We start from the raw sequence: 144,179 nt of genomic DNA on the forward strand, positions 1-144,179 counted from the left end.
AAACCCAAACCTCGATCATTGAAATGGCTTTTTAGCTCACCTGAGCCGAAGGCTCAAGTGCAGAGCTTTTTCTGATCAAAGAGTGTCAGGCGTCCGTCTGTCGTCTGTAAACTTTTCACATTTTCGACTTCTTCTCAAGAACCACTGAACCAATTTCAACTAAACTTGCCGCAAAACATCCTTATGTGAAGGGGATTAAAGTTTGTTCACAGGAAGTGCCGCGCCCTCTTTCAAATTTGGTGACATTTGGTGACATCTTTAAAAAATTTAGTGACATCTTTAAAATCTTCTTCACAAGAACCACTGGGCAAGAAAAGATGAAACTTATGTGAAAGCTTCATTACATACTCTAGATTCACATTTGTTCATATCATAACCCCCGGGGGGTAGGGCGGGGCCACAAGAAGGGGTCAAAGTTTCACATAGGAACATATAAGAGATGTCTTTAAAAATCTTCTCGAGAACAGCAAAGCTATGATTGGTCATATTATTAGTGAAGTATCCTCAGATAGTGTAGATTTACGTTTGTTCCAATTATGACCCCTGGGGGTAGGACAGGGCCACAACGGGGGGGGGGGGTAAAATTTACCATAGGAATATATAGGAAATATCTTTAAAAATCTTCTTCTCAAGAACAGTTAAACCATATTAATACAGAAGTATCCTCAGGTAGTGTAGATTCAAATTTGTTCAAATCATGACCCCTGGGGGTAGGGCGATGTCACAACAGTGGGTCAAATTTACATAGGAATATATAGGTGTAATGGTCAAGGGGCATTTGAGTAAAACGCACTGAAGACTTCAAATAGTGGAATGATCTGACTACTCTTGGAATGGACTAGCCTAAGGGTATATAAGGCAAAGCTTTGGGAATTCCGAAAGTCAGGCATTCAGAAGGTAGCTGAAGAAGTTGGATGATGAATCAGAAATAAAGAAGTTAAGGTATTCCATCCTATTAGCAAAAGATTCAATGAAAATGAATACATAACAGATGGTAGGTGTTGAATACTCAGCATATTTAGACATAATTCCCATTTATTACTATTAACATGTAAGGGTGAAATGTGTCCTAATTTATGGACTTGAATTTTGGTAAGAGCTATTTCCCTCTGTTTTTATTTAATAAAAAAATCAATTTTAAGAAATTTATCTGGTAAAAAATCGTTTTCAATTGTCACTCTATTTCTAATGTGTTTTACTGCATTTTTCCACCACAGTATTTATTGATATTCCTATCATTTGAATTTTTATTTTAAAAAATTGCTCCATAGACTTCAATTCAATCTTTGTTAAGTACTTACTGCTTAGTTAATTAAATTAATAATTAAACCCTTTTCTACTGTAAAATGCTTTAAATTAGTATCAGAGTATTATGTATGTGATGAACATTTAAGCATAGAGGATGGAAAACCTTAAGACGAAGTAAAAGGAAAAACCTATATATCTCTGTAAGAACCCGATCATACACATTACACAGGAAATATCTTTGAAATCTTCTTCTCAAGAACAACTAAGCCATTATTAGTTATATATATTCAGAAGCAACCTTAGGTATTGTAGAATCAAGTTTGTTCAAATTATGACCCCCAGGGGTTGGGGGCACAACAGAGGGACAAAGTTTTGCATAAGAATATATAGGAATCATCTTGAAAAAATAGTTTGCTTAAGAGCAACAAAGCCATAATTAGTCATATTATTATAGAAACATCCTCGGGTAGGTAGATTCAAATTTGTTCAAATTTACGGTCGGAATGGTGGGGCCACGATGAACAATCAGAGTTTAACATAGGAATACATAGGGGAAAAAATCTTTAAAACTCTTCTGTTTAAGAACAGCAAAACCATGATTAAAAATATTGACATCCTGAGGTAGTGTAAATTTAAGTTGCCCCCCCCCCTTAAAACTTTTCAATACTGAGCTGATTTTTGCTTCTCCCTAGCCTGTGTGCTCAGGTGAGCAACGTAACCTATGGGCCTCTTGTTAAAGTATTATAAACAAAACGCGGTACTCTTACACCTCATTAATTTAGATTTCTAGTCAGTTCATATTTCAATCTTTAACAAATATTTGGAAGGGGAAAAAAGGAAAATATTCCCTTATTGCATTGCACAGGTACTTGTGGACAGGACCCCCCCCCCCCCCCCCCCCGATATTCAACCCCAGGGCTTGTTGGAAATTTTTTTCACAAATTATATTTATTACACTTATTCATCATGTGTACTATAGGAAAAAATCGTGAAAACCCCAAAATAATCGTTCCACATAAAAAAATACCCCACTATACATTATAAGAGAGAAAGGCATGCCTCTCCGGTTTGTTTACGTTGCACCCCCACTGGTCTTTCTGGGTTTAAAAACATGTATTTATTTTATTTTAACCTGAAATGTCGGTTCACGCTGTCTCTACATATATTTCTGTCTTAATATATGCTATCGGATTGACTCTGCATCTCGTAAGAATCCCACAATTAATCCTTAAACAGCATTGTAGTCAGTGCGTTGAAAATTCCTTAGGTAAACGCAACGGAAGTGCATAGAAAATATATAACGTATTATGATAACACCCGAGAGAGATTATTACGTCAGGCCAAAACTCTCTCGGACGTTACCGTAATAAGTGATACATTCTTGGTGTACTTCCGTTGCGTTTACCTAAGGAATTTTCAACGCACTGACTACAATGCTGTTTAAGGATTAATTGTGGGATTCTTACGAGATGCAGAGTCAATCCGATAGCATATATTAAGACAGAAATATATGTAGAGACAGCGTGAACCGACATTTCAGGTTAAAATAAAATAAATACATGTTTTTAAACCCAGAAAGACCAGTGGGGGTGCAACGTAAACAAACCGGAGTGGCATACCTTTCTCTCTTATAATGAATAGTGGGGTATTTTTTATGTGGAACGATTATTTTGGGGTTTTCACGATTTTTTCCTATGGTACACATGATGAATAAGTGTAATAAATATAATTTGTGAAAAAAATTTCCAACAAGCCCTGGGGTTGAATATCGGGGGGGGGGGGGGGGGGGGGTTCTGTCCACAAGTACCTGTGATTGCATTGCTATTAAACATTTCTAGAATTTAAATTAAGGGTGACTTTGGACTTTTCTTCCATTGTCAAAAATGTCAAGGTACCATTTTTTTCGATTTCAAAATTTCATGAAGGTTAATAAATCAGGGACGTATATACTATGTATATAGTACATGTTAGTACATGTATATAGGTCCCTGAATAAATACGCTTTAAAAGTTCTAAAAAAAAATTTTCACTTTTCAGTATAAAATTCCTCGGCATGATTAAATACAATTTTTATGTGACTTCATGTTTTATTTTCTTCATCACTGTGAAAGTGTTTCGACATGCATTCACAGTCAAAAAAAGATCTGACGATACTACAACTGTATTTGGAAAAGGTACACTCAAAATTTTTTTCGCAGACCTTCGTCTCTAAAAATAATTCGTATGTCCAGATTCATTCATATTCTTGATGTTACCCAATCCTGCATCTAAATAGCATTTGAGCAACAAAAATTTAAACAAAAAAGGTTATTGACTGATCATTAACGAATCATGTTAACAATTTGTACTACATTTTGTTTTGTGTGCCATAAATAGCGGATGGCACTGTAGCTCTCTGGTAGTCCATATCATTTTTTTTCCGACTACCGAGCTTCAGATTAGCAGCTATGCCTAATGCAGATATTTCATCATTAAAATAAAACAGTTTTTGTATAATGAGCTTTTGGGGGGGGGGGGTACGGTAAGTTGTTATCTGGTTATTCTTAATATGCAAAAAAAAAGTTTTCTATTCGATAAATTATCATTCCTTTTCGATAAGTTGTTATTCCTATTCAAAAAATGTGATTCTTATTCGATAAGTTGTTATTCATATTCGAAAACATGATTCCTATTCGATAATTTGGTCATTCCTATTCGACAACTGTCATTCTTATTTAATAATTAAATTATTCATATTTGATAAACATGTTACTCCTATTGAAAAACATAATTACTAAGAATGCAGTTATTGAATAAGAAAACATAGCGTAGGAATGATAAAATTATCGAATAACAGGGATAGCAAGGTTTTTGAATAGGAATATAATGTTTTCGAATAGGAATGATGTTTTCCAATAGGAATAACAAGTTTATTGCATATAAATCACATAATTATCGAATAAGAATGACAAAATTATTGAATAAGAATGACAAAATTATCGAATTAGAATCACATGTTTTCGAATATGAATGACATGTTATCGAATAGAATACAAAACACATGTTTTCGAATATGAATGATATATTTTGGAATAAGAATAATATTTTTTCCAATAGGAATAACAATTTATCGAATAAAAATGACAAATTATCGAATAGGAATCACTTTTTTTTCGAATAGGAATAACAGCTTATCAAATAGGAATAACAGTTTATCAAAGAGGAATCACATTTTATCAAATAGGAATGACATGTTTTAGAAAAAGAATAATAAATTCTTTGAATAAGAATTACAAAAAGAATAAAAATGCACCGTTTTACATGCCGTAAATTACAAGTGTTTTACCTTTAGGAAAATTTGTGATATATATACCTTCACTGCAAATGTGTCGAACTGGTTACATATCATCTGACATAGTCCAATGTTTGGACTCCTCTTCATTACAGTACTACGATTCTTTACAAATCCTACAGAGCTATCCTCAAAACAGCCTGAAATTTCAATTTAAATTGAAGAAAAAATTAGTTGAATTATTGCTTCTACGTACATACATGCATTACATTTGAATTTTCAAACATGCTTTTCTGTTTAAATTTTATCAGTCCTTTTTTCTCAAATTTCAATGTAATAACAACGAAAAAGACCAACAAAATGGCGAACAAAGCATTATTTTTTTTAAGTTTTTTTTTAATTTGTTTACCAATGATGTGAATCCAATGAGAGGAGGCGTAATAAACTCCTGTCCAGTATTCCTCACTGTGATCGATTGTGACGTCAGTTAATACTGAATTCTGATTTGTACAGAAATTATGAGCATCTTTCCATGTCAATTTCGAAGGAGAGATTTTCTCAAATCCAAACAACACACTACCTTAAAATATGTATGGATTTTATTTTAAGTTGTTTTAAAAATACATCTGTCTATTTGTCCCTGTTTGGTAACATAATTCTTTAAATTGATTCAGAGTGTTCTAAAGTATCTGTTATTATTTCAGGGTGAAATATTTTCGCCATATTAAAACTGTTTTAGTGATGTACAAACTAAAATAGTAGCTACAAAGATCAAATTTTCTTGTATGTGAAATTTTAGGGGAAAATGCCTAAAAGTAATATTTAGAAATCACAATTATATGATTAACAAATGACTAGCGTATTTCTGTTAAAAATTGAAAATTTCAATGAGTAAATTGAATATGGTAAAAATGAAGTTCAGTCAAAATTGACGTTTAAATGATTATGTACATTGTACGTTTGTTGAGGAAATGTCCATGTAAAAGAAGTCTTGTGAAGCACTACAATCCTGTGATAGAAATCGTGCAGAAACTAGATTTTTTTTATAAACAAAGACACTTACAATTTGGCATAGAAGACTTATTTATAAGATACAAATATTGAAAAGTGCAGAGAGGATGGTAAAATATCAAAAGGTCTAGAATAACATGTAAAAAGAGACAAAGAAATCAAAAGCGTAAGAAAAATGTTTTTAAAAATAGTTCAGTCATCAAAGTGCGGAAAATGTGTTTGAAAGGAACTTCAGATGTCAAAAGAAAGCGTTTCAATAGTATAGTATTCGAAGCATGTTAGCTTTGTAAAAGAAAGAGGGCGGATTTGACTGACATTCGGCGGGAATCTGGGCGCACTTTAAAAATTCTTTAATCTGTCACATGAAATTTTAGCATTCGTTTGATGTATCAGGTACCTTAAAATAAGAAAGGGAAATATTTTACCAATATTGTTTTGATTTGCTAAATTATAAAAATAACTTGCATTTTAACTAGATAAATCATTTGGTACAAAATGTTACATTTCAAAACACGTTTTTCAAAAAATGTGCTATATTTGGGTCATCTCTCCATGATTTTAAAACGTTTTTTGTGTGCATTTTAATTCAACGAAAGGAGAAAATGTTTATACAAAAAAATGGAGAGAAGATCCAGATTTCATAAAATAATTAAGCACAACTTCTTTTTGTAATTTAAAACACCATGAACAGTATATTGAAGACGGCTGTCTTTTGCTTATTTTAAGAATACTAACAATTGATTGTATGTTTAAAAAAAACAAATATCGGGAACAGTTTTATCCTTATAAAAATGCCTAATATAGAACCTGTCTTTTAGCCTGATTTCACCCCGTGGAACTTTTTTATTGATGTTGAGAGACCGTGCCCAAATACCAAACTCAGAACATTCTTTTGAACTAAAATGTGCAAATGGTATTTAGAAAAGTAGAAAATTCTTTGGAGTCAGGTGTGTTCTATCAGAAATTCTATAAACTCTTCACGGTGCAGAAGCAACGTCATTTAAAACATGCACAAAAATTGCAAAATAATAACTCAATATTTTATATGTAAATTGTCATTATTGTGCTATTTTTTTCCTTTTTGTAATGACTTACGAAATCTGAAATAACAAAATTTACAGGGTTAAAGATTTAGAATACGTATAGTTTGGTAAACTATAATAATTGAAAATTAAGGACAATACTAATAGTATCAGATTCTGTTAGCCAACTATTATTTTGGACATCTTTTATTCGCCATTGCCTAGTTTGAAATTCACCCACGACTATTAATTTTCGCGCTTATCTGCCACACTTATTTCATGTTTGGAAATTTTGTTGACTAAGACGACAACTAAACTGTATGGACGAACAAAAATTCTAAGCCAAAAAAGAAACTTGATGTACAAGTTTTCTTACAAAATATTTAAATTTTGAAGTTGCACTCCTGACATCTAATTTATGTATTTTATTCAACATTATTTTAAAAATTATATATAACACAAAATAACACAAGATTATTTGATTATGCAATATATAAATAAAAATATATGTTAAGTGATGAAACCAATTCTGTGAATTGACTGTAAAATGTTCAAAAATGTCTGTAATTTGTTGATATACCTAATGATTTGAACTGCAATTAGTATCAAATATTTTCTGCAATTAATTTTTAGTAAAGATGGATCCAATTATGAAATATTTTAGAATATGAGGCTTGGGATGAAAAGTCTCGCATTTTATCTCATGGAATGTGCACTCTGGTTGTAATAAAATTTAAAATTAAACCATAGAACACAAAAATTCATAAAATTACGGCAAAATCAAGTTGTAACAAAATTGTGCAATATTTATAGTCCCAATACTTCATGGTTAAAATATAGAAAATTGTTTAAACTTCACTTTATATCTTGAATTAATTACTATTAATGTTACAAAACTAGGTTAAAAATATGGTAAGAAGATAAAAGTATATTTTATAGGAAATTTTAATTCATGCCACAACACTGTAAGGAATTGGATCAATAATTTAGTACTTAAAAATTATTCAAATAGATCATTATTGATTCAAGAATACTTATTTATATGAATTGAGGTCATTTCATTATTGAACTTGGATCTTTAAAAAAAATATGTTGCACTCCTGACCGTAGAAATATAAATCTGAAACACAGGCACACCCTGTAATTGATAGATTTATTTATAAAATTTTTTTTTTGCTTTTATTTTCCAAAATAGAAAGCAAAGAATCATACTGATAAAAGTTTTTCCATGCTAGAGAGCAAAAAAATCAGATGTTGCACTCCTGATATAAATGGGTATGCAAAGATACTTGACTCTCAGTAATGCTACTTGGATTCAGATAACCTTTTTAACTTTTAAACGATATCAGTTATTGTTTTACACTTTTAAAATCAATGTTTTTTGCCAACACAACATTTTTTTCTGTTGCACTTCTAATATGGTGTAACATTTTTTTTAAATAATTAGCCATGATCTTACGTTTTTTTTTTCCTTTTTAAAATTCGACCAGGGATTTTAAAAACCTCGTTTAAAGTCAACATTTCATAAATTCTATGGTCGTTAAAATGATACAACCTACCATTGGGTCGTTTTTTTACTGACCTATTTCATACCAATTGTTAGGCCTTTGTTTTTATACTAAATTTTACTGCGGATTATTCCGTCTACCTGATCAAAACATAGGGCTCACTGCGAGTGTGACCGGTCGACAGGGAATGCTTACTCCTCCTAGGCACCTAATCCCTCCTCTGGAATTTGCAGGGGTCTTTGTTTTATGCCCTGTTTACAGATTTGTATTGTTTGTTGTTTTTTTTTTTAAAGGTTGATCACTGTTCGTTATCTTCACCTTTTCCATTGTGGAAACAGTCTACATAAGTGCACGATAAAATTAATGGCTCACAGCGAGAAATATTCGCGAGTTCTCAAAGGCCGCGAAATTCGCAGATATTTCTCGTAGGGGAAAGAAAGTTGGTTAATTGTAATTATTGAGCACCAAGAATGCTTAGATTAGTCTTTTTTGTATACGGTTGAATTAACCAATTACAAACTCTTTTTGTGAAATCTTGAACTAATCATAGAGAAATTAAATATACTGATAATTTAATTACATGTACTTACTATTAATCAACAGATGTAAAACGACCATAAAGGTTATAGAGGTCATTTTTCCGATTCTGATTGTGAACATGGTATGGCTGATTAAAATCCTATTACAAGAAACAGACTTCAGACAACTTCTTCAGTGAGAGAAGAAACCATGTTTCTATTTTCTTCTTTCGTCTCTGCTGACCAAAATTGAATTGTTCGGGGGGAAATTTAGACATTTATATAATACAAAACATAATAACTACATTATACGTAAAACGACAGCAAGATCAAGAGACACACACACATTATAATATTCTTGTGTTAAAACAAGGAAAAGTTTAACTCTTAAAATAACAAATTTTAATACAATTTCCTTCCTGAATTTGTACACTCACAATGAGATTGTGTAGATACTTCTTCTCATTCACTTCTGTATTTTTCAAAACATACATTTTCATCACAGGCACTTGACGTTTTAAAACTTTCTCTTTATTGATTTCCCATACTATAATAATAAGTTATATTATACTTTAACGTAAATTAGTTGAATCCGATTCGTCGAGAAACATTTGTTAAAAATTACTATTACCCGATGAATGATGAAGCTACGCCCTCCAGCGTAGCAATAGTCAACATTGCTTGACGACGGGTGATATTCCAAAAAAAAAAGTGACTGTCCAGAATTTATTCGTGCAAGGTTCACTGTTATATGTATTTGTATAAAACATTCAGTGTAATATAATAAATATTGCATGTAGTTGAGTGTAAGATTGAAAATTTTCACCCCAAGAAAACCATTGTCAACCGAGGCGCAATCTTACACTCAACTACATGCAATATTTACATGTATATAATATCGACGACGTTTTATCAATTAACAATTGTTACTAGAGTATTTCCATTCGAATGTGGACACGATATATCCCAGTGAGCTTGAAATAAAAGATACCACAGAGTCAGACACGTCTGTTTCATGTTTGGATATTTTACTAGAAAAACACGTTAATGGTAATCTAACAACAAAGCTTTATGATAAACGTGATGACTTTAACTTTTCAATCGTCAACTCCCCTTACTTATGCAGCAATGTGCCCTTATCACCTGCATATGGGGTGTATATCTCTCAGTTGATTCGATACGCAAGAGCAGGCTCTACGTATGAACAATTTCTAAAACGAGGTAAGTTATTAACAAACAAGTTAACGAAACAAGAATATCAACAGTCTCGTTTAAAGTCAGCATTTCTTAAGTTCTATGGTCGATACAATGACCTTGTCAGCAAATACAATCTATCATTAAGTCATATGCTGACTGAAGTTTTTCATACTAATTGTTAGGCCATTATTTACACACGGATTTTTCCGTTATTTCCCGATCAGCTCAAGGAGCACACGGCGGGTGAGACCGGTAGACAGGGGATGCTCACTCCTCAATGGCACCTAATCCCACCTCTGATGTTTTTGGTGGTCCATGTTTGCTCTGCTCCCGTTTGTACTGTTTTAATTAGTGATGTCAACGAATATTCGAACATTCGATGAGTTAATATTCGAATATGAATTTAAGATTCGAATATTCGATGTTTTTCAGATTTCACAAAAAAGAGATAATAAATTTTAATTAGAACAATGCTGGAATCATCCCCGTTTTATTTACTAGCGATCCTCTTATTTCTTTCACTACCTTTTTATATTGTAGATTTTCTAAATTATTTCATTTTGAGTACGGTATAAAAGAAATAAACAAGTATTATTAATGTAAAATACAAAAGGTTCTTTCAGTAGTTTTATATAATCGGATCTAGAATCGAGGACATTGAAATGAAACCCATCTTGAATGTCTAAGAGACACTTGAAGAGTGTACTTATAAAAATAAATTTTATTGATCATTGAATTACATCTTTGATAAAATCAGCCTGTAATATTGTAAAGGGCTCAATTTCAGAATAATGCATCAATTACTTGATTATCTGGGGTTGTTTACATTCATGAATTTTAAAATCATTATCGCGAAAATAATGACCTAGGAAAATTGTCTATGGAAGTGTTTGTTTATGTTTTCAAAACATTGTATCAAAGATTATATTATATCTCTTATTAAGCAGATAATTGTAATTTATTCCGTGTTTTTAAATCTGAAGAGTAAAGATCAATCTTGCCCCTGGTTAGACGACTGGCTTGTCAGTTTGAGCTTGTACATACAAAGGCGTCGGAAGCAAATTGAAAGGGGGAGGGGCTAACCAACAATAAAAAAAGTTTGGAAGTCTAAGCCCCAGTTTCCAATACCTAGCTATATTATGTCTATCTTTGCAAAACAAAGTGGGGAGGGACGCTAAGCCCCCCCCCCCCCGGTTCCGACGCCTATATTAGATATCATTTGTTAGAATTATATTTCGGTTGTATACACTTAAATGAATTATTTATTTCAAACACAGACAAATATCAAATGTAGAATTCCTTATTGTATACCTACAAAAGTCTACATTCAGATTTACTTCCAAATACCGACGCAAAAACCTGCCATTAGAGTATGATGATGTACATTCAAAATAATCCAGATTTTATTTATTTTATCGAATATTCGACTATTTTCATTGAATATTCGAATATGAATTATTGACAAAATCGACATCCCTAGTTTTAATGGATATCGAGCTTGAATACTGTTCGTTATCTCCATATTTCACGTTTCACATTAATTGCTGATATTATGGACTTTGTAAATTTATACATGTACCAAAGATACCGACCTCGTGACCCTTGAATTTGACCTTTGACCTACATTTCAAATTAGTCCATATATAGTGCCGATATACATATTTTTGATATGCTATTTATCATGTGCATTGTTTGCCACAAAATATAATTAAAACAATAACAGTGTTACAGTCCACTTGACCTTGATCTTTGACCTACTTTGCAAAAAATATTCCGAACGTCTAATTTTAACTTACATGTATTTAAAGGAGATGGGTGAACATGACGAGCGATAAGCCTATAGTGTGACAAACATGAAGATGAAAAATTAAATTTCAATTATATCAAAATTTTCCTTGATATTTCGTCTAACATAAAAATATACTTTATGTAAAATCTCTACAATTTGCAAAAATCCCGAAAAGATTGAAATTATTTGCCTGTGAAATATTAGACAGACACAAAAGCGGGCTAAAAGAGTCATTTTCTCATACTATAATACTATTTTTCGATATGAGTGGGTCTTCGCTCCACCTTTTTGAAAGTTAATCCTCAAAGTTTGCATAAAAATATGCATTTTTTGGTTACCAAAAATATGGAGCAATGACCCACTATACATTAAAAATATACTTTTATGACATAACATTCGCAGCTTTGCGAAAATTACTTGAAGTCCATTAAGTCAAGGGTCATATCACAAACATGATTTAAATGCCACACTTCATCAGGACTTGTGTAGTCTAGTGGTTAGCGTGCTAGTCTCGAAAGAAAATGATACTCAGGATTTTTATTGCTAGGGTTCCAACCACACGAATACCACATTAATTTTTTTAATAAAAGAATAAATTTTGCCGAGAAAATTTTTCTCAGAAAAGTTTTGTTTATCATAATTTCATAAATTTCAATAATGAGAACTTTACTCTAAATATTAAATTCACAAACTGAACATTATTTTTACATTTCTGAAGCTATAGGCTTTCTGCACGCTATGTTCGCCCATCTCCTTTCGTTATTCATTTCAACTTTGACTTTGAGGGTTGGAGAATCATATTTCTATTTGATTGTCAGAATCTATAGCAGACTTACTATCCGTGGATTTTTTTTGCTGCAGGCAAATGCATGCCCTTTCACTGCTCATTTCAGCTTCAAGGGTCTGGAAATCATATTTTTATTTGCATACGCATGTTGCCCTCAAATCTAGTCAATAAATGTATATCGTCTCTCCTTTAAAGACTTCTTTTCATATAGACTTTTTTTGAGTAAATTCTGCTTCATAAGAATACAAAAACAGATCCGCTAATAAAGGGACACAATTATTACCTATGAGAATTCCAACAAATTGTTGGAAAATTTAGTCTCTAAAGACTACGTTATTATTGTCCGTTAGGAGCTCCAGCATCCTTTTAATATCAACTTCAAAGTACTTGTGTGTGCAAACAGAATTATTTTTATCAAAGTAATTTTTAGATGACCAATCACAAGATAAGAAAATTTCCCCATTCCATTTTTATTGAAGAAACAAATGTCTATGTCATAGATCTTTATTCAAAATTCAAGGCACTTAGAGCCTCTTTCATTACCAACATAATTTCATGTTATCATAAATTGAAGTGATTTTTAATGTCACAAATTTGTTCTTTTTTCTAACTGTAAAAGATGACGAACACTTGTCTGAACAATCTCATAAACCCTATAAACAATTAATACAAATCCTGAGCAGGCCAAAAACCCGGTTTCATGGAAACGCCAGAGGTGGGCTCAGATGTCTAAGAGGAGTCAGCATCCCTGGTCACACCCCAGTGAGCACTCTTGATCGAGTGAAAGTAGTTATTTAGTATTAGAAGGGAATGAAACATATCAGTTAAAATTAGACCCAGCAACAGATTTTATTTACAAACAAGGTCATAATAACATTCATAACATTTGCATAATTCTGTATTTAAACGAGACTATTGAAAGCCTTGTATCATGAACTTCTTTGTAGATAGCCTGTCTTGGATTAAAATTTGATTGTACATACTGATGTAAGCTATCAACTGCATCAACATTTTTTTTTTACCTTGACCTTTCCTTTGACCTTGACCTCACTTTTCTTAAGTTACTGTTTAGCTCAGTTTCAAAGAAACCATTCAAGATATTTTTATCAAACTTCATATACATAGTGATGAAAGCTATCAACTACATCAACATTTTTTACCTTGACCTTTCCTCTGACCTTGACCTCACTTTTCTTAAATTATTGTTTGGCTCAGTTTTAAGAAACCATTCACAATATTTTTTTTTATCAAACTTAATATGCTGATATGTTTTAGTGAGAGCTATTCAACTGTATCAAAAACTTTTGACCTTGCACTTTCTTGTGACCTTGACCTCACTTTTCTTTAGTTTGCATTTTGCTTAGTTTTAAAGAAACCATTTAACATATTTTTATGTAAGCTTATGCACTTATACAAAATTTGGTGAAAATTTATCATCTATTTCCATTTTTTTTAAAATTTCAATTCAATTTTACATAAACTATTCAAGATATTCTCATCAAACTTCATACACTAATACAAATCATACAAATTTTCCTGTTGCATTACTATTATACACCCGGTGGACATTCATGTCCTATGGACATATTTATAAAATTTTGGTAGGATTTTTTTACATAAACTTTGCACGCGTTACACAAAAACATAACATCCAATGATTCCAATCACATCCCACTTCTGTCCACTAATAATTTACCATCTTCAGTCTATAGTTTGTGTTCACCTTCAAGTGTTTATAATATCTATTATCTTATGTTAGAATCCACAACATCTCTGTATCATTTTCTAAGAAACAATTGTGCTTCTTATTTAGTAGCTTAATAATTCTTAGTATGCTTTATATATAGGAACAGGCACCGATTTTGAAAAAGTAGTTCATATTTTATCTGTTCCTGTGTTATACAATGACTTCCCCTCCTGCACCTTATTCACATAGAAATATTAAGGTCAGATGTATCATTGTGATTTCTGGAGCTCTGTCACTTCATTTCCTTTGGTGTGAAGGCTTTGATCTGTATGAACTTTAAGTACTCAGTCGTTCCTGGACCTGCTTGGCAGCCTCAATCTGTGATCTGTCACAATAGTCCTGTAATTGTACAGATAACGGAGTTCTTATATCAAATGTCATCTATGTGTTGTTATAAAGAAATTAATCTTCAATGGAATCAGAGAACCTCCAGACTATTTAGCTTACTCTGAAAGAGTGTCATAGATTTATGTGTAAATCCAGACTATTTAGCTTACTCTGAATGAGTGTCATAGATGTGCACTGTATGTGTAAATCCAGACTATTTAGCTTACTCTGAGTGTCATAGATGTGCACTGTATGTGTAAATCCAGACTATTTAGCTTACTCTGCACAATTTATATTAACATGAATGTCAGAAATGTATATGTAAATCCATAACTTATCTGTTTTGGATTCTTTTTGGGTTTTTTTTTGGTTATATAGTTTACTTAATCAAATCTGTTTCACTTACGGTTAAATCTTTATTTTTGCTTACCTCCAGAAAAACCTTTGCAAGGTTACTCAGCCTTGGGTTTGTGGATTCTGAAAACCTCAACATGCATTCTACAATAGGTAGGGCTGTTATTTCTGTAAAAAACAGAAAACAATACAAGGAACAACAAAGTCTTATATTGTTAACACAGTCTTTTTCAACAACAAATGCATAAGTTAAAAATTATGACACAGTTTTAACTAACTGATACCTTTTAAACATCTTGTGAATTTATTTTAAATTTTTATTCAAATTTAATCAGCTGGCATCTTTAAGATTAGACTAAGAGAAATAGGATGTCTTTTATTTCTAGATCTATTCCATTTTTGTTTTCATTTTAATCACAAGGCATCCTTTGGATTAGATTTTGGAGGTTTCTCCTGGGTTCAGTAGAACTCACCTGCCCTTGATACAGGGGTCACTAGAAACATCAGCGTGGTGATGGCGGACAGGACTGTCTCCTCATTGGGGCTAGACAAGAAACAAAAGCAGTCAAGTTAAAAAACATGTATTAGCTCTGTCTTTTTCATTCATAAAAATTAGATGTGAATTCAATGTTATGCAATGAGTTGTCAAGTTAAATTTAGTTGGAGGTAAATCTTCTAGTTGTCTCATTCACAAAATTTGAACTACCCTACAAATAGAATTATAAACAAAAGTTTCTAGATCACTTATTCATTAAATGATTCAAGGGTAAAGTAGGAGTATTACTCTAACTCCATATTACTCTATAGGTAAGAACAAAGGCTTACCTAGATAGACATTTCATAACAAGTTTAACTCCACTGTTTTTCAAGATTTCTTCTTTGTTAATTTTATCTGTAATCATAGATAATGAAGACTTCTGTATGATATTGATTTAATGCCCTGTTCACACGGAGAGTTTGATTCGCAGTAAATTAATGCGAAGTAAACTAATGCGAATTAAACTAATGCGAATTAAATTGCGTTCACACGACAGCTAATGCGAAGTAAACTAATGCGAATTAAATTTTTATTTCTACAGAAAGGCTATTCAGTAAGGCTATTATGACGTCATTTTGCGAATCACGTCACATTGTGCCGAGCAGATACATTTGACCACTGATTTGACAGAATGTCATAGTGTCTGAACACATTTTAGTGATTATCATAATTTTCCTTTGTTTTCCACTCAAAAGTAGCACAAGTACCTACATCTGACCATCGACATGTGGCCTGTGACTTAATTCTGCCCTTACGCATGCGTCAAAATTTAATTCGAATTAGCTTCGCTTAGCTTTCACACGGAGCTAATGCGATGTAATTTAATGCGCAGTAAATTAATTCGAATTAAACTAATTCGCATTAAATTCTCCGTGTGAACGCGGTTCAAATTTAATTCGCAGTAACTTACGGTTAATTCGAATTAAACTCTCCGTGTGAACAGGGCATAAAAATAAATACATTACAACAAGTAATAAAAGAAATTCAAGAGCAGATAACTATGCCAAGTCTTCTTTTCTGGCAGCAATTTAAATAGTTCATTCACCTCTTATATAAATAAGTTCTACCTATAAACATATTTATGCTGATGTTAATGGGGTTCATTACTTAAGAGTCATTGGAAGGCTAATTAATGACTACCTCCAGAATATTTCATGCCTAAAGGCCTTAATAGTCACCCGACTAAATATGTAATAATTTCCTTCTAATACACTCTCCAACCATTACCCATCCTGATGATATATAGTCCATGGTCTTTGTAGACATGAAATTACATGTTGTTCATATTACTATTAGGGACTATAAGCAAGTTTAAAATCCAATCCCCCTCTTTTTTATACCAACATTTTCTACTTTCTCCAGTGACCATGACCTCAGTAAATAAGCAATCTGCATGTGTATAATACTGTCTACCATAAATGATTAACTAATCCTGAGCAAAAAGTTTACTTTTTTATGCATGTAACCTTGAACTAGACCAAATGTCCTTGTCTCAGATCATAATTAACACAATAAGATCATACACAACATTTGCAAGAGCTTCTAATGTGTCTTTACTGTTGTGTCATGGTTTAGACAGAATCTTAACACTTTTTCTATCTAGTAAGAGATCTTATGTTACATATGTAAGGTCATGAAACAATCTCACCTATTAGACAATCATTCAGTTTAAATAAGATAATCTCTGTGGCTTAAGTAACCTGTACATTCACAAAACAGTTCTCGATAGTGACCTTATAGTATTTAAAGGTTACCATGAGCCAAGTTAATTTGAAGTTGTAAAATCAGAAGCAATCTTTGAGCAAAAAATTGTCAACTATTTGCCCATTCAAGTAAAATTACCATATATTATCCAAATAATTTCTACTTCTTGTGCAGTTCCAGAGAAATGTTCAAAGATTATGGAAGATGCATAACAGAAGATAACTGACATAAAACACATATTAGATACCTGTATGATGCCTTAATGAGTCAGGTGCCCTCCCTTATACCTGGTTTTGATACTCCTATCTGTATATTATTCCTGTATATTAGCTGTATGAATCAGATGTCCTCTATTAAAACTGGTTTGAATACTCATGTAGATAACTGTTTGTTAACTGAATGAATCATGTGCCCTCTTTCACAACTGGTTTGAATCCTCAAGTAGATATCACAGGCGCTTGTGGACAGGAACCCTATGCAGAATTAATGTTTTATTTAAAAAATCATATCGCAGTTTTATAACACTGGGGGTATGATTTTTTAATTCTACATTATTTTTTTAATTTTTTCATATGGAATACATTGTACATGTGTACTAGAAGATTATTTATGGAAAAAGAAGAATAAAATATCCTTGAACCCACAGTTTGTCCACAAGCACCTGTGGGTGCTCTCACTCCTTTTTACCTAAACAAAGATTACAAAGTCCTCCAATACCAAATTGCACTAACTTCTCATCATCTTCATCCAGGCAATCTAAAGCATTAAAACAAACAAAAAAGCAATTAATCAACACTACAATATCATAAACATCAGCAGTCCCTTGGATTTACAATCATTAGTTTATGCTGCAATAGATTCAGGAAATTTTTCTTTGAAAATAAAATTCAACAAATAAAGTAACTTTGTTGTTCAATCTAATATCATATAAATTATATAAATAAGCTGTCTTAATTCTTTCTTCCCCTATAACTCAAAAGAAAATATATGGCTGCTTGGACCAGGGGACCCCAGAAATTTACTAGTCTGGTGTTCTAACCTAAACCATAGATCTACCACAGGCTAATATCCACAGTTCACACAGCCCAAACCATTACATTCCACCCTCCTTAGATTGTCTTTGCCCTTTAAGACACACAACTCAGATTCTTTAGTCCCTGACAGATCTTTCACCTGCACGTCCAGAGGTAGGGTCAACAGCATCAATTTATCTAACAGGTAATTCTAGACTAAGAATCGAACCTGGAACCCCCTGCATTGCTAGTCATATGGTCTAACTACTGAGCTAAATAGCTACAGTCCATACAACTTAAGCCACTACACCTAAAATAATTTTTCAAAATCCCAAAAAATTTCAGGTAGATGAATAATGACCAAAAAAACAAAAGGAAATCCAAGGATTTTTGATACCTGGATCACAGTCTATCCTAAATTTCCTATTAATACATTATAACCACTGTGACATGTTTAAATATTTACAACTAATAGTATATGAAATTCATTGAAAATCTACAACAATCATACTCCCTGTAACACACTCGAAATCAGGTCATGGTGCAGAAGAATACACAATACAAATGAAGTAGAATTTATTGATAAATACACTAGAAACACCAAATTGTATATTGTTTTGGCTCAATTTAATTAAATTCAATTACACTATTAGATTGTCATAAAAAATTAATATATAACAATTACACATTTAAAATTAATTTGTCATTTTTTCCCTCTCATTATTCATTTACACAATCTAATTAAAATTAGATGTTCATTAACGTTATTTAACTTTCCACAACAATTTGCATGGTCATGTACTGTTATCCAAAAATAGCAGAATTCAGTGCTTAAATGTTACACATGCTGAGAGAGATAGAAAGATATGAGAGAGAGGTTACCAAGGAAAAGGTCGATAACATTCAAAGTTCTCATGTACTCATAATTCACTGGGTCGTAAGCAAAATTTCCCAAATTTGCTAAAACTTCTTGCTTGCTCTCTGAAATGAAGGAGAACGGACAGTCTGACAAACTAGTATCGATATTGAAAAAACACTAACAGTACATTATTTTCAATCGGGTTCAGCATTTGTAAAATTACAAACCCAGACTGTCTGTATCCTGAAATTCAATTACAAGAGCTTGTAAATAGCTAAACCGCCCAATCCCGTGTGGTCCAGTTCTCTTTGAAAGTTGTTCCTTTGTGCTAAACATTATTCTGTTATTTAGACTACGAGCCTACGAGGTAACTACATTTTTATCATTGCGACCTTCAACTTGTATATCAACTTCCGGAGAAAACAAATATTGGTCAAATTTGGTCACGTGCCAGTGTTGTTGATTTACAGGTCACATGTAGGTTAGAAAACAACTTTTTAAATGTTGTAAGGAAATCCAAAAACATGTTATGATGCAGAAGTGTTCAGCTCCGAAGAACTAATATCTTTTCGTTAAAACTGAGTTTCTTTTGACTATAATCGTTGCATTTTGGAGATTTTTGCAGTGCTCGGCATTCTGAGGTCTGAAAGATGGCGGAGAAATCGTCGTCCTCTCAAAATGCTGGAGTCAAAATCGGTCATTACATCTTAGGGGACACCTTAGGAATTGGAACATTTGGGAAGGTTAAAAGTAAGTAATTTAGATTTAGATTACCTATGTCAATTTTTGTCCTTAAGTAAGATTGTACAATGAGATACTGTAGGTCAAGTACTTGAAGTTCATTACCCTTTTAAATCCTTGTCGGCTTTCAAATGGGCCAAATTGATCAATTGGAATCAATGTACATCTATTGTACAAAAGGAAAGTCATGTAAGGTGAATATCCTCAATATAAAGATGCGACAAATAATCAATACATGAATTGCAGTAGACAGGTCCAGCACAATCACTTGATTAAGCTATATAGCTTGAAATAGCTATATAGCTTTATTAAGGTATTCAAAATAGCAAAAATGTTATTTGTACAAAATAGACAAAAAGTCGCAAGTATTTGACTATTCATATATATGTAATATGGGATATCAAATCAACAACCCGAATCAAAGATAGTTCTAACATTGCAGCATTTGAATACTTTTAAGCAAAAGATGAATTTCCATTGTTTGGGTAACTGTACACAACCTTGTGTGCGCTGAGGCATGGATAAGTATGATTGCTTCTCATTGTACTGAACTATTACCAATCAATTATCTTAATGACCATAATTGGCCTCCTTTATAATTTCATTGAAGAAGTAACTGTATCAATTGCTTTATATAGCCCCAAAACTTTTAGAACTTTGAGTACAAAGTTTAGAGTGCGGGACGGTTCGCCCTGAAAGACCATTCGCGCTGAGACGTTTCGCCCAAGGACGGTTCGCACCGAAGATCAATCAATTAATCATGTGGCAATTATCACTTGTTAACAGCAATTATCAACTTCTTAACTTTTATACTGTGTTATATTAATCCAATCAATTGGTTCAATCAATAATACCAATTTATATGGGTTATACTTAACACCTGACACCGCAGGGACCTATAAGGACCTATAAGTCCCTGCGGACACTGGAAACCAAATTATAACACCTTAATTACAAAACTGAATCAGACAATTATGATTGCTGAATAAACATAATTATATCTGCACATGGATAATTATACCTTTAATTATGGTATAAGCCTATTTTCAACAATTTAAACAGACATGAAAGTTTTTTTTTAGTAACTTTAGAACTTTTTTAATAAAGTCAATATTAACCTTATATGTAAATATTTATCTTAAAACATATCGTATTTATATCGTTATAGACAATGAAGATTAAATCGGGCGCGAAACGTCTCGGCGCGAAAGGTCTTTAGGGGCGAATGGTCTTGGCGCGAAACATCAATTGGGGCGAAACGTCCCGTTACCCTCTTAAGGAGACGCAATTTGATGAGTGATTTTTACATGCATTATTTTAATAAGAGTTCAAGGTTGAATATCATCACTGCACCAAGGTGCGACTTTTTGTGCATACTTGGAAAATAACACATTTGAGAAAAAAGTGTGATAAAATAGCTAAATCAAGCTATTCTGAATAGCTTAATAAAGCTATATAGCTAAATCAAGCTATATAGCTTAATCAAGAGATTGTGCCGGACCTGGTAGAATTATAAGAGTAAATAGAGAAAGATGAGTGTATATTAATTGAGTGTTAATATTTATTTAGTAATTTACAGAGAAAAATATGTCTGTTTAGTTTTCTTTTACATTTTGTGAAGTTTGATAATAAAAAAAAATTCACTATTTCCTATTTTAATATATTGGTCAAGCTGATTGTATACTTGTTCACCCTAAAATTTGTTTGCCCTTGACAGCGTTCGCCCTAATTCTCGTTTACCCAGAGTCCGATCGCCCTAAAACTTGTTGGCACAGGGTCTGTCTGCCTTATTTATATTGCAGAGAGTTGAATAATGAACCAATAGATTTTTTAAAATAAATTATATGTACATTGGTACATAAATTGCACACGGGAGACAACAGATGTATGCATGTGGTCACACTATAAATACCTGTCCTATCAAAGACCCTGCAGACCAACAGAAATTAACATCTCTGTCCTTTGTTTTTGAAACATAATGCAGATTGTAAAAAAAAACCCACAGATATGATCCCCTAAATTACAATGACATTATTAAGTATAATTAAACCAATTAAGCATGTAAAATGTATTAATATCAAATTTGAATTATTTAATTAAGATTACGGTAAGTAAAAAAAAATACTGTAGCAACATTTGAAAACAAAAACACTAAGTCATAAAATATTGAATGAAAATTAATAATAAATCTTAACATTTACTATATGTACTGTAAATATATTAGGGCCAAAGAGACGTATGGCGAACAAGATATATAGCAAACGAGATATAGGGCGAACAAGAATAATGGCGAACGGACCCTGAGTGAACGAACCCTTGCGAACAGGTAGATAGGGCGAACAAACCTGATACCGGTCAAACTATGCAATTTGAATGTATTGATATATATTAAAGAATTTTATTTTCATAGTTGCAACTCATCAGCTGACAAATCACAAAGTAGCTGTGAAGATTTTGAACAGACAAAAGATAAAAAGTTTGGATGTTGTTGGAAAAATAAAAAGAGAGATCCAGAATCTCAAGCTTTTCCGTCACCCTCACATAATCAAACTGTAAGTATACATTTCATTGATCCTCAGAAAGTAAATTCCAAACTGTAGAAAATTTTGCATAATCAAAATTCGAGTTTTTCTTACTAACCATCAAACTGCATGTCTGTTGTAATCAAAGTTTAAATAGGTATAAATGATAAAAGTTATTATCTCATTATTAGTATAAATCTAAAAAAAAAATTCATACTAAAGTTTCAAAAAAGGAGATGGGCGAACATAGCGTGCAGAAAGCCTATAGCTTCAGATATATAAAAATCATGTTCAATTTGTGAATTTAGTATTTAGAGTAAAGTTCTCATTATTAAAATTTCTGTAATTTTGATAAACAAAACTTTTCTGAGGAAAATTTTCTTGGCAAAATTTATTCTTTTATAAAAAAAAATAATGTGGTATTCATGGGGTTCGAACCCTAGCAATAAAAACCCTGAGTATCATTTTCTTTCGAGACTAGCATGCTAACCACTAGACTACACAAGTCCTGATGAATATTGGCATTTAAATCATGTTTGTGATATGACCCTTGACTTAATGAACTTCAAGTATTTCTCGAAAAGATGCGAATGATATGTCATAAAAGTATATTTTTAAGGTATAGTGGGTCTTTGCTCCATATTTTTGGAAACCAAAAAATGTATACTTTTATGCAAACTTTGAGGATTAACTTTTAAAAAAATGGAGCGAAGACCCACTCATATCGAAAAATAGTGTTATAGTATGAGAAAATGACTCTTTTTGCCCTCTTTAGTGTGTGTACAATATTTCATAAGCAAATAATTTCAATCTTTGTGAGTTTTTTCCAAATTGTGGAGATTTTGCATAAAGTATATTTTAATGTTAGATGAAATATCAAGGAAAATTTTGATATAATTGAGATTTAATTTTTCACCTTAATGTTTGTCACACTATAGGCTGTTCGCTCGTCATGTTCACCCATCTTCTTTCAACAAACTGATTGTAAATTTGTAGTGCTGGGTATCACAGCTGAAAAATTAAATGTTGTGATATTTTACAATATTAAATTTTATATTGCAGTATTTCACAATATTGAATTCATATTCACTTTCACTTTTTCTTCTATTTTTCAAATATTAAAAAACAAATGCAAATATCATTTGTTCTTGTGTTGATATCAATATTGCCTAGCCAAATGGTGATGGCACATGTGGCTACCCAAGTTTGTTGTGCCACAAGAATATTTAATGTACTCGTTGCAATGGTCACATACAGTTTTAACTTGAAGTGGTTTCATGTAAATTTACATACTGTACATGAAAAATAAAATAAGACAATACAATGAACCAGTAACTGATAACTTTGGTAAACTTATAAACATTTTCTATGTTTTGATTTGTGCAGATCATTTAATTTTTTAAAATTGAGTAAATTGTTACAAAAGATAACTTGAATCTGACCAATTGCATTGATTTGTGTGTAAACTTACCATGATTTGTAATTGTTATGATATCTGATTTTTCTATTTATAAATCTGATATGTTTGTTTTGGCAGGTATCAAGTGATAAGCACACCCACAGACATTTTCATGGTGATGGAATACGTGTCGGGAGGCGAACTGTTTGATTACATTGTCAAACATGGCAAAGTATGAGACCTCAATTACTCCAGCATTAGGGGGATGGTGGATTTCATTTTGTTTTCTTTTATTAATCAGTATAGGTTTTTCTCAGTCTTAAGTGTAAGAATGTATGTAACATTTAGAATACCCAGTAGTTAAACTTTTTTTTCATACAGATAAAGTTGGGAAGCTTTTAGTATCTAGTATTAACTCATTGAAAAGACAGAGTCCATGTTAGATTTGATGTTCTGTTGCAGTTGAAGGAGCCTGAGGCCAGGCGATTCTTCCAGCAGATTATATCAGGGGTGGACTACTGCCATCGACACATGGTCGTACATCGAGATCTCAAACCGGAAAATCTCCTACTGGACAGTAACCTCAATGTTAAAATTGCTGACTTTGGTATGTCCATTGTCTGTTTTTGGAGAAAAAAAAGCTTGTTAAAAATATTATTATTAATTTTACCTGAAGATGAAGACAAAAAAGTTATACATGATACATTTTATTCATCATTTGTTGTATTGCATTTTATGTTCATGGTTGTATACCAAACTTATTATGGTTTGTAGGACTCTCAAACATGATGCATGATGGTGAATTTTTACGTACAAGTTGTGGTTCCCCAAACTATGCTGCCCCAGAAGTCATCTCTGGAAAGTGAGTAAACCATGTAAACATTTCAGACATAACATAGACCAATTATTGATCAGTTGTGTGACCCTGCCTGGATGTTTATGATGTTTCTCAGTAAATAGGTTGATGTATGTGCTTTATTTTAGACTGTATGCTGGACCAGAGGTAGATATCTGGAGTTGTGGTGTTATACTGTATGCCCTGCTGTGTGGAACAGTAAGTTTAGTATTTGTTGAATAAAGTACTTGATACATGCACTTGTAGTTCACAGTATCAATCCTTAAATTTAAAAGCATATGTACAGTGCATAAGTTAAGTTACAATTAAATTAAAACGGATTAAGTTAACATTAAATTAATATTACATATGTGTTGTATATATATGCATGTATATTTTCAGCTCCCATTTGATGATGAACATGTGCCAACTTTATTCAGGAAGATTAAATGTAAGTATTTTGTACCATTCCAATGGTCAATGGTCAAAAAACAAAACTAACAAAAACTTCAGATTGATGCAATGCTAGGAACTGAATTGTTTGCAAGCTGTCAATTACACATTTCTCACACACAAAAGATAAGATTGTCATTTTGTTCTAAATATATTGCAAGGTAATTTCATAAGCAAGATAAGAATAAGTTCAAAGAAATACATTTACTATTGTGATGACAATAAGGGAACTTGAAAATAGGTAAATTTGACTTGACAATAAATGAAATTGACTGTTGGTGACCTTGACAATAGGTGAACTTGACTGTCGGTGACCTTAACAATATGTGAACTTGACTTTAGGTGACCTTGACAATAGGTGAACTTAACTTGACAGTAGGTAACCTTGACAACAGGTTGACTTGACAATAAGTCAACTTGACTGTAGGTGACCTTGACAATAGTTGAAGTTGACAACAGGTTATCTTAACAACAGGTGAACTTGTGATGACAATTAGTAAACTTGTTATGACAATTAGTAAACTTGGCTTGAATTTCCCAGAGGTGTATGTTGTGTTTTTCAGCTGGAATATTTGCTGTCCCTGATTATCTGAACAAGGAGGTGGTCAGTCTGCTGTGTATGATGCTCCAAGTGGATCCCCTCAAACGGGCCACGATATCCCAGATAAGGTAAACAGTCAGGATATCCCATATAAGGTAAACAGTCACAATATCCCAGATAAGGTACCGGTAAACAGTCAAGATATCCTAGATAAGGTAAACAGTCACAATATCCTAGATAAGGTAAACAGTCATGATATCCCAGATATAGTAAACAGCCATGATATCCCAGAAATGGTAAACAGTCATGATATCCCAGATAAGGTAAACAACCATGATATCTCAGATAAAGTAAACAGTCACAATATCCCAGATAAGGTAAACAGTCATGGTATTCCAGATAAATTAAACAGTCATGATATCCCAGATAAAGTAAACAGTCACGATATCCCAGATAGGGTAAACAGTCACAATATCCTAGATAAGGTAATCAGTCATGATATCCCAGATAGGGTAGGCAATCATGATATCCCAGAAAGGGTAAAAAGTCACGATATCCCAGATAAAGTAAACAGTCAAGATATCCCAGATGAGTAAACAGCCAAAATATCCCTGAGAAGGTAAACAGCCACGATATCCCAGATAGGGTAAACAGCCAAAATATCCCAGAAAAGGTAAACAGGCTTCAGTATCCCAGAAAAGGTAAACAGTCATGATATCCCAGATAAAGTAAACAGTCATGATATCCCAGATAAGGTAAACAGTCACGATATGCCAGGTAAGGTGAACAGTCACAATATCCCAAATAAGGTAAACAGCCACGATATCCCAGATAGAGTAAACACTCACGATATCCCTGAAAAGATAAACAGGCACAATATCCCAGATGAGTAAACAGCCAAAATATCCCAGAAAAGGTAAACAGGCTATAGTATCCCAGATAAGGTAAACAGTCATGATATCCCAGATAAGGTAAACAGCCACGATATCCCAGATAAAGTAAACAGCCATGATATCCCAGAAATGGTAAACAGGCTACAGTATCCCAGATAAAGTAAACAGCCACGATATACCAGATAAGGTAAACAGCCACGATATCCCAGATAAAGTAAACAGCCATGATATCCCAGAAATGGTAAACAGGCTACAGTATCCCAGATAAAGTAAACAGCCACGATATACCAGATAAGGTAAACAGCCACGTTATCACACATAGGGTAAACAGCCATGATGTTTACTTTTTCGTCGAATCATCTCCAAACAAATTTTTCTGTTGTTTCCAAAAATAATTTTTGTCTCATCACTAAAAACTACTGATGAACAGTGCTTCTCAACAGTCCAATTTAATTTTTGCCGACAAAGTTATCTTGCACTGTCAACACAAGATATCATTATGGTCTTGGAAATGGGATGACGTTTGTAACTATGCTTCATCTTTCAGTTCTTGCTTCAATGTTCGAAGATGTATTTCTTTGTTAATAATTGAGCATATAGATGCAGACTGTAGTTTAGACATGGTAAAGATTTAGATACAGACTAGATGATACATGGTACAGATTTAGATGCACACTGTAGATGATATGTGATATAGATTTAGATACAAACTAAAAATGATATGTGATACAGATTTAGATACAAACTAAAAATAATAGGTGATATAGATTTAGATACAAACTATAGATGATATGTGATATAGATTTAGATACAGACTGTAGATGATACATGGTACAGATGTAGATGCACACTGTAGATGATATGTGATATAGATTTAGATACAGACTGTAGATGAGGCATGGTACAGATTTAGATGCACACTGTAGATGATATGTGATATAGATTTAGATACAGACTGTAGATGATACATGGTACAGATTTAGATGCACACTGTAGATGATATGTGATATAGATTAAGATACAGACTGTAGATGATACATGGTACAGATTTAGATGTACACTGTAGATGATATGTGATACAGATTTAGATAGACTGTAGATAAGGCATGGTTAGATTTAGATGCACACTGTAGATGATATGTGATATAGATTTAGATACAGACTTATATTGAAAACTCTTTAACAGGGAGCATGAGTGGTTTCAGAAGGACCTGCCATCTTACCTGTTCCCTTCCCCACAAGACCAGGACGCCTCCATTGTAGAAATGGATGTCATACGAGAAATTTGTGAGGTATGTCATACATGAAATCTCCCTGTGAGTGAGGTAACTTCATGTTTAACTTGTGAGATAAGTTTTACATGAAATCTATCTGTGAGTGAGGTTAGATATATATGTGTAACTTGTGAGATAAGTTATACATGAAATCTATCTGTGAGTGAGGTTAGATACATGTGTAACTTGTGAGATAAGTTTTACATGAAATCTATCTGTGAGTGAGGTTAGATATATGTGTAACTTGTGAGATAAGGTATACATGAAATCTGTGAGTGAGTTAAGTTACATGTGTAACTTGTGAGATAAGTTATACATGAAATCTGTTTGTGAGTGAGGTTAGATATATGTGTAACTTGTGAGATAAGTTATACATGAAATCTGTGAGTGAGGTAAGTTGCATGTGTAACTTGTGAGATAAGTTAATTTTCATTGAGAAATTTGTTACAAATTGTGCCAATGCAGGTTTAATCATTGATGTTTACAAATTTTTGAAATATATACAACTCTCAACTTTACAACTTTCAACTTTATATGGGTACATGCATAAGACACTGACTAATAAACAGAAGAGGCATTGTATAGTAACGTATACATATAAATGTAGCAGTGTATGCTAATTTATAGCAGCAATGAGTATGTAGCAGTAATGACTATTTCGAAAATGCAGCAGTAATGTAATGCATCCCAAAAATTATGTTGTAGTTTCCTTTAATTTCTTGGACTAGAGTTAGACAAATTACTTAGTACCAGTAATTATATCAAGTGATTGATGAAAAATTATATTAACAACTCAGAAAAAGGCTGAATTCTGATGATTCAATTTGAACAGAAATTTGGTGTGACTGAATATGAAGTCCAGAGAGCTTTACTGAGCAATGACCCTCATGACCAGCTAAATATAGCCTATCACCTGATTGTGGACAACCGGAGACTTGCCGGGGAAGGTAAGGGAGGACTAGATTTACTGTGTTGACCACATCTTGATTGTAGTGAATAAATTTTGTAAATTTTTTCTTGAAGGTTTGCATGTATTTTGCATATTGACTTTTTAGAATTTTTGAAATTGTTATAATATTTTTTGTATCAATATGTTGTATCTGACAGGTGATTATGGAGGTAAAGTTGTCTCTCATGAGTTTTGGATAACATTCAAATTACATGTATATAGCATATTTTTCTTTGATTGTTTTTGTGTTTGTGTAGTGGATTTTTTCTGATTTCATTGATGAGTCCACTTCTTTTTTAACCTCAGTGTCCACCACTAGTACATGTATGTACTGATTTTACTGTTTTAGCTTAGCTGGTTCCATCTCTACCCACTCTATTACATATAACAATGCATACATTTTCTATATTGGGTTTTTATTGAAGAAAAATATTAAATATTAAAAAATACTAAAAATGTTTCTCTAGTTTCTAGTTTCAAAGAATCTTGCAGATTAGAAAATTTAAAAAAAAAAATTACATTTTCATGCTCTCTAATATCTCTTTTCTAATTTCTTTTGCACAAAAATAAAATTTCTGATTTTCACATTGCATTAAACATTCATAATTTTTTTTTTAAAAATACATGTATGTCATTGCTTAGCATAAAAAACTAATGACTTACAGTTTTAATTCACCAACCTGATTGGTATGTTCATTGGATTCTGGCTTTTCATTTTCCCAGTGACTAGTAATGTTGGAATTGGTACAGATTTGTAAATGAATTCCTCTCACAGTCTTGAGCAGTTGATGAACATGTTCTTTATTCATGTTCAACATCATGAGCCTTGTTGCTGTGCCTTGTCATGTTCAGCTTAGCTCTCAGAGTTCATGGGCTGCATATCAAGTACTTCTGTACTTAAATAATGTAATTGAGATGGGGCATTTTCTGTTTAACGATAAATAGCAGCAATTAGTTTATTATGTATCCAGAATTCAGAATTAATGTCCATGAATTGTTATATGATTTAAAATGTAGTAATCTCACATCTTTTCAGGAACCATACAAAAAATGATTTTATGACCTGTATATTTCATGTAAAATATTATTGAAGAAGTAAATTTCTACTCTCTGATGAATGATGTTAATAAACAATACATGAAATAACACAGGAAAAGAACTCTTATCAGTGCCGTAATTATCTGTGGATGGTTGTATTAATGTTGGTTTTTCTTTTCCAGTTACAGATGTTGAGTTACATGAGTTTTATCTGGCCTCCAGTCCTCCCCCTGACTCCTTCCTTCTGGTAATGTATGCCACTGTATACCCCTGTAGACACAAATGTACACTACTGTAACACACTGTACACCACTGTATCCCACTTTTATCTAATACTTAACCATGTACAAAACACAATGAATAATAATTAACTACAGTATTTGATTACCCAGTAATATGTTCTCCTTTGAGCACTAGAAACCACACAACACAGACACGACCAATTCTGTGAACACCTTAAAATTTAATAACACATGTTCCTTACATAAATATATCACAACTGCATATAATTATATGACAGTGTATTTATCAACAATCTACATTAAGTAGGTGCAGTTCAAGAAAATTATACTGTATATAAAATTAGTTTTGTTTCTTAACTTATAGTGACTGTCATAGTTTTAACTGAAGGCCCATGTAGTTACACTGGTTTTAGAAGCTGACAAACATTGCAGAATTTTATGTCAGGTGATATACTGCATTAAATGACACAAGTAATACACTTCTCAAATATGTCTATAAATAGCCACAAAACATTCAGTCTTGTGAACAGCTAAATATACATATGTAGAAGAAGTTATGAAATTCCAAACATTTCAAGTTCAGTATTTTTAAACTGAGTTAATTTTTCATAAAGTTTGATCATTCATCGATTATGTATTTTTTCATAAAATTTTAATCTTTAAAAAATCTTTTTAAAAATCCATGATCATTTTAAATTAAGAATTACAGATATGATTTTGTTTCATGTTTTATTGTTTAATGAAAAATTGTATATTTCATGATTCTGCCATGAGTACTGTATAATTGTTTCTGTTTTTGGCAATAGGCAAAGCAGTCTCATATACTGGGCACACCAACTCCCCAGGAACATGTTAGTATTTCACTGACAACACCCCTTATCTAGACCTACAGTAAACTGCACAGTTTTCTATAGTGTGTATGTCACTGTTGCAGAATTAAGCTGTTTTGCAAGCTCAATTGAGCCCGAGGCTCATGTGAACTTTTCTGAGCAAAGTTTGTCATCTATCTGTCATTTTTGTCTGGATAACTTTTAAGCTACTTTGACCAAACCATTCTTGATTATTGGATGTCATGATTCATGTAAGCAAAAGGCCATGTCTTCTTTCAAGGGAAGATAAGTAAAATAGAGAAAATAGGGTGAGACATTGAAAAATCTTATTCTCAAGAACTTCTGAGCTGGTAAAGCCAAACCTTGGAGGAAAATTTACAAACATGTTCATGTTTATTCAGACCATTTCTTAAGGGGCAAGGGAGAGGCTGTAATGGAGAATTGAAGATTCAAATACAATATGTAGGAACATACATGTATCTGTAAAATCATTAAAAATCTCTTCATAAACAACTGGACCAGATTTAACAAAATTTTAAAATGTGAAAGCAAAACATGTTCTGTAGATCCAAATGTGAATAAATTATGAACCCTGAGGTTAAATAGATACTTGCATATGAATACACAGAATTTCTCAATAATCATTATAACAACAAGACTATTACAGTGTATTGATAAATTTCATAACAATTAGTTTACTGTAGTTAAAAGTTGTTGAATATGTTTGACAGGGAGATTTGACTCGGGTGAGCAGTGTGGCCATTGGACCTCTTGTTTCCCTTTATATTTGATTGTAAATGTTTGAGCTGCATCAATATAGACCTCATGTTCTGCAGTACTTTATAGTTCAGCAATCTGTAGTCTCTCTGGCCAATCATTTAACAGAATTTTAATACTAGTACCAACTCGAGAAATCTGAGGATGTGTATAAAAGTATGCTTTTATTATTCATGTTCATGTACTAGTATAGAACAATGCTTGTTCATTAAAGTCATAAGAATGCTTATTTTATTTACATTTGAGTAATTTATTATGCTAAAGAAAAAATAAATACATATTAGCCCTACTTAAGCAGAAATCGGCTTCTTATTAAGTCAGTATTTTTCCACTGCTTTTGGACTTAAAAATCTGCTACAGCTATAGTATATATTTTGTTAGTAACCTAGGTTGTAGGGCTGTGGAGCTTCCATGATAATCATTTGATGGGAAATCTTATCTCTTTTTTTAAATTTTACATTTGTCTATAATATTGGATGATTGCTATTTAATATTTTAAAGTGAAAGCATATAGTACTGCAAGCACAAATGCTGTAAACATTGAATGTTTGATGATGCTATAAGCTGACAAATGCTTAATAATAAGTAGAGTGAATTGAACATATTTTATTGACAGAGTCAAAAGGAGAAGACACAAGTTCTATAACTTACATACTCTTCTCCTCAAAATAAAAGAAGTAGAGTTTCCACCTTCAGTGTTCTTATCCTTTTTAAAGAGCAGTGGTAATGCTAGTAGACCATCAATGTTACCATATTTCTAAAATATTGAAATCATCAAACTTTCAATTCTTCAGTATAACCACATTTATATTATCCTGGGTGATGGGATCTTCTTTTTTTGATACTGAGATTTGAAATGAATTCATTAAAAAAAAGTAAATAGTCCCTTCATGATTTGTTTATATTTTGCTTTTTATCCACTTTTCAATTTAAAAAATGCACATCATTTGATGCATATTAGATATTTTAAATAGAGAAATCATTAAGAAATGTGCAAAATTCTGGAGAACCAGTATTTGATGGCTCTTGAAAAATAATGTATTGTCTTGGAATTATTTTTAATCAAAACTTTAAAAACAAACAGATAAAATGTAATGTGTGACAAATAATATTATTAATAACATTGCCATCAACTAATTTGAATACATTTGACTGGGGCTTGCTGCTTGTTATTTTAGCAATAAGTTGTTCAAATTCCCGCCCATGAATTCCAATAAAAACTGATTTTTTTTTTTTTTAAAAAAGAAAGAAACTTTCCAGAGAATTTAGAATTATGTCACTAGTCAAGTGACCAGGAAGACTTAATACTTAGTTGTGCCAATCTGATGTTGTGTCCTGATGGATTCTGTTTAAATCCAGGCAGAATTTGAAAGGGGTGTTTGAACACAAAAATTTTAGCATTTTACATCATTTTTGATGACTGATTTAAAAAAACCTAAGGATTTTATTGACCTTTTATTGCCACTGACATCTATGTTTTTATTTGGTTTTACTTTCTGATGGTCTGTAGTTGTGATAGAAGTAGTTGTGTTCAGGTATTTGAGCAGCATATCACTGTCTAAGGTTTGTTTTATTATTCAACTTTGAATTAAAAAAAATTGAGCTATAGGTCTGATTAGGGTTAGGGACTTATGGTTTTAATCATTCTACTACATGTATTTTCTGGTGGTTGTTTTTATTGAGGTCATAGATTCTTATCCTCATAATAGCTTTTACACAAATATCATTTGTTCTAGCTAAGATGAAGGCAGCGGTCTGTTAATGTTAGATTCACCCACAACACACTGATAAATTACTGTAAACCAACTTTTATTCGCGTGTGAGAAATATCCGCGAGTTTCGCAACCTGCTTTAACTTGCTAATATTAATCGCCGCAAAGTATTGATTTTGCTTTGTATTTGTTGTGAGTGTTTCCTTAGTCATGGAAATTAATCGTCATGGATTAATTTCAAACTGACGAATCACGAATCAAAGATGACACGAATAATAGTTGGTTTACAATATTTCAATATTTTTTAGCTCACCTCGACAAAATCGAGTGACCAGGTTAATGATTTTGGAGCAGGTCCATTCCCAAGTAATTATAAGCTGTACCTTGACCAAACTTGCATGGATGATGCATCTGGGGATGGACACTACTATACTTGTTTTGAAAGCTGGGTCTGACCTAGATTTTCCAGATGAGTGACCAGATTGAAGTTTTTGGAGCAGGTCCATTCCCAAGGAACTGTAAGCCCTACCTGGACCAAATTTGCATGGATGATGCATCTAGGGATGTACACGAACTAACCTGCCTCGGATTCTGGATCTGACCTAGATTTTCCACATGAGTGAATTTTAGCCCTATTTTAACCAAATTAGTATGGATGATGATGTATCTAGAGATGAACACTTCCAGACTTGCTTTGGATTCTGAATCTAATATTGATGGATATTAATCTTGGGATGTACACTAAATATGATGTGAGATTTCCTTACTTATAGATAACATTCGTCGAGGTGAGCTTAGTAATCTTTGATTACCTATGTTTTTCATTGTCAAGAGAGACTTAGGTGCAAGCATATCTTGAACCTTAGAAACATATAATAAAGTTGATTTGGGGTGAATGTGAATTATTGATATTAAGCTTATATTTATGATTTACTTTTCTTTTTATTATCTTTAATAAGCAGACAGTCCATCATTTGTAGCATCTGTACTCTGTATATATTTCATTCCCTTCACAATACAATGTTCTTATATAATTATCTGATCTCTGTTTTTTGTGGAATGATTGATGCCAGTGACCAGGCATGAGCATGCAATGTTACCCTGTGTTGTACCCCACAACTTGATCCTTTTTATAATTGTGCATGGATCTGCTCTTATTGGAGCCTTATTAAGGCTAGAGTCTGAGACTTCCCTCCACCCTGTTGTATAATGTTACGATTCTAAGATGATTTCTTAACAACACTTGATGTGACCAATAATCTCTAATATACATGTAACTATCTAAGATTTAATGATATACACCTGGTAGTTTGTACTAATGCCAGGTGATAATTTGTATTTGTTGTTACAGACCACACCAGTATTTTGTACTAATGCCAGGTGATAATGTTTTTTTTTTCTTCCTGTTACAGGCCACAAGTCCCATGAGACCACACCCAGAGAGGATGCCAGGTAAATATAACAGTGTCACATCCTCCTCAGTAGTAAAGCTTAACATTGACACTGCAAACTGCATTTTATTGTAGTGTCTTTAAGTAACATTTAAATATTTAAAACTTTTTAAAAATCTTCTTTACTTGTTGAAGTTGCAGTATTTATACTACTTGTCAGTGACTGACTTTTATTTGTGCTCACTGTGTGTTATTTTAGAGATGAAGAACACCTCTCATACTTTAGAACCTATTGTTAATACAAAACAACTTGGTGCTCAGGCAAAGAAGGCCAAATGGCATTTAGGTAAGTTTTAATCTAGGTTCTGTTTTCAAACTTAAACACAGGTCAATTAGATTAACTCACACTTCTTTTATCTGTACTGTCTACACAATCAGTGTTGTGATAAATGATGTGCATTCAAAGTTAATATCAATCTTGGTCTGTCTTGTTGACTTGAACACTGTTTGTTCTTGCAGGAATCCGATCACAAAGTAAACCTCTAGACATCATGCATGAAGTTTACCGAGCCATGAAAACTTTAGACTATGTAAGACTTAGAAATCTGAAATCTTCCTTTGAATTGCCAAAATCTTAGAGTTTCTTTATACAGCATTAATGTAGACTAGTTATTAGTGTATGATTCTCTTGTCATCAAGATTTACAAGAGGAGGGTACTTATTCCTTTGCTCTTTTATGAATTGTGTCTTATAAATTTTTGTATGGATTGTGTCATATAAACTTTTCCATTCTTTATTTGAAAGGAATGGAAGATTGTGAATCCATACCATGTACGAGTCAGAAGAAAGAACCCTGTCACTGGAAGACATGTAAGTCACCAAATACTACCGGAACTTTACTTTATCTTAGATGTGACTAACTCTGAATCTGACCCTGTAATCGTAAGTGAAGATAGCAAAACCATACCATGCTTTTAATCTATCTAAGCAGTGACTGAATAAATAGAAAAATGTCATGTGTTTACAAAACAATACTATCCTAGAGTTTCTACTTTGTCATAAGATGACATATTTCCTATACATATAACTCATCAATGCCAAAAGCTAGGAGTCAGAAATTGTTATAAAATTCACAAGGATCTGTATATTGACATAACTCACTCCCTTTGTTATGTAGACATTTCCATGTTTCCAACTGTCGTTGATGTCCCTGGCATACCCAACAAACAAGACAATGATTCCTTATACAGGTAAACTTCGGTATCTCGACATCGGATATGTCGACAACCTGGGATATGTCGACGTCCGTCCGCGGTCCCGGCAGTATTTACTATATAAATGATTTGCAAAAACTCTGATATGTCGACCTCGGTAATGTCGACAACCCCGGTTATCTCGACGTATAGTCACAGTCCCAAGAGCAAAATTTACCTGGTATATGTCGACATCGGCAATTTTCTGGTCTACTAAACCTTACTGTTTGTCAGATAGGGTCGCTCGTCACGCACGGACGACTCCGGTTATTTCGACGTCGTCAAAAATTCACCTTTCACACCCAAGTTTTGACTGCACACTGCTTAATTAATTCTATAGACTGTGTATGTAGGTGAATCCAAAGCCCCCTCGGCGTCTTTGAGACGTTAATTGCTCATGTTCAGCTTGGGTAATATCATTGATAAATCGACACGATTCTGCGTAAATGTACAGGTAGTTATTAATATCGAAACCTAAATAATTTTTAAATTTGAAAATGGTAATTACAATAAATAACAAACACACTGAATAATTCAAACTAAGGAATTAAATGATGTTTTAATTATATTTTGTAGTAAAATGTATTCAACAGGAAACAATCGAATTAACAACACGATTGACCGAATCAGCTGTAATTCATACATCTGTAACATCACTGTGTTAGTTTAGATACACAAATCTCTTTAAAAAATAATTATAATGTACATTCTTCCTGAATAAAATAAGAAAAAAATAATACGCATTTAATGTTTTTCCGTATCTCGGATGTCGACTTTATACGGTTCGAAGTTTTTAGAGCGCATATCGTATCCTGTTCTGACAAAAGCGAATGCTGTAAGTTTGTGCTGAAACTTTGTGAATTTAGAAAGATTTCGAAAAATAACACGTTTTATAAACAAGATTTTTAAAAATAACTTCTTAGATTTTTAATGAAAATAGAGGGATTGCTTAAATATGTCGAGCTAGAGTCCATATTGAAGTGATATACATATAATAAGCTTGTCTGTTTTGCTGTGCAGTGAAATCTTGGACGTCAAGTCTCAACTCTGATATCTCGACACCTCGGATATCTCGACATTTTCCGATGGTCCCATCGATGTCGAGATAACGAAGTTTACCTGTATTTACATTTATATGTGAAATAAAAGTGTTAAAATGAATTTTAAAAATGATGTCTTATAGATTTAAAATACAGGAGACATTCCATGTTAATTTCCATTGTCCCCGCTCTCTGACGTCAGACACAAAGACAGCCTCTTGAGATTGACATGCCTATTAGGCACTTGACCTTTCACTTGGTGAAATTTACATTCAGTTGTAATTTTTGAAAAATCAACTCTTGCCTTACTTTCAAAGAACCAATTGGAAATGTAGATACACAGACATAACCCTTTCTCTTTGACACAGTCTAAAATGAGTCTACAGCTGTACCAGGTTGACCAGAAGAGTTACCTACTCGACTTTAAAAGCCTGTCTAACGTGGAGATCCACGAGTCTATGTCTTCGTCCTCATCTGTCGAGTCCACTCGTATGCCAATGTCACCTCCCTCTTCCTGCTCTGATCTTGGTGAGTTGTCTCCCTTCTCTAAGGCTGTAGTTTCCTTGTTCTCTTGTTACCAATAATGTTGATATTTTTTTGTTCTGATCTCGCTGAGTTATCTCCTTTCTCTGATTTTCTGGTTTTCTGTTAATTAGATGCAGAAGATTTCCTTTTTTTCAATGACTATTGTTTCAAATTCAGAATTAATTTGAGATAGTAATGTTTCTTGAATTTTGATCTCAGTTTGAAATTTTTTTTTTTTCATTTTTAAAAGAAGTTTGGTTTGATTTCCAACTCTTTCGAAATCAATCCTAAATTTATTTTAGATCCAAAAAAGTCACTGATCATAATGATTTATACATTTCATACATTTTTGTTACATTTTGCAACCTTTGTGATTCTATCTAAACAGTACACTTTAACATGAGACATGGAAAATTTGCTCAACTCATTCATGATAACTACGTAAAGTCAAAATTTAAATGCATACCGGTAATTTCCACAGTAAATTGTCTATTTTTGTTTTGCCAGCATTTATTGATACATGTATATTAGCAATATGAAATTTAATCTGTGCTGTCTTCTGACATTGAAGTAAAAATGTTGATTAATTAAGATGATCAAGATGATGTTGTTTTATTCTATGCAGTATCATAGGTGTTTACTTTTACATAAATTCCATATGTGTCCGGCATTTTTATATCCAAAATATGAATTTACCTCAAGAACTTACCCTTCTCCGTTAGGCCAAAATTTGAAATTTTTTTGTCATTTAAATGCCTTGCCTTTCCCTTTTATTAATAAGCTAGGATTTACAGAAATGCCTCTTAGATACTTCTGATGAATCTGCAGTACATAGTTGGTGTATTTTTCAATCTCAATATCAAATTTGAAAATAGACAGAAAATAATATTACAATTAATCATCATTATATAAAAAAAACTATCAACATCACTAAATGTTTCCAGGGTATTGCAAACACAAGATTATATTGCTGAACGAGAAAACTAATATGTTGTCATGTTTGTTTGTTGTTTAACATCCCTCTCGAGAATTTTTCACTCATACGGGAGATGGTGTCATGTAATAGATTATATGTTGTCATGTAATATTGAGTGTATGGTTCTATGATTTCAGATCCGGCCACTGATACAGTCTTGTTAATGCCTGGTAAGTGATTATTTTACTTATGAAATAATTCAATGAGAATCACACATAATGATCCTTTGTTGCTTGTGAGATGTGTTGCCTTGTTTAGCTCAAGAGATTCAGGCAAATCTGTCTTATTGCCTTGTTTAGCTCAAGAGATTCAGGCAAATCTGTCTTATTGCCTTGTTTAGCTCAAGAGATTCAGGCAAATCTGTCTTATTGCCTTGTTTAGCTCAAGAGATTCAGGCAAATCTGTCTTATTGCCTTGTTTAGCTCAAGAGATTCAGGCAATCTGTCTTATTCCATGGTAAGTAATGAGCTAAACTTACACAGGAAATAAGTTATCTTCTTATTGTGTGGTAAATAATTTCTGTTCTCCTAAACAATTCTAAAGACGTATTCTGTACATTATTATATTCATGAATGTATATATCTCCACACTTGTATTGTCTATCCTTCCAAATCTATACAGTCACAAAAAATACAATAAATATGCCATTTCAAATATATTTCATTTCTTATAATGAAACTTTTATAGATTGTCCAATAGCCATATTTGTTAAAAGTACATAATTATAACTCTAAATTCGTCTTGCACATTTTTTTGTCATTGGTGTCTTTGAAAATCCTGTTGAAATGCACATTTGAGTTGCTTTTGATGTTTTTTTAACTTTTGATTTTTCTTTATTTATCACAATGCAGTAACTTGTCTGTATACGTCAGAAATTTTGACACAGATAATCATATACATGTATCTACTGATGTCAATAGGAGAGACTGTTTTCTACAGAGTGACTGACTGGCGGTGTGATTGCTTTTATCTTGTTTTAAGCCTCGAATTTCAGCCTCAGTAAATGTGTGTTTTACTTCACGTTCTTCATTCTTTAGATCCAGCAGCATCTGAAGCTCAAGTTATCAATAACCATGGTAACGGCTGTGATTTGTTTCCATGTAGATTGTCCACCTGACTTAGTGTTTTTGTTTTGTTTACCAGATTTAATGTTGTGATGTTGAAACAATACTCAGATTTCAGCATACTGCATGATATTGCATCAGAATTTGTATTTACACACTGAAAGATAACTTTAAGTACATGTTCTTAATTTTACATGAAAAGGTATAGATTAAAAAAAATAAATAAAAAGTCTGTTTGTTGGAGGTTCATATATGTACATTATGAATATGAACAACAAGTACCAAGTATGTGCATAAGGACAGGTGTATGTAAAGTAAATATTATTAAATGTAAAGAAATTTTAACGTGCTGTAACTTGGTTAGAGGCAAAGTATAGGTGGGTAAAGATAAAAAAAAAACTTATTAGCTCTACTGGTCAGAGACCAGAAGAGCTTATGCGATAGTAAGGTCCGTTCGGTCGGTCTAGCTGTCCGTCTGTCTGTAAACAATTTTTCAAAAGGCTACTCCTCCTACAGTTTTCGTCTGATTTCTATATAATTTGGCACACAAGTAGACTACACTAAGATACATAATTTAGTGCATCGGTTTTTGATTTCGATGAACGGTGTTGCCATGGTTACTAAAAATAGAAATTTCTGTAAAATTTCTTTAAAACGCTACTCCTCCTACAGTTTTGGTCTGATTTCAATATAACTTGGCACACAAGTAGACTACACTAAGATACGTAATTTAGTGCATCTGTTTTTGATTTCGATGAACGGTGTTGCCATGGTTACTAAAAATAGAAATTTCTGTAAAATTCCTTTAAAATGCTACTCCTCCTACAGTTTTGGTCTGATTTCAGTATAACTTGGCACACAAGTTATTGATATATAATCAATAACGATACATAATAGTGTGTATCGGTTTTTGATTTCGATGAACAGTGTTGCCATGGTTACTTTAAATAGAAATTTCTGTGAAATACTTTCAAAATGCTACTCCTCCTACAGTTTTTGTTTGATTTCAATATAATTTGGCACACAAGTAGACTACATTAAGATACATAATTCTATTTATTGCTGCATGTTGCAAAGTTTCAAATCCGAGTGCTACTTTTCTTTTGTTATACGTACAGACCAGTACAGCTACAGTCTCATCAGAGACTTCTGGTTTTTTCAAGTGCACTCTTGAGACCAATAACCATTTTTTCTTAATAAAGATAAATAGATTATTTCTTTTTTATTTCCCAGGTGTATACATAAACTTGCACAATGGTTTTAATCTGAGAAGAATGTTTGGGTGTGTTCAGATCACTGAGTGCCTTATCCTACTCTTTAACATTCCCTAACATCATGTAAACTTGATTTCAGACATAGATTGATCTTTTTAGCTTGTGTTTGTTGTTACTGTGACAGTATACTTATTTATCTGAGAGTATATACTCTAGAGAAATTGTTGTTGTTATATAAAATGTCCTGTATATTGTTAGTGCTACTGGTGATAGACCAGACAAGCATCTGTATTAGTAGTGTCCAATCTGTCTGTTTGTCCATCTGTTTGTCTCTTTATAAACTTTTTTTTAATGCAAAAGTCTTGCCAATGGACTGATTTTAATAAAACAAATTATTGTAGTCTACATAGGGTTATATTTTTGTGCGTCAGCTTTCGTAGAGCTACAGTCTTGCCAGACACTTCTGGTATGCTCACTTTAATTTATTCTCCCCTTCTCTCTCTAAAAGAAAGGACATAAATTTACTGAATTAGCTTGTTATTTTAATTTTTTCTGGCTTGTTGATGTGTTTCAATCTACTTTTTTTGTTTTGTTTAGAGTCCTCGACCTGTGAAAGTTTAGCTAGTATCCTAGGTATTGAGTGTACACATTTATCTTGGATTTTCTCACTATTAATATTTTCATTTTCTATTGCTGTGGAGCATTCTTCATCATTAACAATCCTGATCATCTGCCCTTCAAAGAATTAACTGTAATAAAAAAGGCCAGGAAAATGCTTGCAGTATGGAACTGGGAAATATGCGATTCAGTTTTTATATGCCTTTTTGATGTCAACAATTAATAGTGACACTAGTATCATCAGATATGCCTTGTAATGAGTATTCTACAACATAGTCTTTAAAATTAAATGGTAACAGTGCAAATCCCTATTTTGTCATCAATTCTCAATCATCATCAATTTTTTTTCTTCTGAATTTTTTAAAAATTATTTATTGTAGCACTTAGGCAAATGTTACATCGCTTGACCTGAATATACATGTATATAATCAAAGATTCTAATTAAAAATCACATTCTAGAACAGATTGCTTTAATATTTACAGTTACATGTATCTTGCAGACGAGAAGCTTTATCATTCATAACATACTTGTATATATAAATACATACATTATAAATCTCAATAGTTATAAATAACTGAAGCTATGGCAGGCCTAGCGGGCTTGATTAATACTCTGTATTCATTTCTACTATTCTGCTTTACTCCAAGCCTAGCAGGGACAATGCTTTGAGCCAGCATGACTATGGTTCCATAAGACACTTTTTGTCATTGTTACTAATTAGAACTTTAATGATTTTCAGATGAGAAGATGGACATAGATGAGGACCAGCCTAAGCAACACCAGACTCTGGAGTTTTTTGAAATGTGTGCAAGTCTTATTACAACACTGGCCAGATAGAAGATTATACAAAGATCACTGAAAAATTCAGCACCTACAGGAGTTGTACACCAAAGTATAGAGAATCACTGTACCAGTATATAAAGTCCATTGTCTATGTGCTTTATTCTGATATTAACTCATTCCTTCTACTCTGTATATCTTGTCAGTGTTGCAAGCACAACAGCAATGTTAATGTTACTAGTGTGCAATATGTGATAGATTTCAACCAAACTATGTTATGCCATTTGTCTTATATTGCCAGTGGGTGTTAATATCAGTAGCTAAGAATTTTCAGTGTTTACGATTTTGTAGATGAATGTCTGGTAATTGTCTTGGAACAATATGTAGAAAAGGGTGTCTGTGATAAAGTTCTCTGTGTTGTCTGTATTAAGTTTATTTTTGTCTTTGTTTACTGGACAACTGAATGCATTTAAAATGTGGATCATTTGTTGCTGTAGTAATCATTTGGATTGAGATACACATGTACCTGTTTGGGGTAAGATTAGGAATGAGTGACACAGACTGTTTCAGGGTTGTCACTGGTATTATGTTTTCTGCCAGATAATATTTCCTCAAAACTGAACATAATGGTGACTAGTGCTTTGGATGGTGTCTGGAGAATGTTGTATTATGATTACTGTTACTTGTACTTCCATGGAATTTAATTGATAATTTGATGTTTTATCATTCATGTATTTGACATTTATTTACTAGTTATCTTCTGATTTGAGAGAGTAATAAGGACTGTTTATGTTGAAGCTTTATTTTGTGTTATATTTTGCTCAGCTCTTTTTTTCTATGTAGAGCAACAGAGAATGACTAAATCTTCTAAATATGTTTATTGAAAACTTGAAACATTTATTACAATGACATTGGGCCCTTTAACTACTGCTGTATTCATGTAATGAGAAATTGGATGAAATTGCGGCATGCATTATTATATTGTATCTGTTTGAACCCATATTATTGGATCTTATAAAATATTAAACACATGTACATAAAGGGAGAATGACCCCCTGCTCATGAGACAAATGACAATCTTCTAACAAAAGACTGAGATCTAAAAAGAAATAGAAACCAGTTGTAGTAAACCATTTTGTCAGTATTACAGTTATCTCTCTTTGCAGATTTATCTCTCTTTCTGGAAGGTCATTTGTTCTTAATCAGACTTTTTCTTTTTTTGTCCTGGGAGCAGGAAGATTTTGTATGAGTAATGCTTTTCCTGGCAGCTGAATTCCACCTCGGTTTTCTGAGTTTGGGTCTGCCCACAGGCAGCTAGGTTTTGTAAATATTTACAGCTTTGACGATATGTATTGTAGAATTGAGAGAGGACATTAGTAAAAGAGGGTTTAATAAGCACTGATTCTCTATGGTACTTCTATAAGAGATAAGTTCTCATTCAGAAAAATGAAATATTTTACGAATCAAATGTCAATGTTTGTTTTCAAAATATTACTATTAAATGATTCTGGAGAGATTAATTTCAATTATATGGTTGCTGCAAATGTCTGTTGAATATATTGTTAATCATAATATTCAGAGGTATAGTTCTTCATAAAGTCATTTCAATAACAAATGATTTAGTTCCTAGTCTGGAACATTTTATGCTACCAATACATTCTGCTAAGATTAAGTTTGTTACCAATGAATGTAAACTTATCTTTGACTGTGCTTAACATTAATTGTATGAGATTTTTTTTTTGTTTATTTGATTATGCTTGCTGTTTACATTACCCCTGAATGACTGTTAGTTATCATACAATATTGTTAATACTGTCACAGAGGCCAAACCTGATGATGTTCCTGCTGTCCATGCTGTCATGGAAACCAGACTTCAGAGAGTTTGATCCCTGTCTTTAATAGGGCTGAGGTTTCTGTTGTGAATGTTTATATTATAATGGTTCATATTACATAAAATAAAGTCATTCTCCAAACTTACTAAGTGTGTGTGACTTTGTTTTTGACTACTAGAATAGATCAAAAAAAGAAGGAAAAAAAAACAGCAATAATAATTCTATCTGCACATTGAATACAAACTGCATAATTTTAGATGACTTAATTAAGATATGTTTTGAGCCCTTAACAAGAATTTTGATTCAAACATCCAGGCTCCAAGTGAAGGTACAGCTAAGCAGATTCATACTGATTCAAAATTGGGGATTTAAGCTTCAAACATTCAGGCTCCATGTTACATGCAGCTAAGCTAAATTTAATATTGAAATTACTTCATATCTTCAAAATTGGGAAATGGCTGATGAGGAACAATGTAGAGATAGCTTATACTTGCATGTATGTATTATATCGAGATCTGATAAAATTTTTGTCCATATCTGACTTAAACATTCTTGTTCAATTCCTCTAGGCCCAATGGGAATTTGGCCAACTTGACATACTGAAGTATTTGTAGGTGAAGGGGTTCAAGGATGCTCCAGGGAAGAAATATGAATTACTGTTTAGAAACATTGCAAATAGTGTTGGTGATTTTAAAATCGTTACAAGTATCCATTTAAAAAAAATTGTTTAAAATTTCCTTGTAGATTCATTTTTTTAGACGAGGTTAATTGGGGGAATGGACTGCATTCATAACAGTTGAAAGTTCTCTAGAAGTTAATGTTCATAGGGGAAAAAATTTTTGTCAATTTCAAAAGCTGGCTGCTGGGGCAGGGATGGTACGTGTTAGCACAAAATGAATCGCATGTATAGGAAAATTCTTTGGATTAATTGTAGAATGGTAATGGTTTAATTTGCAAGAATCCTGTGAATGTAAATTAATAAGTATGTCCATTTTTGACTCCTAACACCCCCCCCCCCCTCCCCCTGCCAAATGATAATAAATTATTAATTAAAATAAGTGCAAATCAACAAATAATTTGGTTTTTTTTTTTGAAAGGATAAATTGTCATAATGTTTCAAATGTCAGTTTGTCATATTTATGACAGTCATTGAGAGTTTCATAAAGGGCATTAATTTAAATCTAGATAATTATGCAGAACTGGGAATCTAATTTTTAAAAGACTTTTACATGTCTGGAATTTGATCTCAGCAATGGAACAACCATTTTATTTTCTTCGGCGTTATTCTTTAAGAAGTACAATTATTTTTGATCAACTTGCTCATACTTTTCCGGAATATAGATATCTAACCATACTGAGTTTGTGAATAGAATTTCCAAATAGCAAACAAACATGGCCGCGTACAGTAAGTTGACGGCTAGAAATTCAGCCGTCGCTACAGCTGGTTTAGCGGCCGCTTACTTTGCATACAGAAATTACCTGGCAAAGAAAAGAAAAAGGTATATGATTTTATTTTGTCAAATTATATTTTTGACTGAAAATGACATACAACTCAATGTAAAGCATGCACGCATTCCGAGTCTAAAGGTTAACTTTTGAAGTTCAAATTTCGGGACAGGATTTCTACTGCCGTATTTCACAGAGAAGTAAAAATGAACTGCTCAAATATTTCTTTTACATTCATTTGACAATAAAGCCTGTATAGAAAAGCGTATACGGTTATCTGGTTTCAATTCCGCAGATTTTTTTTATTGCATCAAGTGCATCCTGTCTAACGTTGAAACCAGCTGTACATCACTCATCAAATCCCTCCTTGACTTTTAAAACTTTAAAATCAATATTTAATGTAACCTTTCCTGAAACTTGGGAACGACTTTACTTTACCGGTCCCCAGGGAACGACTTTACTTTACCGGTCCCCAGAAAAACGCGCTAAAATATAGTGTCGCCGTAGGCGACTTCAATATATATGAGATCGCGTGAGCGATCGAAAAAAATAAAAAAAAATATGAGGTTTTAAGCCTTTTTGACCCCAAATTCGAATTCTACGGTTAAAAGTTTAGTTTAAAAACTTCGTTTTTTAAACGAAGTTTTTAACCTCGTTTTCTGAAAAAAAGTAATAAATGTTGTTTATACAGTGAAAAGGAGACAAAAATAATGTGAACAAAGTGCGTGCGGCGCATGCTTAGTGCCGTTTCTTTTGTACTTAGCCATTTTTTTCATGTAAACAAACCAACGAGATGTCGTTGAAGCTGAATTAAGATCTTGCAAAAAATACAGATGCAACTGAATTTCTTAATTAATCTAAAAGAACAAGACACTAACCCTAATCTCTCGGATGGTATGCGAGGACTAACCCAAATCTCCCAGGCGGATGCTAGACCATGCTAGACTAACCCATGTGCGAGGACTAACCCTAATCTCTCGGATATATGCGAGACTAACCCTAATCAGTCAAAAACTTATTTGCAAGGACTAACCCTAATCTTTCAGGTGGGTGCAAGACTAACCCTAACCAGTCGAAAAATGTGCAAAACCAACCCTAATCAGTTGAGTGATGTAAATCTTACGTCATAGTGCAATGAGTGCGCGGATCTTGCGGATCTGGGGACCGATAAAGTAAAGTCTACCCGTCCCCAGAAAAACACGCATAAATATATAGATAGAACTTACTATCATTAAAATGATACTGTCCTACGAACTCGGTTTAACGATAGAATTCGTTCCGTGTATTGGCAATGTAGCAAAATAAACATGGGCAATAAACGTTGCAAGTATATGGGACGTATTGTAACTGTGGTGAGGGCTTGTTCCGATACACAGCTAGATTATTCTAACTATAAAATATAGTGTTGCTGTAGGAGACTCATACATGCCAACTTCTGAAAATTCCCATGGGGGATTTTGCGCGTGATGACAATTTTCAAAGCTTTAAATTCGCGACATTTTATCGTGAAAATAAATATTTATCCTTTTTTTTTTTTTAAATTTATAATATAAATATCACTTGTTAATACAATTTAAGAATAAATAATACAACAAATTTTTTCCTTCCAAAATTCAAATATCTTTTGCTCTCTCACTAAAGAAGTGATAGTCTGTTTAGTTTAACAACATTATGTTTGATTCATTTAGAAAGACACACAATTTGGTGAAAAATGTGAAAATGTACAACTTTCTGTTTAATAAATTTTTTTGCAAAGTTTTAGAAATATATGAAGTTTTGTTACTGTACAGTCTCTGGGAAACATTTGTTAAATTCTATATTTACATTTTACACAATTAGAATTTCCTAATTAGACATTAAATTGAAAGAAATGTTGAAAAATTGCAATGCATTGTGTGTGTAAGGGTGTGTCACTGTGTGTGTGTGTGAGAGAGAGAGATAAGAAAATTTGTTTGTGGTATGTACTTTAAACAGAAGTGTCATTTTATTCCCTATTAATAACTAGACATCATGATGATTAATTTTATCACACACACAAAACAATTTGAAAAAATAAATTTACTCTTGAGATCATTAAATTATTTAAAACAAGGATACCCCCTATCCCAAACAAAAATTAAAATTGTTATAATCATGATGAACTTTTGCATAATCTTGGCAGTGTCCTGTGGGTATTCCCTTGTCATATTACATTTGGGGGGGGGGGGGGGGGGGGGGGAATTCGGTGTTCTTGAGGTATAAGACTTTGTTGTTTCATCTAAATTATTTTCATCTTATTTTGACCGGTAAACTTTACAATATTTTATATTACAAGCAGATAAAATCAGCAGCTATGCTTTGATGTTTTCTACTTTCGTTTTCAAAAAAACGATCAACAAGGATTAATTCCGATTTTGTTGTTAGTTTATCATATCACTGTATTAAATTTTTGTTTTTATTAAAATGATATTTAATCGCTCACCCGATCTCATATATATTGAAGTCTCAGACTTCAATATATATGAGATCGGGTGAGCGATTGAAAAAAATAAAAAGTATGAGGTTTAATAATAATTAGCCTTTTGACCCCAAAATTGAATTCTACGGTTAAAAGTTTAGTTTAAAACTTCGTTTTAAATGAAGTTTTTAACCTCGTTCTCTGAAAAAAGTAATAAATATTGTTTATTCAGTGAAAAGGAGACAAAAAATAATTGTTAACGAAGCGCGTATTGCTGTTTCTTTCGTACTTAGCCATTTCTTTCATGTTTCGTTGAAACCAACGAGATGTCATCGAAGCTGAATAAAGACTTGCAAATACAGATACAACTGAATTTCTTAATTAAACTAAATAAAAAGAACAAGACACTAACCCTAATCTCTCGGATGGTATGGGAGGACTAACCCAAATCTCCCAGGCGGATGCTAGACTAACCCATGTGCAAGGACTAACCCTAATCTCTCTGATGGATGCGAAACTAACCCTAATCAGTCGAAAACTTATGCAAGGACTAACCCTAATCTTTCAGGTGGATGCATGACTAACCCTAACCAGTTGAAAAATGTGCAAAACCAACCCTAATCAGTTGAGTGATGTAAATGTTGCATCATACTAGTGCAATGTGCGCGCGGATCTGGGGACCGGTAAAGTAAAGTCTACCCAAAACTTGTCATCAATAATCTTAAAGATGTATCGTGGGGTACAAAATTAGCATTAGACAGGTTGGGACCAATCTTCCAAACAAGTTATTTATATGACCAGACAAGCTAGAAGTAAATACCCCATACGTAGGGCTGGGCAATAATACTGATATTCTGCTATATTGAGGTATGTTGACAAAAAAATATCATATTGCAATACATTTTTGTAATACTGATATACTGACAAAATGCTTGGACTCGGGAATTCTATCATAAAATATAAAGGAAAGTTGTCAGAAGGTTTGCGATCATGTCAAACAGTAAGACAAAACCTGTTGTATGGGTGTATTTACAGGGATTCTCCACTGCCCCATATAGAAGGGTTTGTCCCAAGACATAGTTAGAATATTCTAAGTAAAGTAGCATCTAAAAAAAGGGCTCAGAACAATCACCAATACAGATTTTAACATAACAATACCCAGTGTTTGAAACTCACCATAAAATTAGCTAGACATGCAGGCCTGATTGCTAGTAAAGTTATCAGTCCTGCTAGTAAAGTTATCAGTCCTGTCAAAGATCTACTAGCCTGAGAAAATAATTCATTGTCTTTTATAAATTTATTTTTAGTGATTGTGTGACTGATACCTGGTCAGCATAACTTCGATCATGAATCTGTAGACTGATAAATTCTTCCTCTTGGATTGTTTGAACTTTGCTACTGGTACTATTAATTAATTTGAGAGAGATATGTCAAATATAAGATATTAGTTATCGAAAATTTTAACACGTTGAGCTGGGCATCGGTGCAAATATATTCACCCCTGCAAAATTTGTGCATCTTGGGTGATCTGGCACACACTTATTTCAAACAATGCAATACCAGATAGTTCAGGGGCTGACAGATTTTTAGAGATATTTACCATTGGGGGAAATTATTATGCAAGATTCACTTGCCCCTACCAAAATTTTACTGACACTCTCAATTTCCATTTAGTATCTAAAGTTGTCGTTCCAGCTTCGCTCTCACACTTCTGTCATCGCTTGTAATATACAAGATTCTTGGAAAATTTGTAAATGATTAAAAGTTGTATTAATAATCGTTTTTAATTATATTTCTTATCGGAAAACATAATGTATTTTAATTTATTTTATTATACTTTCATGTTAAATACTAAAATCTGATTGGTTTAGACGCATATAACAATCCGTAATGTTACCCTCAGCGTTAGCAACACACTTGGCAACGGGTAACATTACGAAAATGTTACATGCGTTCAAATCATGCGCGTGCGGTTCACCGTAGAATTCTCGGAACGTCAGTTGTGCGTTTGAAAGAAGTCGAATAAATGACGTCAATAAAAGCTTTCGTCCGATGTAGCTTACTTGAAAACAACAAACGACAGACGAAACATCCTAGCGAGTGCAAACTTTAGATGATAAAGGACTTTTTGAGTAGCAAACAAACAATAAAGAGGTTGGTAAATCTTTTCCGAAGCTTTCTTATTGAGAAAAATATAAGCGGGGAGTTTGAGAGCTTTCTAAGAGTGAACTTAACGACGATCTCCGAATTTTTTTTAATGACATCCGAAATCAATAAGACATTCAGTATAATAAAATAAATAGTGCACGTTTTTGAGGGTAACAGTTGAAATTGACACCCCTCGGAAAACCATTGTCAACCTCCGCTGACGCGTCGGTTGACAATGGTTTTCCTTGGGGTGTCAATTTCAACTGTTACCCTCAAAAACATGCACTATTTATATAATGTCACCTTAAAAGCATTTTTTTGATAAAGTTTTTAATTTTTTCTCTGCAAAATAATTCCCTAAAAACTGAGCAAATAAATTGTTTTTAGGGATGATAGATTTAATATAAATGATAAATTATCATCTTTATCAATAATCATAGCAATTAATTTCTATTTTAATTTCATATTTTCACTGTTCAAAACTGTTTAAAACTTGGACAAGAATCTTGTACAACAAACGTTGACAAGAGGTTTAGGGAGCATAGCGGAAGACAACTCTGGATAGAGAATGCTCAATTTCATAATTACAATGAACATGATGATTGACTTACTACCAGTTCCTAAACACAGCCATGTTTTTTTTCACAAAAAATTTATACAAACTGTCTTGTCCTATTTCCCAGTCACTCAGGCTTGTTTTCTCAGAATCATAATTGTAATCTTTCCGTAAAGTTTGTGAGAGCTTTCCGTAAACTCACTGTGACTGCAGAATTTACAGATGTTTTGTGTAATGATCCCAGGTAACTGTTACATGTTTATCTTTATTTGCATGTTTTATTAATTACCGGTATTTCTAAAAAAATGTAAATCTGTGTATTTTCTTGTAGAACTCCAAAAGAAGAAATCAAAGTAGTGATACATGAGGTACTATTTACGTCACATACTATGAACAGCTGTTATACAAGTATAGACTGACAGTAATTACTTCTTATTGCATTGTACAAGGCTGTTATAGTTATAATTCTTGTCTTGTATACTGCATATTCCTCTTGATAAATTTATTAACAAAGTCAATGAATCAAATGTTAAAGAGGTTATAACCAATCTGTTGTAACTTATTTTACATTAGACAAAGGAATTTTCTCTACATATATAATTTATTTTGAATTTTATCCTTCTTAGTCTTAGCTATATCTGTGTAAATCAGTGGTAGAATTAAACACTACAAATGTATTGCATTATACATTTGCTTCCTCAGCCACATTTTAACTCTATACACTTCCTTAGTGAGGTTGGTTTACATTTAATTCAATTATTTATTTTAATTCTAGTCTGGGTCTACTAAAAAAGAACGGGCAGCAGTAGATGCTGTTTTCTTCAAGTAAGTACCACAATGTTTAGTACGAGTCAGTGTCTAGCTGACCTGTTTAACAAGCCTTATAATAATCCTATGTTTTAACAGGCCTCATAATAATTCTTTGTTGTAATAAGTCTTATAATGATCCTATGTTATTGTAGGAGGCTGCTGAACATCCTGAAAATTCTTATTCCTGGCTGGTTTGTTTCAGAGGTATGTGTTAATTTGTAGACATGGTATCTATTACTGGTAGCTGTCTCTCTTTTAATGTATTGCTGTAATTTGTAGACATGGTATCTAATTCTGGTAGCTCTCTATAAATGTATTGCCCTAATTTGTAGACATGGTGTCTATTACTGGTAGCTGTCTATAAATGTATTGCTGTAATTTGTAGACATGGTGTCTATTACTGGTAGCTGCCTCTCTATAAATGTATTGCTGTAATTTGTAGACATAGTGTCTGTTACTGGGCTGAAGCTCTATAAATGTATTGCTGTAATTTGTAGACAGAGTATCTATTACTGGTAGCTGTCTCACTATAAAGGTATTGCTGTAAATTGTAGACATGGTATCTGTTACTGGTAGCTGCCTCTCTATAAATGTATTGCTGTAATTTGTAGACATGGTATCTGTTACTGGTAGCTGCCTCTCTATAAATGTATTGCTGTAATTTGTAGACATAGTGTCTGTTACTGGGCTGAAGCTCTATAAATGTAATGCTGTAATTTGTAGACAGAGTATCTATTACTGGTAGCTGTCTCACTATAAAGGTATTGCTGTAAATTGTAGACATGGTATCTGTTACTGTTAGCTGCCTCTCTATAAATGTTTTGCTGTAATTTGTAGACATGGTATCTATTTCTGGTAGATGTCTGTCTATAAATGTATTGCTGTAATTTGTAGACATGGTATCTGTTACTGGTAGCTGTCTCTCTATAAATGTATTGCTATTATTTGTAGACATGGTATCTGGTAGCTGCCTCTCTATAAATGTATTGCTGTAGTTTGTAGACATGGTATCTGTTACTGGTAGCTGTCTATAAATGTATTGCTGTAATTTGTAGACATGGTGTCTATTACTGGTAGCTGTCTATAAATGTATTGCTGTAATTTGTAGACATGGTATCTGGTAGCTGCCTCTCTATAAATGTATTGCTGTAATTTGTAGACATGGTATCTGTTACTGGTAGCTGCCTATCTATAAATGTATTACTGTAATTTGTAAGACATGGTATCTATTACTGGTAGCTGTCTCTCTTTTAATGTATTGCTGTAATTTATAGACATGGTATCTATTACTGGGCTGTCTCTCTATAAATGTATTGCTGTAATTTGTAGACATGGTATCTGTTACTGGTAGCTGCCTCTCTATAAATTTATTGCTGTAATTTGTAGACATGGTGTCTATTACTGGTAGCTGTCTATAAATGTATTGCTGTAATTTGTAGACATGGTATCTGTTACTGGGCTGTCTCTCTATAAATGTATTGTTGTAATTTGTAGACATGGTATCTATCACTGGTAGCTGCCTCTCTATAAATGTATTGCTGTAATTTGTAGACATGGTATCTGTTACTGGTAGCTGTATCTCTATAAATGTTTTGCTGTAATTTGTAGACATGGTATCTGTTATTGGTAGCTATCTCTCTATAAATGTATTGATGTAATTTATAGACATGGTATCTATTACTGGGCTGTCTCTCTATAAATGTATTGCTGTAATTTGTAGACATGGTATCTGTTACTGGTAGCTGCCTCTCTATAAATGTATTGCTGTAATTTGTAGACATGGTATACATTACTAGTAGCTGCCTCTCTATAAATGTATTGCTGTAATTTGTAGACATGGTATCTGTTACTGGTAGCTGCCTCTCTATAAATGTCTTGCTGTAATTTGTAGACATGGTATCCATTATTGGTAGCTGTCTCTCTATAAATGTATTGCTGTAATTTGTAGACATGGTATCTGTTATTGGTAGCTATCTCTCTATAAATGTATTGATGTAATTTATAGACATGGTATCTATTACTGGGCTGTCTCTCTATAAATGTATTGCTGTAATTTGTAGACATGGTATCTGTTACTGGTAGCTGCCTCTCTATAAATGTATTGCTGTAATTTGTAGACATGGTATCTGTTACTGGTAGCTGCCTCTCTATAAATGTTTTGCTGTAATTTGTAGACAGAGTATCTATTACTGGTAGCTGCCTCTCTATAAATGTATTGCTGTAATTTGTAGACATGGTATCTATTACTCGTAGCTGTCTCTCTATAAATGTATTGCTGTACTTTGCAGACATGGTATCTATTATTGGTAGCTGCCTCTCTCATCAGCAGGACCTATGCAGATGTGTGGATGATACAAAATGGTACAGCCATAGAAAGGTACAGGATTCTATATTAATTCTATATTATTCTTTATTAGTTGTTATGGACATTTTTTAGTTCACCAAAAAGAAAAAAGTAAAAAAAAATTGTAAAGTATGAAAGTTTAACATTTGTACATAAACCTGATTTAACTGTTGATTTGTTCACAGTGCAATCATTGGTCGGGATATGTCATTATTTAAAGTCCATTTATTCAAGTTCATCTATGCCATGCCAGCAGTAAGTATCCTTTTGTGACTTCCTTAAAAGATTATTTTGTCAGAAAATCAATTAGGAATAACCATTCAACCTCTATATAAGGCTTTTTAGGAACCCTTAGATGAGGGCTTAAGCCATTCTGATCAAGTTTGTCTTTTAGACTTTTTAGCTCACCTGAGCCAAAGGCTGAAGTAAGCTTTTCTTATAAAATTTGTCTGTTGTCTGTCGGCATTGTCATTGTTGTAAACTTTTAACAATTTCATCTTTCCTCCAGAACCACTGGGCCAATTTCAACCAACCTTACCAAAGGGTGTTCTTGGGTGAAGGAGATTCAAATTATTACAAATGAAGATCCATGCCTTCTTCCAAGGGGAGATAAATATGAATTAGTGAAAATTTGTTGACATCTTTTAAAAATCTTTTCAACAACCACTGCGTCAAAAAAGCTAAATCCTGTGTGAAAGCTTCACCCCTTAGAGTTAATTCAAGTTCATTCAAATCGTGATCCCCAGGGGTAGAGTGGGACTACATCAGGGGATCAAAGTTTTACAAAGGAATATATAAGTAAGGGTATATATGGGGAAAAAAATCATTAAAAATCTCAAGAAGAGACCAACCAGGATTAATAGTCATAGATGGAAGCATCTTCAGATAGTATAGAAGAGCCATGGGAGTTAGGGTTGGACAGAAAATAGATTCAAATTTTACATAATGCATGTGTACAGGAAAAAAATCCTTTCTAGAAAAACAGGTCCATGTTGATCATATTGATACTGAAGCATCCCAATGTTGTTTGGTTTAAATTTTTTTTATTAAATCATTGCTCTCTTAGGGCTAGATTTTGGTTCAAAATATGGAGTCAAATTTTTTTTATGAAATTAAAGGGGGAAATCAAAAGAAAAAAATCAGTTGATGAAGAACAGCAGGGTCAAAGTGACTCAGGTGAGCATTGTGACCCATGGGCATACGCATGTTTGGTAAGGGGTTCAAATTGTACAAATGGAGGGTCACACACTTTTTCCAGGGAAGATAATAAAGAAAATATGGCAAAGTCATTTAAAAATCTTTTTCTTAAGATCAATTGGACCAGAAAAGTCAAAACTAAATGTTTTGTACTAGTGTGTTTGAGGTTTGCTCAAGACATGGCCACTGGGACTAGACTGTTGCTGCAAAAGTTTGTCAAAGTTTTAAAAAAGGAGAAGGGGAATATAATTTATATGTATATATTTATTTTGTTGATGGTTATACATGTATTTTGTAATATGTATTTTATTTTCAATTTCAGATCTCTATCATAAACAATTGTTTAAAGGTTTGTGCTTTTCAAGTACTTAGAGATTTTATTGTAATTGAAGAGAGCTGAATTTTTTCTTAGATAATTGCTGAATTATAAAGTCATTGGATAGCAGTAAAGCTGCTTGGTTATAAATGTGCATGTATATTTTGTCATACCCTTAGTTTTTCCCTGCTTTCACTGAGAGTGGGGGATATTAATTCCAGTGTGTTTGTGTCCATCTTGCTGCCTGTCTGTGAAACACTTTCATTTCTGTATGATATTTCAAAAAGCCTTTTGGCTTTTGCAATGAAATTTGATATCTCTTCTCCCTATGACCTAAAGAAGACATCTATTAAATTAAGATCAGTAGGTCAAAGTTCAAGGTCAGAAATTCATACAACACAAAAGTTGTGTCCAGATGATAATTTTAGTTTTTATTGAGCTTTTTTCAATGAAAATTTATAACTATCAATAATTAAAAGAAAACCTTTTTGATTTTGAGGTCAAAAGGTCAAAGGCAAGGTCAAATTCATACAATGCAAAAAATGGTTTGTGTCAGAGGTTTGTTATTTATGTTGAAATTACATTATTGATATTTCAGTATGGATTAAATGAACTGAAACTGAAGTTCCGTATCAGACTCACAAAGCACCTGTATGATAGATACCTAAGGTAATTCTGTGTCTATGTTGTTGGATTGAGAGAGTATCTATGAATTATCTAGTTCTTCTGTGCTGAGATTGGTGTTGTCTTCCTTGCAGGGGCTTTACTTACTATAAAATGAGTAACCTGGATAACCGGATCGCCAATGCTGATCAGCTGTTAACTCAGGATGTGGACAAATTTTGTGACTCAGTGGCTGAGCTGTACTCAAATCTCAGCAAGGTTAGACTCTTATTTTATTGATTTACAGAATGTTAGAAATTTTTTTAGCCACTTTGACTTTCATGAAGGTTTCATTAACTTTTTTTCAGCCTCTTTTAGATGTAGTTCTGTACACAGCCAAATTAACAGGAAGTATAGGAGCTCAGGTATGTCTTCATAATGTATATCAATAAGATTCCAGCTGAGTTTTTGCCTTTTAGTTTGATTTTTTGCTCTTATCCATTGTGATCATGCTTTCCACAGGGCTTATTTAACATTTACGGTAGTAAATATGCCATAAGAAACTCCCAAAAAATTCTTTGGGTAAAAACAGATGATATCCTTTTCTTATGATTACTTGCATTTATCTTTACCATGCTAGTGAATAATGAATCTGCATCCAACTGCAGTAGGAAATAAAGATAATTAGACCTTTGATTTCTAAAAGCATTGGTTATTTGATCACGGTATGTAATTTGATGATCATACTATTAAATCTATTTTATTTCAGGGACCAGCTGTCATGCTTGGATATCTAGTTATATCTGGTCTTATACTAACGAGGTAAGTAAATGAAGGTTACATGTGTGTACAATTTATTTTGTAGTGTATGTTGTGTTCAAGCCTTGGAACAAATTAAATCTTTAATTTTAATACAGAGTTCGACGACCAATAGGAAAATTGACCGTTCAGGAACAGAAGCTTGAGGGAGAGTACAGATATGTCAACTCAAGACTCATCACTAACAGGTAATTAGTTAACTGATCACTAACAGGTAATTAGTTAACTGATCACTAACAGTAATTAGTTAACTGGTCAGAGAGAGTACAGATATGTCAACTCAAGATTCATCACTAACAGGTAATAAGTTAACTGATAACCTACTGTGGCTGTAGTGATCTATTGTGACAAGATACAAAATAAAAGTGCAAACTATGCTTAAAATCGGTAACATCTAGAAAATTATCAATATGGGAAAGAGCAAATACTCAAAGTAATTAGGGGATTTAGGGCCCCGCAAGGATTTGCGGGTGCCCTATAGTAATCTGTCTGTCTGTCTGTCCATCTGTCTAGCTGTCTGTCTGTCCGTCTGTCTGTCCATCTGTCATTCTTCCGTCCACAAATTTTCTGTTTTTTTCTAATAACTTTTTTTAGGGTTGACCAATTAAGTTCAAATATGGTATGTTGGTTGAATAGGCAGTTAGACATATTTTAATGCTAAGTTTGGTTCTCAATGTCATCCGGTTTGGAGCTGGGGTGGTGGGGTGTATTCCTTAACTTTATATAAGAGTGAATGGGCAAAGAGAGATATCTGCTGAAAATGTTCCTATTGTAAACTATGAAAGGCTGCAATGAGTCTCTTGGGATTAATTAACTTTCCTCTTGAAGAAAATCCAAAGCATTTATCTTTATCTGCCACATTGATATTAATTAACACCTCTGTCTGCAAATGAAGTTTGTTTTGAAGTTAAGGTCAGTTCTGAATGCTGTTTACATTCTCTGAAATGTGGATTTAAATAATGTTCATACTTTATTTTGGTAAAATACACAATGAGTTATTATTTAATTGAATTCTAAAAACAAGATATAGATAAAGATATCTTTTTTATAATTATTTTTTTTTCTTTTTTCTGCCTTATGTAAATTCAAGCATACTATTTATTTTAACAGGTATTCAGATAATAACCTCATTCTGTCATTGCTGAAAAAGTTTTTATTGTAAACTTAGAAGAAAAGGTTGAGAGAGCAGTATAATTAATCCTGTGGGTTTGATTATCTTGCTGGTTTGCAAAATATTTTAGAGGGTTATCTTTCTGTCACTTTAAGATTAATTAACACCTTTGTCTGCAACTGATATTTGTTTTGGAGTTAAGGTCAAGCCTGGGTGATATTTGCATTCACTGAAGGCTGGCATTTTAGAAAACACATGCTTCATTCATTTTTAAATATACATTTAATTGAGTTATTATAGATATGATGTTTTTACTGCCTTATGTAAATACAAGGATACTATTTACAGGTTGTTGGATATTTAGCAGTTGCTGTTGCTTATTCTTTATATATTTTGAAATTTTTTGGAATCAAGTAAAATTCTGATCCCCTAATCTGCACCCTTATATTTCTAACCCCCGGCAGGGCCCTTGCTGACTGGTCAGATTTCTAGTTTTTTCTATTTCTAAAGGGTTTTGGCAATTGAAGTGTAATTCGTTATAAAAACATATGAGGCACATGTTGACTCATTAAAAAAAAATTATGGAAGCTAAATTACAGATATCTTGAACACCCAAATATCTAAAGTTTTTTCAAGGTCTTATCAAATTCATGATAACAAGGTTTGACTGTATCAGTTGATCAAGTATTACACTAATCATTAACAGGTCTTCTGAAAAGTCTCATTGCTAATAGCAAATTAGTTGCCTAATGGCTTATCAGGATATCTATCATTGACAAGTTATTAGTTAATACACAAACTATCCTAACTAACAAATGATAAGATAATAAATTTACATGCTAGTTACAAGTTGATACATTTCTAACAGAACATAAAATATCACTTTTTTCATGACTTAACCAGTATTATTTTAAATCTCCTGAAATGCTTAAGGTATGTTTACAGTGTATAGCAATTACCTTATAATTTTCATTATTATACACATGTAATATACAGAATCTTTCAGCAACTATCTTTACCTTGAAAGAATTAGATCATTGTTTGATTTTAAGGTTATGTCAATTTTTTTTCTTTTAAGTGAAGAAATTGCTTTTTACCAGGGGAATCGTCGAGAACAAACCATAATACTAGCAACATTTAATAAACTAGTAAGTTGATTCGAGAAAATATGCACATCTGTTCATATATAAGGTAATTCTGTTCCAAATGTTAATATGTGTATGAATGTGAATGAATATGTAAATAAGCTTGTTTAAATATTTTGTGTTGTGGGTTTTTAGCTCTTCTGAGCCAAAGGCTCAAAGAGCTAATGCTATGGCCATTTGTACGGTGTGTGTAAACTTTTTAGAATATGGGCCATAACTCAAGAACCCCTTGGCCAATTATTGTCAAATTTGTCACAGGGTATCCTTGGCCCAAGGGCTCCCTTTTGTACTAAAACTAGGGTTGTGACCCTTCAACAAGGGGAGATAATTAGGAAAATAGAAACAAAAGTACTGGTTGCTAAAAAATCTTCTTCTCAAGAACCACTGGGCAGATTATCACCAAACTTACACAAAAGGATGAGGATATGTTGTAGATTAAAATTTGCACAGGATTTACCCTGGGGCAAAGGGCGTGGTCTCAAGGTCACTTCAAAGTTGACCAAAAACTACATTTTATTAAAATGTTGATATTTTGCTTACTATAAGGACTAGGATCATCAAATATTGTCAGTTGATGCATCTAAGGACCTCATATCATGTTGACTCAAAAGTAGGTCACGATGACCTACTTTTAAAATTTTACAGCCATTCTTTTTCAAAATGATTTAGAGGCATATTTTGAACAATTTAAGGCCTATGATCATCAAACTTTGTCAGTTGATGTATCTTGGGTCCTCGAAGTACATCAACTAAAAAGTAGGTCACCTTGACCTACTTTTTGAATTTTATGGCTTATCTTCTTTAAAACAATTAAAGGGGGAGAAAATAAGCACCGCCCTCAAATTTACCTGGTCTGTGAACCCCTGTCAATCAGATGAAACTGAGCCTGAGATTGGATACTGAAATTTGATTGACAATTTGTTACCAGCCTTTGTGTATATCTTGTATACCTTGGCTGGAAATTGTACCGATCATTGAACTAACATGTAGTCTTTTGATGTCTACCGTATATATAACATCGGGATAAAGAAGGAGCCAGAGCTGATATTTTATTTTTACTTTATGATTAAGAAATGAGCTATATATATAATCAGTCTGTCAAATAATTAAATAAATGAAAAGAAAAATCAGTCATATCTATTAACATTGTAATTAAGAAAGGGGGGGGGGGGGAGGGGTCATTTCGAGATACAATCTATAATTGATTCAGTATATTATCAAAATTTACACGTACATCTACTTTACTTTTGAAATAGAAAATACCGAACTGCATTGGAAGCATCATGTAATTTCATAAAATAATAATTCCTTTTTATAATTATGAGATAGACATATTGTCCAAGTAAAAATTCATAAGACAAGAGTAATATTTCTTCGAGACATGGTGGTGAAAGTTACGGTAAAATGACCAGTTTTAAAGAGAAATAAGCACTATTATAAAAGCAGTTTTTGCATTATTATACATGTTATGTTTAGAATTAGTTTAGGGATCCTGAAGAAGAAAAGCAGGAGAATGATTAAATTACCGATTCGTCAACCTGTCGAAAAAACAATGCCATGGCCATTTTTACGAAACATGCATTATGGGGAAATCACATAGAAATTATATTAAGAAATATTATTTATTATATATTTTATACAAAATTTAGCCTTCAAACAGGATTTTTAAGCTTAAGAGACATTCAGGACCGCGCTTTTTTTTTTCTACTTTCGTTTTGTGAGAGAGACTATTTCCGTGTCGCCAGCTTACAACCCAGTATTATGGAACATTTGAAATTTATTAACACACAAAATAATACTAAAATTGTCTTCTTTATTCAAACATGTTTTGAAAAAAAAGAATTGAACTATAGGAATCAGTCTACAACAAAAATTTATCATGTTTTATTTCATAAATTTAACGATGAACATTTCGATTTACCAACACGCGAAGTTTTACCAAGTCTTAGGAAAACATTTACAGGTAATATACATGTAACATCCTGTGTATATAGGTAGGTATACACAATCCAGCCTGGTTCCCTCAGGGCTTCACAGCCGCTTCAATTAAGCTCCACCCCACACCAAACTTACCTGAGGAAAACCGACCAGTTGAAAACCTCGGCCTTTAAGGGCATTAATTCGAATACCGAGAGGTTTAGAATCATTAAATCTTGCAAGATGATGCATCTTGGGGCCATAAAACATATTTATTAAAAAGTAGGTTACAGTGACCTACTTTTTGAACTGTGCAGGCATTGGATTTGAAAGTGTTTGAGGCATAATTTGGACATTTTAAGGCCTATGATCATAAAACTTTGTAAGTTGATGCATCTTGGGTCCTTAAAAAACGTCAACTGAAAAGTAGATCACCGTGACCTACTTTTCAATTTATATGACTATAATTGAATATTTCAGGTACTAATTGGCTTAGAATCATCAAACTTTGTAAGTTGATGCATCTTGGGTTTTCGGAGTAGGTCGACTGAAAAGTAGGTCACCATGACCTACTTTTGAAAATTTATGGCTTTAATTAAATATTTCAGGTACTAATTGGCTAAGAATCATCAAACTTTGTCAGTTGATGCATCTTGGGTCTTCTGAGTAGGTCGACTGAAAAGTAGGTCACCATGACCTACTTTTGAAAATTTATGGCTTTAATTAAATATTTCAGGTACTAATTGGCTAAGAATCATCAAACTTTGTCAGTTGATGCATCTTGGGTCCCTGGACTACAACAACTGAAAAGTAGGTCACCATGACCCACTTTTGAAAATTTATGGCTTTAATTAAATATTTCAAGTACTTATTGGCTTAGAATCATCAAACTTTGTCAGTTGATGCGTCTTGGGTCCTCAAAGTACAACAACTGAAAAGTAGGTCACCATGACCTACTTTTGAAAATTTATGGCTTTAATTAAATATTTCAAGTACTTATTGGCTTAGAATCATCAAACTTTGTCAGTTGATGCGTCTTGGGTCCTCGAAGTACAACAACTGAAAAGTAGGTCACCGTGACCTACTTTTGAAAATTTATGGTTATAAATTTAAAAAATATTTTAGGTGTTAATTGGCTTAGAATCATCAAATTGTTGATGGGTCCTCAGAGAATGACAAGTGATAAGTAGGTCACCTGACCAACTCTCAGGTACTAGTTGGCTTAGAATCATCTTGGGTTCTCAGAGTGTAAATTGGAATTTCAAGGGTTTATCTAATATACAGGATACTTAGAGACTTCAAATAGAAGTGATAGGTTGTACAGTTCATCAGAAGAGCGATTCAAGGCCCTTGGGCCTCTTGTTTTTTTTTTTTAAATTTTTATTTAAATATTATTTTGTTACCAGCTCTTCAAATGTAAAATTAATGATGTAATTGTGTTTTGTAGGTAACACATTTAAAAGATTTCATCTTTTTCCGATTGCAAATGGGATTTGTAGACAACATTATTGCCAAATGTAAGTATGCCGAAGTATTTTTACGTTAAGAATATAAACAGTGCATAAGTGATTTATATTCTTCAGCTGACTACAAACCTCCTTGCAACCATTGTTACATGCATATATCTGTTTCAGACATTGCTACTGTATTTGGTTACCTGGTGGTCAGTCGACCTTTCCTTGACCTTGCCCATCCACGGCATCTAAACAGCTCACACAGTGAGAGACTCGAGGTTTGTGGTTATCTCCCTTAAAGTCCTTACTCTGAATTTTATCTTTTACAATAAATTCAAATTTTAAATTGTTTACCAAAGTTACATGTAATTGTCAGTTTGGAAAATGAAAAAAATATGAAATGTTTTTATATATTCCACAACTTGGTATTGACCATTATAATCTGTTATAGGTTAAATTAAGAAATAAATCATAAAGACATGTTCTGTAGGATTACTACAAGAGTGGTAGAATGTTAGTACGGATGGCAGAAGCTATTGGTCGAATTGTATTAGCAGGACGAGAGATGACCAGACTGGCTGGGTAAGTTTGCCCTTCACAATCGTCAGTAAACTTTGACATTATCACCTTGTGAAAATCAAATGATATTATTTTCATATATGAATTTTAGCTGTATAAACTAGGTTTTTAGCTCACCTGAGCCGAAGGCTCAAGTGAGCTTTTCTGATCACTTTTTGTCCGGCGTCCGTCTGTCTGTCCGTCTGTCTGTCCGTCTGTCTGTCTGTAAACTTTTAACATTTTCGACTTCTTCTCAAGAACCACTGGGCCAATTTCAACCAAACTTGCCACAAAGTATCCTTGGGTGAAGGGGATTCAAGTTTGTTCAAATGAAGGGCCACGCCCTCTTTCAAGGGGAGATAATAAAGAATTAGTGAAAAATTAATAGCATCTTTTAAAAATCTTCTTCTCAAGAACCACAGGGCCAGGAAAAATGAAACTCATGTGGAAGCTTCCTTAGGTAGAGTAGATTCAAATTTGTTCAAATCATGACCCCCGGGGGTAGGGCGGGGCCACAATGGAGGATCAAATTTTTACATAGAAATATATAGGAAAAATCTTTAAAAATCTTCTTCTCAAGAACAGCAAAGCCATGATGAGTCAAATTTATATGGAAGCATCCTCAGGTAGTGTAGATTCAAGTTTGTTCAAATCATGACCCCCGGGGGTAGACCCCTGGGGGTAGGGCGGGGCCACAATGGAGGATCAAAGTTTTACATAGAAATATATAGGAAAAATCTTTAAAAATCTTCTTCTCAAGAACAGCAAAGCCATGATGAGTCATATTTATATGGAAGCATCCTCAGTTAGTGTAGATTCAAGTTTGTTCAAATCATGACCCCCGGGGTTAGGGCGGAGCCACAATGGGGGATCAAAGTTTTACATAGAAATATACATGTATAGGAAAAATCTTTAAAAGTCTTCTCCTCAAGAACAGCAAAGCCATAATGAGTCATATTTATATGGAAGCATCCTCAGTTAGTGTAGATTCAAGTTGTTCAATTCATGACCTCCGAGGGTAAGGCGGGGCCACAATGGAGGATCAAAGTTTTACATAGAAATATATAGAAAAAATCTTTAAAAATCTTCTTCTCAAGAACAGCAAAGTCATGATGAGTCATATTTATATGGAAGCATCCTCAGTTAGTGTAGATTCAAGTTGTTCAAATCAAGACCCCGGGGGGTAGGGCGGAGCCACAATGGAGGATCAAACTCTTAAATAGAAATATATAGGAAAATATCTACTTCTGAAGAACTGCAAAGCCATGATTAGTCATTTTGATATGGAAGCATCCTCAGGTAGTGTAGATTCAAGTTTGTTAAAATGATGACCCCCGGGGATATGGTCGGGCCACAATGGGGGATCGAAAATTTTACATAGTAACATATAGGAAAATATCTTCTTCTCAAGAACTGAAAATCATGTTTAGTCATTTTGATAAGAAAGCATCTACAGGTAGTGTAAATTCAATTTTGTTCAAATGATGACCCCCGGGGGTAGGATGGGCCCCAATGGGGGGTTGAAAGTTTTACATAAGAACATGTAGAAAAAATATTTCTTCTCAAGAATAGAAAAGCTATGTTTAGTCATACTGATATAAATCTTCTCGGGTAGTGTAAATTCAAGTTTGTTCAAATGATGACCCCTTGGATATGGAGGAATACATGTATATGGGAATTTTTTTTTAAAATCTTCTCAAGTACAACAAAGCCAATTGTTATATTGACATGGAAGCATCATTAGGTAGTTTAAAATTCAAGCCCCCCCACCCACCCACCCCCACCACCCCCCATTGGTAATCTTTTTCAATACTGAACTGACTTGTGCTTTTGCCTAGCCAATGTGCTCAGGTGAGCGTTGTGGCCCATTGGCCTCTTGTTTAGGGCACTTTTGAAGTATGAAAAAAATATAAGTTTTTTTTTCTCATGTTTTTTTTTTTTTAATTTTACTTTATTTTAAATTGTAATGAATCTTCTGTGTTGATTTTTATGTAAACTCTGTGTTGTGTTTCAGGTTTACTGCTCGTATCACAGAACTGATCAAGGTACTGGACGACATCAGCAGGGGGCATTATGAAAGGACAATGGTTTCTGATCAGAATGGAGGTAATCAGTTAGGCCAAAAAAATTAATGTCCTGGATTCTTGGCAAACTGTGAAAATTAATTCAATTTTTTTTTAAATATCAGTCCTGTCTCTTTGTGAAATCAAATTGTTTAAAACATTGCAGATTACACATGCATGAAATAACTATAGAAATTTTTCAACTCTTTTAGGATGGGATCAGTTCATATTGGTTATAATCAGACACAGGCATGCCAATTTAACTCAGACATCTCTGGTTTGTTTACTAGTATATAATGTGTTTAATACTTTAACATGTATATGATGATTACAGGAAAAGAGAAAGTTTCCAGCAATTTCAAACCAGGTGATGGGAAAATCATCATCAAAGATTATATCATTAAGTAAGTTGTATAGAATTATTGTAATAGTAATTGTACCATCACCAATGGTTTTGATGTTAATTCAACATTTCTAGCTCACCTGAGCCAAAGGTTCAAGTGAACTTTTCTGATCGAGATTTGTCCATTGTCTGTTGTTGTCATCGTCATTAACTTTTTACTTTTTAGCTCACCTGAGCTGAAAGCTCAAGTGAGCTTTTCTGATCACATTTTGTCCGTCGTCCGTCTGTCCGTCTGTCTGTCTGTCTGTCCGTCCGTCTGTGAACTTTTCACATTTTTGACTTCTTCTCCAGAACCACTGGGCCAATTTCAACCAAACTTGCCATGAAGCATCCTTGGGTAAAGGGGATTCAAGTTTGTTCAAATGAGGGGCCACGCCCTCTTTCAAGGGGAGATAATTAGGAATTAGTGAAAAAATAATGGCATCATTTAAAAATCTTCTTCTCAAGAACCACAGGGCCAGGAAAGATGAAACTTATGTGGAAACATCCTCAGGTAGTGTAGATTCAAGTTTGTTCAAATCATGACCCCCGGGGGTAGGGTGGGGCCACAATGGGGGATCAAAGTTTTACATAGAAATATATAGGAAAATATCTTTAAAAATCTTCTTCTTAAGAACAGCAAAGCCATGATTGGTCATATTTATATGGAAGCATCCTCAGGTAGTGTAGATTCAAGTTTGTTCAAATCATGACCCCCGGGGGTAGGGTGGGGCCACAATGGGGGATCAAAGTTTTACATAGAAATATATAGGAAAATATCTTTAAAAATCTTCTTCTTAAGAACAGCAAAGCCATGATTGGTCATATTTATATGGAAGCATCCTCAGGTAGTGTAGATTCAAGTTTGTTCAAATCATGACCCCCGGGGGTAGGGTGGGGCCACAATGGGGGATCAAAGTTTTACATAGAAATATATAGGAAAATATCTTTAAAAATCTTCTTCTTAAGAACAGCAAAGCCATGATTGGTCATATTTATATGGAAGCATCCTCAGGTAGTGTAGATTCAAGTTTGTTCAAATCATGACCCCCGGGGGTAGGGTGGGGCCACAATGGGGGATCAAAGTTTTACATAGAAATATATAGGAAAATATCTTTAAAAATCTTCCTCTTAAGAACAGTAAAGCCATGATTGGTCATATTTATTTGGAAGCATCCTCAGGTAGTGTAGATTCAAGTTTGTTCAAATCATGACTCCCGGGGGTAGGGTGGGGCCACAATGGGGGATCAAAGTTTAACATAGAAATATATAGGAAAATGTCTTTAAAAATCTTCTTCTTAAGAACAGCAAAGCCATGATTGGTCATATTTATATGGAAGCATCCTCAGGTAGTGTAGATTCAAGTTTGTTCAAATCATGACCCCCGGGGGTAGGGTGGGGCCACAATGGGGGATCAAAGTTTTACATAGAAATATATAGGAAAATATCTTTAAAAATCTTCCTCTTAAGAACAGTAAAGCCATGATTGGTCATATTTATTTGGAAGCATCCTCAGGTAGTGTAGATTCAAGTTTGTTCAAATCATGACTCCCGGGGGTAGGGTGGGGCCACAATGGGGGATCAAAGTTTAACATAGAAATATATAGGAAAATGTCTTTAAAAATCTTCTTCTTAAGAACAGCAAAGCCATGATTGGTCATATTTATATGGAAGCATCCTCAGGTAGTGTAGATTCAAGTTTGTTCAAATCATGACCCCCGGGGGTAGGGTGGGGCCACAATGGGGGATCAAAGTTTTACATAGAAATATATAGGAAAATATCTTTAAAAATCTTCTTCTTAAGAACAGCAAAGCCATGATTGGTCATATTTATACGGAAGCATCCTCAGGTAGATTCAAGTTTGTTCAAATCATGACCCCCGGGGGTCGGGTGGGGCCACAATGGGGGATCAAAGTTTTACATAGAAATATATAGGAAAATATCTTTAAAATTCTTCCTCTTAAGAACAGTAAAGCCATAATTGGTCATATTTACATGGAAGCATCCTCATGTAGTGTAGATTCACGTTTGTTCAAATTATGACCCCCAGGGGTAGGGTAGGGCCACAATGGGGGATCAAAGTTTTAAAAATGAATATATGGGAAAAAAATCTGCTGCTCAAGAACAGCAAAGCCATTTGTTATATTGATATGAAAGCATCATTAGGTAGTTTAAAATTCACCCCCCCCCCCCCCACACCCCATAAACTTTTCAATGCTGAACTGATTTTTGCTTTTTTTCCTAGCCAATGTGCTCAGGTGAGCGATGTGGCCCATGGGCCTCTTGTTCATCTTCTTCTCAAGATCCACTGGGTCAATTTCAACCAAACTTGCCACAAAGCATTCTTAGGTAAAGGGGGTTCAAGTTTCCTCAAATGAAGGGCCACACCCTTTCAAGAGGAGATAATTCAGGAATAATGAAAATTTGGTGGCATCTTTTAAAAATCTTCCTCTCAGAAACCACTGGGCCATAAAAATGTCAAACTTATAGGAAACCTTCTTTACATAGTGTAGATTCAATTTTGTTCAAATGATGACCCACAGGGTAGGGTGGGACCACAATGGGGGATCAAAGTTTAGCTTTGGAATAATAGGAAAAAATCTTTTAAAAATCTTCTTCTCAAGAACAGCAAAGCCATGACTAGTCATACTGATGTGGAAGCATCCTCAGATAGTTTAGATTCAAATTTGTTCAAATGATGAACCCCCGGGGGTAGACTGGGGCCACAATAGGGATCAAAGTTTTACTTAAGGTCAAGATCTAGTAAATGATTTTAGACTGCCTTTTGATGCTAGATCCATTATGACGTCATAATCAAATTAAACTTTCTTTTTCCCGTACTTTACAGCTGTGAAAGAATTATGTAGAAAATAAAGTACTTTTCTGGAATTCAATTTGAAATCATGTGAAAAGTAATCCCGAAAGCTATATTCAATTTAATATTATTTTAAAGAAGAGGTATGAACATACTAAATACCGTTTTCTGAGAGACTGTAGGCAATCTGGAATAATTTAATTTGTCTGATATGGAAAAAACTCCCATATTCATGACTGATTTTCTTAATTTTTCATTGAAAATGAAAGTTTAAGATATGATTTTTCGTCTTGTTTACCTACAAATTATGCCCCGAAACATCTTATTTGACCAAGCTATACTTATAAAGCTTCATTTAGGGAATTTATTTCTCAAATTTGAGAAATCTGTAGGCTCCTTTTATTTCCTAGATCTTGACTTTAAAATTTATAAGGTGTAAACATGGTTGGGGCAGTTTATGCTTTATAAATCACAAAGCGGTGTATAAAAAAGCATAAACTGTTCCAACACAGTTTATACTGTATAAATTGGGTAGCTTTTAAATTTATTCCTTATGATTTAACTTTCATTTATTTAGCGTAAGAAAATAAGATGATTGTCCTTAAAAATGACTTCAAATTGTACTAATTTTAAATGTAACATAAGGTGGATCGATACGTTTCTGACGCAAGTCATTGTGACATAGTTAACACAATTTATACAATATATAGTAAATTTTTTATCCAATCAAATGGTGCATTATAATCAGAATTATATTGGAGTAAATAGGAAAAAATCTTTAAAAATCTTTTTCTCAAGAACAGCAGAGCCATGATTAGTCATATTGATATGGAAGCATCCTCAGGTAGTTTAGATTCATTCAAGTTTGTTCATATGATAACCCCTGAGGATAAGGTGGGACTTCAATGGGGGATCAAAATTTTGCATAGGAATATATAAGGAAAAAACTTTAAAAATCTTCTCAAGAATAGAAAAGCTGTTTAGTCTTATTGATATTAATATGGAAGCATCCTCAGGTAGTGTAGATTCAAGTTTGTTTAAATCTTGACACCCCCCCCCCCACCCCCCCACCCCCCAAGGGATAGGAAGTGGCCACAATGAGGGATCAAATTTTCACAAAGGAGTATATAGGGAAAAATCTTTAAAAAATCTTCTGTTCAAGAGCAGCAAAGCCATTAGTTATATTGATATGGAAGCATTTTCAGACTGTGTGAAATTCAAGTTTACCAACCCCAACTCCCCTTTTATGTAAACTTTTCAATATGAACTTATTTGTGCTTATTTTATAGCCTATGTGCTCTGGTGAGCAATGTGGCCCATGGGCCTATTGTTTATCTTTTTTTTATCAGATTTGATAAAGTTCCACTGGTGACTCCCAATGGAGATGTTCTTCTACAGGAGATGAGTTTTGAGGTGAGCAAGATTATTTTTTTTAATTGTTTTTAATACATATAGTACATTATCTTATAAATTCATGTCTTGCCAAAAATATCAGATACATATTGATTTGTAACTGTTTTTTAATTAAGGAATGAATTTAATAGCTACCCAATTTATATGGTATAAACTGCATTAGGGCACTTTACGCTTTATAAACCGTAACACGTAAACTTCCAACCCAGTTTATACCATATAAATTGGGTAGCTTTTTAATTCATTCCTTATAATTTCATTCGTTTAGTGTAAGAAAAAAAAGATGATTGTTCTTAAAAATGACTTCAAATCGTACAAAATTTAAATGTAACGTCAGGCAGATCAATACCTTTTTGACGCAAGTCATTGTGACATAGCAATCCAATTTATACCATATAAAGTAATTTTTTTATCCAATCAAATATCTGTTATAACCAGAATTTAATTATTATGAACTGCATTCCAGGTGAAATCTGGAGAAAATGTGCTTGTTTGTGGACCAAATGGCTGTGGCAAGAGCTCTCTATTCCGAGTTTTGGGAGAAGTAATATAAACAATCTTTAATATTATACTTTCATGTAAATTTGTTCCATCTGATTCTTCGAGAAACATTTGTTAAAAATTACTATTACCCACTGAATGATGAAGCCACGCCCACCAATGTAGCAACAGTCAACATTGCTTGACAACGGGTGATATTCCAAAAAATAGTGACTGCGCAGAACTTATGCGTGCAAGGTTTACTGTTATATGTATTTGTATAAAACATTCAGTATAATATAATAAATATTGCATGTAGCTGAGTGTAACATTGAAAATTTTCACCTTCGAAAACCATTGTCAACCTCGGCTGCGCCTCGGTTGACAATGGTTTTCTTGGGGTGAACATTTTCAATGTTACACTCAACTACATGCAATATTTATATAATGATATCAATTTTTGAAAGCCATCTTTTATTGAAGTCTAATTCAACAGCCTGGAAACATAAACATAACAAATATGAAACTCTTTCAGTTATGGCCGCTATTTGGAGGAACTTTGACAAAGCCAGAAAAGGGGAAGCTTTTTTATGTTCCACAGGTAACTGTTTAATACCTAGGTGGAATCTTACCTGGCTTAGCTAGATCAACTTGACACATTTCAAAGGAGGATTAGTAACAAATCATATATATATATATAGCTGGTTAATGTTACCTAGAACCAATTATCATTAAATTTTATGCATTCTATTCTCATGTGTGAATCTCTTTTTTCTTGTCATCATGTTGTTGATCATGTCAAATTTCAAACACAGTGTTGCTCCATAGATAATACAAACATTTGAAATTCTTTATAGTAAAGTAATGCTTGATGTATTAAATTGACCTTATATACATGTATATATAAGGTACATGGGTAATATGACGTATTTTTAGCGGCCGTATATGACAGTGGGCACACTGAGGGATCAGGTCATCTATCCGGATTCGCATGAGGAACAAATCAAGAAGGGAACTAAAGACTCCGATCTCCTGGAAATACTCAACAAGGTCAAATCATTCTGGTTGGTCTGAGAAGTCTTTTTGATTCTGTTGTATTATTATTGTGGTTATTTTAAAACAATATTTGTTTCTGTTGACAGGTCCAGTTGGGATACATTCTAGAGAGAGAAGGGGGATGGAACTCTGTACAGGTAATGAGGGGAGGCTACTCAGTTCAGAAACTCATGTGTTGTAATATTAGATTCATGTTATGGCAATTTTTTTTTTTTTAAGGATTGGATGGATGTCCTCAGTGGAGGAGAAAAACAACGAATTGCTGTAAGTACAAAGGGTGTCTGGTAAATGTTTTGCATTTGTATTTTTGCTACAATTCTGAAAACTGCAGCAGGAAAATTTTATTTTTTATCCCTATTAAAGCGTACATATCAAAATAAGTGATACTCATGTATATTGGTAGAAATTTCATCAAGATAGAATCAAGAAAGATTCAAAACTAGATGAATTCTTAGATGAGGACAGACATTTTTTTCCACTAGTAGCAGAAAAATTCCAATCTTAAATAGCATTATGTAATACCTGGTAGTTGTTTTATGTTTTCAGATGGCTCGACTGTTTTATCACCGCCCTCAGTTTGCCATTTTGGATGAGTGTACGAGTGCCGTCAGTGTAGATGTAGAAGGATATATGTACCAGTACTGTAAAGAGGTAACAGATACACAGAAGTTTGTCTCAAACTGCTTCAGTCAAATGTGTTTTAATGTTTCAGATTTTAAAGCATGCAGCAGATTACTAACTTATCTAAGCTGAAGATCTTGAGAATTTTTGTTATACAGTTTGTCTTTTCAGGTCACTTGAGTCACTCTGATGACCTATTGCCATCTGTTTTCATCCATTATCGTGCGTCCTGTGTTAACATTTGAACATTTTCAGCTTCTTCTCTGAAACTGCTGAACCAATTTCAGCCAAATTTAGCAGTTGGGATCTATGGGTAAAGAGGAACAAAAATTGTGAATTTCATGATCCCTGCCCCCCTGGGCTTGAAGGATGGAGCTAATTTTGAATTTTGAAATTCATGGTCCCAGGGTCAGGGGTTCTGGTGCTAGGGTGGGGCTTTATAGATCATATAGTGAAAGTGCATAATTTCTTTAAAAATCTTCTCTGCCCCTATGTATTTAGCAAACAAAGCAGGTATATGGTTATGCTGAGCAAGAATGCCTCTTTCAAAATTATGAAATTCATTGCCCCAGGGCCAGGGGTTCTGGTCTTTGGGGGATTGGGCTGCATTGATGCTATAGTAAAAATGCATTATTTCTTTGAAAATCTTCTTTGCTCTGGGTATTCTGCAAACAAATTAAGCAAGTGGTTATGTTGAGCAAGGATGCCTCTTCCAAAGTTGTGAAATTCATGGCCCCAGGGTCAGGAGTTTGGGTCTGGTGGGGTGGGTGGGGGTGGGGCTCTATTGACTATATAGTGAAAATGCATTATTTCTTTTAAAGTCTTCTCTGTTCTGGTTATTAAGCAGATAAACTAAGTACATTATTATAATGAGCAAGAATACCTCTTCCAAAATTGTGAATTTCATGGCCCCTGGGTCAGGGGTTCTGGTGTTACATGTAGGGTGAGGCTGTATTGATTGTGTAGTAAAAATGCATAAATTCTTTAAAACCTTTTCTCTACCCCTGGGTGTTAAGCTATCAAAGTAAATGCATGATATATTATGATGAACAAGGATGCATCTTCCAAAATTGTGAAGTGCATGGCCCCTGGGTCAGGGGTTCTGGTTTTACTGCGGGGCTCTATTGATTATAAAGTGAAAATGCATATATTCTTTAAAAAGTCTTCGTCTCTGTCCCAGAGTATTTAGCAAACAAAGTAAGTGCATGGTTATGTTGAGCAAGGATGCCTAGCTCTTCTGAAATTGTGAAATTCATGGCCCCAAAGTCAGGGTTTCCTTAAAAATTGAAATTCATTTGAAGAACAATTCATTATTGGCTACAATTCAGCAATTATAAATGAAAATATTCTAAATATAGTTGATGTATAAATTCTTTCAAGCAAAGGCCATAACAAACTTTCTTAATGCCATGGTAGAGTACACTCAAGTACATGTACCTGAGAAAAGTGGAGATTCAAAAAAAAATCTAAAGGAGGAATACCACACCAAAATTTTATTTCATAGATCCTTAAGACTTCCCTTTTAAGCTATGGTTTCAGCAATGAAAGACCAATTTAAGCTCTTAATTTTTTTTTTTTTTTTTTTTTTTTTTCCAGAGAAAATGAAAAAAAAATGTTTTATTAGCAAATAAGATGCTTTATGGTTTAAAATTTGCTATTAATAAAAGATCTATTAAATAAAATTCTTGTGTGGCATTCCTTCTAAAAGCTTTTCTGAATACAGTTTAGGAGGTCCATTATTTTTGCTGTCCATTGACAGAATGTCTTTAGCACTATATTTTTATTAGTTGTGACATACATGTAAATGATCTTATTGCAGGTGGGAATTACTTTGTTCACAGTTTCACACAGGAAGTCCCTATGGAAGCATCATGAGGTTAGAATTTATAATCAATAATTATTTTCATCTGCAACAATGATTTGTTTCAAATGTTTACCTGGACAGTAACCAACTTTTGTTTATAAAGTGTATCATTTTTACAGAAAAAAATCCATTTTAGTCTATCAGAGGATAAACTGTCCTGGAAGTTCATTGTTTCTTTCACTTGTATAAAATTTTGCTTCATTGATAATGTTTTTGCAAAGGCAGTGTAGATTGTATTTGAAATACAAAACAATTTCAGCATACATGTACCTTGCCATGCAGAATTCAACACATGTCATCTGCTGACAATTTTTTTAAAGGGAGTAATGATCATTGATCCTAATTAGAGTTTTTGTATCACCTGTTGACATTTTTTTTAAGGGAGTAATGATCATTAATCCCAGTTAGAGTTGTCTTCCTTATCATCAGATCAGTGAACCTTAAACACATATTCTGACTTTGATTTGTTAACAACTGACAAATGAAGAATTGAAGCTAAACTTCAAAATTTGTCAGAATTAATGCACTTAAAAATCCATGTGGTCATTTCATGAAGTAAATATATATACTGTATTCATTGAAAATCTTTTTTTTTCTTTCAGTATTATTTGAAAATGGATGGACGTGGAACATATGAATTTGGAGATATTACTTCAGAGACAACTGAATTTGGGTCGTAACTGTGATATAAACTCAAGATACCATTTATGATCAGGAACTGATTTTTGCTGATCATGCATTGTTTTTTAAACTGTGTCTTTAAATTTGTTAATTTATGAATATTTGGATGTTTTTATGTATTTGAGTTTTAACACAAGAACATTATGTGACGTCAGTACAGGTTTTAATATAGCTACACTGGACACTGACAACATCAGTTTTTATTAGCCTTTTTCCTTTCTATGGTATTTCTGTACATTTTCAATTCTACAGGTTTTCTGTATTTTTCTTATGGTCTTTTCATAAGGGAAATTAAAAAATATATAATACTTTGAACTGAATAGGCTCAAAATATAGCAAGAAGTTACAAGGAAAATGAAAATTTCAAAAAATACCTGTATGTACAATAACATATCAAACTGTTTCATAATTCTGTAGCATTATACCTCTCAAACGTGAATAATTTCATTCTCAGTTGATTTGACTGAATATGAATTTTTTGTAAAGGATATACAGTAATTTGCATGAAAGTTGTACAATTTATGAAGAGAAAGTATGTGTTTGAATACCGGTAAATTACCAATAAAACATCATAAACTAGAAAAATCAGCAGCCTTTTGTCTGAAAATTTATAGAGTGATGACCTAAAATGAAATTTCTATCAGTTGGGAAGAATTGCCATATGTTTGATATACAATGTACATATGTACAATGAAAGTATCCCAATCTAGAAACCATATACTGTAAGGAAAAAGAAACACAGGGTAACATAATGTGCAAAATTTGAATTTTTCCACCATAGAACGTCTAATCCGTCATCAGAGAAGAACTGGAAGGGTTTCTAAGCAGCTGTGATGATGTTAACGTGTAATGCCACGTTAAGATTGGGCTATTAATCCTGCCACCTGTGTAATTGCCACCATACTACCACTAAAACCGCTATTAATGCAGTGTATATGTAATATTAGAGCTCTGATAGATTACTCAGAGTATGTGTCTTTATAATTTTCATATATGTTACATGTATAACATGATTTTTTGCAAATTATCTCAATTTATTTTTTATGACAATCATATTGTATTTATTATTTGTATCACATGGAGAGGATTTATTAAGTTGAAAGAACTTGTATCCAATCCTTTTATATGTATTATACAATAAAATAAGTTCAAATTAAATTAATACAGTAGGCAATCAAAGCATTACATTCACCCAAAAACTGAAAGAACCTGCTTGCAAAAATTTGGTTTGGGAGCTTGTTAATGTCGGTGTTCCTCTCATGCACGAGTGTGTTGTATGCTTAATTTTTCAGCATATGTTAACCACGGCCTAATGTAGCTAGATTTGTCAAGACTTTCCCACAAACAATCACATTAGCCCAATCGACTAGCCTCCGTAAAGTCCATCTTTTTCTCCAATCGAACATTTGTGGCACTATCTGGATGGTAGGGTTTGAAGGCGTCCGAATGCCTAAGCTACTCTTGACCAACTAAGGGCTGCCTTGTCAGAAAGGTTGAATAATATCTCTATGAGAAAAATAAATGTGCTGATGATTTTTTTCTTTGCAGAGGAGAATCAAAACTGTTACAGATGTGTGAGGGAGGCATAGGAGATAATGAGAATTTTCGATTTTCACTTTTGGGGGTACCATCATATGAGTTTAAAACTCATGAATAATCAAACTCAATGAGATTTTGGGTATAATTGTTGATTAAAGATGAGTTTAAATGATAGAAAACAAAATTGGAAAATTCGTTTATAAAATAAAATTAAATCACTTTAAAACTTTACCCTGCATTTCTTTTTCCTTTCAGTATATGAATAAATACTGTACATTCCTAAATATATGCAAGGAATTAATTATCGCAAAATTTTGCAAGAAGCACCACTTGCAAAATGAAATTACTCGCTCTTATTTTTTATGGTGCTGAAATCCATGTAAAATGTCCCGATCAACCGTCCTCAAGGGACATACTGTTCTCGCAATTTGACTTTAATGAGCCATTTCACAATATTAAGTACTCACAAAAATTAAGGAGAATCTACAGTATACATGTTAAAACCTCTGAATTTTAGGGATAAATTTTTTTTAAGCCACTAGTCCACTATATGTGATAGGAAATTTGAAAATCCTGTCCTCTCAGCGATCCCATTCAAAACCAAGCTGATGTAATAACAAAATTACAAACAAGCTGATGCAATAACTAAATTACAAACAAGCTGATAACAAAATTACAAACAAGCTGATGTAATAACAAAATTACAAACAAGTTGATGTAATAACAAAATTACAAACAAGTTGATGTAATAACAAAATTACAAACAAGCTGATGTAATAACTAAATTAAAAACAAGCTGATAACTTAATTACAAACAAGCTGATAACTGAATTACAAACAAGTTGATTTATTAACAAATTTACAAACAAGTTGATGTAATAACAAAATGACAAACAAGTTGATGTAATAACAAAGTTACAAACAAGCTTATGTAATAACAAAACTATAAACAAGTTGATGTAATAACAAAATTACAAGCAAGTTGATGTTATAACAAAATTACAAACAAGTTGATGTAATAGCAAAATTACAAACAAGTTGATGTAATAACAAAATTACAAACAAGGGCCCAAGGATCTTTATATCCCTCTATACACTTCACACTAAAGAGTTCTGATTTTGTGGTATTTTTATGCAAATAGAGTAATCTGCCCTTGGATCTAAGAATAAAATAAATTGAAAAATATACGGGCCTCTAAGTGGCCTTTAAAATTTAGGCACCAGCTGGCCCCTTATCAAAAGAATTTAGGCGCGCCAATGCAAATTTTTAGTCGCCAGGCAATTTTTTTAAGGGACTAAAAGTTAATAGTAATCTATATAGGGAACAATGACGTGACTAAGAAAACATGACATGTCCATTGCTTAAAATAATTTCCTCTTATAAATTACTTTTTGTTTTTTTCAGAGAAATTGTTAAAAATGTTAAAATTTCTGGAATCCAAGTCAATTTAAAATGGTCGCCAATTTAGCGACTTAAGGAAAATTTTTAAGCACCAATCAAAAATTTTAGGTGCCATCCAGGCGACTAAATTGGTCGCCAATTAGAGCCCTAATATAGTGTATTACTTAAATTGTTAATCAACTCAACATGTACATTCATAATATTTTAATAGGTCATGATGAATAAATTGAACACTTCATTTGCAGCTAGGTCATTATTTTGCCCACTTAAGTAAACAATAGTGATTTCTTTTCATCAGTACTTAATCATTGTCTTTGAACATTTTTCCTGGCCGAGTGGGGGTAAATGTGAGGTACCCTATGTTGAAAATGTAATAGATAAGCTCAATATTTACATGTTTACACACTTTAATTTTCTCAATGTCCAAAAAAAACTTTCCATCTAGTGTATAGAGGGTCCTAAATCATTTTGATTGACAGTATATCTAGTCTTGGGGGTTAAGTTTACAAATAGTGAATTGTTGAGCTAAAGCTAGACTATATTTTTATGCAAACTTGACAGATTCCCCAGGGTTGATTGTTTTAAGAAACAGAATCCACACTACATAGGGATGTCTGCATAACATTTTAAAATAAATCTGACCCAGCTGATGATGAAAGATTTTAATTTTTTTTTTTACAGCATTCCTGTATAGTAAAACTGACTTTCTCTAGAACTTTCTGCAAGTCGACATAATTTCTTCAAAAATGTCCAAAATTTCAAGGCATTTTTCAATACTTCCTACAGAGCACAACTTTTAATACGAAGTGTGCAATCATGTTATAATAGAACTTTTTGAAGAATATAAATCATGTTTTATTTCTTGGATTGAGGGGTGTGCTCATAATTTAATTCTTCGCAACGGGTACTCAAATACACCTGTTTACTGCAAATTCAAGAACTGTGAAAATTCACAGAGTGTTTTCCAATAGGTGGACTTGCAGAGACAACTTTCTAATAGGAAGCCACTGTCTCTACTTTATTAGCTCACCTGAGCAGAAGGCTCATGAAGTTTTCTATAACAATTTCATTTCTTTTCCAGAACCACTGAGCCAATTTCAACCAAACTTGGCCAGAGTATTCTTGGGTGAAGGAGATTCAAATATGTTCAAATGAAGGGCCAGTCCCTTTTCTCAGGGGAAATTGATAAAAAGTAAAAATTGGGTGGGTTCATTTAAAAATCTTTTCAAGAATCACTTGGCCAGAAAAGATGAAACTTATTTGAAAGCTAATCTTGATGTAGTGTAGATTCAAGTTTGTTCAAATCATGACATCCAGGGAGTAGGGTGAGGCCATGGTGGGCAATCAAAGTTTTACATAGGAAAAATCTTTAAAATTCTTCTGATGAAAAACAGGCATTAGCCATTATAAGTCATATGGATCACATTCGCAGTAGTGTATATTCAAGGTTATCCAAATCATGACCCCCAAGGGTAGGGTGGGGCCACAATGGGCGATCAAAGTTTTACATGGATTTAAACATAGAAGAAATCTTTTTTAAAAAAATCATCATCTTAAGAATAGGAAAGCCATGGTTAGTCATATTTATATTAAAGCATCCAGAGGTAGTGTAGATTCGAATTTGTTCAAATCATGACCCCAGGGGGTAAGGTGGAGCTACAATGGGGGATCAAAGATTTAGATAAGTATATACAGTCAAACCTTGTTATCTCGAACTCGATGGGACCAAGAAAAAAATTATCCAAGGGTTCAAGATATCAAGGGTAAAATACTTAAATACGTAAGGACTTCCCAATGGTGTAGATTCAAGTTTGTTCAATTCATGACCCCTGGGAATGGGGTGGGGTCACTATGGGAGATCAAATTTTTACATGGGTATACAAAGAAAAAAATCTTTTTTCCCATGAACAGCAAAGTCATAATCAGTTACATTTATACGGAAGCATCCACAGGCAGTGTAAACTCAAATTTGTTCAAATCATGACCTGGTGAATGGGGGTAGGTTTGGGCCACAATGGGCAATCAAAGTTTAACATAGAAGAGATACGGCTTTCATATTTTACATGTACATTACATGTGACAAGACCTTTCCAAATATACTGATTTTTGACTCTATGACCTTGACCTTGAAGTTTGACCTACTTATCAAAACATTTTTAACATTAATTTAAATTGGTCATAACTTTTGAATGAGAAAAGACAGGGCCTTCATATAATACATATATATTACCTGTAACAAGACCTTTCCAAATATACTATGATTTTGACCCCTTAACCTTGACCTTGAAGTATGACTAACTTTTCAAAAATGTTATCTTTGCTTATAACTTTTTAGCTCACCTGAGCTGATAACTCAAGTGAGCTTTTCTGCTCACCCGTTGTCCTTCGTCCGTCTGTCTGTCCGTCCGTCCTTCTGTAAACTTTTCACATTTTCAACTTCTTCTCAAGAACCACTGGGCCAATTTTAACCAAACTTGGTACAAAGCATCCTTGGGTCAAGGGGAGTTTAAATTGTAAAAATAAAGGGCCAAGCCCCATTCAAAGGGGAGATAATCAAGAAAAGACAAAAATTGGGTGGGGTCATTAAAAAATCTTCTCAAGAACCACTGGGCCAGAAAAGCTGAAACTTATGTGGAAGCATCCTGGGGTAGTGTAGATTGTAAAATGTTCAAATCATGTCCCCCAGGGGTAGGGTGGGGCCACAATAGGAAATGCAAGTTTTTCATTGAAATATGTAGAAAATATCTTTAAAAATCTTCTCCTCAGGAACCACTGGGCCAGAAAAGCTGAAACTTATGTGGAAGCATCCTGGGGTAATGTAGATTCTCAATTGTTCAAATCATGACCCCGGGGGTAGGGCGGGGCCACAATAGGGAATCCAAGTTCTATATTGAAATATATAGGAAAAATCTTCTTCTCAAGAACCACTGGGCCAGAAAAGCTGAAACTTATGTGGAAGCATCCTGGGGTAGTGTAGATTCTAAATTGATCAAATCGAGACCCCCGGGGGTAGGGCAGGGCCACAATAGGGAATCCAAGTTCTACATTGAAATATAGGAAAAATCTTCTTCTCAAGAACCACCTCGCCAGAAAAGCTGACACTTATGTGGAAGCATCCTGGGGTAGTGTAGATTCTAAATTGATCAAATCGTGACCCCCAGGGGTAGGGCGGAGCCACAATAGGGAATCCAAGCTTTACATTGAAATATATAGGAAAAATCTTCTTCTCAAGAACCACCTGGCCAGAATAGCTGAAACGTATGTGGAAGCATCCTGGAGAAGTGTAGATTCTCAATTGTTCAAATCTTGACCGCTGGGGGTAGGGCAGGGCCACAATAGGGAATCCAAGTTTTACATTGAAATATATAGGAAAAATCTTCTTCTCAAGAATCACTGGGCCAGAAAAGCTGAAACTTATGTGGAAGCATCCTGGGGTAGTGTAGATTCTAAATTGTTCATATGATGACCCCGGGGTAGGGCGGGGCCAGAATAGGTATTACAAGGTAGGAAATCAGGTGAAGAACAGCAGGACCAAAGTTAATCAGGTGAGCGTTGTAGCCCATGGGCCTCTTGTTATTGAGAAGAGGTAGGGCTTTCATATTTGACATGTGCATTACTTGTGACATACCTTTCGAAATATACTATGGTTTTTGACCCCATGACCTTGATCTTTGACCTACTTTTCAAAATTTTTATCTTTGCTTATAACTTTTCATTGAGAATAGATGAGGCTTTCATATTTGACATGTGCATTACCAATGAGAAGGTGTTTCCGAGCATGCTTTGATTTTTGACCCCTTGACCTTTATTTTTTACCTAATTTTCAAAAATTTTAACTTTGGTGATTAGTCTTGAATGACATATGATAGGTCATTCATATTTGACAAGTGCATTACCTGTGTCAAAATTTTTCTGAATGTGCAATGCTTGACCTGTGATCTTGATCTTCAAGTTTGCCCTAATTTTCAAGCATTTCATGTCTTGATAACTTCTGCAGGAGTGAAGATAGGGCATTCATATATGACACATGCATTACCTGTGACAAGTATTTTCAAATGTACTATGATTTTCAGTTCCATGACCTTGAAGGTTGACCTAATTTTCAAAACATTTAACATTGCTAATAACTTTTGATTGAGAGAAAAAGTGGCATTTTCATTTGACATGTGCATAACCTGTTTCAAGACTTTTCCGATTGTATGCTTTTTTTTCACCTGCATTGTGACAATACCTTTCTGATTGTATTATGATATTTGACCTCACGACCTTGATCTTAAAGTTGTTTTGAGAAGTTATAATCTTTGCCATATACCTGTTATTAATTCAATAATTTATGTCTTTTTTGTATAATGCACAGACAAGACAGGACTGACAAACAAGAGTTACAGTATGCCATAAATAATGGAATCCCATCCACTAAGTCACCGAAAGCTTTCTCCAACTTTCTCAACAACCATTCAACCAAATGAAAACAAAATATTCAATGGATTATTTTATTATAAAACTTTTCAATGACATTATACAGTAATATTTGTATTTTACAATTTTCTGTACAGATATACATGTATATATATTTTGTATATTAAACACATTGAAAAATGCACCAAAAGTTTAGGTAGAATTATAAACACAGAAAACATTAACAATATGAAGCACAGTTCCAATTTATACAAATCTCTTCACAGCCCTCCAGTCTCACAATGTGTTACCACTGCGTGGTAATGTTTCAGTCTTTTAGCAATATAAACATTTATCACTATAATTTTCAAAATATGTTTGTGAAACAGTGCCATTGGTGTTGCTCTTTTCTATTATACTCCTCTAGACACACCTCATAAATAATGTAGCCACCAAAACCTGCACTGTGCATTTCAGAAATACAGTAACTCAAAATTTGCTGAGGATCATTTCACAATTTACCAATATACTTTCTTAATAAATTCAAATATAATTCTAAATATTTGATTTAAACATAATAACATGCTAAATTTCAATGAAGTCTATTTTGCACTAAAGTAGCAAGAACACTTGCCAAGATCCTGTTTTAGAAAATCCAAGGAACAAAGTTAGATATCTTCAGCATGTTTTGAGTATTTTTGCATTCTTCTCTGATACTAGAAACTGCTCAGTAGGAAAATTGGAAATGTAACAGTATCAAGTGCATTGACACAAAGATAAGGGCCCATAAGCATTACCGTGACCTAAGTGATCTTGTAGCTTTAATTAAGGCTGCAGTATTATAAGCTAACCAAAACAGATGAACAATTAACATTTCTTGAAAGGCACTTTTTTCCCCAGTTCCTGCCTTAATCATTGGTCCTGTGATGTGACATAAGGTCTGGACAGTCAGTCCCTGAAAGCAAGTGGATTTTGGAGGAGGATTGAGCAAACTTCTTATGTACATTAGTGTAATGTGGTGCACGTTAATAATTAGTACAATCTAATGATAAATCATAACTATAAAAAGAGGAAGCAATGCCTATTGTTAAAGCTATCAAACAACTAAGTGATAAAACAAAACTAACATCTTAAAGCTATCAATAGAGCAATGAACTCTAAGCTAATTGTCTTTATTTTTAAATTTGCATTATGGACCCTTGTCTTTGGATAAAAGACATTAGCACATTTAATACTGTATTTAAATAAAACAATGTGTTTCAGTTGTACAATCTCTTGTTAAAATACCATAAACAAATTATCTATAAATATTTTTTTTTCATAAAAGTAAACAAACAAGGAAAAAAGACAAAATTAAACAAGAAGGCTGATTTCAATAATTCTAAAATAAAATGCACCAAGACTGCCAAACATTTTAACTAACTGTTCTAAAATGAGGCAAGCACTTTTAGTTTGGCTAAAAAAAGGAAAAAATAAAGCACTACAAGCAACAAGATATAGAAATAATAAAGTCAAAAAAGTAAAAAATCTTTCTTCCCCTTCATTTCCTTGACTTACACTGTAAGCCATTCTGCAAATAAACTCGTACAAAATCTTGGCTATTGTTCATACAGTATATCACTTTAAAAAAAACAGATTCCAAATGAAGTTTTCCAGTGTTCAAAAAGCAAAATATTCTATAATACAGAAAACACATTCAGACATTTCAGGATTGTCAAAAGTTCTCCACCAATTACCTTCTTGTATCATCATTCTGGGAACCCCCTCAATCCAAATTTTATACGACTATTTCTACTTTTGATAAAAATAGATAAGTATAAAAATTGATAAAGTGAAAAAGGAATTCAATCCCCGAATATTATACAAATGATTCAATTTGCAAAAAGTGCTGAAAAAATGTTTGATAATATAAAAATGTGGTGATTTTACTATAACATTACTAGATTATAATGATGCAAATTCCTGGATTAATACACAATCAAGTCTAGGACATGTTAGAAGACCATTCAGAACAAAAATGTATTTCTAATTCGTCATGGTGCGAGACACATGGTAATCTTTTGTCTACAGATACTCTGGGTATAATTGTGTGTTGTCACTCAGACCCTTCTCCATTCAAATAACACTGCATTCAGCAAAATAAAATACTCCTTTATAAAACTTTGATGTTAAATTAATTTCATTAAAAATCTCGAGCCTCATGAGAGAAAAGAGCCTGTTTACATAACAAGGGAGACCAGAGCACCATGATGCAGCTGCAATTCAAAGAGAGGCTGGAAATTGAGATTTTAACTTATACAGAGCTGTTGTTATACGCAGATTTTCTGTTTGGAACTGATAATATGGGATCATGGTGGTCTGGTCCATGCCACAGTATGTAGCAATATTGACTCCAATGTGGAGTACTCAATAAAACTGAGGAAGATATTAGGGGATGACCATTTGATTCTGAAGTGGGGAGGTACTGGCAAATTTTGAAAGTAAATATTGTCTTTGATCACATTAAAAGAAAATAATCTGTCCTCCACTGGGAAGAAAACAAATAATCTCACCTTGACTGGTTGACCCCCCTCCCTCTCCCCCATCCTGAAATAGAGTTTTGGAGATTAGGCAGAATTTCTGTTTTCTTTTTCCAATCAACTTTTTCCAGGGAAGAAAATAAATAATCTGTCTCGGCATGGTCATCTTGGAAATAAACATTCTGTCCTGCAATGGCAAGACAATAAATAATATGACTCAACAAAATTTGCCACCACCACCCCTCCCCCTCTCAGAATCAAATGGTCACCCCTAAAAATTTGTTGAATAGTTAGCACAACAAATTTATAAAAGATCTGCAGGAAGTTCTAAGATACATGTATTATGATAGAAGTCCTAGTCTTCCTTCAAACTTGATGAAAAATGTTTCCCTCAATTATCAGTATTTGAATAATTGAATATCAAGATGTTTGGTTCCATGAACCAAAAGACTACAAATAGAAAGTTAAATGAAAAAAATTGGTGATTATCAATGGAGGACATCAGACATATCACAGACACAAGTTAAGTGTGTAAATAGTGGAGGACTTATGAGATTTGTTCAACCACTTTCCACTTACAGCGCCACTCATACAATGCAGTCTCTCATACTTTCATGACCCGTGTTAATTAATGCAGTTGCCTAGTGACTCATTTACATTCATTATACATTTCCCCTTTCCAATTTCACACCGTAATTCTAATAAGAAAGGCCCATCATTTTCATATTTTGTGACCCTAACCAATGACTCTCAAAATCTCTCACCCACACACAAACTGACCCCATACAGTGAGTCCCTCAATCACACATAGGCAACTGGACCACCATATCCAGGATCCTTGCTTTTATCATAGGCATCTACAGCCCAGTCTGTGTTCTGTGTTACGAATTTGAGGAACAGTTTATACAGTGTGTGCCGAGCTTTGATCTCCACCGTCATGGCAATGAAGAAGGCCACAAAGAATGTGACCCCACAGGCCAGCGTAATGATCTCCTCGATAGTCAGTTCTACTTTGTTTTTCGGTAGTTTATTAATTTGTCCTTTGTCTGAGAGAAAACACATAATAGTGGCCACAGCGCAACCAATCATAATCAAGAGGTTTACGAGGAACACCAGATGGAGACACTTGTCTCGTGCATTCACTCGTGGCCATCGCCAGTTCTTAAACTGCAAATAAACCAGATTAAGATAATTTTAATGTTTCAAAAAATACTCAAATTTAACTACAATATTTCTCTTTCTATAGATAACTTTCATTCCAAAGGTATAGACAGTATTGACAGATAAAAAACTACAAGAGGCCCATGGGCCACATCGCTCACCTGAGTAACTTTGGCCATGCTGTTCTTTACCAGATTTCCCCCATTGTAATACCTATTGTGGCCCCGCCCTACCCCCCAGGGTCATGATTTGAACAATTTAGAATCTACACTACCCCAGGATGCTTCCACATAAGTTTCAGCTTTTCTGGTCCAGTGGTTCTTGAGAAGATTTTTAAAGATTTTTCCTATATATTTCAATGTAAAACTTGGATTCCCTATTGTGGCCCCGCCCTACCCCTGGGGGTCATGATTTGATGAAGTTAGAATCTACACTACCCGAGGATGTTTCCACATAAGTTTCAGCTTTTTTGGAACAGTGGTTCTTGAGAAGGAGATTTTTAAAGATTTTTCCTATTTATTTCAACGTAAAATTGGAATTCCCTATTGTGGCCCCGCCCTACCCCCGGGGGTCATGATTTGAACAATTTAGAATCTACACTGCCCCAGGATGCTTCCACATAAGTTTCAGCTTTTCAAGTCCACTGGTTCTTAAGAAGAAGATTTTCAAAGATTTTTCTTATATATTATAATGTAAAACTTGGATTCCCTATTGTGGCCCCACCCTACCCCCGGGGGTCATGATTTTAACAATTTAGAATCTGCACTACCCCCTGATGTTTCCATATAAGTTTCAGCTTTTCTGGCCCAGTGGTTCTTGAGAAGATTTTTAAAGATTTTCCTATATATAGTTCAATGTAAAACTTGGATTCCCTATTGTGGCCCCGCCCTACCCCCGGGGGTCATGATTTGACGAATTTAGAATCTACACTACCGGAGGATGTTTCCACATAAGTTTCAGCTTTTCTGGTCCAGTGGTTCTTGAGAAGAAGATTTTTAAAGATTTTTCCTATATATTTCAATGTAAAACTTGGATTCCCTATTGTGGCCCCGCCCTACCCCTGGGGGTCATGATTTGATGAAATTAGAATCTACACTACCCGAGGATGTTTCCACATAAGTTTCAGCTTTTTTGGAACAGTGGTTCTTGAGAAGGAGATTTTTAAAGATTTTTCCTATTTATTTCAATGTAAAATTGGAATTCCCTATTGTGGCCCCGCCCTACCCCTGGGGGGTCATGATTTGAACAATTTAGAATCTACACTGCCCCAGGATGCTTCCACATAAGTTTCAGCTTTTCAAGTCCACTGGCTCTTGAGAAGAAGATTTTCAAAGATTTTTCTTATATATTATAATGTAAAACTTGGATTCCCTATTGTGGCCCCACCCTACCCCCGGGGGTCATGAATTTAATAATTTAGAATCTGCACTACCCCCTGATGTTTCCATATAAGTTTCAGCTTTTCTGGCCCAGTGGTTCTTGAGAAGAAGATTTTTAAAGATTTTCCTATTTATTTCAATGTAAAAATTGGATTCCCTATTGTGGCCCTGCCCTACCCCCGGGGGTCATGATTTGAACAAATTAGAATCTACACTGCCCCAGGATGCTTCCACATAAGTTTCAGCCTTTCTGGCCTAGTGGTTCTTGAGAAAAAGATTTTTAAAGATTTTTCTTATATATTTCAATGTAAAATTTGGATTCCCTATTGTGGCCCCGCCCTTCCCCCGGGGGTCATGATTTTAACAATTTAGAATCTACACTACCCGAGGATGCTTCCACATAAGTTTCAGCTTTTCTGGCCCAGTTGTTCTTGAGAAGAAGATTTTTAAAGTTTTTTTCTATATATTTCAATGTAAAATTTGAATTCCCCATTGTGGCCCCGCCCTACCCCCGGGGGTCATGATTTTAACAATCTAGAATCTACACTATCCCAGGATGTTTCCACACAAGTTTTAGCTTTTTAGGCCCAGTGGTTCTTGAGAAGAAGATTTTTTAATGACCCCACCCTATTTTTGTCTTTTCTTGATTATCTCCCCTCGTAGGGGGACTTGGCCCTTTATTTTAACAATTTAAACTCCCCTTTACCCAAGGATACTTTGTACCAAGTTTGATTAAAATTGGCCCAGTGGTTCTTGAGAAGAAGTTGAAAATGTGAAAAGTTTACAGACGGATGGACAGACAGACGGACGGACGACGGACAATGGGTGATCAGAAAAGCTCACTTGAGCTTTCAGCTCAGGTGAGCTAATAATAGACAGAAATATTAACATCATAAATATTACATACTAGTAAATCGGTTGTTATGAATTTTCATCGGTATACACAAGTTCTTTTAAGTTCTCTGATTACAGGCACTATTTCACTTCAACAATTAACTCCTCACAAGAGTATAATCCGTGTTCTTAAGCTCTGACGACACATTCCTCAAATATCTGTTTTGTATCTCTTCGTAATATACAACAAATTAATAATTATCATGATTATCTTGTGATTTCTGAACCCTTTTCTTTTTTTTATAAATTATAATGTATTTACAAAAGTAAATGTGTTATTGGCACTGCTAGTGACTTCCAATAGGACTAGATGTAATTATAGGAAACACCATCCTCTAGTTTCTCACACAAATGCCTGGTAAGGTATCTCAGTTTTTTGTGTCGAGGAAACTAATTAAAGTAGCAATATTTCATCAACAAATTCTTGGGGAAAATTATAAATTACTGAGGAATGTGTCATCTGACCTTAACACTGAATGATAAATAGAACAAAGATTTTACCCTGAATTTCTTGTGTCTGTTAAACTGATATTGGCACAATTCACACTTGGGGGGTTTCTTTGTTTTTCTTGTGGAAATGCTTATCCATTTCTGAAACAAAGGTTAAATAAAGGGATCAATTTAGGCCTAAAACTTGGTCAGTTGACATCCACCTGTCACACAGATGACTTATTTGTCTGATCACATTATGACCAGATAGGAGCATGTGACCTACCTACTGTCAAAAAAATGCTGATGCAGTAGTTCAGAGGAATTCCTTGACATCATAACAAACTCAAATCTATACTAAACTTATCATAAATTCCTAAACAACCCCCAAAATGCATTGCATGGTGACACTACATTATTTACTTATTGTGGGAACATTTACTATTAGGAGTAATGTTAAAACCAGGCTATATGCTGCTATTAAACAGGAATCTAGATAAATTATCTCACTGCAACAACTACTTGCCCCTTCACTGTCTGTGTATATAACTTTAAACATGTACAATAATAAGTACATGTACTCAATTAACTTTAAAATTAGCTTTTGACTTCCCTTCCTTCTGCATGCTTCACATTCTCTTATGATTATATATATGCATGTCAACAGCCTTACAGCTAATTATATCTATGGGAGAGTAAAGTCTTCTCTGTACAGTTCATTTTATCTAAAAAGACTGTACATTTCCACAATAATAGTATACAGTTTACAGTTCATTATCTGTAAGATTGCACACTTCCACAATATTAGTGCAACTCCCACTCAATAATGGCAGCTCTGGTCAGTCACCACAGGGTTCAAATTCAGTAATCATCAACATTTTTCAAGATGGAGGCATTATCACACTATTAGAATTTGAGAATCATACATTTTATTTTTAAGAGTATGCTTATATGATAGCAAATACAATAAACTGATGATCGAATCTTCTAAACGCCTTGCTTTCAAAAAAATTAGCATTCTCTAATTTCCATGTGTTATATCTATTTATAGGTACAGCCAACTGGATTTATGACAACAGTTCAGAATTTGCATGAAAAACAACATATTTACTTCACACAATGTCAAGGACAAACTTAAATTCCTACGAAGCTTCAATTTAAATGTATAACAATGAGTCGATCCTAATGGCGCTTTCTGGCAGAGAATTACTGTACAGGTCCGGAAACCCGACTATTCTACATGGCATGTCTAACCCTAATTAACCACAAAACACTTCACTGTGTGACCTGGTCTTACTCTTTGTCTTAGCTGTAGAGTCCAGCACCTACATGTATATAATTATATACTTATCAATGATAACTGTATAGGATGGATCTGTATAGGATGGATTCTGACTTAACTGAATATAACTTCTAGCTCCTATAACCTCTATATAATTCTCTATAACCCAATACCGCATTAATTCATGGAGTATGTCTTAACATTTATTACTTATATTAGGTAGTATCTGTATGTTAAATCATCAAACTTGATAATTTCTTGATTTGAGTAGGAATAAAATTTAATATCTACTGTGACTTAATTATGCAGAATCTTTTAATGACATAACAACAAGCTTCAGTATTTTTAGTCTCTGAGTAAGTTGCATTTATTTAAAGCCCTACTAAGTTTAAAGCCACATAGTGATCAATACAATTCTACCACTTAAAGATTACACACTTTATATTTTCTCAGCTCCCTCAACATACAGGTATAAAGAATTCATATCCATTATTCCGACCTTATTATGAATTTAATGCTGTAATTTACAGTAAATAATACAAAACGTACAGGAGTCTATTGGTAAATAATGAATAAAGAATATTAAGTTTCCGAGTGTTTAAACAATCACCTGGTAGTCCATCAGCAGTGAAATTATGTTAAAATTATTCTGTACGCTCAAACTAAATCGATAAACCACCAACACAGCTCCCCCAACAGAGACCATCTCTATCATTATTTCCTGGTGCACATCATTATTGATTATACATTTGATATCCTTCCAAAGACTGATTTAGAGCCAATGAAATGAAAGACAGATAAATTATCCCACAGAGACTTAAAGATAAACCTACACTACACAAAGTTAAAACACACTAAGAAAATATTTGTGATTGGGAGGGGGAGGGGGGATAAAAAAAATTGATGTTTTATACCAGTCTTCACATGAAGTAGAACCAAATTACTAGAGATTTCACACAGTAAATCCAGCTCATGTAGGATACAATCTTTGCTTGTCAAGTGTTGGGGGGGGGGGGGGGGGCAGCCTCACTAAAGTGACCAATCAGCATCTTTCTTACCTTCAGACAACTGTAATGAATAAATCTGAGTGACCCTGAACAGCGGCAGGGTGAGAACAGGGGGTCAGGTAAGTCCCCGGGGAGCTGACAGATTCGGCAAATTGGCAGCAGGTCCGTCCCCGCTACAGACCCCTCCCTGGAGATGAACTTTTTTTTCTGTGGTAAGGGGGTAAGGTTGGCACTCCCTATGGTGTGTATACTGGCTATGGTGAGGTTAGAACTGCCGAGCTGTACCAATACTGGATCAGGGGGCTCCATCTCCCACTCTGAACATTCAACAACCTGAGAGAAAACTTATTTACGTTAACATAACTTTATTGCTCATGAAGTTTGAAAATGTTCCACAGAAAGGTGGAAATATATAATTGTTAACTCTAGGGTCATTAACATATTCCACACAATTATTAATAACAAGTTCTATATCTTTGATGCCTGTTGACCTTATAAGAAGTGATTCACAGGAAGACAATGGTACTTTCTTACAGCTGTTCATAATAACAGTATTACACAAATCCTGTAATATCTTAATATGTTTTTAAGATTGAGTCGCGAGTAAATTCTATTAGGAATTTAAAATCTTGGGTCCTTTCCTGGAGGTCAATAATATTTACTTAATCAACTGACTGCAGAACCCCTTAAAATCTCTGAGCTGCACGTCATCATAAAATATGGTATGCATACATTGATTTATTTTACAATATATGCAGCGACTTGAAGTTTTGAAATAGTTAATGGTATCTAAACTGCTGGTCTATCATTTTAAGAAGAGAAATTACATATGAAGGCAGTATTTATTAATCAATGAATAAAGTCTGAGACACAAATCATCAACCAGAGAGGTACATACCAAATAATGAGGCAAGCTTAATATGGCAATTCTGTATAAATTAACTTAAAAAGAATAAAATACATGGTACATAATCATGAAATAAAACATTAATACAATGAAGTACAAACCTGTTTCTGAAGCATTTTAATATTCACTGTTCACTATATACAGGGTAGCACTACATATAAATCACTACTTTTGTTTCACTCCTAGACTTAGGTTTTTATATCTTGTATAATGAAGCTATTACTGCTGTGAGGTTTCTTACTGCCGAGCGCAGACACCCGTTACCTACGTCTACAATATATAGAAGTGGTTCACTGACCTATAAGGTGACCTCAAGTGACACAGCAGGCAGTATGTACCTAAATCAGTCTAATATTCCAACTTTCTGTCTGCCTGTACATTAATTGCGTTTCATCTCGGAGTATAACTAACACACATTCATTTTTGTCACCTGTTCTTACTACGTTGTGATCTACTTTTCTTTTTTTGCCAGTCCAAAGCCCTTAGTCATGAATTTCAAATTTCTCAAACCTTGTGTGTGAGTTTTTGATTGCACCGTTAAGATTTAATTAGGTTAAGTTCAGTACATTAACCATTATAAAGAGGTCAGTGACCAGATCTGTACAACTAAATTTAAAAAGTTATATCAAGGAGGCATTTTCTACAATACTTCAAACTTTTCCATTCATCTATTTCAATAAACTGCAATAATTTCATGAAGTTATTTAATTCCGAGTAAGATGACCTGCTTCTGTGTTGGCCTAATTTCATATATTTTATTCACATTTTTGTACACTTATCTAGACATTAATTGCTTATCATTCATACATTGAATGAAAATGTTAGTTAATCCAGTTGAATAATGAATAAAACCTCTAGATATACAATTATTATTATGCATTCTGCATTTTTTATGAAGAAATTTTAATGAATATTTGATTGGCATAAAGCCCTTATTCATTGGACACAATCTCTCTCTCTCTCTCTGGCAGGCCTGCATGAACACCTATGTACACAGGACATGTACATGTGTTCAATAATTAACACAAAGATCTGTCAGCAAATGTTCTTGAATAAGTTTCTCTGAAGTTTTTGTATGTGTGTGTGTTTTTTTTTAATATGATTTAATTTTACCTTACCATTTTATCAGGGCTCAATCACTGCGTCTATTTCTCACAAAATGGTGACAACCATAGTTAAAATTGGAAAGTATATTCTGTATTGAAGATGCATACATGTATATACTATTTATTTCACACAATATGAAGATTTTTACATATGAACAATTTGTTTGTACTACAACACCAAATCTGAATCATCTGGGCTAAATCTAGTTCATTTTTTTGCATACTGCATCAGTATGCGGCAGAAAATACAGTGCGCATTAACATTCTTTCAGTTCTCAGTACAATTTACACACAAATATACTTCCTCATTAACTTAGTTACATTAGTTACATTACGTTTTCTATAAAGAAGACAAGAAAAGTCTGTATTTTTTTTTTTTTTTGAAAAACACCCTTCGTTACAAATGGATGGGAAATGGATTAGTAGGTCAGGCACGTACTGAACAGCTGTCTCCCATTGTTTGGTAGAGCCGTTATTTTGTGTAAACAATATGCTGACGGCACCCTAGGAGACATGCAATATATTTGTCTTAAAAGGAAAAACAAACCTGGGAAGACGTCCTCCCGAATTACTGATGCTTATATTTTTATTATATTATTTACTCAAGTGTATATGGACAACCACAAACAAGAATTTTTTGTGCCTTAATCGCAGTCAGCTGATTGTGTAAATACAACCCTCTCTGAAAGCGCTAAGAGGCACGCGCTGTAGATACCCCAAGTCATCTACATTTTCCTCCGGCCTTTGACTGGGCCATGAGTCTAAATGACGTTATCTTTTTAACTTTACCTTGAAAATGCAAGTCTCCTTCCAACCAATCTCTTCTACAACGCACCAGTTTTGGCCGGTTTGTTTTGATCACGTGATCAGGGAGAGGGCGCTTGTGTATTCTGTTGAGTAGTCATGCAGGGAAAATGCACTGAATAGCGATAGACCTTTAATTAAGATCGACGGGGGGAAACTTGTTTTCCTCAATGCCAGCTTTATAACATTTGAAGAAAAATAGTAAAAACAGTTATACTGAAATGACCCTTTTCTTTTCTTCCTAGCTACTTTTATTGAACAGCAGAGACATGATTTATGCATGTACCTCTGTTAAGTAAGTCTGTTCAAGGAAGAGACGTAGGGTAACACTGAGATGTAGACTTGACCTTTTTTTTTAAACAAGAGGCCCAAGGGCCATTAACGGTCACCTGAGTATAATACATCACTGTAAAGGATCCATAGAGGTATAAAACAAAATTAATTGATAGATGAAGCTATGTTGCCCAAGAATTTCTAAAATCTGATAAAAATACCCTTGCTTATATTGTAACGTGCGAGACCCAAGTGATCTCCCTGGGATTGTACTTATATAGTTTTCCCAAGTCTTATAGGGATGATAAAGGATGCAAAATATACAAATACATGTACACGCCTAGTGTGTATAGGTATTCAATATATACATAATATATATTCAATATAAATTGTATATGAATATATGGAGATAACGAACAGTATTCAAGCTCAAAAGTCCATTAAACAATAAAAATTTCGGAGCAGAGCAAACACGGACCGCTAAAACTGATATCAGAGGTGCCATGGAGGAGTGAGCATCCCCTGCCGACCGGTCACACCCTCCGTGTCCTCCTTGTGATCGGGAAATAACGGAAAAAATCCGTCGACAATTCAGTTGTAAATATATAACGGCCTAACAATTAGTTTGAAAAACGTCTGTCAGCATTTGACTTAATGATAGATTGTATTTGCTGACAAGATCATTGTATCGACCATAGAACTTACGAAATGATGACTTTAAACGAGACTGCTGATATTCTTGTTTCATCACTTTGTTTGTCAGTAGCTTGCCTCGTTTTAGAAATTGTTCATACGTAGAGCATGCTCTTGCGTATCGAATCAACTGAGAGATATAAACCCTGTATACATACAGGTGATAAAGGTATATTGCTGTATAAGTAAGAGAAGTTGACGATTGAAAAGTGAAAGTCATCACGTTTATCATAAAGCTTTGTTGTTAGATTACCATTAATGTCTTTTTCTAGTAAAATATCCAAATATGAAACAGATGTGTCAGAATCTGTGGTATCTTTTATTTCAAGCTCACCGGGATATATCGTATCGACATAAGAATGGAAATATAACCATTGTTAATTGACAATACGTCGTCGATATATCTAAATGTTGAATTGAAGGCCATAGCAAGTGTTTTCTTCTTTTCACGTATAAGATTTTTAAACAAATTCTGCTTCATATGAATACGAAAATAGCTCTGCTAATAACGAGGCGCAATTGGTACCCATGGGAATTCCGATAGATTGTTGAAAGACCTGGTCTCCAAAAACCACATAGATATTGTCAATCAGAAACTCAAACTTCAGAGTACTTGTGTGTACAATCAGGATTTTTTTTTTTTTACAAAATAATTTTGCAAATGGCCAATGACAAGGTAAGTAAATTTACAAGTTCCATTTTTATTGAAAAAGCAGCTGTCAATGATGTCAAAAAGGATGGACTATAATTTATCGTGGGGAATGGTTGTATATAAAGATGAAAAGTCGTAAGTTTTTATGTTGTTGATTTTGGTACAATTTTGTGATTTCAAATTTTCCAAAAGTTCCTTGGAATTTTTAAGTATCCACATCTGATTTAAACCACTTCTCGAATATATATTGTTGCACAGTACTCTTAAGTTTTTCCTTCACTACTGTTAATATTTTAGTGAGGAGTAAAGAAAGGGGCTTGGTAGAACATTTACTGGAACCCGCTTTGTATCTTTTTTGTAAGGATTTTTATGCAGTTTCGGAATCCAATATAGATATGGTAATTCAAATGTTGAGAACATTAAAAATATTCAAAACTGGCATAAGATTTTGAAGAATTTCCTCCTTAGAAAGGGAGCTACAGGTATGATTTGGATTACCGCTTGTAGAATTTAACCCCAGTTCTTCTAAAAATACATATGTTTTTATCACTTGCCTAGTGCTACAATTAAGTACTACAGAAAGAGAAATCTCTATTGCCTGTATATTTACTCGAGGTGATCCCTCTAGACTACACAAACAACTTAGCTGCTTGCCACTTGGTAACACTTTGGTACTCTTTGCCTCTTGGCTATACAAAAAACTTGGTAATACTTGTTACCAACACTCTCCACTTGGCTTAGTATACAATATGACTATTTGTTAGTTACTACAACATGTTCCCTAGTCACCCTTGCTCTCTATTCAATTTTTCACTTTGATAAATTGTAAAGCAACTCTTTGCAGTCTCTGGCCAACTAAACTCTGATCTCCATGAATTTAAACTGACAATAAGTCCTCCATTGTCCATCAGAACACTGTACTATATACACGTATTAAGTAAAATGAAGTGGTCCTTTTATAAATAATCTTTATTTCAATCTTTTATATTGCTTTCCAGGCAAGAATCTGACTTTGAGCATGATTTTTCATTCATTTTTATTTTGTTTCAATATATATAACATTCTTTCTTGTATTCTCATTTCATCAAATTACCTGTTAATTAAATCATATACAATGATTTCTTGATTTAACACAATTTAGCAAAGGGGAGTAACTCTCATTTGCTTCACTTATTACAATTTTGCACCCAGGAGCTAAGAAAAGGCACATTTACATATACAATGTATTTATATTCGGGTACATACCGCTGATTATTTATAGAATCGATAGGGAAGAAAGTAGTTCACTAAAACGAAATAGTTGCAACCAGTATAAAATAAGTAGGTCATCTGAACTAAAGATGCTTGATACATATGAAAGGTGAGAAAATTCCACATTCAGTACCATTTTCATATTTGTGTTATCTTTAAAAGGAAAGGAATTGAATTGTTTGATATTATCCTAACTTTGGAAATTTATTTTCAGATGCACATTTTGCCGGAAAACGAACCTGACATGCCACCTAGAGATTTTAACCAATGAGAGAAAATTTGAAGAGCTTTCATTTGAGGGGTGTCCTATACTTCAACGAAAATTAGGGGAGGAGCTGTGTTAGAAAACATTAACATTGTCTATGGGAAATGTAATAGTGGACTGTATTAAATACATTTTTGCTATAAAATCAATAGATTCCCGCCCAAACACCAGGACCTCTGACCCAGGGTCCATGAAAATCACAATTTTGGAAAAAGCATTTTTGCGCATCATAACTACTATGTATGCATTTTGTTTGCTTAAAGGGTCAAAGGAGAAGATTTTCAAAGCATTAATTCATTTTGAGTATACATGTATAATAATAATAATAAAAAAGCCCCCAGAACCCCTGACCCAGGGGCCACATCTTTCAAAATTTTGGAAGAGGTGCCCTTCATCATCATAACTATGTAATTAGTTCATCGGCTTAATACCCAGGAGCAGAGGAGAAGATTTTCATAGAATTAATGCGTTTTCACTATATCATTATTAGAGCCCTACCCTAACATCATAACACCTGAACCTGGGGCCATATATTTCACAATTTTGGAAGAGGCACCCTTCCTCATTATAACTATATACTTAGTTCATCGGCTTGATACCCAGGAGCAGAGGAGAAGATTTTCAAAGAATTAATACATTTTCACCACATAATCATTTGAGCTCCGCCCTATAACACCAGAACCCCTGACCCAGGGGCCATGAAATTCACAATTTTGGAAGAGGAACCCTTTTTCATCATAACCATTTACTTAGTTCATTAGCTTTTTACCCATGAGTAGAGGAGAAGAACGCATTTTCACAATATAATCAATAGGGTCCGCCAGAACACCAAAACCCCTGACCAAAGGGCCATGAAATTAACAATTTTGGAAGAGGCACTCTTCCTTGTCATAACTATGAATTTTGTTCATCGGCTTTATACCCAAGAACAGAGAAGATTTTCAAAAATTTAACGAATCTTCACTATATAATCATTAGAGCTCCGCCCTAACATCTGAACCCCTGACCCAGGGGCCATGAAATTCACAATTTTGGAAGAGGAACTTTCGTCATAACTATGCATTTAATTTGTTTGCTTTACACATGTTACACCCAGGAGAACATTTTTTTTTTGATAAATTATGTAATTTTACTACCGGGGTATTTATTCAACAGAGCCCCGCCCTAGCACCAAAACCACTGACCCTGGGGCCGTGATTTTCACAATTTTGGTAGAGGGCTCAAAGCTAGCTTATTATTATCATTCAAACAGTTTGACTGCTTGATGCCTAGGAGTAAAGAAGATTTTTTTTATAGATTGCATAAATTTTGGTAATTATAGCCCCACCTCTCAGGACCCAGGGGGACAGGGACTATAAAATTCACAATTATTGTTTCTCTTCACCCACAGATGTTATATGCCAAAATTGGTTGAAATTGGTTTAGCTGTTCCAGAGAAGAAGCTGAGTGACTCAGGTGACCTAAAAATTCTACTCAGTCATAAGAAAATGAATTTAAAAAAGAAATATAATAATTTTTATTAGAATAGATATTTTAATGATACATTATCGACAACAAATTAAAAGATGACTTGGGAAATATACTCCATGCATGGCACTGTGTTCTAACTGCTGGCACTGTGTCTTTCTGCTAGCACTTTGTATTAGTGCTAGGACTGTGTCTTACTGCTGGGACTGTGTCTTACTGCTAAGACTGTGTCTTACTGCAAGGATTATGTCTTACTGCTAGAACCGTGTCTTACTTCATGGATTATGTCTTACTGCTAGGACTGCATGTGTCTTACTGCTAGCATTGCGTCTTAGTGCTAGCACTGTGTCTTACTGCAAGGATTGTGTTTACTGCTAGGACTGTGTCTTACTGCTAGGACTTTGTCTTAGTGCTAGGACTGTGTCTTACTACTAACATTGTGTCCTACTGTTAGGAACATAGCCAGTGCATGGCCTCTCCACAAGTCATATGCGATGCCTCCACGTGTAAGCAGACGGATACTGGGCACCTTTCGGCCTCAGGCTAACTTTGTAAGGGTGCACGGGAAGATGAGGCTCGAAAGCCTTTTTCGGCAACTCATCTAGGAGAGAAATCTCTGATCACAACCCGGATTTAGTAGGAGACCGTTATCAACTACTATGTTGACCCCCCAGATATAAATTTGGAGGTTGGACTTGAGGCTAATCACCTCCTTCCATAAAAAACAAATGATTATGGAAACCGTTACAACAATACGAACCACTGAAGGAAGGGCAGGCGCGACATGCGAGATTCCGGATGAGGATTATTTCGATTGGGAATTCGAGAGAATGACGGCAATTAGGAAAAGCCGAGAGGACTAATGGCCTGAAAGGAACGCAGATAACAACACCTAAAAACATCACCAAGATCGGATGTTGAAACGCAAGAACAATGTTCCAGATTGGAAAAACAGCTAAAATCGTAAGGGAGTTTAATAGATATAAGTTGGTCATAATGGGACTGAACGAAGTAAGATGGACAGGCTGGTGAACTATGAACTAAAGAAACCTCTGGAGAAATATCTTGTACTCCGGAGCTGAGGAACATCATAGAGGAGTAGGGTTTATACTTAGCAGGAAAAGTCGACAAAGCTTGATGGAATGGAATCCTGTTAATGACAGGATCATCAGCGCACGCTTTTTCTCCCGCTTTGCTAATCTAACATTAATACAAATATACAGCCCAACAAACGAAGCAGACGAAGCGGATAAGGACACCTTCTACGAACAGTTACAGAGAGAGATTGCAAAAAGGCCAAAACGTCATAAACTGATGGTAATGGGCGATGCAAATGCAAAAGTTGGAAAGTCAAATGAATAATGGGAAAGAGTCATGGGACAAGAGGGCACTGGGACTATGAATGAAAACGGCATGAGGTTAGCCGAAATGTGCGCTCTAAAGAACTTAATCATCTGCGGAACCCTCTTAAGCACCTGGACATACACAAGCTTACATGGGAGTCTCCTAATGAAAGAGATGTAGTGGCGAATGGCAGATACAGGAAGTCTGTATGCGATGTAAAGGTTATGCGTGGTGCAGATGCCAATTCAGATCACCATTTAGTACTGGCCAAAGTAAAGATGAAGCTCTGCAGAAGCTCAAAATCAAAAGAAAGCAACAGGAAGATGTATGATGTCAACAAGCTGACAGATCCAAGAATAAGCAAAGGGTTCTAGCTTGAAATAAGAAATAGGTTTCAGCAACTGTCTGATGAGGAAAACACAGTCAACGAAAATGGATCCTCGTGAAAGAGGTATACAATGAAACAGCAGAAAAGATCTTGGGCAAGAAGAAAGGAAACACAAAGACTGGCTTACTGCAGAAACATACACAGCCATAGATGAAAGAATAAAACTAAAAGAAGAAATAGGTAGATCAAATTCGGAGAGAATAAAGGAAATTAAGAGAGAAGAATACAGGACAAAAGACGAAGAAGTGAAAAGAAGAGCAAGAGCTGATAAAAGAAAAAATCTGGAGGATATAGCTAACCAAGCAGAGAATGCAGCAAATACAAACCGTCTGAGCGAAGTTTACCAACTGACCGAGCAGTTTTGTGGGAAAAAAAAGAAACAGAACAAGTGGCATAAGGTCCAAAAATGGTGAACTAATCATCGAGGATGGAAAAATATTGGAAAGATGAAAAGAGCATTTTGAAGAGGTACTTAATGTTCCAACAGAAGCCACAGAGCTACCTGAGGGATGCATCATCCAAGAGAACATAATTGCTGAAATTGACACAACACCAATAAGAGAGGAGGAGGTTAAAAAGGCAATCTAAAAAATGAAGAATGGAAAGAATCCTGGCATAGATAACATCAATGCAGAACTACTAAAGGAGAGCATATCATATACAACATCAGAGCTAACAGATTTATTTAACAGAGTCATCAGTGAGCAGGAAATGCCAACAGACTGGAAGAGATTGCTCATTGTCAAAATACTTAAGAAAGGAGATCTGACAATATGTGACAACTATAGAGGAATATCACTATTATCAGTGCCATCTAAAGTGTTTTGTAGAATAGTGATTGACAGAAATAGAGATGGAATAGAAGACAGCCTAAGACCAGAGCAAGCTGCATATCGAAGAGGAACATCAGAGCAGATTTACATACTAAGAAATATATTAGAACAATTAGAACAATAGAGTGGCAAGCACCACTGTACATAAACTTCATAGACTTTAGAAAAGCCTTTGATGGCATAATAAGACAGAAACTGTGGGGCATACTAAGGCAGTATGGGATTCCTGAAGTATATGTGGACATCATCAGGAAATTAAAAGACGGAAGATCTAGTTGTGTCATAGAGAATGGAAGAACAACAGACTGGTTCAAGGTACAAACAGGAGTGAGACAAGAATGCGTTATGTCTGGGTTCCTGTTCATCATTGTGGTAGACTGGATAATAAATACCAACAATAGGAGGAGAGGTATACGTTGGAAATTTATGTCCACCTTAGAAGTCCTGGATTATGCAGACGACATTGCACTTTTTTCCAGCAAACACAGCGACATGCAAGAAAAGACCAGGAGAATGCATGACGTCGTGAATATACAGACTGTGAAATTAATGTAGACAAGACAAAAAGCATGAGAATAAACGGAAAAAGGATGATGCCATCAGGTTACATAACAAGGAAGTAGAAGATGTTGAAACATTTCTCTACCTGGGTGCCACAATGGACAAGACGGGAGGAACTGAGGCAGACATAGGGAGAAGGCTTGGCTTAGCCATGTCTGCTTTTACAAAAGTATGGAAGTCAACACAATATAGCACAAAGACCAAACTTAAGATCTTCAACACAAATGTTTTATCTGTGTTGCTGTATTGTTGTGAACTATGGAGAACAAGCGAGAAAGATGACGAAAATCTTGACACATTCCATCGGAAATGCCTTTGGAAGATCTTAAAAGTACACTGGTTTGAAAAGAAATCCAACAATCAATTGTATGAGTGAGCAAGATCGATATCTCTATCAAGGACAATCAAAGGAAGGAGATGGATAGGCCACATCCTCCGAAGGGAATCCAGCTCACACATAAGAACAGCTCTCACTTGGGCCCCAGAGGGAAAGAGAAGAACAGGACGGCAAAAGAACACCTGGCGACGCTCTGTTGAGAGAGAAGGGAAGAGCTAGGTTGGGGCAGCTGGAAGGAGGGGCAGTTTGTTGCCAGTGACCGTTCTTTGTTGAACGGCCTCATGCGTCCTCCGGGGCACGGAGAGGATAAGTAAAAGTAGCACTGTGTCTTACTGCTACGACTGTTTCTTACTGCTAGGACTGTGCCTTACAGTTTGCACTGTGTCTTGTTGCTAGCACTGTGTCTTACTGCTACGACTGTGTCTTACTGCTAGCACTGTGTCTTACATCTAGGACTGTGTCTTACTGCTAGCATTGTTTCTTACTGCTAGCACTGTGTCTTACTGCTAGGATTGTGTCGTACTGCTAGGACAGTGTCTTAATGCTAGGACTGTGGCACAGTTCAAGCAGTAAGACACGGTCTCTGTTTCTTACTGCTAGCACTGTGTCTTACTGTTTTACTGCATTTTGCAGGTTACTGAGAACATTGCTACATAAATAAGGGAAGTTGACGATGAAAAAGTCTATGAAACCATCTCGTTTGTCATACAATTTAGTTAGTTGGTGGTTGTCATCATCTATGGTCATTAAAACATTTAAATCCTCTATATGAAACAGATGTAGAAGACTCTGTAAAGTGTCTTATTTCAAGTTAACTGAGATATATTGTGTCAACATATGAATGAAAGTAACCATTGTTAATTGATAAAATATGTCTATAAATGTCAAGTTGAAGGCCACAGCAAGAGTTTTCGTACTATGACTCTCCTGAAGAAGTTTTTAAATAAAGAATATAAAAAAAAAAAACAGGTCGGTAACTATTGCCCAACGGAATTCCAACAGTTTGTCTGAAGACTTGGTCTTGTTGCCAATGAGGCACTCCACCGTCCTTTTAATATAGAGGTTGAGATTTCATACGTGCACGTGTACGGGTACGTCTAGTAGGGGAATTCCCTAAATCCCTCGCATATTACGTCATCAATAATTGCTTTAGTGATGAAAAGTTTTTTTTTTTACGTGTTCTTAGAATTTGTAGAATAGCATCTACACGTAAGTGAAAAAATTTTCCTTTGTAATAAAAATTAGTAAATTTATTTGTGAAAATGTGATTGTAGTACATTATTTAGGGTGTTTAGCTTCAAAAGCACTTATTTTCACCATGTTTTGTTTACTAACTATAAAATCTCAAACTGACGTCACAATATTTCTAAAAAGTTGAAACAGAGACACCGATCGAAGTGCATGTTACACGTCATTAAAATTCTCAAGAGACAAATTACAAAAACGTATACTTGTACATCAAAATCAAATATACGTCAAATATAATACAAGTTTAAGATCTCAACCTCTCTAATATATCAATGAAATATGAAGATAACGAATAGTATACAGTCTCGAAAGTCCAATGAAACGATACAAATTTGGAGCAGAGCAAACACGGACCTCAAAATTTAGAGGTGGGATCAGGTGTCATGGAGGAGTGAGCATCCCCTGACGACTGGTCACACCCGCCGTGTACTCCTTGTCATGAATGGGAAACAAAAACCGGAAAAATCCGTAGATAGTTCAGTGTATAAATAATGGCCTAACAATTAGCATGAAAAACGTCAGTCAGTATTTGACACAATGATAAGTTGTATGTTCTGACAAGGTCATTGTATCGACCGAGATACTTGCGAAAATATGACTTCAAACGAGACTGTTGATATCCTTGTTTAGTCAACTTGTCTGTCAATAGCTTGCCTCGTTTTAGAAATTGTTTATACGTAGAGCATGTTCTTGCGTATCGAATCAACTGGAGACATAAACTCCATATGCAGGTGATAAGGGCATAAGTAAGGGAAGTTGACGATTGAAAAGTTGAAGTCATCACGTTTATCATAAAGCTTGGTTGTTAGGTTACCATTAACGTCTTTTTTCTAGTAAAATATCTAAATATGAAACAGATGTGTCAGAATCTCTGGTATCTTTTATTTCAAGCTCACTGGCATATATCGAGTCGACATATGAATGAAAGTAACTAATGTTAACACGTCGTCGATATATCTAAATTCAAGTTGAAGGCCACAGCAAGTGTTTTCTTCTTCTCGTGTAGAAGTTTTTGAATAAATCCTCATTCATATGAATACAAAAATAGGTCTGTTGATAAGAGGGCGCAATTGGCATCCATGGGAATTCCTAGAGATTGTTGGAAGACCTGATCTCCAAAATTACATAGATATTGTCAATCAGAAACTCAGGCATCTTTTTAATATCAACTTCAGAGTACTTGTGTGTACAGAGTGCTTTTTAACAAAATAATTTTGTAAATGACCAGTGACAAAGTAAGTATATTTACGAGTTCCATTTTTATTGAAAAAGCAGCTGTCTATGATGTCGAAAAAGCCTGGACTTCAATTTATCGTGGGGAATGGTTGTTGACCATTGGTCGATACAATGACCTTGTCAGCAAATACAATCTATCATTAAGTCAAATGCTAACTGACTTTTTCCATACTAATTGTTAGGCCATTATTTACACTGAATTGTCGACGAATTTTTCCGTTATTTCTCGATCATGACAAGGAGCACACGGCGGGTGTGACCGGTCGGCAGGCCTCTGATGTCTTAGAGGTCCGTGTTTGCTCTGCTCCTATTTTGTAATGTTTAATGGACTTTTGATCTCGAATACTGTTCGTTATCTCCACATATGAAAAGTCGTACGTTTTGATGCTATTGATTTTAGTAAAATTTTGTGATTTCAAATTTTCCAAAAGTTCTTTTGAGTTTTTAAGCATCCACATCTGATTTACACCACTTCTCGAATATACTTTTGAACAGTACTCCTGAAGTGTCTCCTTCATTCCAGTAAATATTTTAGTGAGGAGTAAAGAAAGAGGCTTGGTAGAACATATACTGGAACCCGCTATGTATCTTTGTTTGTAAGGATTTTAACAAGTTTAGGAATCCAGTAATGGTATGGTAATTCAAATTCATTTTGATTGTTAGGAATATTAACATTATCTATAAAACGGACATATGATTTTGAAGAATTTCCTCCTTAGAAAGGGAGGTATGGGTGTAAGTTGGATTTCCATCCATAGAATTAAATCATAGTTCCTCTAAAATACAATTCAAATAATGAGCCTTACAAACAAAGACCTCAGAGTACTTGTGTGTAGAATCAGAATTTTAAACAAATTAATTTTGTAGATGACCTATCACAAAATATGAAAATTTCCGAGTTCCATTTTATTGAAGTAGTTGTCTTTTTGATATTAACAAGTCTAGTTTTTATAATTAATTGTACAAGGTGTAAAGAAAGAACTGCGAACGATGGTATTGTTCTGCCGCCTACATCAGAGTCAATTTTCAAAAGCTAAGACATTTGAATGATTTTGGGTATTTTTATAGATATTTTTTTATGAATTTACATAAAGCATGACTAATTTGGGAAAACAAAGAGAGATAACGCTGGAACAGATGTTTACAGACAAAAAACAGCGAAAATGTCCATTTCCTTACCAATTGCAGAAGAAATTACAGCTAAAAAATTGTACTTTATCAATCTAATATGTTTGATTTTACATGGGTTAAACATACGAAAAAAATTAGGGCTCATTTATCCATATCCATGGGTATTTTATAATCTGGTGATGTTTTAAAGCCTGATTTCAATGGATAGTATCGTCTACACCCCCCCCCCTCCCCTAAAAAGAGTTGTAATTTTAAAGAAGAACTTTTTGACACTGGTACTTGATTATTAATCAATTACTATTGAACTCTTCTTTACATTCAAAAAAGTTTTAATGGCCAAATTGTCAATGATATTGAATTAAATGGGTGTATAATTTAGGCAGGAATCGAGAGTTAGTGGGCGTAGTTCTTTTTCATGTTAATGACTTTTGTAAAAGTGTTTTGCAGTTTTTTGAGAATCCACTTTTGATTTTACACCAATTCTCGAACAAGTAAACCTTACTACAGCAAGAATTTTTGTTCTTCGTAAATAAGATTGTAATGAAAGAAGTCTAAATGTGGCATCACTAGTCCAACATTTTGATTTAACTAAGTGTGCACCCGTATACATGTTATATTATTATAATCTGACTGTGAAATAAGTCTATTGTTTGGGACAAAATAGTTTACATTGGCTTCTACTTAGGTGTAAAGGCAAAGATTATAAGAATGCTTTTTTTTAAGTACAGCCATTTATTTGATATGGTTTCGGGGTTCTTCGAGTTGAAGTATTATTGATGATAGTTATAATGTATATGCTTGGAAAATTCCAAGCTTGCCTGGAAATATATGTATATTATAAAAAGGCATTTTCCTAATATTCGGGGTAGATCATCATCATATGTACACGAGTTTCTCCACGAGGCCCAATCTAGTTGGAACTTACGAAAACGGACCGGTAATTTTTTTTTAATTTTGGATATATATTTGTATGTTCCGAGCTTAGAAAAATTTGATTGAAATTTTGTTTCCTTATCTTGATTGTAGCAGAATGGGGGGAAGTTCAAAATATGGACCATTTTTGTGGTTTTACACACAATTATATGCCAAAACTACCTTATAAAAAAAACACCCGGATGTAAAATTCCAAATTACGAGGCATTTGATCTTTCGATTAGGGAAAAAATTCGGCCTGGTAAGTTTACGAATTGCGACAAGACTCGTTCATTTCTTAACATTAGATCAAACTGTCTTGAGATAGATCATGCACTCGTGCAGAAATCACACTGTGACAGTTCAAAAACTCATGGAATTGACAAATCAAAAAAAAAAAAAAAACTAAATGGTGAATTTTTTGCTTTTCACACATTATGCAATATCCATTCTTCATTTAAAAAAATGAAAAGAAAATCGGGGGTATCCTTTATTGTAGTGAAAAGGGGGCTTATCAAAACACAAAAATAGGACTTAAAATTATACCTAAGGTACTTTATAAGTCGCAGTAGGTTTACATATATCAACAAATGATTGTTGCATTGAATACGTTTCCCAAAATTAAATACCCCTTACATTATGAAAATTTTTTCTCTCCATTCTTCATTTTATTTGACACAAAACGTTGTTTTACGTGGAAACAGAAGGGGGGGGGGGTAAAACGGCAATAAGATTACAAAGTTTATGTACTTTATGCAGGAAACTAAAATATTCCTTCTTGGTTGCATTTAAATGACAGAATTTTTTTAAAAAGTTAATCTACTGCATGCATATTGAAGTTATCAACAAAACTGGTAAATAAACATTTACAAGGAGAAAGACTACATGTAATTACTTTGGTTGCAGTAGTTTTTCAATCCAAAAACTAAAATAAAATAAAACTTGTAATTTACTTAGAAATTGAAAATATCTCAAAAAGAAATTGCATATATATTACAAAGTGGCTTATTAATTTCAACAAGCACAATCAACTTGAATCAAGACCTACCAGGTATGCAAGAACAGCGAAATATTTTAGTGAAATTTGACGTCATTTTTACTGTGATATTATTGTATTCAATTGTTACGGCAATCAAGGACATTATGACGCATCTGAAACGCTGCGTTAAAACAAATGCGCAGATCAAGTAGGTTTGGCCTTGTTAATTATATGCCTTAATGGACTTTTAAGAATGATCACTGTTCGTTATCTTCCTTTTATCATTTCCTTCAGATTAACTATGGAATCAGAAATATATGGAGGTCAAAGTCGCCATAATTTGATGAGGGCTAAAAAATTTTTTACCCAAGATTCTTCTTGGCTCAAAGCTGTTCACAATACAATTGACAAAACAAACTGGAAAAGGTAGGTATTTATTTTGAATATAACTCTCAACAAAAAAAATATGTAAGTTATATTATGAACATGATGTATTTTCAATATTATGATGTTTATATTACAAGCATATATATTAATTATAACATGGGACAAATTATAGGAACATAGCATTCCATCCATATTAAAATATTTACAACTGGATTTGTTGGAAGTAAGATCAGTGCATTGTGGCAAAATGTTTATACTAAAGAAAATGTAAAAAAAAATACGTAAAACCCAAGAAATATTTAAGGCTACAGCATTATTGCAAATTATATAAATGATGCAGAATATGATTTACAACAATCTGATGATGTATACATACTTGTATGTGCAAAATTTTCAATGAAGAAGTTTACAAATTTTTAATAAAATAATGAAGAGAATTTCTCAATGATAATCACAGTTTAAATTGCATTGGTTAATGATGTAATATTTAACTATCACCAATGTGACAATGGTTGGATGACAAGCAAGGAACAGGCGATGACAAATTGGTACAACAATGACAACCCTTCACACCAGAGGTGATCAAAACCATGAAGTAAGCTTAAACAAAATGTATTATATACATACTTAAGTCAAAAATCTATAAATGTGTTGCTAGCATTCCTGGTAACAAATGTCAACCACATAAGGCTGACAGTAGGTGTACAGTAATAATTTGACACACATTTAGAAATCTTTGCAATGAGTGGCTTTCCATAACTTTATGAGCAGAGCAGCAGTCAGCAAGTTTTTTTCTCAAAAAAGCTTCTAAACAAATTTACAATGAGAAGAAAAAGAAATATGTGTATGTTGCATACATTTCTGTAGCAGCATTAAGCTTCATGCCTGAATTATTAAAAATATTAAAAACTTGATCATGCACTGTATAAGATGTTTTCAACATCTGAAAAAGTAAACAAAATTCAGCACAAGATAAATGAATGTATAGTTCCTCCATTTTTGAAATAATGGAACATCTCTTCATAACCCCACACTTCTGCACTGGGTGTCCCCGCACTCCTCCTCGGGACATCCCCAGAAGATGCAATTCCCCACACAGTTGTAACAAATAAGAAACACAGCAGCAATGAAAACGATGCTGCATATTGTGCAGGGTTTTCTCTCCAAGAAAAACCCAGTCAGATAGAGTACCAGGAACATGGCATGATTATGGAGCAATGCTGGGTTCAGGGGTTTGGGGATAAGTAACACTGGAATCAACCACTGAAGACAATACATTATGATGCTTCTTTAAGTGATGATAATTGCTTTCATGATGATGTTCTCTGCAGTCGTGGTATTTCCCCAAAATTGCGTATTACGCCATATTTTACGCAGCCGTAACAATGTTGTATTTGCTTTTCTTTCAGACTATACTGTTTCCAATGATGATTTCTTTTATTAAAGTTATTCTTTCTAAACAAAATTCTTTCCGTTGTTAAAAGAATCCAAAACAGCAAAAATTCCTCTCATTTCCCAAGATTTGTGAAGATTGTAAACAAGCAAATCTACTTTCGGTTTATGACGCATCCAAATCTGCCCATTGTTCTTCTGATGTAAAAAAGCCCGAAGCAAAATAACCTTTTCTGAGTAGAAATCGGATTAAATTAATTTCATATGAAACTGTAATATTGTAAAGTGAAACCATATATTTTTCTTAAAACAATAATGCTTTTAAGCCAAGTTTTATACTTTTTAAGACAGCTAAAAGCTGAGCATTATTACAACGGGGGCAGATTGACTCGTGCACTGCTTTCAATCATTTTCGCATTTAAAAAAAAAAATAAAAAAATATGATTGATTGAAGTTAATTTAATTCAAAAATTGTTCTGTGAAAAGAAATATATAACTGCATTATTAAGGCATTTAGTATATTATTATTTTTATATTTTCGAAAAAATATGCGAGAACATCAGTCTAACTTCATTTCCAGAAAAGGAAAGGTGAAGGTCGTGCTAACACGATGAGTGAATAAAAGACTAAAAGTAAAATATTTATTTCTGGAGGGAAAAAAAACATGGGGAAGAATAAACCCAAAAGTAAGTAAGATAATGCTGCAGTTGTTTAGAACGATATATTTGTTTAATTGTGTAGAATAAAATGTTTTTTGACGAAATCACTAATACAGAGAAAGACCTAAACTGCTAAACTCAAGATAAATAATTCAACCTTGTGTTTTAGCAATCATTCCTGGGTCTACTCGTGAAGAGTTGCTTGTAATGACAGTGACAGAAATTGTCAACCAGTTAATCCAAGCACACAATCAAGGAAAAGATGTTAACCTGAACAGGTAAAGGTAAAAACACAGCTTAAGTCAAAGAAAATAAGCCAATATTGACCATGTTGACAGGTGAAGTGGTAAAAACAACAACACAATCAAGGAAAAGAAGCTAACTTTGACAGGTGAAGTGGTAAAAACAACAATAAAGTAAATTTCGAATTGACAGGTAAAGTTGGTCAATAACAACACAATCAAGGAAAAGAAACCAATAGCTGCAAGTAAAGTGGTAAAAGCAACAATACAGTCAAGGAAAAGATGCCAACCTTGACAGGTAATAAAACAACAAATGTGAAGGAAAAGTTGTCATCTGTAATATGTAAGGTGGTAAAAAGGGGGAAAATGGATATCAACCTTTAATTAACATTTTTAATCAACACATCTAAGGAAAAGATGTCATCCTGAACAGTTAAGACTACCTGGTAAAAATGTCCATGGAACAGATACCAATTATTATTATGGAGTACTATCAGACAAAGACAGATTATTTGCTAGATTAAATTTATTTTCAACAGATTATACATTTAAAACCTTTGCCCTCCCCCCTTTCACAATCAAATGGTCATCCCTAAAGTTTAATTAAAACATCTAAAAAATTAGACGTACAGAATGCAGACTGCTTTTTTAGGATCTTGCCACAGTTGCTGTTTTTGAACACATCAGTTCTGGCTTTCTTCATGAACCGCTTTATTTAAATTAACATCTCTTTGATTGCCTCAACAATCCTTATTTTTTCCTTAATGCCAGTTATCAGCCTTTGAACACAAATGTGTACATTGTGTGTGTGTGTGTCTCCTTATGCACCTATTTCAAAACAAACAAGAAGTCTGTGAGCTAATGTTCACTAGTAATAACCCCACTCTGATGTGAATATAAGCTCTCATGAATCCCACCATATGGCATGCCTAAACAAAGAATTGCTAAAGTTTCAAGCATCTGCCTTGAGTAGTTGCTGAGAAAACTGCAACGAAAATTTGGTACGGTCAGACACATGGATTAACAGGAAGTTGACATCGGATTTGTAAAAAAAAAAAAAAAAAATTAATCCCACAATATGGCATGCCTAAACAAAGAGTGTGCTAAAATTTCAAGCATCTGCCTTGAGTGTTTGCTGAGAAAACTGTGCCGAAAATTTGGTATGGTCAGAAGCATGGATAAATAGGAAGTTGACATCAGATTTGTAAAAAAACAAATCCCATCATATGGCATGCCTAGACAAAGAGTGTGCTAAAATTTCAAGCATCAGTGATGAGTAGTTGCTGAGAAAACTGCGATGGAAATTTGGTACGGTCATGCAGACATGGATAAAGAGGAAGTTGACATCGGATTCGTAAAAAAAATGAATCCCACCATATAGCATGTGTGGACAAAGTTTGTGCTAAAACTTCAAGCATATGCAATGAGTAGTTGCTGAGAAAACTGTGACAAAAATTTGGTACAGACAGACGCACAGATAAACAGGAAGATGACATCATATTTGTACAAAAATAGATCTCACCATATAGCATGCCTTAACAAAGAGTGCATCTGCATTGATTTTATACTTTTTTTGCATCTCTACTTTTACTTTCGGCCATGGCAGGAAATACAAGTCTTGTTTTAAGAAAAATGAACTTGTTATACATCTGAATCATCTAAATACATCATTTGCTTATTTGGTAACTAAATGAACAATGACAATTATTGCTTCCAGGCAATATCAACAAAGATGTAATCAGCCACTTAAAGTTTTTGTGATGAGCATGAAAAAAACTTCTCCCATAATTTATGTACGTGTTGTTTTTGTCTACCTCATTGCTGTTGATATAAATTTTTAATTATTGTAGTGGTCATTAGAGACCAAATTTTCATTTCAAATCAAAGTGTAAAACTGCTACAAGTTTTGAGGTGTAAATCTCCCTCTTTTTCACCATATAGGTTAATGTATGTTCATTATGACCCTTTGAAATAAATTTTTGGGAACAAAGGGAATAAGGAAATAACAATTAAGATTAAAGAACACAACTGACTACAGTTTTGAACATTGTAACAAAGATATCTTGCTTTTAAGACAAAGGCATGTAGATTCTGAAAGTACATGTATGACAGCTGAAAGACTTTTTACCTAACACATTTTGCAAGAACTGCATGAACTTTTGATTTATTTCTTTAAATTAAAATATTTTTCAGAATCAAAAGCAAAGTTTCCAGTAAATATGGACTATCTAGTCAGCCCCGATTGGTGGATATTATAGCAGCTGTCCCACAGGAGTACAAAAAGGTCAGTAGGATAATAAGCTGCATGTATTTGTCTCTCATGATTATCATTTATCAAAATGCCTCCCAAATATTTGAAAAGAAGATTGCAAAATACAGTTTATAACTTTTTTTTATCTTTTAAGATATTCATCATTGATTTACAGATAAGCATTTCTTTTATGTGTAATGATAGAGGTCTATTTATTTAAGATTCTTCTGCCAAAGCTAAAAGCTAAGCCTGTTCGCACAGCCAGTGGGGTAAGTATTATATAATAGTGTTGTGTTTTGCATGCTTTGCCTAAATAGTAGTCAGGGTTTGACACATGGTGCATGAGCCGGAGGCGAGTGCGCTATGTGTCAAACCCTGACTACTATTTAGGCATAGTGCATGCAAAACACAACACTATTGTTATTATTATGCTGACTGTTGTATAAAACGACAATATTTTCTTCATTTCCAATGTTTCATCACCTCTTACATTCATGTTAGTACACCCCTATTATGACGTCACATTGTACGACATGTACGTCATAATCTTTTTTCCTTTAATTTTGAATGTTCCATGGATTAGGTATATGTACAGATAGTTTCAGAGAATTTTAGTTGAATGAAGGGGAAAAAATTGCAAAAAACTATTTTATAAAAAATATTTTGTTTATTTTTTTCTTTAAATATTTGAAACCAAGTTTATATATATTATAATACGTTGCTTTAGATAACGGCGTCTGTGGCATAATCGGTAGCTCGTCGGACTGTCAATCTTGGGGTCATGAGTTCGAGCCCCAGCATGGGCGCTGTCGGATTTTCTTCAGTAAAAGAAGCCATGCACTATTTCGGCATAGTATGCTTACACTATATAAATCCTTAAAACACTATGCAAAAATAGTTGAGTATTGATTATATAAAGACAAACTGACAGGAAGCATAATAATTGATAATAATGGAGCACATATTGTGCTTTATTTTTATGCCCTTAGATCTATCAAAGATTTGGGGGGGGCAGTATTGTTTTTGTCTTGTCTGTCCATCTGTCATTCTGTATTTCTGTCATGAACTTTAACATTTCCTAAGCTTTTGAACCACAGAAGGTAGAGACTCTTTATTTAGCAGAATTTTAGGTATATATGAGGGCAATAATATATTTTATCAAATTTTCAACATGCCAATTTATCTGTAGAAAAAAAAATTATAAATCAAATTTAAATGGATCAGGATTGGTATTCTGGAATTATAGATAAAGTATACATTGTACAAATTGTTTGGAAGGCTCCAAGTGTGGCAAAGTTCAGTCACATAATAGTAATAATACACATGGTAAATAATTATCTTCTGGATTTCAATGGTTTATCTTGCCAGTGGAGTTCTTTGTCTCTGTTCAATGTAAGTTGCGATGTTGTACACTCCACACAGAGTTACTCTGAGAGTGATTGGCATTAACTATTTTTGTGTAGTATCAATATTTTGGAAATGAATTTGTTAGTTGTTAACACAGTTTATAATAATTTATTCATTTATATGACTAATTTATGATTGCTACAATAAATCATAGGACCTTGGTAGTTTTTAGTACATATGTACTTGTTGATTGTAGATAGCTGTTGTTGCTGTTATGTGTAAACCACATAGATGTCCACACATTGCTATGACAGGAAACATCTGTGTGTAAGTATGACACATGTAGACTTCTTATTCAAAAATATATATCAAAGAAAATTGTTATTTTATGATTTCAGCTCAATGAAAGTATTACATTAAAACATAAGGCCTAAGTATCGCAAGCTACCTAACGATATGATACATATCACGATACGGTTTTGCGATACAACATGTATTACTATACAGTATGAGTTGTCAACAATTTAATTAGCTGTTATCTTTACTCATTCCTGTTTGCTAACCTCCACAGATACAGAAAATATAAAAAGAATGTCTCGATACACATAACCAAACTTACTTATAAGTGGAATTTTTAGTCCTAGCATTGTAATTTTTTCTTTGCTAACTTGTTTTCAGCCATTTTGGAACGTTAAAATTTGTTAGGTTATATGTAGATTTTACTGAAAAAACAATGAAAATTAATTTGTACTGTATCACAATACATACAACTCGATACAATATGCGTATCCTGAGCCCTTGTGATCAATACGATCGATGTATCACTGTATCGTTACACCTCTATAGAATATGTTCCTGTAGATTCTAAAGAACGTTTGATCATTATTGAAATATCCTCATCCATCTGTTACACTTTCTGGACATTACTAATCCTTGTTCATTTCTAGCTTGAGATGAGCTTTTGATGTATCCCTTACATTAGTGTCCCAGATTAAAGTTTTTGGAGCAAGTTTATTTCATAGTTAGCGACTTCTATTTTATCACTCAACAGGACAGCTAGATCAGCCAGTCCGTCCAGCATAGCTATATTGTCAAAACTGTAAATGTCTTACATACTCTGTTGCATAAAATGATCATCACACAGATTTGAACTTTCTGTCAATATAAGTTTTGCTAAATAAATACTTGATGTATTATTGAGTTACATTCTGTTTAAGGTACTATCCAGATTAATGAGTTACATTCTGTGTAAGGTACTATCAAGATGACCCAGATTAATGAGTTGCATTCTGTGTTAGGTACTATCTAGTTGATCCAGATTAATGAGTTAAATTCTGTGTTAGGTACTATCAAGATGATCCAGATTAATGAGTTACATTCTGTGTTAGGTACTGTAAAGTTGGTCCAGATTAATAAGTTACATTCTGTGTTAGGTACTATCAAGATGACCCAGGTTAATGAGTTACATTCTGTGTTAGGTACTATCAATATGACCCAGATTAATGAGTTACATTATGTGTTTGGTACTATCAATATGACCCAGATTAATGAGTTACATTCTGTGTTAGGTACTATCAAGATAACCCACATTAATGAGTTACATTCTGTGTTAAGTACTATCAAGTTGATCCAGATTAATAAGTTACATTCTGTGTTAGGTACTATCAAGATGACCCAGATAAATGAGTTAAATTCTGTGTTAGGTACTATCAAGATGATCCAGATTAATGAGTTACATTCTGTGTTAGGTACTGTAAAGTTGGTCCAGATTAATAAGTTACATTCTGTGTTAGGTACTATCAAGATGACCCAGGTTAATGAGTTACATTATGTGTTAGGTACTATCAATATGACCCAGATTAATGAGTTACATTATGTGTTTGGTACTATCAATATGACCCAGATTAATGAGTTACATTCTGTGTTAGGTACTATCAAGATAACCCACATTAATGAGTTACATTCTGTGTTAAGTACTATCAAGTTGATCCAGATTAATAAGTTACATTCTGTGTTAAGTACTATCAAGATGACCCAGATTAATGAGTTACATTCTGTGTTAGGTACTATCAATACCGGTATGACCCAGATTAATGAGTTACATTCTGTGTTAGGTACTATCAAGTTGACCCAGATTAATGAGTTACATTCTGTGTTAGGTACTATCAATTTGACCCAGATTAATGAGTTACATTCTGTGTTAGGTACTATCAAGTTGACCCAGATTAATGAGTAACATTCTGTGTTAGGTTCTATCAAGATAACCCAGATTAATGAGTTACAATCTGTGTTAGGTACTATCAAGTTGATCCAGATTAATAAGTTACATTCTATGTTAGGTACTATCAAGTTGATCCAGATTAATAAGTTACATTCTGTGTTAGGCACTATCAAGATGATCCAGATTAATAAGTTACATTCTGTCTTAGGTACTATCAAGTTGACCCAGATTTGACCCAGAGTTACAATCTGTGTTAGGTACAGTCCAGGTGGTCCAGACTTGGATTATGTATCAATTAGTTACATTCTGTTTTAGGTACTGTCCAGATAGCCCAGACTTGGATTATGTATTATTGAGTTACATTTTGTTTTAGGTACTGTCCATGTGGCCCAGATGGATTATGTATGAATGAGTTTTATTCTGTTTTAGGTATAATGTCCATGTGGCCCAGACTCGGATTTTGTTTTAATGAGTAACATTCTGTTTTAGATACTGTCCATGTGGCCCAGACTTGCATTATGTATTTTTTGAGTAACATTCTGTTTAAGGTACTGTCAAGGTGGTCCATACTCGGATTTTGTATTAATGAGTTACATTCTGTTTTAGGTACTGTCCAGGTGGCCCAGACTCAGATTTTGTATTAATGAGTTACATTCTGTTTTAGATACTGTCCATGTGGCCCAGACTTGGATTATGTATTAGTGAGTTACATTCTGTTTTAGGTACTGTCCAGATAGCCCAGACTTGGATTATGTATTAATGAGTTGCATTCTGTTTTAGGTACTGTCCAGGTAGCCCAGACCTGGATTATGTATTAATGAGTTACATTCTGTTTTAGGTACTGTCCAGGTGGTCCAGACTCGGATTTTGTATTAATGAGTTACATTCTGTTTTAGGTACTGTCCAGGTGGCCCAGACTCGGATTTTGAATACTCCACACAGTCTTATACAGGATATGAGGTAATTAAGCATGTTTTGGCCAAAGGTTCAGATCCACTCAGCTTCAATTGTTTATAAGATGACAGGAGTGGATTAAAACCCTTTATAGTAAAGATGCAGACCAGAAATACTGTACGTTCCTTATTTTACGCAAGTTCTTTAAGATCACAAAATGCCTTGAAGATGTCAAATTGCGAGAGCAGGAATTCAAGAGTGGACTGTTGACATGTATTTCAGGGATATAAAAATAAAAAGAAATATTTTTAGTTTGTGAGCAGTGCTTCTCATGTAAATACCAATAATGAATGCATATATATATTTAGGATTTTTCAGTTTATGTACGTCTAGTAACACACACACATATATTTGGCTTACAATATTAGATTTTCAGCAAGTCGGAAAAAACCTGGTATGGAATATTTTGGCAGATATTAATTTATACTGAGTTGATTTATTGTAGCCAACTTCTATGCGAGCGATCAGAGCCAGGTACAATCCATATTTACAGACAAGACACAGAGTGGAACAGGTAGTTAGTGGTTTACAGTGTATTGCAAAAGCATCATAGAAACATCTTTAAATTTTTATCTTCCAGTTTTTACATACATGTATATGTAGATTCAGAATCTTAAGTTACACTGTAGATACAGACCAGAATATAAAGTTTGACAGTCTTGGTAATTTTGTAAATATTACAGTTAAAACAACTGGGCCACAGTGTGGACAAAGTGGAGTTTATTGTGATGGGTGGCACATTCATGAGTTTGGCCGATGAATACAGAGACTACTTTATTAGGAATTTACACGATGCATTGTCTGGACATACAAGCAGCTGTGTTGACGAGGCAGTCAAGTATGATGCTTCTGATTATTACACAAAATTTAGTTTATTTGTTTCAGAAAGTTCACTGAAAATGAAAGAAGGTTGGTTTGCATTTAAATTTATCTTTATGCTAATTTCAGATATTCTGAGAAAAGTATGACAAAATGCATTGGAATAACCATAGAAACTCGTCCAGACTATTGTCTCCGTAAACACATAAGGTAATTTCAATTCATAAATCATCAGTCTTATGAACACTGTTTGGATTTTGCATGTACTTGTAGAAATGTTCATATGTGAGGGGTTTTCAAAAAGTATGTGGACTAGTGCCATAAAATCAAAACTTCATAGAGATGCATCAATGAAGTTTTACACATTTAGGTAGCATCATATTTTCTGTCTATAGAATAAACTCTAAGTCATAAGTTTTATTTTTTAATTTTAATAAATTGGTAATGTTTTTGTACGCAATGGTATGACCAGGTGGGGAAACCTAAAAAAGATTCAGAGAGGGAACTTAAGCACACTTAATGTCAAATTGTAGTCAGAGTGTCTTAAGTCAGTCATGACGATGCTAATGTGTGGCAGACATTTAACTGTGTCAAACAAATTGTGCCGGCATAATCAAGTGAGGATCTTTCCCTATGTATGGATCCATTACAATATTATGCATTGAAATCAGCTGTTCATGACATTGCAAAGTCATATGAACAAGGTAGGTCTTAGTCTCACTCAACTCCAATGAATCTCATCAAGAAAAATGTATTGAAGCAGAGGGAGTAGACATTGAGAAACAATCACATTGCCGGACATCATGAAACTCAACGGCGATAGCATTGGGTGATAATATTATGTCTTTATTTGGCAAATTATTAATGTGTCAAGCAAAAATTTTCAACACTTCTTAAACTTTTCTTGTTTTATGTTCCTTATTAATTTTGTAAGCACTTACTACATGTACATAATATCAATTTTATTGCATCAGCCCACAAACTTGTCGATATACATTGTATTCACATTTTTATGTTGTATACTTTTTTCAAAATAGTTTTCTTTATGGTGCTTATTAATTATTGTTTGCACATCATTTACACACATGTAAACTTTGTATTGAAAGACATAATCTGTTTTTTTTAGTGACATGCTTCGCTATGGTTGTACTAGACTAGAGATCGGAGTTCAGAGTGTATATGAAGACGTAGCAAGAGACACAAACAGGTGAACAAAACTCTGGCAAAAAGAGAAAAAATTTAAGAATTGTAGGCCTGTAAGTGGCAGAAAACGGAATATTCCATAGTCTTGGTAGATTACATGAAATATTTTAAACATTTGCTCTATTTTAGCATTTCATACAAGTGAAGAGCCACATGACCATTAGAAGATTCAGTATAATTAGTAAAGTATATTTGAAACATTGGAACATGAATCCAGAAAGAACCCTAAATGTTGTATGCTATGTCTTATAGAGGCCACACAGTAAAAGCAGTAACAGAGTCTTTCCAGATGGCTAAAGATGCTGGGTTTAAAGTAGTAGCTCATATGATGCCTGACCTACCTAACGTGGGCTGGGAGAGAGATGTCGAACAGTTCATTGTAAGTAAACTGAGATTTAAAAAAAAAAAAGGAGGTTGAGATTGAGTTTTGGAAAACAAAGTTGTACATGAGGGCATTGTTATTGCCATTTATGAGAAAGCTTTTAGAGTTCTAGCTCACAGAGGTAATCCCATCCCCAGATATAATACCACAGGTAAATACATAGGAGAATTGATATGAAATTAATTTGCTGAGAATAAAAGATTAAATACATGTATTGGTGTCATTTCCCATAACATTATTTGGAACAGAGGTAAAATTAGAGCATTGATCTCAAAATGTCAAACGATTCTATCAAAAAGATGTACTGACTTTTAAGAGAGTCAATTGTAAATCCCCGAAATAGCCTAAAAGATACATCTGACTTGTAAGTGGACCAACTTATAAGTTAATTGCATTCTTTTTGGTTAGTACCGGTACATTCTCTTTTCATTGATCACTTTTGAATCATTTTGCCCTCAGTTACATGTGAGTAATCATTTTCCAAATTGTTGTTCTATTTTGAAATTCATGAATAACATATATGTACCTCTACAGAAAAAGTAAAATGAACTGTAAATAATTGTAAACTTTACTTATGATAACAAGTTTTGCTAAATCTTATCTTTGTAAAATTTACAGTCATGTCTTTTTTTTTAAATTGAGAAGTATTTTTATTTATGCAAAAAAATAAATAAATAAAAATGATAAAACAACACAGAGTGAATTAGTGTATAAAATATGTTGCAATATTATCTTTGGCTTTTAAAGAAAGTTGTTGAACACAAGTTTTGAAAAATATGTAGATGTATATTCTTGAAAAAATCACATGATGTAATTTTTCTCCAGGAGTTTTTTGAAAACCCAGCATTCCGAGCAGATGGTCTTAAAATTTACCCTACCCTGGTGATCAGAGGCACTGGTATGCTCATTGTAACACGTTATTTGTTGATCAAATTGAATTTGTTTTACTAAGTTCTAAAACATTCGTTAAGCTGACCTATTAGTTTTATGTACAGTATGTAAGGCTATTTTGTTGATTTATTTAGGTTTATATGAATTATGGAAAACTGGTCGCTACAAGAGTTATCCCCCTAGTGGCCTCATAGATCTGATAGCTAGAATTCTAGCACTGGTTCCCCCATGGACCAGAGTTTATAGGGTCCAGAGGTTAGTCTCAAAGTTATTGATAAATGCAAAATAATACAAACAAAGAAAAAAATAAAAATAAAAATATGGATTTACAAACATATAATAAGTACATGTATATACATTACAGTGTGTCTTATGAAGTACTGTGTATATATTTGGGGTTTTGCTGATTACAGAGATATTCCTATGCCATTAGTAAGTTCTGGAGTAGAGCATGGAAATCTACGAGAGCTAGCTTTGGCTCGGATGAAAGATCTGGGGACAAGTAGTCGTGACGTCAGAACACGGGAAGTAGGAATTCAGGAAATCCACAACAAAGTCAGGCCATATGAGGTGAGAATTCAATTTCTCTTTTCTTTGAACAATCTTTTACTTAAATCTGTGTAATGCACCGTTCCTGACTATGATCATAAACTTAAATAGACCAATTATGCTTATAGTGTTGCACAATTACTATTAACCTTCGTCAAATTTTATTAGGCTGATTTGTAAAAATGTCAAAAAAAATTAAAAAAATTGTCTTTTGAAATTCTTGTTGATAGTCTCAGTGCACATGTAATTAAGGGTTTTGTAAATTAGTTCCTCTACCAGTTTGGAAATTACACTGAAAAATTAAATGTAAATATTAGGCAGAATTAATCAGAAGAGATTATTGTGCAAATGGAGGCTGGGAGACATTTTTATCATACGAGGACCCGGAGCAGGACATTCTGATAGGACTACTGAGATTACGCAAGTGTTCCCCCGACACATTTAGACCAGAACTCCGATCAGGCTGCTCTATTGTTAGAGAGCTCCATGTCTACGGAAGTGTAGTCCCTGTCCACGCCAGGGATCCCACTAAATTCCAACATCAGGTAAAGAGCAAGTCAAGCCAGTGGAATATGAAAGATGGAGAAAACATGATGTTTAGTTGTTACCCTTTCTCTAAGAAAATATTTCACAGGTTGATAAAAGGAAGGGGTTGGTTATTGAAGGGAATATGGTTCATTTTATAGGAATAACCATTTCCCTTTTGACCTTTCAATGTATAAACAAAATATAAGTCAATTTAAAAAATTCAGTTTTGTTATAAGTATCCAATGTGTTAAACCATCATTATGTTACTAATATTACATGTGTTACTAAAACTTGTTTGCAGGGTTTTGGTATGTTACTTATGGAAGAAGCAGAAAGAATAGCCAGAGAGGAACATGGTTCATCAAAAATAGCTGTGATATCTGGTAGGTTGTTAGCTGTGATATCTGGTAGGTTGTTGGCTGTGATATCTGATTGGTTTTAGGTTTTTAGCTCACCTGAGCCGAAGGCTCAAGTGAGCTTTTCTGATCACATTTTGTCCATCGTCTGTCTGTCGTCTAGCTGTCTGTCCGTCAGTCTGTAAACTTTTCACATTTTTGACTTCTTCTCCAGAACCACTGGGCCAATTTCAACCAAACTTGCCACAAAGCATCCTTGGGTAAAGGGGATTCAAGTTTGTTCAAGTGAAGGGCCACAGCCTCTTTCAAGGGGAGATAATTAAGAATTAGTGAAAATTTGGTGGTATCTTTAAAAATCTTCTTTTCAAGAACCACTGGGCTGTAAAAGTTGAAACTTATGTGAGACCTTCATTACATAGTGTAGATTCAAGTTTGTTCAAATCATGACCCCCTGGGGTAGGGTGGGGCCACAATGGGGGATCAAAGTTTTACATAGGAATATATAGGAATAAATCTTTAAAAGTCTTCTCCTCAAGAACAACTAAGCCATGATTAGTCATATTGATATGGAATCATCCTCAGGTAGTGTAGATTCAAGTTTGTTCAAATCCTAACCCCCAGGGGTAGGGTTGGGCCACAATGTGGGATCAAATTTTTACATATGAATATATAGGAAAAAATCTTTTCAACAACAGAAAAGCCATGTTTAATCATATTGATATGGAAGCATCCTCAGGTAGTGTAGATTCAAGTTTGTTCAAATGGTTGGGGGGGGGGGGGATAGGGAGGGTCCACAATGTGGGATCAAATTTTTAACAGGGGAATATATAGGAAAAAAATGTTTAAAAATCTTCTGCTCAAGAACAGCAAAGCCATTTGTTATATTGATAAGGAAGCATCCTTAAGTAGTTCAAAATCCAAGCCCCCCCCTTAAACTTTTCAATGCTGAAGTGATTTGTGTTTTTTCCTAGCCAATGTGCTCAGGTGAGCGATGTGGCCCATGGGCCTCTAGTTTAGTTGTGATATTTGGTAGGTTGTTAGTTGTGATATCTGGTAGGTTGTTAGTTGTTATGTCTGGTAGGTTGTTAGCTGTGATGTCTGGTAGTTTGTTAGCTGTGATATCTGGTAGGTTGTTGGCTGTGATATCTGATTGGTTTTAGGTTTTTTAGTTTTGATATCTGGTAGGTTGTTAGCTTTGATATCTGGTAGGTTGTTAGCTTTGATATCTGGTAGTTTGTTATCTGTGATATCTGGTAGGTTGTTAGCTGTGATATCTGGCAGGTTGTTTAATAGCTGTAATGTCTGGTAGGTTATTGATCTCTTCATGTGATTAGGGCTGTCTAGAGAATTTCAATATTGGCATATCAATTGATTAAAATTTGACAAATTGAATGATTTAAATAACAAAAACTTAACTCAAATGTTTAATTACATGTAAAAAGAATGCGGGATTTAACAGACCTTTGATGATGAGAAGTAAAATTTGCAAAAGGTTGCTTATGAGAGAAAGCACAAATCCTTTGAGATGAAGTAATGTGCATACGTTACTCTGCCATAATTCTGTAACAACCTTGAGTGGTGTGAGTTACATGTACATATTGTAGGTACACTCGCGTGCATGCCCTAAATACTCTGTCATGGTACTGTATCTACCACAAGTGGTTTTACTTACTTGTTCTTTAGTGTACATAATTTAAATAGTCTTCTCTCTATCTCTTGTAGGGGTTGGAACAAGGAATTACTACAGAAAGATTGGATATGAACTGGATGGACCATACATGTCTAAATCACTAGTCTAAATAAATAAATGTACTGAAATTCATTTGCATTGTAATTATTTTTCTTTTTTTTTTGTTTGTTTGTTTGTATGTTGTTTAACGTCCCTCTCGAGGAATTTTTCACTCATATGGAGACGCCACCACTTGCCGGTGGAGAGCTGCAAATTTTGTCCTATGCTCGGCACTTAAGGCTATTGAGCAGTGAGGGATCTTTATCGTGCCAGCACCTACTGCGACAAGGGACCTCGGTTTATATGGTCTCATCCGAAGAACCGGTCTCCACGTCCCACAGTGGGATTCGAACCTGCGACGTAAGGATCAACTCCTTACTTTGCGACTCTAGAGCAGACGCTCTAACCACTGCGCCACGCGGGCGACAATTTTTTTTTTTCAGTTTGTAGAAAGAAATGGCTGTGAATATACTGAATATAAACAGAGTTATTTAGAAAAGTAAAGTTATTTCAATTCTCCATATCAAATACCCTCATGGACAATGAAATTAAGATTAATGTAAAATGACACAAATTATGCCTAATTTTGGAAAAGTATTATCTTTTTTGTTGGTGTTTTTTTTTTTTTTTTGGGGGGGGGGGGGGGGGTATGCAGTAGAAAAATTGGGAATATCCTGATCCTTCACCATGTGGGTCAGGGGATGGGACGAAATGAAAATTTATTGGTTCAAGCTTTTGGCCCGAGGATTGAGCTGAATTTGTTATATGTATATAACAGGTACTCATTGAAAACATTTAGCAAGCAAACTGTATGCATGTTAACAAGGAGATAGGGGCCCTTTACCAAACTGAAATTTATGTTCCAAGAGTTTTTGGTACCAGAGTGAAACTTAATACGTATATATTGATAATACTGTAAACCAATTATTATTCGCGACATCTTTCATTCGCGATTCTTCTATTTGAAATCCATTCGCAACTACTAATTTTGGTGACCCAGGCAACATTCTTCATAAATATCTAGGTGAATAATTGGTTCGCGACCCCTCAGGCCAGAGGGATGGTGCCAAAACCATTAAAATAATGTAATCTTCCAAAAATTTCTTCTTTACTCCTGGACATCAATCTTTCAAATTGTTGGGACAAGTATAATAGGCATTGATCCCTCTTCCAAAATTGTGAGCTTCATAGCTCCAGGGTTAGGGGTTCTAGTGTTAGGGTTGGGCTCTATTAATAAAATAGTAAAAATGCATTTATCCTCAAAGATCTTAACTCCTGGACATCAAGCAGTCAAACTATTGGCATGATTACAATATAAGCATTGAGTCCTCTTTCAAAATTGCGAAATTCATGGCCCCAGGGACAGGAGGTTCTTTATAGTGACAAGGCAGGGCTCTATTGATCAAATAGTGAAAATGCATTAATTCTGAGAAAATTTTTTGCTCCAGGGTACTAAGCTGACAAATTAAGTGAATGGTTATAATAAGCAAAGGTGTCTCTATCTTAAGGGAAATTGGAAATTGCAGATTTTAAAAGTATGTTTGACGATCAAAATAAATGTGCAAATATTTCCTTACTGCAAATAAACTAAGACGGTTTTAAGCCTAACCCGAGTTTATTACAAAAACATTGATGCATGTACAAATAAGGTGAATCTATTTTTATAATTATAAAGTAGCACATATTTACCAAGTAAAATATATTTAGTTGATAGTCGGTATGACTGAAGGATAGTGGAGTACTCAAATACTTGTTGTCATCCCTAATTAATTCTTTGAAAATCTTTACTCCTTGGTACAAAGCAGTCAAACTCAGCACATAGTTGTCATAAGCTAAGTTAAGTAAACTACCCAAGTTGTGAAATACAGTACCTGGGTCAGGCATCTTGTGTTTAGGGTGGGGCAGTGAAAATGCATTAATTCTTTGTAAATTTTCTTCTCTGCTCTGCGTACTAAGCAGACAAACTATGAGCAAGGGTGCTTCTTCCAAAATTTTAAAATTCATGGCTCCAGAGTCAGGGGCTCTGGTTTGAGGGCAGGGCGCTGTTTATCAAATAGTAAAAATGCATTAATCTTTGAAAAATCTTCCTCTTGGGCATCTAGCAGACAAACTAAGGGCAGTGAGTAAGGGCGTCTTCACTAAATTGCAACATTCATGGCCCTAGGGGTTCTACTGATCAGAAAGTGAAAATGCATTAATTCTTTGAAAATTTTCTTCTTTGGACCTGGGCATATAGCAGGTAAGGCATGATCAAGGGTCCCCCCCCCCCCCCCCCCCCACAAATTTGTGAAATTCATGACCACTGGATACAGGATGCTCTGGTACTTGGGCAGGACTTTATTTATCTTGTATAGAAATGTTTAGTCTACTTTGAGACATCATCTCAAGCCACGGTCCGGAGTCCGCATATAGCTCTCTCCTACCCATGGCTGCAGTGTCGTAATCTTGAATATTGATGCCTCTATGTTGTGATGTCATGTTCAGCCATTGACAGTATTTGTTTCCATTGCAATTGAAATCAACAACTAACATCAACAGTGTACAAGAAATGTTTTGTATAATGTGATTGGGTATTGAAAGGTCTCGTCAAAGTTCCATTATCTGACTATGCTTTACTCGCATTGAACTATTTTTTAATGAGCTGCGAAATATTCTCTTCTCATTCAACCAAGGCCAGAATGGGAGAGGATCATACATTTTGGCCGTGGTTTGCCATGATGACTTTGAGAGAGGTTACTATATTCCCCTTAGAATATTCACCTGATAATTAATCACTACATAAGGTAACTAATAGGTATACTGAATAAAAGAAATATACAATAATTTTAATACACTATATGATACAAAAATTACTTTCATAGTTTTGAATGGTCAGGTAGACTTGTAAGTAATGGATATATCAACATTAGACAAAAATACTTGATATTTAAATTTGTGCCGTAAATAAAAGTTAAAGAGCAGATGCTGTTAATAGAAGGAATTTATAGTGGACTATAGAGTAGTTCTTAAACATGATATATTTATAAGATTGGTGTTACTGGGAGTGTAGTCAGCACTGGTATATACAGGCGAGTAAATAAATCTACTTTCAGAGCTGCAGATCAGCAGACAAACCTCGATTGCCCTATTTCTCTTTGTGAGCAACTTGACTTCCTCTATCAATTTATTTTGGTTAATTATCATAGTACATGTACCATTTTATGAATCCTTTACAGAGTTGTATCATACTCAGGTGACCATTGGGCCCTTAGGCCTCTTGTTAAGGCTGGAGTTCATCCTATTCTCCAGTTCATTTGCATCAAATATTTCTATCCATTTACATGTTCTTGATAGTCATCCAACTTTTTACAACTGGTTGGCCATGGCAGTCTGACAGTATTAAGAATTTCAGGTCATATTTTAATATCGGATCATTATCTTGGGAACTCTTTGCTTCATACATGTAGTTGATAATACACCACTTCATCAGAAGGCTGACTAATCACAAGTAGATAACTTATCTCAGATAATACTTTTCTTTTGATTGATCAGAAGAATTGCGAGTGAAAATAGCATTATCCAATTCATTTCATCTTATTACTTACGCACATATACCATGGATTTGAAAATTCTCAACGATATTTTTTCTCCAAATATTTGTTGGTATATAGTCCACCATTAGAGATAAAATTTACATGTTCTGTATACGCTAAATTTCAGTATTAATGGAGTCATTCTTGTGTAGGATTTGACAATGTAAAATTCTCTTTATAAACACAAATACATCATCTGCAAAGGTCTTTATTAACATTAATACAATAAATAATTTTATGTGTGGGTGAGAGATGTCATTTTGCTGCAAAACATTTTCAAACTTCTGTTCCAAACTCAGAAGTTAGAATATTGAATATTGTGATTTGTAAAATGAAAAAATAAGATATGGCAGAAAATACTGAATACACTTCAAACAATGCATAAAAACATTCTCAGCAGAAATGAATACATGGATTAATTGGCTGGCATTATAAATGACTTATTAGAAATTGCATTTTTAATGACAAGATCTAGATGTATTTCGGTAATCCTAAATGGAACAATGAAACGTTTCAAATGATCTACCTGAGCCAGTAACTTCTCAACATACAAGAAACACAGACATTAAATATAAACATGATTAAAACAATCATTAATGATGATAACAATGTACTGGTACGCCACAAGTTTTTCAAAATGAGTGTACAAACTTTCCCTCAGTGACAGGAGGAGAATTGTCACCCTTCACATTTTATAACTGTGTGTATATGAATAACATAGAACCATTGTATATGGTCTTACTCATGTAATGTAGAGAGAATAGTATCAAAGAAAACAACATTGAGTACATGCTTTAGAAAAATTTTGAACAGCTTAAAACAATCTCAACCATCTAAACAGGAAATCAGATTTCATGTTTATTAAGAAATATTCATTGAAAGAATCCACAAATGCTACTAAAATGCATATTTTGAAAATGCAGCACTAAATAACATAAATGACTGTGAAAGGCTTCAAAATAAAATAATGAACACACATTTATCAAGCTTTCCCTAGTACATGTGCATGTATTTAACAACCTTTCACACATTAGTTAAAAACACCAGATTAGATCCGGAGTTATAAAATATGTAGATTAGATATGAAACTCTGTCTTTGCTCCAGAAGAACAGGAGATCCTATAAGAGTGTTCCTTTGTTCCTGCTAGGAGGCATCTTGTCCCTCTGTGTGCTCTGCCTCTGTTTGTTGTATATACACTTGCTGACCATTTGGTAATTGCTGTATCTGATAAACACCCTGTCAAAAAACAATAAAAATATTATGCTTTTTGATAACAAAGGTAGATCTTGAGATTTTTTAAGTACGTACAGTCACAACATTGTATTTCTTTCAAAATGTTAGAACCCCTTTGGGCCCCATTCCTGCCCCAGAGGCCACGCTTTAAAATCAAGAGGCCCATGGACCACAATGCTCATCTGAGTAAGTTCTAAAGAAGATTTTTTAAGATTTTTCTCCTTTATATTCCCATGAAAATTTGTGACCCCATATTTAAGTCCCACTCCAACTTTAAAGGGTCTTTGAATCCACTCAACATGGGGATGCTTCAATATCAATTTGACTAACATGACTTTGCAGTTATGAAGAAAAATCTTTTCCTATATACATGCAATATGTAAAATTTAATCCCAGTTCAACCTTTTCAACACTGTAGATGGATACATTGGTCAGAGAAAGAGATTTTTAAAGATCCACATTTGTAACTTTTTTCCTTAAATAAGATAACATTTTATAATGAAAACTAAGTGCCAGGAAATGCTCAGAATGCAGGATTTTGCATCATTTACCCCAGACTTGGGGCCTAACCCCCCCCCCCCCCATTATATTTGAAGTCATCTTTAAATCCACTTCATTCATTTGACTTCAGAATTATGTCTGGAATATTCCTTATCTGATGCTTTCATATAATATCATTTACCAGGTTTTTGCTGTTCTTCGGTAGATTAAGATTTTTCCTATATATTCCTAAGTAAAACTTTGATCTCCCATTGTGGCCCAACCCTACCACCAGGAGTCATGCTTTGAACAAACTTGAATTTACACTATGTACTGAAGCTACTACACAAGTTTAATCTTTTCTGGCCAATAAGTGGTTCTTGGGAAGATTTTTGAAAGATACCATTAAATTTTCACTAATTCTTACTTATCTCCCCTTGACAGAAGGCATGGCCTTTCATTTGAACAATCTTGAATCCCCTTCACCAAGGATTTATGGCAACTTTGGTTGAAATTGGTCTCCAGTTCTGGAGAAGGAGTTGAAAATGTGAAAAGATCACAGATGACAGACAATGGACAACAGATGACAGATGGACACCAGACACTCTTCGATCAGAAAAGCTCACTTGAGCCTTTGGCTACTGAATAGTAGCAATCTATGTGAGTGGATCAAAGGATCTGATTTCAATTAGATTGTTTTTGCATACATAGATCATGATCTATCATGGTCATGATCAGAAGAGATGCTTTTAATTAAGACATCCACTTCATTGATTAGAATGGGAAATGAAGGTAAAGCTTATCATATACACTTTAAATGAATTCAAAAATATTTAAAAAACAAAGTATTAAATCTGTTAGAAATTTAAACTAAAATTTGAAAAGCTGCATCAGAATAAATGACCCTATTTTCAATGTTGACATTTTTGTGGGAATTATGTCCTAGCAAAGTTTTGGAGAACATAAGTTTTATAAAATAAACATTTATATATAATATAATTCTGGTTATAACATGGTATTTGATTGGTTAAACTAGAAATATGTCCATAGGACATGAATGCCCCGCCAAGGGTATATTAGTAATGCAACATTTTAACACAAATTGAGAAAAGTGAGGTCAAGGTCAAAGGAAAGGTCAAGGTAAAAAAATATTGATGCAGTTGAATAGCTTACATCAGTATGTATCAGCATATGACGTTTGATTCAGAAACTAATTTAAGAAAAGTGAGGTCAAGATCAAAGGAAAGGTCAAGATCAAAAAATGTTGATGTAGTTGAAAAGGTTACATCAGTATGTATTAGCATATGAAGTTTGATGAAAATATTATGAATGGTTTCTTTAAAACTGAGCTAAACACTAATTTAAGAAAAGTGAGGTCAAGGTCAAAGGAAAGGTCAAGGTCAAAAAATATTGATGCAGTTGAATAGCTCTCATCAGTATTAATCAGCATATGAAGTTTGACACTAATTTAAGAAAAGTGAGGTCAAGGTCAAAGGAAAGGTCAAGGTCAAAAAATGTTGATGCAGTTGAAAAGGTTACATCAGTATGTATTAGCATATGAAGTTTGATGAAAATATTATGAATGGTTTCTTTAAAACTGAGCTAAACACTAATTTAAGAAAAGTGAGGTCAAGGTCAAAGGAAAGGTCAAGGTCAAAAAATATTGATGCAGTTGAATAGCTCTCATCAGTATGTATCAGCATATGAAGTTTGACACTAATTTAAGAAAAGTGAGGTCAAGGTCAAAGGAAAGGTCAAGGTCAAAAAATGTTGATGCAGTTGAATAGCTCTCATCAGTATGTATCAGCATATGAAGTTTGATAACACTATCTTGAATGGTATCTTTAAAACTGAGCTAAAAACTTATTTAAGAAAAGTGAGGTCAAGGTCAAAGGAAAGGTCAAGGTAAAAAATATTGATGCAGTTGCATAGCCCTCATCAATATCTATCAGCATATGAAGTTTGTTAAAAATATCTTGGATAGTTTCTTTGAAACTGAGCTTTGAACAGAGCTAAACGCAAAGTGTGATGGAAGGACAGACGGAAGGACGGAAGGACAGAAGGACGGAAGACGGACATGACAAACACTATATGCCCCGGCCATATTCATGGCGGGGCATAAAAAATTACTTAATATCATATAAATTGGGTTGCCCATGTCACAATGACTTGCATCAAAAACATATCAATCTGCCTAACATTACATTTAAATTTTGTACATTTTGAAATCATCTTTTAAGGGCAATCATCTTTTTTTTCTTACACTAAATAAATGAAAAATTATGAAGAATGACTATAATAGCTTCCCAATTTATACGGTATACACTGGGTTGGAACAGTTTACACTTTTTTTTTAAAACCACTTTGCAGTTTATAAAGCATAAACTGCCCCAACCCATTTTATATAACATCACTAGGTTCAATGTATGTAGTCTCTCCCACAGGGGACTTGCTGAGTTCTGTCATCACATCTTCATACTCAGTCAGGGGGCTCAGATAATGATAAACAATTTTTTTTCCAACAATTCTTTTTTATTTAACATAGTGAAGAACTAAAAATCATCTAAGACTCACTGTATTTAAAATATTTTAAGTATTTTTAAATGTCTGGTCAGGGCTACTGGATGTAGGATAGGGTCTTGTAAAAAAAAAAAAAATTTTAGGAAGCCCAACTGGTCTGGTACTAAGAAAAGTAAATGTCAAATCTAGTGTTGTCAACACGTACCCGGTTAACCATCGAACGATGCGAGTATCGGTTATTAAAACTGCTACTCGGTTACTCGTATATATAAAATTTATATTTTAACATGTTGAAATCAGCAGGAAAAAATATAATAATTTTGTTCATAAATTTCTATAATTAATTTACCGTTATTTAACAATATACTCGACCTAGCTTTTTACAAATACGACCGATTTGTTTTGATAAGTATTTCACAAATTATCTAATTGGAGGCTTTGATTGCCGAGGGATATACAAGTTTTGAAGGCTTGGGTTAATTATAATTATCTCTTATAAATCCGTGCTAGTCCGCAGTATACAAGATTAAAGATAACGCCACCAAATGCACCCAAATCTTTTAAAAGAGTGACTGAAATTAAATCCGTTAGTTGTAAAATATTGGTTGTATTGAAATGGAATATACATACACGGGTGGGACCAAAAATATGCTAAACCACCTTAGATTGAAATTTTACTCTGAATCAAGCCATATTTTATAAAGGACATCCCTCAAAACAGCAAAGTATTAAGGGATGTTCGAGAAAAAAATACTTTTGTTTGTAATTAAGAATAAAGTTGCATAAGCAGTGCATTTGTGTTTTATATATACCGGTATAAAATGATGAGATAAATATAGAAATGGTGACGTTACAAATACAAAATGTATTTTAATTACTTTTTAGTATTAAAACTGCAAAAAAGAGTGTTTTGAGGTCTAAAGAAAAACCATCCAAGTAACCGGTTACTCGATCGGAAAAGTAAGCAAGTACCCAGTTACTAAAAATCGTCCGATTTGACAACACTAGTCAAATCCTGTTGACCCTTATTTTTAACAAATTTGAATCCCAATATCCAAAGGATGCTTTGAGATAATGTAAGTTTTAATGAAACTAGGTAAGATGGATCTGGAGAGGATTTTTTTAATGCTACCAGTCAAAATTTTTTGAGCAAAGCTGGATGAACAAAAGATGTTTGTGAAACACTTGTGCCCCCCTCCCCCCTGGACATACATTACAGAGTTTGCTCAATCGTACCCAAAACAGAACTTGACCTAGATAGTCTTATTATAAATCTGTATACCAAATTTTCATTTCGTATGTGCAACCTCTAAGGCGAAAATGAATGAAAACTGCAAATAATTGGAATTTTTCTAAGTCAAAGGGGCATAACTAGGGATGGGTATTGCCAAAAATTTCATATCGCAATATATCACGATTTTCTCCCAAAATATCACGATAATATCATGATATTTTTACAAGCAAGTTTTACAATGGTTTTAAATGAATGTTCATAATGAATGTTCATAATTTTTCCTGAAAATATACTGGAAAAACATAATTTTACTTTAAATTTTTTCATTTTTTGAATTTACATTACATTAATCATGTTTGGATGCTAAGATGCCGTTCTTTTTTTTTTTACACTTCCTGTAATTGTAATTAGAAAGATTGAACAAGTAAATGAATATTTTCTGGAATATACAATTATATACCTAAATACCAGTATTTTAGTCACGATATGTATCACACAATTAAAAATCACGATATACCGGTATACCAATAAAATTGCACATCCCTAGGCATAACTCTGTCAAAAATTGCTCAATCGTACCCAAAACAGAACCTGACCTAGATATTCTTATGATAAATCTGTATACCATATTTCATTTCAGTATGTGCAACCTCTGTGAAGAAAATGAAAGGAAACTGTTGGTGGAGTGACAGACAGACTGACCAACAGACTGCAGCAAAGCAATATGCCCTCCCTTCTTTGAAGGGGGGCATAAAAACAGACAGCATTATGTCACCTTGTTTATTACATATAGCTACTTGTTTATTACATATACATGTAGCTACTAAAATTGAATTAAAATAATCAAAAGATATTATCCCCATTTAATATTTAGTCATCCTTTGGATTTCTTGGACTATTTCTGTGGTTATTTCATTGTACCTGTCCAAACTGTGACTGGTCTGCCTGTGTGACTGTCTGTATTGTTTGGACGGCTGGTTGTTCTGAGGACTGGATAATGATTGGCTGATTTCCCTGCTTTCCTTGTAGCTGCATCTGAATGGCTTGTAACTGGGCTGGTGTCAGTTGAATCTACAACACAGTTTTACCATCAGATTGTTTGTCTCTGTCTATCTTACTCTGCTAAAGGTACTGACAAACTATGATAGCCTCACATACTGTATGCAGCATAAATAATTATACATGTACTGTTCCAAACGTTTGCATGTAAATAATTATATTCTTCAAAACATTTACAAGTAAATTATTATATTATTCCAAACATTTACATATAAATAATTATACTGCTCAAAACATAATTATACTATTCAAAATTTTTATATGACAGTAATTACACTGTGCAAAACAAATACATGTAAATATTATAATGTGCAAACAATTAAGTAATATATAACAAATTTAAAGAACTTCACTGGATTTGATCTTGTACCAATCCAATTCATTTCCCAGTGAAATTTTGAATCTTGTTTTTTTATTACTTATACATTTGAGACGGACAATTGTATATAAATATTGCACTAAATGCCATTGTATATTTTTCACAAAACGGCACAAGGTAAATCGGCTTGGAAAGCGGTTATATTTTGAATTCACTTGACAAAGGGTTCTGTTTCAAACTGAACATTCTGTGAAAGGCTACTTGTGATCAATAATTGTGAGAAGATTGTTATCTGGGATTTTTTGTTTCCCTGAGAACCAGTATTCATGGTATTCGATGGTTAAAAAGACACAAGAAACACAAGTCTGATATTGGAAAATAACAAAGTTGGGGGAATTTCGGTGGGATAAGGTATGGGGACACCAGGCCACTTTATTTCATATTCAGAATCAGAAATCAAACATATACCTTTATAATACATGTATTTACTTTTGAACTTCTTATGGTTAATTTGATTCTGACAGTATGAAGGAGAATACTATTTTCTTTGGAATATATCCTACATAATGTCAAGCTGAATGACGAACATTGAGCTTTATCTAGAATTAAATGTATCGATCAAGTTCTGATGTAACTTATAATGATTTTCACTGAGTAGTTTCTTTTACAAATTCAGATTTGGTTCAAGATCATGTTAATATAAGAAAAATTATTTAAAAAATAAATTTCTTATCTTGGAATGTATCCTATTGACAATTGTTAAGCAAACTATTAATGACATTTATAACAGTAGCTGTTTTCTACTATACAAGGACTGTCCAAAAAGTTGGAGGACAATGGCGTTTTGTCATTTTAAAAGGTCTAATATAAACCGGTACATATTGTATACAAACTAGAAATATGTCCATAGGACATGAATGCCCCACTGAGGGTATATTAGTAATGCAACATTTTAACACAAATTAAGAAAAGTGAGGTCAAGATCAAAGGTCAAGGTGAAAAAATATTGATGCAGTTGAATAGCTTACATCAGTATGTATCAGCATATGAAGTTTGATTACACTATCTTGAATGGTATCTTTAAAACTGAGCTAAACACTAATTTAAGAAAAGTGAGGTCAAGGTCAAAGGAAAGGTCAAAGTCAAATAATGTTGATGCAGTTGCATAGCTCTCATCAATATCTATCAGCATATGAAGTTTGATAAAAATATCTTGGATAGTTTCTTTGAAACTGAGCTTTGAACAGAGCTAAACGCAGAGAGTGACGGAAGGACAGATGGAAGGACGGAAAACGGACATGACAAACACTATTTGCCCCGGCCATATTCATGGCGGGGCATAAAAATGTTTGTTGTAAAAATTCAAGTTAAACTTGTTAGGTTTAATTTTTTTAACTTAAATTTTATGTAAAATTCATGATACCAGTAGCTAGGGTCCGGAAAGTGTGCACAGCCCAAGCTTAAATAGCATTGAAATTCACAAATTTTGTATCCCTTCCCTAATATATGCTGTATGCCAAAATTGGTTGGAATTGGTTTGGCGGTACCGCAGAAGAAGCTCAAAATGTTCAAATGTTAATGGACAACGCACAACGAAGAACAAAAACAGGTAGCAATAGGCCACCTGAGTGACTTAGGTGACCTAAAAATATGGTAAGTGTTTTTACAGTACATTATGAATTTAGCTTTACGTCGGACTGGACCGTGCATCTTCAATATACTTAATATTGAAGCTGATAATATTTATAGTGATTTGAATTATGTATTTACTCATTAAAGGTCTATATTTTAATATTGTTTCACACACATGGCAGTGTTGTTAATGTAAACAAAAAAATAGCATGTGTCCATGAACATTTTTGAAAGCCCTCCTATATGCTGTAGTATTGAGATTTACCAACATTTCAAACTAAATGTTCAGATATTTCTACTTTAGGATACACTTTCAAATTTTCTGCTCCTAAAAGAGGAGTCACAGGGGTCAGATGCACTATGCCATACACTCTCTTTATATCTTAACTTTTATAATGATTCTGGCCCCTTGTGTGCTCTTGGTGCATTTTTGTTTTTTAATTGCACTGTCTTGATTATTCAATGCAATACTTATAGACAACATACCATCAACAGATCATTCCCCATACAAATGACTCGAAAACTTTGACTTTTTGTCTTAAAGTTAGAATAAAAGATTCATGAGTTACAATTCAGTTTATTTCAGTAACTTTTACACAATAAATTAGAAACCTGCATAAAACATATTTTGTATACATTGTGTTTTGCATACACTGATGTATTCATTATAAGGAAGTTGATGTGTAAAAAAAATTATAACTTTTTTCCCTAACTTTTTTTTTTTTCATGTAATTGTAAAACCAAGATTTTTTTTCCCATTTACATGTACATGTATATCAAATTATATCCTGACCAGTGCTTTTGGGTTTGTTTTTTTAATGTTTATTACACTTTTTCATTTTTCAAAAGTTTTCACCATATTTATAGTGCACATTACATACTGTAAATCATATGGCAATTTAAAATAACATTTTTAAAGAGGCAAGAGGACATAATGTGCCATCCAGACTCAAGATTTTTTTTTTGGGGGGGGGGGGGTCTAAATTAGCAAAGGCATTTTCATTCATCAAATTGAATATAAATTTGATACCTCACATTTTTAATAATTTAGCAGTCAATGCTGAACTAGGTTTTTAACCACTTTCCTATTTATGTTATGAAAACATGTTTAAATATTATATCAGATTAAGAAATATATGGAATCAAATACCACATATAGTAATGCACTTTTAGTATCAGCTTTCAAAGAGGACAAAGAGACAGCTCTGAAAAAGGGTTATACTTCATGGCAAAGCAAGATTTTCAATCTTCAACAAAAACTAAACTTGACCTCTTTAAATACTTCCCATAAGGACTTGATGTTTAAAATAAATAAAACTTTTGTTGATATGACCTTTGAACAATTGAGCAAAATCTCATCTTCTAACTCAGGAATACTTTATTTCAATTGTAAAATCTTAAATTTTACTGATTATTAATTGCAGGATTACTTAAAGTTTCCCTTGAAAAAGCATGAAAGATCACAGCTAACAAAATTAAGAATCAGTGCACATTCACTCTTCAATGAAACAGGTAGATATTGTAAACCAATAATAACTAAGGAAAAAATGTTTATGCTAAGCTTGTAAATTATTGGTTGAAAATGAAAAACACTTTGTACTTTACTATCCTGTTTATGACAATCTTTGATTTCAATATTGTGATATTTGGATGATAAATTATACTGTGGTACTGATCCCATCAAAGAAATTGTTAACACGTGTGATTATAATGCTACAAAACGTTTATGTAACTACTTAGATAAATGCTTTATGCAGAGAAAACAAATAAAGGGACTATAAAGAATTGTGTAAAATTATCTTGCATGCTATAGCCATTATGTTATAATATTTTTTCTTTTCATCTGTTACCTGTCATTTGATTTCTTATTTTGACTGTATATCAACTTGGTGATGTCAATAAATTGAATTAATTATTTAAATATGATCTTTGCAGGAATTACAGCTTTAGAAAACAACCAAAAAGCGCATTTTCCTATCCATAATATGAACACTGACATTAAAATAATTCAAGATTTTGAAGTCTAAATCAGTTAACACGGTAAAGATTCTATTAATTTTTAGAGGCTAATTCTAATATGCCAAACATTGATGAATGGATGGATTTCACTTTTAAAAAATATCTGACTTCTTTTTTTATTATTCAAATTGCTCAGTTTTTCCCACTGAGTACATAAGTATACAGTCCATATTTTTCCAGCATTAATTATACATGTACAAATTTCAAATGCATGTATACATGCAAATTCTTACTTAATTTTGTATTGTCACTCAAATTTGGCTAACACATGAGGTCCTGCCCTTAACATATATGCAGGAACTATTAAGTTTCAATGAACACAAATTATATGCCTTTTAGAGCTTCTTGTACATGTTTTTACGTTGGCTAAAACTTCATATATATTTTTTACTTACATGCAAATTTAGAAACATTTCAAAACCAACTTGAAGGTTTGTCTTTTAATACTGCTATGAAATATGACAAATCAGGAGATAATGTCTCCAATCTCTCTTATTCAGTATATTCTATATGTAAGCTATCCCTTACCATACTTTAAAGAATGTTTAAAATTGGTTGCAGTTGCATATTATAAAAACTCTGTATACATTGACTTTGTTTATTTTAGGAGGATGGAAGAAATCAAGTGGACTTAATCCTGGATTTGCTCTTTATATTGAAATAATAACTATATAGTTTTATTTTCTTTGAAAATATCACAAGTTCAAACAAGTTGAACTCAAATGGCTTGAGGGAAGCTATTTTATGTGTGAGTACACCCAAGGAACTTTAAGGCTTTTAAAATAAAGTGTACCACAAAATCAAAATTTTTACTGGCTTGAGGGAAACCATTTGATACTTCTTAAATGAAAATTGTAGCAGTTTCAGTGCCATCTAAACCCATGGTTTACAAAGCTAAATCAAATTCTAGGGAGACTTCTTAACGCAGTGCACATTGATCATTATTAAAACTATAAAAAAAATTAAATACATGTCAATGTATATATCTTAAATACATTAATTTCTTTGTATTACTTAAACATCCTAAGAATACTGAAAGAGACAAAAAGGTAGATTTAAAAAAAAAATATTGTTTGATATTTTCCAATAACAAGGCTCATAAATATCTAAGCAAAGAAAAATACACATTGTCAATCTAAAAGTTTTCATCTGATAGGCTTACGTTTCAAAGTAATTTTATTACTTGCATAGTATGCAAACTTCACAGTTGATTAATCATTTACATGATGTTAACATTTAAGATCCAAACATTTCTCTCTTCTCATTGTTCCATATTTTCAGGCCCTTGGCAAAGTCATGGTTTTGTTTTATTCTCTTCAAAGTTCATTTTAAATGACAAATTCCTTATCACCATTTTTTGTGAATGTGTATTTATTAATAAATAAATGAAAACAAAGAATAACAAATGTATTACTTTGTTATGAAAAAAGATCTACTACTGCATGCTGATTGAGCGAATTCATCATGCAATCAGCCTTATTTTTTACGTGTGATTGCACAAGACAGTTAATAGCTCTAAATTTAACAGTAAAATATGTTTGTATTCACAGCATAAATTAATCTTTTGACAATAAAAAAGGTACAAAATCATCTCTAACATCTTTGGTATGACATCCATAGCTGCCCAGCTGTTTTGCGTCTTGTTGTGTATAACTTGTAACAATGTACTTTTTCATATGCGGAAGCATAAATTCTAGACGATTCGATGCAGTGGTCATTAGCAGTGAAACAGGTACAAGTGCCCTGCTGACATTCATCTATTTCAGCAGTGATAACACCAAAAGTGACGATATTACCACGTGTTCTTAATAGATTTTTTAAGGTTTACAAAAATGAGGGAGAGAGGGAGGTTATGAAAATATTAAGGCGACTTAAACTTTGCTTTTTTGATAATTTATGGTGAAGTTTGAAGCCCAAAAGCAACTACATGTATTTCACCTCAATCGTCCCCTATGTTGGTCCTTGATGGTCAGACCAATTTTCTTGAGTCAGATACCTGACCCAGTCAATATTTCCTTGGGTAGAGTAAACTTACAGGGACATTTTGCACTCCATTGGGGGTGATGACCTGTTGATACACTTGTGTCTGTTGTTGGGGTTGCTGAATTTGAACTTGTTGCACCTGAGGTTGACTTGTTTGTATTGTTTGTTGATGAGGAGCTTGAATTTGAATCACCTGAGGCTGTGCTACCTGAAATTGTGAATCCTTTTCTTTCTTATCTAGTAAAGGTATGTTCACATGTGATAACTGACAAATTTTACTATTACTACATGTACATTGTAAAATTTCTCAATCTAGTAATTGGTATCAATTAATATCAGGATAAGGTATCATCCTAAACTAGAATTAAGCCTTTGGAATATTGAAACCTACCACTGGATTTTGAGCTGCCACAGGATTATGAGCAGAAACAGGCTGATGAATCTGGAAGGGCTGTTGAATAATTTGACCCCCTGAAACATTGAAAATTAACATTTATTCTTCAGAATGACAACACTATCAAGTTACTGACATTCCTTTACTTTTCACTTCTTTACAAAATAAAAGTAACTTTTTAAGTTTTCTTCATGAAGACAGAGAATTGAATATGTTATACAATGTACCAGGTAGTTGTATCTGTGTTGCTTGGGGTTGCTGTTGTGTTATTTGTGTCTGGACAGGTTGTGTCTGTTGCACTGTTTGTTGTGGTGTGGCTGTCTGCTGAACTGGTTGCTGCTGCTGCTGTTGCTGTTGTTGTTGCTGTTGCTGCTGTTGCTGAGCCTGCTGACTGGCAAGTTGAAGATAATACTGTATTTGATCTGGCAGCATAGATGTGCTCCTTGTACTATCATCCTGTTTATATAGAGAAGATATAGTAAATCAGGGCATTTGCATGAAACACACAAACATTTGCAATGAAATTACAAAGGTTTTTTGATTTTAAAACAATAGTTTACCAGTACCTGTCTTTTTGCAGGCTTGAGTTCATCTCTCGGAACTATGTCGATGAGAAAATCAAACTGGTCAAATTTGGTAATGGCCATGGCAATATCATTTCTCTGCAAAATACATTCTATGTATGTATACTGATCCAGTGTTTCAAAAAAAAAAAAAAAGAAAAAAAAGAAAAAAAAAAAACAAGACAAGAGGCCCATGGGCCACATCGCTCACCTGAGCACACTGGCTAGACTAAGGCACAAATCAGTTCAGTAATGAACGGGGGGGGGGGGGGGGGGGGGGGGGGGGGGGGCTTGAAATTTAAACTACCTGATGATGCTTCATGTCAATATAACAAATGAATTTGTTGTACTTGAGAAGATTTTAAAAGAATTTTCCCATTTATTCCTTTGTAAAAATTTGATCCCCCTTTGTAGCTCCTCCCTATCTCAGGGGTCATCATTTGAACAAACTTGAATCTATATTACCCGAGGATGCTTCCATATCAATAAGACTAACATAGCTTTTCTGTTCTTGAGAAGAAATTTTTTTTTCTATATGTTCTTATGTAAAACTTTCGATTTCCCATTGGGCCCCGCCCTACCCCCGGGGGTCATCATATGAACAAAATTGAATCTACACTACCTGAGGATGCTTCCATATAAATTTGACTCATCATGGCGTTGCTGTTCTTGAGAAGAAGATTTTTCCTATATATTTCTATGTAAAACTTTGATCCTCCATTGTGGCCCCGCCCTACCCCCGGGAGCCATGATTTGAACAAACTTGAATCTACACATCCTGAGGATGCATCCATATAAATATGACTCTTCATGGCTTTACTGTTCTTGAAAAGAAGATTTTTAAAGATTTTTCCTATATATTTCTATGTAAAACTTTGATCCTCCATTGTGGCCCCGCCCTACCCCCAGGGGTCATGATTTGAACAAACTTGAATCTACACTACCTGGGGATGCTTCCATATAAATATGACTCTTCATGGCTTTACTGTTCTTGAGAAGAAGATTTTTAAAGATTTCTCCTATATATTTCTATGTAAAACTTTGATCCTCCATTGTGGCCCCGCCCTACCCCCAGGGGTCATGATTTGAACAAACTTGAATCTACACTACCTGGGGATGCTTCCATATGAGTTTCATCTTTCCTGGCCCTGTGGTTCTTGAGAAGAAGATTTTTTAAAGATGCTATTCATTTTTCACTAATTCTTAATTATCTCCCCTTGAAGGAGGGCATGGCCCTTCATTTGAACAAACTTGAATCCCCTTCACCCAAGGATGCTTTGTGGCAAGTTTGGTTGAAATTGGCCCAGTGGTTCTGGAGAAGAAGTCGAAAATGTGAAAAGTTTACAGACAGACGGACAGACGGACTACAGACAAAATGTGATCAGAAAAGCTCACTTGAGCTTTCAGCTCAGGTGAGCTAAAAAAGGAAACCTGCATTTAAATTTCTAAACTTTTTTTTTTACTTTAGTATTTATTGTGGCAAAGACACATATTTAACAAGCTAAACGTTATGGACAATTCAAAATTCATGTGTGAACGTTATGTAGTAGAACAAAATGATTAAGTTCTTATTTTTTTCAAGACACTTCCAAATTTAGTTTTATAAATACCTGCAGAGTTCTCCTTTTGTTGTCCTCTGTGTGGATCCAAGCTCTGAGAGATAGCTCACTTATAAAGATTTCAGCAGCCTTGGCAAATAACACTGGTGCTTCTGCACTGATCATCTATAGCAACAAAAACCATAAGTATGAAAGGGGCTGACAAAAATGTAAATACTGCTAGTTAACTAAATACAAACTGGTAAAATATAGTAATTTAGTGCTAGTTTAACTAAATACTTTAAAATGTAATTTTGTATCTTCAATTTCTTGTACATGGTCTAAAACTGCAACTCTAATAGTTTATTACACAGTAATGAACATTAACAATCTATCATCTGCTGCTTTTAGAGCAATGTGCTAACCTTGACATCCTCATCAAGTTTCATTATTTTCTTAATTCTGGCCAAAGGTAACTCTTGTTGCTTAAAGTCATCCTGAAATATTTCATATCATAATTGAGAACATGTACCATCAACTTATCAGTATCGGATAAAAATAAATCATTACTTTTAACAAACTAATAAAAGGATAACTGCATGTATTATGATTGGTATTAAAGGAAGTCAATTAAATCATACATAGTTTTGCTATAAACTTGACAGTTATATATACTCAATGCTATCACCTAAATGATTCTGAATGAGTGTCTTGAATACTTAGGGTACAGATGTGTCAGTAAGATTGACTATGCAGAGGCATCGTCCCCTGGTGCCCTCTGTATTCAAGCCACACTATATACATGTATTAGCATACTGCTATTATTGTCAATTTCTTTATCTTCCTTCAGTTTTCTTCCTACTCAATATTTTTGATCCAGTTTCAGACTATTGTGACTATGTTGCAAATCTTGCATTTTCATGAGTATCCTACTCGTGTTATTGTACATCTTTCATTTGTACCCTCATGATAGATATGATTTATATTCTGTCATATTACAATATACTTTAATATTATTTATATGTAATCATTCTGAAATAATTGTATATGCCCCCTGAGGGCCCTTGATTGGTGAATAAACATATAAAGTATACTCAATGAGATATGACAAAAAAATTGTTTTTTCTTACAACAATTCATTTCAGCACTGGTGACTGTTTCTATGTAAGTTAATTTATATTTTTTCAGTGACTGAACTGACAATCGCAGTTATTTTAAGATCAGGTGGCAAAATACAATATATACTTTATATAGCTACCTGCTTAAGGCCTCTAATGTTGCTGATGGTCTTGGGCCAAAATTGCTGGAGCATCATGTTTGCCTCACCACTGATAGTGACTCCCCCTGAGGGGGAGGATCCACCTGGAGTGTAGTTAGGATCAGACATTTTTCAAATCCTAAAAAAAATTACGATAAAATATTTTGTATATCAGTCTGGTTAGATAGTAAAAATGAAAAAAAGAACAGTGTAGAACACTCCAACGACTGCAATAAATGAATATAAAATGGAATCGTTTTGATACTAACCATATTTATCAGGTGTCTATACATTTTTCAACAGTACGTAAATCTTTTAAACACATTATTTATATACTATAATTTTTCAATCAAGACATTGTGTGACATTTTATAGTGTTTTGTAAATTGCAACAGAGTAAAACTACTGGCTGGCCATCTACAATACGATTGATTGTGGCATTTGGACCAATAATTTGGTCAGAATTTACATACCCAATCAACACATGAACCAATGACCTACCCACCAATGAGAGTGAAGAACTATCTAGTCCAAATACAGGTGCGCGAACACTGGAAAAGGGATAAAAAGGACTACTATTGAAAATAACTGGCACTTATTAGCAAAAGTTTGATATTATTTTTCAGCAAATTAGTATAGAAAACAAAAAAAATGTTTTGTTTCCTTCTTTATGGGAAGAGAAAATGGCGGATTCTGATTGGAGAAGTAATGCGCATGCGTCACGTACATAAACAGAAAGCACACACACACAGCTTCCGGTAGATGAAAAATGCAGGTGATTGAATGAATTAACGAATGTCAATTTGTTAAGATTGAATGTATTTATTCATTTGAAATCAGTTGTATACTTTCTGTCAAAGCATTCAAGAAAAGCAATGAGCATGAAGCAATCTATTGGAAGATCGAGTTTGTAATGTTCTGAGATTGTAGCTTGATCATGTTGATATGGTCTAAAGAAATTATGTTAGAATCGAATAGTAAATTGGATGGACAATATCTGGTTGCCCATCCAAATGTTTTTCAGATCATTGAACTGAAAACTAGTAACTAGATGCCATCTTAACTTTAAAAAAAATGTTGTTGATTAAGCTATATAGCTTGATTTAGCTATATAGCTTTATTAAGCTATTCAGAATAGCTTGATTTAGCTATTTTACACACTTTTTTTTCAAATGTGTTATTTTCCAAGTATGCACAAAAAGTCGCACCTTGGTGCAGTGATGATATTCAACCTTGAACTCTTATGAAAATAATGTATGTAAAAATCACTAATCAAATTGCGTCTCCTTAAGAGACTTTGTACTCAAAGTTCTAAAAGTTTTGGGGCTATATAAAGCAATTGATACAGTTACTTCTTTGATGAAATTATAAAGGAGGCCAATTATGGTCAACAAGATAATTGATTGGTAATAATTCAGTACAATGAGAAGCAATCATACTTATCCATGCCTCAACGCACACAAGGTAGTGTACAGTTACCCAAACAATGGAAATTCATCTTTTGCTTAAAAGTATTCAAATGCTGCAATGTTAGAACTATCTTTGATTTGAATTGTTGATTTGATAACCCATATTACATATATGAATATAGTCAAATACTTGCGACTTTTTGTCTATTTTGTACAAATAACATTTTTGTGAAAACCTGCATATAAATAGCTTTATCAAGCTATTTTGAATAGCTTAATAAAGCTATGTAGCTATTTTAAGCTATATAGCTTAATCAAGAGATTGTGCTGGACCTGTTGAATATCCACAATTCAGATTAAAATATATATTTTACAATGTAGACCTATATCAGTTCAGATTAAAATATATTTTGCAATGTATATCAATTTCAGAAAGAAGAAAAACAACTGGAACAAACAGTGGAATCTCTTATTCAGAGAGTCCAGGACATAAAGAATTCCATTGCAAATTTTCTTCTGAAACTGGAAAATGAATACAACACCTTACAATGGTATGTGAATATTGCACAGCCACTGGAAGTAAATGTAAATATAGAGTATGTGTGTGCTTTTAATACACACTTGTATT

At 33.8% G+C, this 144,179-nt stretch overlaps 7 protein-coding genes across 22 annotated transcripts in view; 4 read left to right on the top strand and 3 right to left on the bottom strand.

Annotated features, from left to right (window-relative positions):
• Nucleotides 1–13,498: 13,498 nt before the first annotated feature.
• Nucleotides 13,499–19,237, bottom strand: LOC133199651 (armadillo repeat-containing protein 7-like). Of its 2 annotated transcripts, XM_061335522.1 has the most exons (7): nt 19,121–19,237; nt 18,917–19,015; nt 17,709–17,777; nt 15,605–15,671; nt 15,253–15,323; nt 14,856–14,947; nt 13,501–14,437 (listed from the first exon to the last, which is right to left on the bottom strand). In XM_061335522.1, exons 1-7 carry the CDS (start codon nt 19,227–19,229, stop codon nt 14,375–14,377), a joined length of 570 nt encoding a protein of 189 aa, XP_061191506.1. In that variant the 5' UTR covers nt 19,230–19,237; the 3' UTR covers nt 13,501–14,374. The 2 variants fall into 2 exon arrangements, with proteins under 2 accessions (XP_061191507.1, XP_061191506.1); XM_061335523.1 differs by lacking the exon at nt 18,917–19,015 and having other exon boundaries at nt 13,499–14,437; nt 19,121–19,233.
• LOC133199649 (5'-AMP-activated protein kinase catalytic subunit alpha-2-like) lies at nt 19,160–43,938 on the top strand. Of its 14 annotated transcripts, none has more exons than XM_061335510.1 (23): nt 19,160–19,260; nt 19,519–19,643; nt 22,045–22,186; nt 23,694–23,787; nt 24,018–24,162; nt 24,330–24,417; nt 24,540–24,609; nt 24,793–24,841; nt 25,407–25,512; nt 27,464–27,569; nt 28,384–28,498; nt 28,659–28,670; nt 28,807–28,824; nt 29,721–29,785; nt 30,587–30,631; nt 34,512–34,551; nt 34,750–34,836; nt 35,010–35,080; nt 35,295–35,360; nt 37,152–37,311; nt 38,422–38,454; nt 39,322–39,360; nt 41,921–43,938. In XM_061335510.1, exons 2-23 carry the CDS (start codon nt 19,544–19,546, stop codon nt 42,016–42,018), a joined length of 1,749 nt encoding a protein of 582 aa, XP_061191494.1. In that variant the 5' UTR covers nt 19,160–19,260; nt 19,519–19,543; the 3' UTR covers nt 42,019–43,938. The 14 variants fall into 14 exon arrangements, with proteins under 14 accessions (XP_061191494.1, XP_061191493.1, XP_061191492.1 ...); XM_061335509.1 differs by lacking the exon at nt 19,160–19,260 and adding an exon at nt 19,283–19,370; XM_061335508.1 differs by lacking the exon at nt 19,160–19,260 and adding an exon at nt 19,299–19,374.
• A 1,229-nt stretch (nt 43,939–45,167) lies between these two features.
• On the top strand, nt 45,168–74,615 carry LOC133199652 (ATP-binding cassette sub-family D member 3-like). Its single transcript, XM_061335524.1, has 27 exons — nt 45,168–45,292; nt 50,712–50,748; nt 51,156–51,205; nt 51,343–51,394; nt 53,479–53,567; nt 53,720–53,789; nt 55,054–55,080; nt 55,646–55,716; nt 55,806–55,929; nt 56,019–56,075; nt 56,420–56,472; nt 56,568–56,657; nt 58,659–58,728; nt 62,090–62,159; nt 62,277–62,374; nt 62,587–62,678; nt 64,669–64,760; nt 65,052–65,121; nt 69,265–69,328; nt 69,795–69,872; nt 70,344–70,409; nt 70,745–70,858; nt 70,951–71,001; nt 71,084–71,128; nt 71,411–71,515; nt 73,305–73,361; nt 73,952–74,615. Exons 1-27 carry the CDS (start codon nt 45,186–45,188, stop codon nt 74,027–74,029), a joined length of 1,977 nt encoding a protein of 658 aa, XP_061191508.1. The 5' UTR covers nt 45,168–45,185; the 3' UTR covers nt 74,030–74,615.
• A 6,835-nt stretch (nt 74,616–81,450) lies between these two features.
• On the bottom strand, nt 81,451–92,920 carry LOC133199653 (E3 ubiquitin-protein ligase MARCHF8-like). Its single transcript, XM_061335525.1, has 4 exons — nt 92,843–92,920; nt 90,092–90,373; nt 87,824–87,913; nt 81,451–85,055 (listed from the first exon to the last, which is right to left on the bottom strand). Exons 2-4 carry the CDS (start codon nt 90,347–90,349, stop codon nt 84,690–84,692), a joined length of 714 nt encoding a protein of 237 aa, XP_061191509.1. The 5' UTR covers nt 90,350–90,373; nt 92,843–92,920; the 3' UTR covers nt 81,451–84,689.
• Nucleotides 92,921–108,804: 15,884 nt separating this feature from the next.
• On the top strand, nt 108,805–122,426 carry LOC133199654 (elongator complex protein 3). Its single transcript, XM_061335526.1, has 17 exons — nt 108,805–108,892; nt 109,035–109,143; nt 111,301–111,391; nt 111,580–111,627; nt 112,962–113,032; nt 115,823–115,886; nt 116,326–116,394; nt 116,564–116,718; nt 116,829–116,909; nt 117,826–117,906; nt 118,155–118,281; nt 119,110–119,182; nt 119,310–119,430; nt 119,589–119,745; nt 120,042–120,269; nt 120,554–120,635; nt 122,331–122,426. Exons 1-17 carry the CDS (start codon nt 108,871–108,873, stop codon nt 122,405–122,407), a joined length of 1,656 nt encoding a protein of 551 aa, XP_061191510.1. The 5' UTR covers nt 108,805–108,870; the 3' UTR covers nt 122,408–122,426.
• Nucleotides 122,427–126,101: 3,675 nt separating this feature from the next.
• On the bottom strand, nt 126,102–142,876 carry LOC133199655 (nuclear transcription factor Y subunit gamma-like). 2 transcript variants are annotated; one of them, XM_061335527.1, is made up of 10 exons: nt 142,648–142,876; nt 142,143–142,281; nt 141,310–141,381; nt 140,957–141,070; nt 139,350–139,445; nt 139,011–139,239; nt 138,777–138,860; nt 138,442–138,593; nt 132,299–132,448; nt 126,102–127,146 (listed from the first exon to the last, which is right to left on the bottom strand). In XM_061335527.1, the coding sequence occupies exons 2-10, from the start codon at nt 142,269–142,271 to the stop codon at nt 127,054–127,056; spliced, it is 1,119 nt and encodes a 372-aa protein (XP_061191511.1). In that variant the 5' UTR covers nt 142,272–142,281; nt 142,648–142,876; the 3' UTR covers nt 126,102–127,053. The 2 variants fall into 2 exon arrangements, with proteins under 2 accessions (XP_061191511.1, XP_061191512.1); XM_061335528.1 differs by having other exon boundaries at nt 142,644–142,876.
• Nucleotides 142,877–143,974: 1,098 nt separating this feature from the next.
• Nucleotides 143,975–144,179, top strand: part of LOC133199315 (mediator of RNA polymerase II transcription subunit 8-A-like) — a gene marked incomplete at its 5' end in the record, with an annotated part of 4,114 nt that continues 3,909 nt past the window's right edge. Inside the window, one exon of the mRNA XM_061335128.1 lies at nt 143,975–144,102. Coding sequence (XP_061191112.1) covers nt 143,975–144,102 — 128 coding nt within the window. The remainder of the gene's footprint in view (nt 144,103–144,179) is intronic.

This window comes from Saccostrea echinata, unplaced genomic scaffold, assembly GCF_033153115.1.
Source record: "Saccostrea echinata isolate AGI-Se365-2 ecotype Australia unplaced genomic scaffold, CSIRO_AGI_Sech_v1 ptg000034l, whole genome shotgun sequence".
Lineage (NCBI taxonomy): Eukaryota > Metazoa > Mollusca > Bivalvia > Ostreida > Ostreidae > Saccostrea > Saccostrea echinata.

What these genes read in the sequence shown, in the direction of transcription:
- LOC133199655 (XM_061335527.1), bottom strand. Translation starts at nt 142,271, where the DNA reads ATGTCTGATCCTAACTACACTCCAGGTGGATCCTCCCCCTCAGGGGGA. An exon ending in ACAAAAGGAGAACTCTGCAG is followed by an intron (nt 139,446 to 140,956) that starts GTATTTATAAAA and finishes TGTATTTTGCAG; the next exon opens with AGAAATGATATTGCCATGGC. An exon ending in ACCAGTCACAGTTTGGACAG is followed by an intron (nt 127,147 to 132,298) that starts GTACAATGAAAT and finishes GTTTTTTGACAG; the next exon opens with GGTGTTTATCAGATACAGCA.
- LOC133199653 (XM_061335525.1), bottom strand. Translation starts at nt 90,349, where the DNA reads ATGGAGCCCCCTGATCCAGTATTGGTACAGCTCGGCAGTTCTAACCTC. An exon ending in TTCATTACAGTTGTCTGAAG is followed by an intron (nt 87,914 to 90,091) that starts GTAAGAAAGATG and finishes CCTTTGTTTCAG; the next exon opens with AAATGGATAAGCATTTCCAC. An exon ending in ACAGACACAAGAAATTCAGG is followed by an intron (nt 85,056 to 87,823) that starts GTAAAATCTTTG and finishes GTTTATTTGCAG; the next exon opens with TTTAAGAACTGGCGATGGCC.
- LOC133199652 (XM_061335524.1), top strand. Translation starts at nt 45,186, where the DNA reads ATGGCCGCGTACAGTAAGTTGACGGCTAGAAATTCAGCCGTCGCTACA. An exon ending in AATGGTACAGCCATAGAAAG is followed by an intron (nt 53,568 to 53,719) that starts GTACAGGATTCT and finishes ATTTGTTCACAG; the next exon opens with TGCAATCATTGGTCGGGATA. An exon ending in GGTTTCTGATCAGAATGGAG is followed by an intron (nt 64,761 to 65,051) that starts GTAATCAGTTAG and finishes TGATGATTACAG; the next exon opens with GAAAAGAGAAAGTTTCCAGC.
- LOC133199654 (XM_061335526.1), top strand. Translation starts at nt 108,871, where the DNA reads ATGGGGAAGAATAAACCCAAAA. An exon ending in AGTCTTATACAGGATATGAG is followed by an intron (nt 115,887 to 116,325) that starts GTAATTAAGCAT and finishes GATTTATTGTAG; the next exon opens with CCAACTTCTATGCGAGCGAT. An exon ending in AAAAATAGCTGTGATATCTG is followed by an intron (nt 120,636 to 122,330) that starts GTAGGTTGTTAG and finishes TATCTCTTGTAG; the next exon opens with GGGTTGGAACAAGGAATTAC.
- LOC133199649 (XM_061335510.1), top strand. Translation starts at nt 19,544, where the DNA reads ATGGCGGAGAAATCGTCGTCCTCTCAAAATGCTGGAGTCAAAATCGGT. An exon ending in ACATTGTCAAACATGGCAAA is followed by an intron (nt 23,788 to 24,017) that starts GTATGAGACCTC and finishes GTTCTGTTGCAG; the next exon opens with TTGAAGGAGCCTGAGGCCAG. An exon ending in GAAGGCCAAATGGCATTTAG is followed by an intron (nt 34,837 to 35,009) that starts GTAAGTTTTAAT and finishes TTGTTCTTGCAG; the next exon opens with GAATCCGATCACAAAGTAAA.
- LOC133199651 (XM_061335522.1), bottom strand. Translation starts at nt 19,229, where the DNA reads ATGTTTAGCACAAAGGAACAACTTTCAAAGAGAACTGGACCACACGGG. An exon ending in GACCCCTGTATCAAGGGCAG is followed by an intron (nt 14,948 to 15,252) that starts GTGAGTTCTACT and finishes TGTTTTTTACAG; the next exon opens with AAATAACAGCCCTACCTATT. An exon ending in TTGCAAAGGTTTTTCTGGAG is followed by an intron (nt 14,438 to 14,855) that starts GTAAGCAAAAAT and finishes GTACAATTACAG; the next exon opens with GACTATTGTGACAGATCACA.